The 140100-nt window shown below is 41.5% G+C and overlaps 12 protein-coding genes across 16 annotated transcripts; 4 read left to right on the top strand and 8 right to left on the bottom strand.

Annotated features, from left to right (window-relative positions):
* Nucleotides 1-10163: 10163 nt before the first annotated feature.
* On the bottom strand, nt 10164-18280 carry LOC146985960 (uncharacterized). Its single transcript, XM_085779458.1, has 5 exons — nt 17554-18280; nt 15096-15272; nt 13224-13433; nt 11826-12039; nt 10164-11364 (listed from the first exon to the last, which is right to left on the bottom strand). Exons 1-5 carry the CDS (start codon nt 18043-18045, stop codon nt 11186-11188), a joined length of 1272 nt encoding a protein of 423 aa, XP_085635584.1. The 5' UTR covers nt 18046-18280; the 3' UTR covers nt 10164-11185.
* Nucleotides 18281-21783: 3503 nt separating this feature from the next.
* Nucleotides 21784-29452, bottom strand: prpf18 (PRP18 pre-mRNA processing factor 18 homolog (yeast)). 2 transcript variants are annotated; one of them, XM_085779456.1, is made up of 11 exons: nt 29260-29452; nt 28344-28421; nt 28082-28108; nt 26158-26259; nt 25951-26064; nt 25436-25582; nt 25132-25200; nt 24695-24835; nt 24525-24596; nt 24274-24429; nt 21784-22720 (listed from the first exon to the last, which is right to left on the bottom strand). In XM_085779456.1, the coding sequence occupies exons 1-11, from the start codon at nt 29326-29328 to the stop codon at nt 22640-22642; spliced, it is 1056 nt and encodes a 351-aa protein (XP_085635582.1). In that variant the 5' UTR covers nt 29329-29452; the 3' UTR covers nt 21784-22639. The 2 variants fall into 2 exon arrangements, with proteins under 2 accessions (XP_085635582.1, XP_085635583.1); XM_085779457.1 differs by lacking the exon at nt 28082-28108 and having other exon boundaries at nt 29260-29443.
* A 1700-nt stretch (nt 29453-31152) lies between these two features.
* On the top strand, nt 31153-36125 carry bend7 (BEN domain containing 7). The gene is made up of 10 exons (XM_085780598.1): nt 31153-31379; nt 31968-32048; nt 32129-32485; nt 32750-32869; nt 32946-33295; nt 33830-33937; nt 34122-34239; nt 34346-34459; nt 34662-34703; nt 35228-36125. The coding sequence occupies exons 1-10, from the start codon at nt 31316-31318 to the stop codon at nt 35284-35286; spliced, it is 1413 nt and encodes a 470-aa protein (XP_085636724.1). The 5' UTR covers nt 31153-31315; the 3' UTR covers nt 35287-36125.
* Nucleotides 36126-36739: 614 nt separating this feature from the next.
* On the top strand, nt 36740-42616 carry sephs1 (selenophosphate synthetase 1). 2 transcript variants are annotated; one of them, XM_085779454.1, is made up of 10 exons: nt 36740-36768; nt 38606-38728; nt 38849-38945; nt 39350-39453; nt 39607-39714; nt 40004-40158; nt 40279-40369; nt 40462-40561; nt 41200-41412; nt 41786-42616. In XM_085779454.1, the coding sequence occupies exons 2-10, from the start codon at nt 38633-38635 to the stop codon at nt 41998-42000; spliced, it is 1179 nt and encodes a 392-aa protein (XP_085635580.1). In that variant the 5' UTR covers nt 36740-36768; nt 38606-38632; the 3' UTR covers nt 42001-42616. The 2 variants fall into 2 exon arrangements, with proteins under 2 accessions (XP_085635580.1, XP_085635581.1); XM_085779455.1 differs by lacking the exon at nt 36740-36768 and adding an exon at nt 36995-37099.
* A 687-nt stretch (nt 42617-43303) lies between these two features.
* Nucleotides 43304-50776, bottom strand: cpt1b (carnitine palmitoyltransferase 1B (muscle)). Its single transcript, XM_085779447.1, has 19 exons — nt 50663-50776; nt 49323-49475; nt 49090-49229; nt 48789-48960; nt 48551-48652; nt 47215-47352; nt 47051-47128; nt 46728-46835; nt 46510-46594; nt 46113-46308; nt 45847-46032; nt 45651-45756; nt 45447-45563; nt 45195-45359; nt 44935-45069; nt 44373-44525; nt 44181-44294; nt 43967-44059; nt 43304-43853 (listed from the first exon to the last, which is right to left on the bottom strand). Exons 2-19 carry the CDS (start codon nt 49461-49463, stop codon nt 43719-43721), a joined length of 2364 nt encoding a protein of 787 aa, XP_085635573.1. The 5' UTR covers nt 49464-49475; nt 50663-50776; the 3' UTR covers nt 43304-43718.
* A 370-nt stretch (nt 50777-51146) lies between these two features.
* On the bottom strand, nt 51147-54664 carry LOC146985955 (kelch repeat and BTB domain-containing protein 13). Of its 2 annotated transcripts, none has more exons than XM_085779449.1 (8): nt 53890-54664; nt 53605-53793; nt 53322-53506; nt 52869-53220; nt 52593-52738; nt 52286-52440; nt 51980-52137; nt 51147-51826 (listed from the first exon to the last, which is right to left on the bottom strand). In XM_085779449.1, exons 1-8 carry the CDS (start codon nt 54169-54171, stop codon nt 51644-51646), a joined length of 1650 nt encoding a protein of 549 aa, XP_085635575.1. In that variant the 5' UTR covers nt 54172-54664; the 3' UTR covers nt 51147-51643. The 2 variants fall into 2 exon arrangements, with proteins under 2 accessions (XP_085635575.1, XP_085635574.1); XM_085779448.1 differs by having other exon boundaries at nt 51478-51826; nt 51969-52137; nt 53890-54663.
* Nucleotides 54665-54796: 132 nt separating this feature from the next.
* On the bottom strand, nt 54797-62502 carry chkb (choline kinase beta). Its single transcript, XM_085779450.1, has 11 exons — nt 61897-62502; nt 61342-61450; nt 61027-61140; nt 60710-60843; nt 60515-60619; nt 58934-58992; nt 57566-57653; nt 57279-57387; nt 56486-56586; nt 56277-56358; nt 54797-56149 (listed from the first exon to the last, which is right to left on the bottom strand). The coding sequence occupies exons 1-11, from the start codon at nt 62409-62411 to the stop codon at nt 56093-56095; spliced, it is 1473 nt and encodes a 490-aa protein (XP_085635576.1). The 5' UTR covers nt 62412-62502; the 3' UTR covers nt 54797-56092.
* Nucleotides 62503-63889: 1387 nt separating this feature from the next.
* LOC146985953 (zona pellucida sperm-binding protein 4-like) lies at nt 63890-66207 on the bottom strand. Its single transcript, XM_085779453.1, has 8 exons — nt 65850-66207; nt 65540-65724; nt 65342-65439; nt 64968-65125; nt 64695-64887; nt 64403-64595; nt 64231-64306; nt 63890-64072 (listed from the first exon to the last, which is right to left on the bottom strand). Exons 1-8 carry the CDS (start codon nt 66157-66159, stop codon nt 63987-63989), a joined length of 1299 nt encoding a protein of 432 aa, XP_085635579.1. The 5' UTR covers nt 66160-66207; the 3' UTR covers nt 63890-63986.
* Nucleotides 66208-68265: 2058 nt separating this feature from the next.
* On the top strand, nt 68266-70444 carry LOC146985952 (zona pellucida sperm-binding protein 3-like). The gene is made up of 8 exons (XM_085779451.1): nt 68266-68754; nt 68849-68967; nt 69102-69205; nt 69289-69466; nt 69579-69696; nt 69798-69880; nt 69972-70171; nt 70327-70444. The coding sequence occupies exons 1-8, from the start codon at nt 68320-68322 to the stop codon at nt 70389-70391; spliced, it is 1302 nt and encodes a 433-aa protein (XP_085635577.1). The 5' UTR covers nt 68266-68319; the 3' UTR covers nt 70392-70444.
* A 1206-nt stretch (nt 70445-71650) lies between these two features.
* mapk8ip2 (mitogen-activated protein kinase 8 interacting protein 2) lies at nt 71651-98805 on the top strand. 2 transcript variants are annotated; one of them, XM_085779444.1, is made up of 14 exons: nt 71651-72274; nt 84365-84470; nt 89421-89660; nt 89768-89846; nt 90133-90336; nt 90708-92925; nt 93197-93405; nt 93889-93964; nt 94703-94875; nt 94969-95078; nt 95167-95289; nt 95425-95495; nt 95586-95684; nt 96187-98805. In XM_085779444.1, exons 1-14 carry the CDS (start codon nt 72210-72212, stop codon nt 96257-96259), a joined length of 3846 nt encoding a protein of 1281 aa, XP_085635570.1. In that variant the 5' UTR covers nt 71651-72209; the 3' UTR covers nt 96260-98805. The 2 variants fall into 2 exon arrangements, with proteins under 2 accessions (XP_085635570.1, XP_085635571.1); XM_085779445.1 differs by having other exon boundaries at nt 71703-72274; nt 90133-90234.
* LOC146985951 (gastricsin-like) lies at nt 79111-81903 on the bottom strand. Its single transcript, XM_085779442.1, has 9 exons — nt 81756-81903; nt 81499-81643; nt 81267-81384; nt 80791-80909; nt 80170-80369; nt 79957-80073; nt 79680-79827; nt 79432-79530; nt 79111-79306 (listed from the first exon to the last, which is right to left on the bottom strand). The coding sequence occupies exons 1-9, from the start codon at nt 81809-81811 to the stop codon at nt 79151-79153; spliced, it is 1158 nt and encodes a 385-aa protein (XP_085635568.1). The 5' UTR covers nt 81812-81903; the 3' UTR covers nt 79111-79150.
* Nucleotides 98154-102318, bottom strand: arsa (arylsulfatase A). The gene is made up of 8 exons (XM_085779446.1): nt 102063-102318; nt 101086-101326; nt 100773-100991; nt 100405-100574; nt 100061-100185; nt 99835-99962; nt 99633-99735; nt 98154-99529 (listed from the first exon to the last, which is right to left on the bottom strand). Exons 1-8 carry the CDS (start codon nt 102293-102295, stop codon nt 99234-99236), a joined length of 1515 nt encoding a protein of 504 aa, XP_085635572.1. The 5' UTR covers nt 102296-102318; the 3' UTR covers nt 98154-99233.
* Between the last annotated feature and the right edge of the window lie 37782 nt (nt 102319-140100).

Here is a 140100-nt window from a genome sequence, read left to right as displayed (position 1 = left end):
ACATGGAACCATAAGTCTGACAGTCAGGTTTTTAGAGCACTTTTGAAACGTACAAAAAAAATTACAAACTGTTAATGTCATTTGATGAATCGGATCAGTAAAGTACGGGACCATCCACAGAGTTTAGTTGGCCGAATAAATCCCAGGCTGTATCTTTAAATTTGAACTCTCACTGAGACCAAATGTTACATAAACCACAGACAGAAAAATGTTGCGAGAACGGGAACAGATGCAATGTAGTGTAGAGATTTTCTACGTTACCTTAAATCAACGATGGCCTGTAGCATTGGAGCAAGAGTATGTGCAGATAATGAAGTGTGGCACTAAGTAACTGTGGAGTCCCTGCCAAAGCTTAATTAGAGATTCATCCTCTGGTATATATCACTGTTAGTGTGTGTCAACAGGGTGCCATATATCAGCCGTTGGCAGAAAGGGGTTTATGGCTCAAACTCTGTGTGTGTGTGTGTGTGTGTGTGTGTGTGTGTGTGTGTGTGTGTGTGTGTGTGTGTGTGTGCGTGTGTGTGTGCCTAGCCACTTCTAGGCCTGTGAAATTAAACACCAATAATTAATGGGAGGTAGGAAGTTTACCACCTGTTTCAGTCTACCATTAATGGAGATCTTGCAGGAAATCCACTGTGTAGAGCTTTAAGATAAACAAGGGGTCTGAATGTTAACACCCGTTGCACTTCTTCTTCTTTTTTTTATATTCGGATTGTGTGGTCCTGCATTGTCTGTTTGTTCTTAAAGGTCCCACACTGTATAAAGTGTGATTTTCAGGTGCTTTTTGATTATAAAGCAGATCAAAGTGGTATATAAATACTGTGAAAATATCAAAGTGTGCATTCCATAGAGAAATGCACACAATCAAAAACTTTGATGTGCCATTTTAGTATGTGTTGATGTCAGACACACAAACAGTTGTGCTATTCACGTTTACCAGTGAGTTTTACCAAGGTACAGGAGCAGAATAATGCATTACCTGTGGTTGGTCTGGCAGTGGATCACTCAGCAAACAGTCAGCCAATCAGAAGAGACACTCAGTGACTGACACAAAAGACTTGTTCGTGTTTAAGCTGCAGAGAGAAGCACGAGAGAGAAGATGTAAAATTACTGGAATGATTTTTAGTATCAGGAATGTATGGGACATTTAAATATGCCTGATTAATTATGAGAAAATCTTTCAATAATAATATAGTACAGTAATGAAATGATTTACATAAACACAACAAGAATAAACTGAAAATAAAAATGGAATTTTAAAAGATCCACTCAAACAGCACAAAAAAAACTACACTTCAAATTAAACACAATAAATAAATAAACCCCCACTATGAAGTCAGTGAGCACTATTTAGTTTCATTAAATGAACAACGACCATTCAGATGCATTGCCTTTCGATCAGTGAATCCATTTTTGTACACAAATTATTCTAAATGGAGCACAGTAGTGTTTCCCTGTAAAACATGGCACCTGCAGCTCCGGTCCATTCAACCCACGGTGACATGAATGTACTGAGTCTGACACATGAAATTGAATTTGTCTCTGATTGTTTTTTAAAAACCAGAATATGAACAATATATTTTAAAACACACAGAATCAGGAGATGCAGTATGTGGCGGGAAGTGTCATTGTTATATAGTTAAACCACGAGACAACCATTTCACTATCATGTTTTTGTTTGTTTTTACGATGAGTACATTAATGGACACTATAGGATTCAAAGGTCTAATGAAAAAGTCCATTCTCTGTTCAATATAATGGGAATATCTGAATTTATGGATCCTCCCTCCTATTCTCGCTCTCTGCTCTTCTGTGTTTGAAGGAGTTCACATGCATGTAATGCGTTAATGTGTGTGTGTGTATGAGAGGTGATTTGTGCCATGTCGCCCATACACATGCGGAGACCACAGACAATTCCCTTTATTAGTACACATAGTTTATGGTCTCATTTCAATTCAAACAGCATAATATAAATTATAAATAATGATTCACATAATAAATAATGTAATTTAACTATGTGAACCAAAGAGGTTGTAAATGTGGCATAATTAACAATACAAACATAGACACTTAAACTCTGTCAGCCTTCACATTTGAAACATGCACGTGAATCCATGTGATAGGTTTAAACACTTACAATAAATGCACAGGTTTTCTAAATACAATTAAAGGGGCGTATATTCGCCTGAATGCAAGATGGTTACATGGCACATATCACCCCTCACCTCACAGTTTTTGTCCACCTGTGTTCCCATACTGTATGTTTGTATATATATGTGAGCATGAGGAGAGGGCCCCTGAGGTTTGATTATGAACTGGTGACCATAGTGCCCAGAATATTTGGTGGAGGAGGAAGCACACATACGCTGGTCCAGTGACACAGTAACACAGCCCCTGGGACTTGAGCTTGTACAAGCTTTATGATGTTGCTGGCTGAGGCTGGAGCAGGACACACACACACACACACACACACACACACACACACACACACACACACACACACACACACACGATAATGATAAGGTCCCACTGCAGACAGCTGCACACTTCTCAGACAACATTGAGGGCTTGTAAGGGGCTGTCAACTGTGGGCTCCTCCACTCCAGGGGCTGTGAACTTTTATTTCAACTGTGACCAAAGAAAATATTTGGATTGTGTGTGCGTGTGTGTGTGTGTGTGTGTGTGTGTAGACAATTCTTCCATATTGTACTGAGTCTATGAGACGATTCACTGCAAATGCACTCTCCATTACCTTTTGTAATATCCTTTTTTCAGTGGCACTCTTTTTCTCACCTTTTTTAAGGCAAACAACATACACGGACGGACACAGAAACACACCAGAAAAACAGAAAAGCTTCTCGATAGTTTACACAACAGGTTGAGGTGAGGTGAGGTGAGGTGAGCAGAAAGCCAGAGACGCAGGGATTATACTGAAGGAAAAGTAGAAGTGAGAATAGTGGCGGTGAGAAAACGAAACAGAGATTCACCTCTCTGTATTAGCAACATGTTTCTTGACTGTGTCATTTAATCTGGCTAATTGAATGCTCCAATAATTCTAAAGAGATTATAGTTGGTCAAAGCGTCACACTCAGGTCAGAGGTAAAGCAGGCCAATGATCTATTTGTCAAATACATCAAGCTCTCCTCTAATTTCCTTTGATTGAAATTGATCATTTTGTAAATGCAGGGTCCAGATGGCTGAGAAGATTTATTCCCTTTGTGTTGGGGGAGGCTGAGCTAATATTATGCAAAGCAAGTGCAGATAACTCTGGATTAACTAAAGATCCATGTGAAGAAAGCTGGTTTTAAAGGTTTTATTTAAGCCTCATCTGTACTGATAAATCACTGATAGCTTTGCATTATCTAACGAGCAGATGGATTTCATTAGATTTCACTGTGCCACTTTCTCCTGAACACCAGGGCAAAAAACAAACAAACAAAAACATATATTCACAAATTAAAGGTTTGGGATGCAGTGGGCAGAAGGTGAAATCTGTATCTATATATTTAAATCTATATACATTAATGAAAAATTCAGCAACAATGTTTCCATTGTAGAAATAACATCACAGATGTGTTTGTCTGCTGGAGGAATCAGAAATTTAGATCAAATTTAATACAACAAGCAGATTGCATGATTCCCTTTGTAACATCTCCAATTAATTATTTGCTTCGTGCTTGAATTACAGATACACTGAAGTGTTTTAATTTAGCAGCTGGAAATTTGAGCTGTTTCTAAAACCTTTGCATGATGATGTTTAAAAATATCACCCCTTTATTCAGTCATATTCATTTTCTCTCTACAAGTGACTTGGGAATACATTTTACAAGTGAACAGGTTTAAGAACATAAGCTTCCCTAGCCACAGCACATGAAACCCAGCAATTGGCATTTTTCAAGTGTCTGATGATTAATCATTGATAAACCATCTGAGAGCACAGAGCTGGTTCCGGTCAATGTTGCACAAGCATGCACACGCACAGGAGACGTCAGTGAGATGATCCAGGGAGACAGAGATGGAGAGTCGGGGTAAGAGAGGTGACATTTTTGAACTGCAGAAATTTTGAGATTGACTTGTCATTTCAGATGGTTTGTGTACGGCTCTATAATAGTGCAGCTCTGAACTGCTGAAGTGCATTTCTCTTCTGACATTCCACAATATGAGTAGGAGGGTCCAGATTATTCCAAAGTCATTCCAAGTTTACCAAAGCAGGTTGTTTCTCCCCTAAAAAGTCACAGTCTATGTTACTCAACATGATCCCAACTCAGCATTTCGGAGAGTTTTCTGTCAGCCTTGCAAAATAAACAGCTCTCTCTAATGCCCCCTCCTTTCGCCCCCTCCCCTCTTCCCGTTCTGTCTCTCTCTCTCTCTCCCTGTCACAGTTGCTCATTCGCAGGTTGATGGGAGGCTTCAGAAGGGATGAGTAAGAGGCATTTGAGACAAGTGTGTGAGAGACACAGCGTGATATCTGTGGCGAGGGACGTCTCTCTCAGAGCCTGTCTCTGGTCATATCCACAACCGGGAGACAACAGATGATGCAGAAGAAAGGATAACCCGGGCAAACACCCAGGGGCAGGATGGTGGCGTTGGAGAGGTTACCATAGAGGAGGAGTACACAGGGGCGGAGGGGTCATGAGGCTGTATGTACTGTAAGCTGGCTCTCCTGCTCATGTCCCATCATTTAAAACATGTTTTTGTCTGCCTGATGCCCCCCTCCCCCTCCCCTCCTCTCCCTTTACTCACCATTCTCCTCCTCCCCAATCCTTCTCTACATGTAGAGCCTTGTCAAATAGATCTGCAATGACAGGCCCGAGCTGCATGCATACACTCTGACCGACTGCTCTTTTTGACTTTGTGTATGTGTTTGTGTGCGCAAACATTCGTGTGCAAAGAGAGGAGGGGGGGGAGTAAGTCTGTTTCCCTGGCGTCTGAAGGGTCTGATTTTTGTGGCAGGGCTGTCAGATCTCCGTTCCCTCCACGCCAGATCAATGCCAGCACCAAGCAAGTGGCAGCGCCTGATGAGAGCCACCGGTCCCTCTGACGGGTGCCCGCTACGACAGGGAATATGTTCTTCCAAATAGCAAGCTGGTAGCAACTAAGTGACGCACACACAGAGTGGCACTACAGAGGGAAATTGGTTCCCTCATTGCCCAGGAACGCTTTTTGTTGAAAGTAGTGGCAATAAAAAGAAAGCAGGGGCCTTAAGGTCTGGACACAGAAACTATTTACACTTGTTGATTATTTATCTTCCAGAAAAAGAAGTGAAAATGTCTATAACAATAATTACCGTTTATTCATTATGAGGACTTTTTTTTTTTGCCATTAAACTTAATGTTTTTTCCTTTTAATAATTCCATAAACAAATATGGAATAAAAAGTCACTTAGCTAATTATCTTTTATTTATTTGTTTTATATAAATTCAAGCACAAGTTTGAGATAAAATTTTGGTTGTTTGGTTACATTTAATACGCTTCTCAATATGCCATTTGTGAAAATAGTATTTAATGATTCATAAAACACAGTTGTAATTCTCTGAGTAATAAAACTCTTCTTACCTGTGATGCACTTAAATGAAGAAGAGTGAACTCCTGGCCTAGACGTCTGTCGGGGGATGAATTTGACTGATCGATATCAGCTCCTGTTGCAAAACATGGCCGACCACTGAATCCTAAGCAAAAACACAGGAATCCTACAAACCACACAGCACATGCACTGATCCCAGCTCAGTTTTCTATTCCCTCAGTGTGTTTAACATGAAAATATCCTCGTGCACACACATTCAGCTGCAGTGGTCTGTAATACTTTCTATCTAAATGTAGTTCAGTCTGATGGGATGAACTCAGTGTGATATATCTCACCAAACACATTCTTCACCAAAAAGCCAGATGAAGAAGACAGGGTAAAGGGACAGCAACAGAGTGAGGCATTTAATGCACAGCACCAAAGCCATAACACTAAGTAGATGCTGCCCACTTAAATCTTTACATTCTTCATTCACTTTAGCTCACCAAACACGACAGTCCCCATAGGCGAGTAATGAATAATCATTAGCAAAAGGTCCACAAATTATTGATGTAAAATAAGCAATGATTCTTTTTTTTGTTTCGCAATTTATTGCCATTAACAAGTAACTTGCAATCCAATAAATGTCAGCATGGCTTTCAGTTAATTAAAGGGAAAGATATTATACAGTAATGCAGGGTGGCGTTTATATCTCGATTTCCACAGACTGCAATTTACTGCTGAGCCTTTATTTGAAGGGACCCACAAATAATGGCTATTAAGCCGTCAGGGGATGGACAGGGGATCACATTAATGAAATTAGATAAGGTGGAATGGTGATCTACACAGCCTGGACTCTGGAGACACACACAGACCTGGACTGCACACCACACGCAAGCATGACATATTAGGACCGCATGCTGTTTAGCTTCCTATTCCCACCTCCTTTTATTTCCCCAGACCTGCTTGGCTTGTGTTTTCATTTTCTCGTCTTTCTTGCCTTCACCTCTTCTGCACTTTGTCCAAGCACCAACCACGGCCGAGTTAGGTGTTCAACATGAGGACCTGTCAGCTCGTCAGGGAAAGTTTCCCTGTTTGTCCTGAGCACTGTAGGCAGCCAGTCAGTCCATCAGCTCCGCCATCAACACTGCCAACACACACACACACACACACACGCACACAGACAATGACACACGTGTCCACATCTCCCCCACTAACAGGGAGGTGTCACTCGGGGAGGCAGCTGCAGTCGCTGGTATGACGGCTCTCCACAAATCAGAGACCCTCGTCCCTGTCAACAGCAACCTGGCCCTGAGGCTACCCCTGTCACACAGCGTACACCCCCCCCCCCCCCCTGAACACACACACATACACACACACACGCGCACCCACACCGACCACGGGGATGGGGGAGGAGGTGGCCGTGCTCTATCTGGAGAGCTGTACTCCACTGGATTGGAGGAGCAGGGTGATGGAGAAGAGAGAACGAGATGGGGGTGAGGGGGTGAGGGGGGTACAGGGAGGGGTGAAGATGTGTGTTTTAGTTAGAACAGCACTCCTGATATCCGTCCTGACAGAGAGGCCCAATTATTAGCTGTGACAGTTTAGGGAAATTGGGCGTCGAGTGTGATGGGACAGATAGGGGAACTGATAATTGTTCGTAGAAGTCAGGTATGAATCCAGCTGTGGGATTCCACCATACTTCACTTTCATGTGCAAAAATGCAAACAGGAATATTTCAAGAATCACCATTAAGATATTAAGTGAATCGCTTTCCCTATAACTACCTCTGCTGCCCTCACCCCCAGAAAAAAACTCTTAAATTTCCCTTTTTTCTGCCTTTGTGCTCATCATCTCACTCCTTCTCTCTTTCTCTTTGTGTGTGTGTGTGTATATGAATGACTTGGTCTGTATTTGTGCTGGCAGCAAACATAAGAGGCCCTCTGTGCAATCGGACAAGGTGCCGATACCTCAGTCATGTGACAGTGACTTCCTGTCTGTATGTCAGACAGCAACTGAAGGCTTGTCAATACGAGCTCGTGCTCACATCCTTTCCCATCTCCTCAAACACAAACTCACTCGGCCGGTGGAGAAGTGTGTGAAAACCTTCCTTCTTTTGTCTCTTCACGCAGAAACGTCAAGCTTCTCCTGTAGGAAGGAATGGAAACTTTACACTGTGACAAAAACTGGTTTTAAACACAAACTGTAATAATCCAGTTACTTAAAATGAGGCTTTGAGGAGACAAGGTTAGAAGTTAATTTTGTTTTAGTGTGACGGATCATCATAAACCAAAATACTTCACTTAAAACAATTAACTTTAATCATAATATATGTTTCTGTTGTTGTTGTTTTATTTTTCCAAATGATTTGTTTAATGGGACTCAGCAGTCATCTCCATCTATCCCGTCTCCAACTCTTCATCCAGTTTTGCCTTTTGGCTTCATGGTCTGTTAAACTTAGACAGAACATAGAGGCTATTTCAAAGGACAACACTGCCCCCCTATGGCTGGATATAGCTATTAAAATGTGACATCACCACTGGCTTTCTATGGTATATATTTGATGGGAGTCATCCAAAAGAAGATGTAAAATGCTCCTTCTGACCAGCTGTAACTGTGCAAATATTTCCATCAGTTATTACAGACAGAAAGTTGAAGAATATACAATTTTGCCATTCAATGCAGCTCTCACTCAAACACAGATGTTAGATCAGTAATCCAGCTAAATCTCAGTCTATGCCCGCAGCATCACATGTGTCTGCTTGGACTGATAGATGCCCATTGCTGTGACTACAACTCATCTAGTCTCTGCTTAACATTTGTCATTGATCGCAGCCAAACCCCCATTGGCAGGTCTAATTCATTTACGAACTTGTCATTCCACATCATTGATTAAGTTGTCCTTCATCCCAGCTTTAATTACATACAAAGATAAAAGATTTTCTCATTAATGTGTTTAATCTAATGAAAGGCCTTGTGCTACAGCAGGGGCTGGTTCAGAGGTCCAGACTATTGACCTTGGAGGGCACAGCTAGCGGATGAATGTTTTTAATTAGACAGAGCAAACGGCTTTGGGAGGGAGAGCCTTAACTTGTCTTTTAGGGCTAGAGGGTGGGACAGGTTGGCACAGAGCACTTTAATAGATCTCAGCAGGTCACTGTCTCACCTCTATTGACTTCAGCTCAAGACTTATCACTGTTAGTGCATGACAAAAATATCTGTCTTGAACAGATATTTAATTTAACATTCAGTTATAAACATTATGTTGCTGGTGTGGAGGGGGGCAGAGAGACACACGGCACAAAAACATATATTTGCAAATAAAACATATACCATAGACATTAAGACGAAAAGAACTTTTTTAACTTCTTTTTTTCTTTACTTTCTCCCAGGTCATGTAAGTCTCAGGGTGTTTTATGCCACCTAGCTACTCCAAACAATACAATCCAGAATATATGTATAGAAAAATGTATGTTTTATGCATGTGTGGTTTTCTCTTTTGAATGAAATAAATATATTTTCATTAATTTTAACAGCATTTACAGTGGTATGACAATAGCCAATTAAATTATTATTATTTCTAGGAAATTTTCAGCTGTTTATGTTTGTTGATCAGAAAGACTTTGGCACCATGTCATGAAAAAGTTTTCAGTGAGAAAAACTAGATTAAGATGTAGAAACACAGTATTATTGTACGGGTGTCATGGTGAACAATATAGACGACAACCCAGATATCTACAAAATTAAATACTGTTCTGTTGATGATACATTTGATTATAATTAGATGTGAGGCTTTGTGGATTTTTTTTGTCAGTTTGGCTGACTCGCTGGTTTTGTTCAAGCATAATTGTTCTTTTTTTATATTTACTACTAATTTGTGTATATAAATAAAAAAACAAACAAACATATTTTGATATGATGATGGTGTATAATTGCACTATATCTTGCACCTAAAACCTGTTTTAGAAGATATAAACAGATGTTATGAAAAACTATCACCTCGCTATGAATTCTTCCATTTTACAAAGCATTTTATAACATAACAGATGTAGAAACAGAGTTCATGGTTAGAGGGGAGGAGCGGAGAGGAGAGTCTTATTAAACAGCCTGCTAAACTCCATGCCAGTGATAAGTGAGCAACTTAAGAAGCAGTAGTGAGTCAGAGCAGAATAGTTATGATTTCAGGTGGTGGAGATATTCCTACTTGACTGAGATGGGAAAGAAAGATTTTGCACAATGATTCAATGACTGAAGCCTAAAAATACAGACATCAAAGAAGGAGAGGCGCTACCTGTTCAACTGGTGACCTGTGCTCATTTCAGAGATCTGTTCAGTGAATGAACGCCTGTTTTAACACTTTAAATACTGAGTGGTTCATCGATCGTCACCAGTCTCAGACTGAACAGATGCAACTGACAGTCTCCGCCACTGGAGGACACTGCTGCTTCATACTGAACACTGTGGAAACTGTGTAGGATCTTTATTTCGACTGTTTCCACTGTGTGTCATTTAAATTTACAATAACAACATTTTATGAATGAATTCAATTTGATCATGAAATTGAGAGGGGGCTTTAATACTCATTATATATATATTGCCTTGTTTCTCTACAAATGAAAGGGCTTCATGTAAAAAAACATCCATGTCAGCCTTGCCAGACTAATGTGTGACTGTCTTTATTGGCGCTTCGACAGGAGCAGGACATTATTATCAACATACTCTCTTTAATCTCAAATAAAATATTTTTTATAGGTGATATGGTTTTGAGTCCTTTCTGATCACCTGGAGCAAAATATATAAAAAATAAAAAGTCAAAATGTGTTGCCAGCAAAATAAACTGATAATGATATAGCTTGCCAACAATGTGTTTGCAGTCCACTATTATTTGAAATGTGCCAAAAATCTTAATTTACAAGGCAGCAGACAAAAATAGGCCACTCTAGCAGATATCGCACCACGTCATCGCCAAAATTACCACTGCATTGTCAAACCAACACAAAGACAAAAGGCTTGATAATAACACTTTGGAGCAGCTGCCTTCTCACTTCATCATCTGTCTACATGTCTGTGTCCCCTTATGGATGGTAATAGTTTTATATATTTTTCACTTCTAGCTTATGATGGCACCATCCCACTTCTCCCTGATGTACTGTTCACAAAACAGCTCAGTTTTGACAAAGCAAGTTCTTTCCCTGATAAAAGGAAAAGATGAGAGTGATGAAAATGTGAAGATGATAGAGTTGCCTCTTAGAGCTACAACTCTCTGGATTGGTACATCCTCTCACCTTACAGGGCAAATACAAACCCACTGCAATGTGTACTGTTCCACTGCGATGGTAAGAGAGGATACGTCTCTTTCAGGTCCCTGTATTATCAAGCTTTGTAACCTGAAAATCAGAACAGCTACAAATACACAGGACGAAATGTGTCCTTTGTTATTCACAACCCATCGATTTAGAGTAGAGCGACTCACATGTCACAGAGACTTATGGGCACATGTTTACATCCATTATCCATCTGTTCGCAGCTCACACTCACTCGGCTCTATTCAGCATGTAACCATTAGTGGTTCATTTCACCATCAGACTGATGATTCATTGTAAACATTCAGTGTAAACACAAATTATCCACTGCCACTTTCCACTAGGTGGCATTATGCATTCAGCAGGACGTCCTTCTATTTCATTCATACATTGATTCAGCCAGGCCTGTCTGCTTGAAGGTCTCAGCCACATGTCTGGAGTGCTGCATCTTAGCCGACAGCGCCTCGAGAATATCATTCTGGTCCACAGCTGTGGCTGTTCGGTAAATGAACGTCCCCATTGACTCCAGACCTCGCATACCGAGATTTACCCCACAACCTGGAGCATGAGCAGGAGAGAAAACACAGGCATCACACACATATATCTAACATAATCTAATCTCTTTAATGCACAGCACATTTTTATGATAAGAAGCAATGTTCTTCATCTCCCAGACAAATACCAAACTGTAGCCTTGAGGTCACAGTTATGGCCTAAATGAAAAGAGCACAGCAGCACATAAATAAACATCCAGCAACATGGAGACAAAAATCTGATAAGCGTCGGCTGAAAGGCCATTGAGCGAAGTAATGAGTCACACACACACACAAAGGATGCATAAAAATAATTTACACTCTCCTAGCATCTCTTATTCTTTGCATTTCTCTTTCATCAGTGCCCTTTTATAATTTCATGTCTCACCTTCAGCTACTGGTAGCACACACAGGAATCCTCTCATGTATTTTAGGGGCCCCTCCCATTCTTTGAAATACATTATCTGCCAATCCATAGACAAGTACCTGTGTCAAAATTGAGGACCCGTGCTGCCTCCCCCTCCACGGTGACCGCCACGTTGTCCCCTTCGATGTAAGCAGCACTGATGCGTCTGTGTGACAGCTGGATCTCAAAGAGACGGCGGCTACACTGCATGTGGTGCAGCGTCACATCACTGAGCCGAGGCTCTATGTCCGTCTTGTAGGCGTTGAAGGACTGGTGGAAAATGTTCTTCATGATCTGGGTGGCAGAACGGAGATGGTTACAAGACATTTCTCATTGTGTGCATCATTCACTGGCGACTTCGCCATGATGTCACACCACATGATATATAGTACATACATTTACACACATGTATGAAGGCTCTGATAACAACTCTGCAATGGAATGAAATACAGGAAATAATAACAACTGTCACCAAAAGACGACTTGTGAGTTGTCAATCAACAGAAAATGGACTTGAGACAATTCATTTTCAAACAGAAAGCAAATGTTTTTTTGGGTCCAGCTTCTCACCTATTTTACATATGATATTAACTATTTTCTTTTTTTTCCCGTAAAATTTAACTTTTTTTGTACATTAAATAGTTCAAGCTGAAGTGTATATTTTACCATATGCGATGACGCGTGAATGAAGGTTGTCATTTCATGTGGACAATGAATACAGAGGATGAGAGCGCGTCCACTGAATGCTGTGTGCCTCCTTGATTCCACAGTAATTGTGGGTATTGTGAGACGAGCCTCTCACTGGCTGCCTTGCTCTGTCTCTATGCTCAGCTCTGCTCTTCTTCGACCCATACTTGCACAGTCATCTGTTACCAAGTAACAGTGCATCTGAATGGCCACCCACATAGCAACAAGCGTTCCAAGGATGGTCTTGCTACGTACCTGTGTGTGCACCACACTACATGCTGTGGCAGAGCAGTAAAAAAAACAACTGCCCAGTGGTTGTAACTGCACTCGTGGCCTGCTGTTGAGCAGAGGTAGGTGGGGGGATGTGGGGTAGGGGGGAGGGTGGGGGTGATGTTTAACAGCAGTGTACAGATGGCCTCTACACACACACAAATAAACTGGTGAGGTCTACTTTCTCCTCCCCTCTTTGCCCCTTTCTTCCCTATGGCTCATACGCACTCACTCTTGTATAGGTCCAAAGATTTGGACACCCACGCACAAGCACTTATGCATGCACATGCAAACACATACAGACGCTAATGGACTCTCACGATATTGCAGTCAAAGGCCATTTGCTGATTGAGAGGTGAGGAATAAGTTGGTAGGCAAGGCAGCGCTACGCTGTGGCCACTTGCGTAAGCATGGCAATACACATGCATATCCATCACACCCAGGATCGTTATCTACAATGGCGAGAAGCAAACAGAAAGGTCTGAAAATTATTTTTATGAAAAGGGGTACAAGAGGCTCACAGAGGAGTTAGCTGTGTGCCTGAGGAAGCGAACCATCTTGGTTTCAGCGGTGGGGCAGACCAGGGCCATGTAGCGGTTTCTGAAGGTGCCATAGATCTTCAAGTGGAAGCCGGGCTTGGTGGTTGGGTTTCGGTGCTCTCTGAGGGCCTCCACTCCGTAAGCCGACAGGTCAAAGTAGAGGCTGTGGGCACGGATCTCAGGGGTGGGTACCTGAGGTGAAGAGACACAGGGAGGGAAAGGAGAGAGAAAGACAAAGGAGACACTGGATCAAATCATTGCAGATATAATAAGATTTTCAGGGAGCAGCAATGACATTACTGTCACTTTTGATATCATCAGTGAAACATTAACAATATATCTTCTCTGTAAGTCTAATTCATTACATACATGTAACCTATGAAAAGAGAAAATTGCCCAAACGTCATTTCTGCCCGTGAGGCAGTTGTCACTTGAGTGGAGATTAAGAAAAGCTTGATTTTTATTCAGCGGTTCAATCTGGCAGCGACTCCCTGAAGCCAGAATTTATCAATTTTCTTTTCAATGACATAAACCAGCCAAGTGGGATGAAACAGCATTTAGTGCAGCCAAGGGAGATAGCGAGGGAACAGAGCAGCGGCTGGGGAGAGGATGGAAGGGACAGTAGGGCTGGCCAGGTCATATCCTGGGGGGTAAATTCAATCACTACAGGAAACAGCCAGAGAGAAAAGGGGCCAATAAAAGGCAGCCACACAGCCACTAAAGAGTATGTGATATGAATGGTTATGGTGGCATGAAATAGCAAAAGAGACTATGCTTGTGGTTAGTATTAGTCAGATATTAGCCTGGAAGCATTTCACCTTGACCTGTTTATTTGTTTCTCCAAATGAATCTTTTCTGTTTTACAGATTTGTATACATGTTCCTAAGACCAACTACACATAGACATTAAGTCATTCTATATGAATCACACAATACAATCATACAGTGATGGCCTACATCTGGTGATCAGCACAGGATGAAGACCAGGCTGCTGCTGTAAATATCATTTGTCTGTACCTTGACTGCCTCCACCTCAGTGGACCAACAGTGATGTCAGTGTGATGTTTGTTTGTTTGTTCGTCTGTCTGAACAATACTTCTGCCTGAATAAGTACCCGAAGGCTGGTTGGTTGCCTGTGCTGCACCAAACATCACACATTTCTTGGCTCATTTTCTTCTTTTTGAGTCTAAATCTGAAGCTTATATAATATTACACAGCCAAGAATGAAGAATGAATCAAATTATTTTAGGGGTTTTTTTTTTTGATGTGAGTGATTACTCTGTGGAAGTGTTCCATATTTATATTAAGTCTTTTACAGCCTCTCTGGGTAACATCACTGAGTCATCGTTCAAGGAACCATCTGCCTAGATAATGCCAAAGAGACCTTTGGCACACAATGTAAAAAAAAAACTGCAGCCGATGTTTTGATATCTTGATTCATATTCACCTGGCAGGGAGCAGATTATGAGTCTGTCCAGGGGTACGTAATGAATTGAAAGCTTTATCACTTGCTTCCATCACAGGAGCAGCTGCTCTTATCAGATTCAATGAGAAAATCAAAATATTGCCAGCGTGGCCGCTGACGTGATCCAACAGGCTGCCGAAATCTGGCTGTTTACATGAGAGTCAGGCATTATGTTCAGCTGCTGTTGGCCGCTCCACATCACTGTTTGTTCAAATCCACTTTATGAGGTCAAATAAAGTCGCTGTTACTCCAATATCCTGTTCCTACTGTCTTCAGTCTTTACACAAACAGTTGGCTCTTGGCTCTGCATGTGTACATGAGTAAACGCATTTATTAGTGTATGTTTGCATAGGTGTGTGTGTGTGTGTGTGTGTGTGTGTGTGTGCTGACCTGTCTCTGGTCCAGCCTCTCGATAGTTGCATTTGCTCCATAGGCATGGCAGGACTCCACAGTATAATCAGAGCTGATCCCCAGCACTGAACACGACTCGCCACATGATCCATCAGCCACCACAATCACACTTGGCCATTCATTGTGTGGGATGCGGCGCAGGTATTCCTCTGTGAACTAAGAAAAAAACAAAAAACAAGAATTTTCTTTTTCTGTGTCCAGCTAATAAACTTGAAAATACTGATTCTCCACCTCACTGGAGTTGTAGCTGTAGTGTTTACTTCTGAAACACTGAAGAACCTTATATAATGCACATTATCTACGTAGTTATATTCAGTGCTTTTATGTGAACATATGCATATCAGTTAAAATACCTTTCAGAGGTTACTTGAGAGGTAACTAATCATTAACCGCCAACTGATTAATAATTTATAACCATTTAGTTTGGTGCACAATGTTTAACCCAACTAACAGCCTTAAACCCAAGTTTACAAAAGAAAGAAGAACAAATGTTTTATAGAACTCTTACTGTGATTACTTCTATTTCTTACATGTTGTATTATTATAACTTTTACATAACCAAAGGATTTGGTATGTTTTTTCTACCACTGCCCATTAATCTGAGAGACAGGTGGGCTGCACTGTAATATACTCATACCAGCCATTAAAATGGACTCTAGAGGCCATGCTTGTCTTGGCAACGGTACATCTCTGAGAGATTTATTATTATGCCTGTGTATGCATTGCCGTCCCTCAGTCAAACACTAGGTACTTGTCTGTGAACAGGACGAGAAAAACCCCGACAAGGTGGGTTAGGAAAAGACTGACAGGCTGAGGGGAAGAATAAAAAGGCCACACAGGGTCTATAAAAGCTCAGGGCATCAGAGATTTATCTTTAAACCATTTCAACTGAGAAAAATGAAAAAAACAAACCCTTTTGCACATTCTCAATTTTGAAGCACTGAAGGGCTAGAAGGGTAAAAGAAAAAGTCATCAAACACAGTGCCCTGTCTAATCAAGAGGGAATGGAGAAGTTGGCAGTGATTTTAAAGAAAGCCGAAGTTTGTTGTGATCAAAGACCCTCTTGACCTTGTCTTCCATCTTATAAAGTTTGGTGAGTCATTGGATAGGAGGGAGGACAGCTGCAGCAAACAGGAATGACATTGGAGCTGGGGAGGAAAGAAAAGCTCCTGGCCAGAGCACAACAACACACAACTAAGATTATTATGTTTTCTACTGTTTGATGAATGGTAGGAAAAAACATGCAGTTGCAATAAAAGCACAGACCCAATTCAGAGTGACACTTTGATGGAGCTGTAACACAACATGTTGAGGCTCTGGTTTCCAGCCATGACACATACACTAAAAATGTAGTCTTTGTTTCTATGTTAATAGGTTATTGTTTTGTCCTAGGCTGAGGCCAGGGAGTGTTGGAGGGGGGTTGTTTTCATAGTGTGACTGGCCACAGTGAGGGGAATATACTTTATTCATTTGTTTAATAAAACAGGGATAACACTTGTTATTTCATCATTATACTCGGATCAAAATTACATGATATTGTGATATAAAATCAGGCACCAAAACAACATTTCATTTAATATCCATTTGGCTTGGGGATCCCCTTTTTAAAAAAAACCCATCAAGAATCCCTTGCCGAAAGTGAAAATCAAATAGGTTTTGAACCCAAATTGGATTACACCCTAAAATCCTCTTCATCTTAATGCTATAACATGCTTGGCTTGGCATTTATTTACTTTAATTCTGTCTTTTACTACCCACTGACCTAAAAACTGTAGGTTTGAGGTCAGCTTACATAACAGGTTATTTCACCCAATGAGCCTGCTTTCAGTCTGATATTATGCCATGTGAGAGAAATCTTACAATAGCAGGAAATAGAAATTCAGAAAAGTCACATGTTGGATGGATTGCTCCTGAAGTATAAACTGAAAACAAAGAAAGAAAGATGAATAAAAGTCTGGTAAGATAAATGTTTACTCTATGTCTCAGGCTGCTTTAAAAGCTATGTGGTTCATGTTGAATCCAGAGGAGACTGGGACCTTTGATCAGATGCAGGAACAGAAATCTCTGTCACCATCACTGCTGACAGCTGTCAGAACATCTGCAGCAAACCAGCCTCTTTTCTGTGACCGCTGGGTCTGGTTTTGATCATAGACTGTATATAAATTGACAGATTATAAAAGGACAGGGATTAGCCTACAAGATGAGGCAGAGTGAGTCTCTCCTCTCTACAAAGTCATCACACATTATTTCCAGATCAGTGGCTGTCTATGTATTATTGATATAGCTTTGCATAACAGAAATTAGTTGTGTATGGGATTTACACCCTGTTTGTTTTATTGTGAGTATTGTGCCCTACAGCTACAGTACTTCTCAATAACTGACTGTTGAAACATTAAAGTGCCAGTGCAACACATAACATTAGATGATAATGCTGTACCTTGGTTCCCAGCTGCACCTTGACTTCCACCTTCTGTTTCTTCTGCTCCAGGATGCTCAGCAGGTACTCCTGAAACACGCCTATCCTGGTGAAGAAATGCTCGTTGTGCCAGCAGCCCTCCATGTTATCAAAGTCCACCCCGAGTCCGAGCAGAAACTTCACACTGCGGGGATCCAGGGCGATCTGCTGGGGCCGGCAGAGCAGCGCGGTCCGATACCTCTCATCCAGCACGGTGAGTTTCAGGACCTTCCCGGAGCGGACAGCGACCAGCGCGGCCGTCAGCCCCACGGGTCCCGAACCCACGATGAGCACGGAGATCCTGGCCCGCCACTGTCTGATGCCGTCCAGGCTGACTTTCACCACCACGTAGACGGTGACTGCCACCAAAGTGCTCAGAGCAGTGTCATAGGCGAGAGCGCGGTACTTTTCCTCCGCGTTTTCCGCGATGCCGCCAACTCCAGCAGCGTCTTCTGCCGCCGGCAGCCCGTCCATAGCTGGAGCAGAAACTACGCTGTCACTGTGCCACCACGAGACGTTGGCCGACTGCACTCTCTCGCCCCTGTCTGTCAACCAGCCGAGCGTCCCTTCGTCTCATCTATGCGTCCACTGAAAGAACAGTAGGATTCACATCCATCCACGCACACACACACAGCTGCGACTGGCCACATGCGTCCTCTGCGCTCCCTGCGCGCTGCAAGTTGAGTTGTTGCAGCAGCACACTGGACCCTCTCTCTCTACTCCCCCCACCCCCTCCCTCTCTCTTTCTCTCTTTCTCTCTTTCTCTCTCACTCTCCCTACTCAGGCCTGAAGGTGAGCTTTATATGGAAAGCCAGGTAGCTCAAACAGCTATTCAACATAAACATAAAGGTCTTAATCATTCCTATTTAGTCACAAGATTTCATGGGCATCTTTTCTTAAATCCACTAAAAAAGAAAAAGAGTTTAACAGCAAACTGCAGAGGGCGGACACTGGGCTTTGGTTTTACTCTGAGAAACTATTGATTTACTGTTGCTAAAACAAGAGAGGTCGATTCTCCCTCTCCTTGAGCCAGCGCAACAGAGAACCCTACACCGTATTAGGCTACTGCTTTTTTCTCCACCTACAATGTTAAGTTTGGGATTGGATGACAAGATTTTGACTAATCTGATTCACTGTAAATTAACAGAGTCACTTTAAAGTTGCCGGTAAAGGATTAAGAAATAAAAAAGGCCACAGATCAGGAGACGGTGAATGTTTCTGCCTGTAGGAGGCCTCACATTCAGCTCTCCTTTACCCCCTGCCTTGCATTTCTGTTTCAATTGAGTGTATCCATTACAGGACAGTTTCCTTTTCCCCTTGTTTCTTTGCCCTCATCTCCTCTGAAAGAAGGGGAAGCAGTGACCAAGGAAGACATTTCACTCCTCAGAGGATGAGGCCAATTTGTATGAAAAGTATAGCAGAACAGAGATGACGATGCACTATTGTTCACTTTTTTCACATTTATTATGTTACGTATCTGTTCATAACTTACTTTTGCACTACGATGGATGATGGACCTTGCCAAACTTCTTCCAACCCAGGTGTTATGGACTCTTTTTACACATATCTCGCAAAGGAACAGCAAATAAAGCAGCTGAAAAAATAAACACTATGAATAGCATTTGGTATCACTGGAATATTCCCCATCGTTCATCTCTCCTCTAATGCCACCGCCGCCAAATGACCCCAATGGATCACATTCATTACACGATTCAACATTTTAAGTCATGCTCTGACCTTTAAGCCCCATTTGAGCCCGTCTAATAAAATGAGCACTTTTGAAGGTGGTGATGACATCAGTTTACCTAAGTGCCTCCTGATATATACCAAAGCCTTCACAGACTGACAGGGAGGTGTATCTGCCTCTGCATCTGTGACTGTGGAAGAAAAGTACATGAATCCATAAATCAGCTTAAATTGCCAGGGAGAAAGTGAGAAGAGACACAAACACGCACAGAGAAAGAGAGAGGGGGAGAGAAAAGGGTGGTGGTGGGGGGGGCGTGGGGTGGGCATATTGGTGTGATCCACTATGCCTCCACTGGTAATTACTTTCCACCTCTACTCAGGTGCCTGGCAACGACCATCCAGCTGGTCCAGGTGAAAAGAAAGAATGAAGCTCTAATTACAGTCCAAGACTTACAAGCATCTGCAGAAGGGACATTTTCATGGAAATGAATGGAGAGTGGTCACCTGGAAACATAATTTGATGATCTGACATATCCCATAATGGTCCTCTGATGATCAATTTATAGAGCTAAACTGGAGCTGAAAGCACATGGTAAACATACCGTTGTGTATGCATGAAACATCCAGAACCTGTTTAAATAATGTTTCAATTCATCTACATGTTGATTTTTTTTTTTTACCTACAGTGAGATCATTCAAAAAGTATCTCATCCACCTCAAGTACTTCCTCGCCATGAAATAATTCACTAGAAAACAATGAAGCATCTAAGCATCACTTTTGCTTTGATTTCCACATTAGCGTGCTAATATATGCAGTTACACAGGGCCTGTGGAGATAATGCTTCCACGAAGCCTCTGGATTTGAATGTGTTAATGACACTTCGTGGATCTCTGACACGTCCTGCTCTGACACCATCCTACGCCTCAACAAAAGGAGTATAGAGAGCCAGGTTTTTTTTATCAGCTTGCCTGCATCTTACAGCCAGTAATGGGGCTGTGCATAGATCGGAGGTCATTAGAGAGACACAGAGAGGGAGAGAGGGAGAGGGAGGGAGAAAAAAAAAAGTTAGGTCCCCACGTAATGAAGACAAACCCTCATTGTTGTCAGGGAGTTCATTCGTATCAAACCAGATTGTCCACATTCAGGGTCACTGCCAGGAGAGTGGGACGAGGCCGCATATTTGTATGCAGACTTTTAAAAGCATCTTTGGTCTGGACAAGCTGAAGTGAAATGAAGAGGACAGTCAAGAGACAGAGGCAGCGACTAAAAACGAATCACAGCTTCTACATTCAGATTCACAGATGGCAGAGTGCCATAGAAGCAGATCGCAGACTGACACAAAATGTATTGACGCAAGGAGCATCAAGTCCAACAGGAAGAATCTCAGGAAAACTGATCGAATGGTACATTGTGAAAACAGGAGACACTGAGTTCTTGTTTTGACCTTATACATGCAAAAACAGCAGCCCATCCAAATTGCAATCCTTCTTTATAGCCCAATTTTCTTCTCAACAAGCCATTTCTTCCTCTGCTCACCCATAAATAGCCTCCTGCACATTTCCTGTGCCGCTGTTCTAATACGCCAGACATGTCATCAAGTGTTTTGGACTGATCACTCTGACATTCTGCCCAAGTAGTACAGTGGGTTTCTAATGCCCCATCTTATCAGATAACTCTTCATTCATTCACACAATTCCACCGACATTATTATGTGCTATATGTACCTGATTTATTGTAATGAATCTTGGAGTTTCATTATGTTTACAAATGAAATTTAGCTCCCTATATCATATCTGTGATGTCGAATTAAATTCAATGTCCTTTCTGTTGGTCAGAGAGATAACGGGACTCACACTAACACCCTGGTATGATAACACACAAGGGAGTTTCTTGTTAATTTAGAATGAACTGCAAATATTTTTGCACCATTTCAAGGCCCTGGCTAAGCAAACGACACAGCCACCATCGACACAACAGATTGGACTGGACAAAAGCCAAAACATTCAGCTCACTTCATCTCAAGGACAGAGGAGCGCTGTCACGGCTGGACAAATGTACTGACTTTTTGATCAGGCTATTTCATGCTCTCCAGCTCAAAACGCTGCACACACTGTTAAAAGAAATGTGTCTTCTTTCACTGTGGGCCAGATGTAGGAGGGAAAATCCTGCACTAATTCACAGTATTTACACTGCCAACTGTCAACCTGTCCAGCTGAGTCTCAAGCAATGACGCGCTCAGAGCTGGCAGACCGAAACCATGGTGACGTAGGTTCAGGCAGCCGAGAACACACTATGACCACAAGGAGCAGATCACGTCACCATGGTTACTCAGCGTAGTAAGGTCAGTGGTGTGACGCTGGATGTTACCATCTTACCAAACTACTGGAAGGTTTCCATCAGTTGTAGCACATCTAGCTGTTGTTCTGAATTGTCATCCAGCCGAGCACATAATAGCACAATGATTCCTTAATTGGCTATTTTCATCTGACTAGTGTGTTCTTAATGAATTCTTAAGTCACACAGTGGGCAATCAATTTTTTTTACTGAAGCATGTTATGGCACATTTGCTGAGGAGAGTTTTTTTTTATAAGAACAGATTCCCAACAGACACATATTCAGGGCTAAAAAAAAACACTCTAGTGGCTAAAAATAGTCCCATTCAGCAGTCCAGCTGCTACGAGAAAAAACCATCACAATTATGGAATAAAATGTATCTTGAAAGGGAAAATTAACTTTTCATTCTGCATAAAAATTAACAATCATCCGGATTGTTGCTGGTTTAATGAGACACTTTATTTTCTCACGATGAGATGGGACAGAGACACTGATTTGTTTCATTCTGCCGGAACCATGACAACTCAAACATACACATTAAAAATGACTCTGCAGTGGTCACAGCTTGCCAATACAAAGACCTGGAATAATCTCAGGTGTAATAAAACTTACACTACTGGAAATTTCTTGGAAAAATCAGACAAAATAAACCTTTGAAAAATTAATAGGCTTACAGCCTAGAACAAGAGCAGTAAATAAAGTTATACTCTGTTGCTTTAATATTCCTGCAGAAATTGTTTTGCACCCCCCAAAGCACCCATGAACATAAATGTTCTCAGAGGGACTGAAGACTGGTGACTAGTTATTAGCATGGCAGGTGCATCAGCTGTCCCAGAAGACAGACAAGACAAGTCTATTAAAAACCAAGGGCTGTTGACTGCAGACAAATGGTTTTACCCCAATTCTGTTTCAATTATACATTTTCCCTGTGAGATGTTTGTCTGCCTGGTAAATGAGACTCAACTACACCTCAGTCAAAAAATCCTTATTTGAATAGTGATACAGTGGACCTGACAGCCATGACATAGATTACATTAAATTTATAAGTTACAGAGCATTGTACTCCACACACTTTGATGGATCTGTTGTGAAGTGTTTCTGGCAGATGGTCATTAGCCTCTTCAGTCCCTGTAGTGAGAAAAATAAAAACAAGGCAAGTGCAATTTAACTGTCATTGAAAGGTGTAACATATGGACAACTATACTCCAATAGTGTGTATCAAATCACATACTTCTCTCTAGTGCACTTCTTTGCAGTACACTACAAGGAAGTGCACAAATTTCGACAGGGTAGTACTGTCTCAAATCAAACACTGCCGCTGCGCACTTACTGGAAATTACTCGACAGCTTCTTCTATTTTTTACAGGCTGATTGCAAACGGCTGTTGGAGCCTTATCGCCGACACTTGACAGCGCTTTTTGTCGATCAAAACAAGCTATTAAGTTGTGTTTTGTTGTGTTATTGTTGTTGTGTTGTTTTGAGTGTTTTTTAAGACATTTACGCCGGTATCAGCTCCGTTGCTGCTCAAATCAACCGCTATTGGGGGTGGAAAGTGTCCAGCGATACACACTAAATTTTCTGGTTGTTTGAGTGCGCCAATTGAGTGCGCATAGCGCACTACATTGTCGCACACTGCTCAGTGTGAACGCACTTATGTACTCAAAATATTAAGTGTAAGTGCAGAAGTGCGCAATTTGGGACACACCACAATTTTAGTCCACTGGCATTTATCTTAGAGATGGGGAAAGGATGATGTAATTATTAAGCCAATTCACCAAACTGTTCCTAAATTGTTGTGTGGAGAGATGGTAATGTTCACAAACATGGTGAATTAATTTCCTTAGTTGTCAGCATCATACATATCTGCTAGCAACTTTTATAGACCTTCTTAAGACATATTAACATTTGCTAATCAGTACAGGTCATGGTAAAGCGTTTCAGCAGATACATTGTGCACCACATAGGACCAGCCACTAATCTTCTAAATGCAAAATGCAGAATTTGCATTCCCTACATGCAAAGTCTACTGTGACTAGGGTTTAACATAGGAATTGTCCTTCATTTTTTGATTTTATTTTTAAATTTCTAATATTAAAACTCTTCCAAGAAAAAGGGGCTATAAATAGTGCACATTATTTAGCTAAGAGCATATTATTGTTTGTAGTGCAGACTTCACAGTACCCTGAATACAGCATTTTCAAAACTTCAACCAGGAGAAACTAGACCTGCTGCCTAGTGGTTTTATGCCTCTGCCAGACACTTTCAGTTCACATTAGAATAGATGTGAAGCAATTCAATTACAGGTCTCATGTGTATTTTGTCATTGGCTACCAACTTGTTTTGTGACCTTGATCTTTGACCATCAAACTGTAATCAGTTCATCCTTGAGTTCAAGTGAATGTTAATGAAATTTTTGAGATATAAACTTCAGGGACAGACAACCAATCATAACGTTTCTGGGTACAGCTGCCGCTGGTATGGAAACATAAAAATGATCTAAAGCTTCGGCACTGTGCAAGGGGCATTCGGCAATATTTTGTGCTCGTATTACTCTTCCATGCACAGTGTAAACATGAACACGTGAAGGCGAGTCAGAATATGGCAAAGGCTATTAGACTGTTCAAAGTCACTGTCCTGAAAACAAACCCCATGATGTGTACTGAATAAAGTCAGGTTCTCACCTGAATGTATTTTCTTTGCGTCTCATCGTTGAGAACGTGCGCCACGTGTTTGGAGAAAATCTTTTCTCGTCCAGTACGGGCATGGATACCCACCATGGTGACACCAATAGGCCAAGGAGCATTTCCAATAGCCATCTGCAAATACGCATCATTTGCCTATAACAGAGGCAAATTTGTTAAAACATGTAACAGTAAGTTTAATAATAAAAACGTAGCATAGATCAAAACACTGTTATCGGATCTTGACATACCTTGACATATTCTCTTTCCAACATGAATTTGATGATGTCTGTGATTGACTCTTTGATGTCAGCCGGTAAATTCTGGAAGCAATAATAAAGAAATTAAAATAATTACATATGAAACATTCACATCACAAAAACCACATGTTGCATCGTGTTTTACCCTCCACTAATATTACCTTCTTCCTGAGCTTCCTGAAGAGAGGTTTTAGGTAAGACTCGGTCTGTGAGTGTGTAGCACTGGCCAGCTTGCCCTGAACACCGCGCTTCACATGGTCCTCTCGGCTGTTCAGGTCCTTGGCCCAAACACCAAGAAGAAACTGGAATTCAACAGAAGCAAAGACGTTAAGAAAATATTACCAAGAATGTGACATGATGTACTCAGGCCTGATTATTTCTTCTTGTAGCGCCAAATATAGTATGTACAAAAATGTCCCAATATCAAAATAACTTGTAATATTTCCTTAAGCTTTTTACAGTTTAACAAGAATTTCATGTCAATACTACAAAAGGAACAGAAAACACAACTGGGACAGCAGCCACAGTTGTGATGTAAGCATTTCTTATCCAACAGCTCCCTCTAGACTGAAGGTAGAGCATGGTTTTCTTGTCTTACCCTCAAAAACTTGTCAATAAGATCCTGGTCTCCATGATCATCTCCTGTGCCCAGGGTCTTACCAAGAGCCTGAGGAGGAGATTCAATATTAAGACACAAATCAACAATAATCATGATACTTAACATGTCCAGATGATAAAATAACCAGTTTGTATCTCAATGTCTGACTTCTTGCGAATACAAAAGCAGTCCTAAGACAAACTGCTCATAGCTTGATATGAATGAAACAGAACTATTAAACAGCTGAAGCCTGAAGACCATATATAAGTATATTGTCATGGACACAGTTTACTGTCAAATGTACCTCCAGTTCTTCTATAGTGGTGTTTTCTTCATGAACTTTCAGGTCGTGCTGAGTGTCCACTTCCCCAGACTCTGTTCCGCCAACAATTTCATTCAGGTACTGCTGGTCGATCTTGTCCATGGCTGCTTTCAGGTCATTCCTCAAACCCTAGTCACAGAGGCGGCAGCACATGTTAGGACGAAATAATTTAAGAGAATCGGTCTGCATTCTGAGCCTAAAGGATTGAGGATAATAAAAACCATTTTCAAATCACATGACAGAATAAACGCCCTGTCAATTCCAGCTTTTCAAAAACTCTGGTAATAAAATAAGACTTGGCTTTACTATGTTGAACAAAACATAACTAATATGCTTTTGATAGTGCCAGCTGAGAGACAGGTACAGCTTAGTACAGGTATGTATGTCAAAGGCGTGATAATAAAAGTGAAGAGCAATTTTCTGCAGTGGAGACTTCAGTGTGAATTTCTGTCTGGATCTGGATACTGGGCCCCACTCGCAGTCAGTCTCAGTCCTACCTTGTTCACTTCTGGCGTCAGAATCTCAATCTTCCTGAGTCTCTGGAACGCATCATAGTCCGACTCTCCAAACAATCGGATCGGTTCCCCTCGTTCTCTAAGCCGTCGAATTACCTACATAAACACAGAAAAAGCCTCATTTAATATGCAATATGGAAATAATCAAAAATGCTCAGGGGGAAGTATAAATATGACACCTTCACTCACCTCCTGACGAGACAGTGTCATTGGCAGCTTCTCTTCTGTTAATTCCAGCTCCAGCACTGGATTAGCTGAGGTGGATGGCTCATCTTCCTCTTTCTTATCAATCTTCAGGGCAAAAAGGAAGAATGCGAGATATACAAAGTTATTTGAGGGTTGTAGAGGTAAAATGAAAATAGAGAATTTGATAATATCAGAAGGAGATGGAGTATTTTTGGACCAATGCAAATGAACCAATACAACTGTGAAATATAAGAAAAATAATTTGTATTGTCTTCGTGAGATGAACCTGAAGACAGAGAGAGGTTTTTTTATCACTATTAAAAACTGTACATACGGTAGATTTACAAATCTTTCCTATCCGTCTTACCTGTAATAAGATATTCAGTGACTCATTGTGGATAAGTCAATGAATAACTTACCAGTAAAAACAAGCATATTCAATGTAACTTAAATCTCAAAACTTTCATGAAGTGCTGACTGCACCACCTAAAGTCTAAACACAGGCAAAGCATATTCAGTTAGAGAAACTCAAAGTATGTACAGTACATCATGCTTTCAAAGGCACATGCATCCTGGCACTCTTAGATTGTGGTTTAAACAGCACAATCTAAATGATCAAAACAGAAACGGATGACAAAAACAAACAATGGCCCTGGCTCAAATTGACAATGTATAACTGCATGAGTGCAAAGAGTAGAGCTGGATATGTTTGACAATTTTAATTTTGCACAAAGTAGGAAGGGAAATGCAGTTTTCCATAGAGCAACTGTTACAGGGCAATGCAAACTAGAGACACAAAACCAGGGAAAACTTAAAATCAGCCTAAACATTAAAGCTGCTGTCACAGATTATGTGCAAAATCAGCGGCACAGCTTGAAAACAGATTCTTTTTTAAATTTCAATTCAGTATCCCATGCTGAAATCCACACTGTGACTGTGTCCCACTCAGACTTTGTGGCTTCACTTTCCTTGTTCCCTTGCTTTCTGAAAAATGACTGTTGCTGAGTTTGCAAATACACTGCCCGTCCAAAAAAAAGTCAACACACTCTCACTCAATATTTCGTTGGACCGCCTTTAGCTTTGTTTATGGAATTTGCTGTTGCATCGTTTTGATAAGCTTCTGCAATGTCACAACATTTATTTCCGTCCGAGTTGCATTAATTTTAATCTCAATGGGGTTAAGGTCTGGATTCTGTGGTCACATTGGACCACATTTCCACCTTGACGATGATGGGTCCCCACTATCCTTCCAGTTTTTAATAATGCGTTGGACAGTTCTTAACCCAATTTTATAGTGTCTGCAATCTCCTTTGATGTTTTATTTGCTTGATGCCAATAATTTGACTCTAATTTGAGACTGCATCAGTTAGGGTTAAATAAGTTGTTGCCAGTTGAAACATAATCATCCATGCAGTAATTATCCAATGGGAGGTTCTTACCTATTAGCTTAGTTAAAACCAAGTGGTGACTTTTCTCTTGGACGGGCAGTGTAGTTTATAATACAAAACCAGTCCAGTAAATGGACTAGTTGCCAAGTGGTTGTTGCACGAAACAGTAAAAAGCATAAATATAAACAATGGTGGAGTATTTGATGCATTGGGTGGTTTCGGCAAATGCATCTAACGCAAGCTGATGAAAAACATTACTTTTCAAATATTTTGTTTTCAGTTTCCAGACTGATTGAGCTGTCACGTTGAGATGAGTGTCCAAGTCTCTCAAAACATCCAGCTCTCATGAGGTTATTTCTAACAACTTGCACTCCCAGATAAAGGATGCTCCACCATGTTATTTCTGCTTTTATCCTCACTGGCTTTAGTGAGTGAACTTTCAAAAAAGGATACCAAGGAAGTGGAACCTTTTGGGACAAATTGTGCTTTATCCTTTTATCATGCATCCTGTTTGCTATTTTCGCTCTGTAAACCCATACCTGGCTCTCAGGAGTCTCTCTCTGAACCTACAGATGCAGGCAGTAGAGGTAGGTTGGGGAAAAACAGCACAGTAAACACAGATATATATACTAATGTACACCTTAGCATCAAGTCCCGATCTTATTTGTTTCCTGGCAAAATGTTTAACTGCAATATCAAGCTGTCATACAAAAAATATGAAATCAAGGGGAGCCGAAAAAAGGCAGTGAAGTGGTGTGCTTTGTGAAATAATGAGAGAAAGAGAGCAGGCTTGGCATCAACCTTGTATCCACATCTTCTGAAGTAATCTTCTTGTTCCTTGCGTGCAAGATCGGCCCTTTTGAAGTATTTCTTGGAGTCCTGGGAAACAGAAATACACAGCACAATGAAATGATCGAACTGATGGTGGAGCCTGGAGAGGCATAACATAGTAATTGTTGCCTTCCTTTTACTAAGACGGAATAGACACATCTTTAATACAAATGGCTATTGATGGACTGTTGGTTTTCTCTGCAATGAAGCAACTGTGACAGCAAAGCGATGTCTCAAAATTCACAGTTTTATATTCAACCTTCTGTAAACGTGGTGGGTGATTTGGCGTCATAACCTAAAGACAATAACATGCAGATTAAGTAAACAATACTATCTAGAAACAGGGCAGTGAGTGATGTACTATGGAGTGGCTGTTTAGGGAGTCTACGACGTAACATTTCCATGATGTTTTGTACTAAACAGTCACAGTTAAGTAAAGGCGCAATGGTAACGTTATATCTAAGACATGTCATTGTATCCGTACTCTAACAACTTCTCCATTATGTCTACCACGGTGTTTATGTTTTGTAACAAAATTTAGTTTACTAAACTGATGTTTACGTGGCATGGTTTAGGCATTTAAATAACAATACTCCTAAATCGGAGGACAGGGTACACAGTTACAAGTTATCATGCTACGTGGTGATATAATTACTGGTAACATCGCTGATATATTTTCCTGCTAATTGCGAAATTGACTTTTGGCTTCACGTCTATTTTAAAAACTATACATTGTTTAGTATAATCTGGATTCATCTGTTGAAACGAGTTGAAAATAAAAGGTTGGGGATTTTAGACAACGTTGTCGGGAAGAAGTTTGTGCTAGTCAACATTAGCAACCAGGCTAACAAGCTAACAAAAACAAGAAACCTGATGAGAAACTCACGTCAACTAGCTCCTTTTCCTCGAGCAGTTTCCTCTTCCTCGCGATTTCAGCTTTAATTATATCCATCATTTCAGAATCAGAGCTGAAATACGGGTCTTTCTGCGTTTGTTTCAACAGTTACTCACACAGACTGCAGCGACGATACTAGCGTCGTCGAAACGACTTAACAGGAAGTTAAACAGTCACCTGATTTCAGAATAAGAGTCCTCAATAGTGTTTTATGGATTGTGTTTCAAAATAAAAGAAACGTAAAAATAAAGGAAAACTTGCTGATCCCAAATGTTTTCTAAAAGACATCACCTATATGTTAACAACAAAACGTATTATTACAAGGCTACGCACTCTTCTTTGAGCATTATTAGACAACATAAATACTGTGTTATTCTTTGGATGGTGTATCACCATCCTAGATAAACAACAACAACACACTGTAGAGAAATAAAAGTTAGATATTATTACACATTGGATTTTTTTTTTCATTTTATAAACTAAATTTGGCGTTAAATTAGCTGTGTAATCAAATTACTCTGAACTGTGTGAACAGTGTTCAATACACATTTCATTGTTAGTTTTGAATTGAGTAGAATTAACTCTGAAAAGTTGACACTGGTAAATTTCACTCCAATTTTGAGTGGGACAAAATGTTATCTGAAACAGAGTTAAATTCAACTCTCTAAGAGAACTAACATTGTTGTTCTCTGATGGGAGCTCCCTATAGGCTACTCTCTCCTCAGATGACCGATGTAACATGACCTGCACATGTGTGTTCTGTCTTTTCCAAAATGTCCTTATAGTGTTTAATTTATTGTTTACTTGTCAGTGTTCCACTGTGTAATGCCACAATATTTATTCATTCAACAGTGATTCTCGTGTTTCCCAACAGCCCCATTTGCAAGTTGGCAGGATTTAGCTTTTAGTGGATCATCACAATACCAGAAAATATGCATGATCTCTTCCAAGAGCAGAGTAAGGACTTTTGAATTATTTTTAAGTTGAAAATGGGCGGAATTGATAGAAAGAAGTGATGCCAACCTTCCAGACCTTTTTATCCAGAAGGCTACCAGCAAACATGCCCATGCGGGCCCACTGTGGGTAACTGTGAGTTTACTACAGTGCAAAACAGGGCATTCCCTGGGGTTGTCCACTGTGTGTGGGCTCATGTGGGGCCAACGGCAGTTTTGTCATTTTGATGAGGGTTTTCTGTGGGTAACCTGCATGGCGTTGCCCATAGCAAGCCCAAAGTGGACTACCCGCTGTCTTTTTCCCACACTGGCACAACAACATCTGCAAATGTTTGCTGCATTTTCTGCCTGTGACTTTTTACAGTCTCCTGAAGTGAGGTCATGAGGGCAAATGAACAATTTGATGTAGGCTATGCCTACAAGTCAGATACAGTAGATAGGCTTTGTTCCAAGGCAGTGAATTTAGTAAACTCAGTCCCACCTGCCATGAGTATATTTACTCTAAATGTTTATAATAACATGGACACTACACCTGTATTGTGCTTCTCCTCTCAGCTGAATGTGAAAGTCTGTGATCATTTAATTATTTTTGATGTATAAAATTAGTTGCTTTGACAACATAAACAGTATTTCATGTGATAATAATTTATGAATCTAAAAAAAAAAAGTGAATGTTTGCAAGCTGGTCTCTGTAGTGCTTTTGTCCAGAGGCCAGTCCATTGTCTGGACACCACAGTGGCAAATGTCTGACTCGACCTTTTAGATGAGAACGTTACCATCAGGTGGCGCAAAGGGATATGTGACGATTTTTAATATTAAAGTCATTAATTTATTTACATGGCGCAAGGGAAGAGCAAGCATCATGTTAGGAACGGGAGCAGATGATACAATAGCATTTATCAGGTCAATTTAACCATAACACGGCGGAAATCTGCTGCTGACAGGATCTGTAGCGCAGCCTGAGGAGAAATTTAACTGATTAATAAGGCAGACGGACACTGATTCCGCTGAGTGTATCCTTGTCACTGATTTTCGTCTTTCTGAAGAGCGATTCCCGACCGCACGGCTCACTGAATAGCCTAATCCTGCTGAAGATGGAGTTTGGGGAAAGGAAAAGGAGAAGGAAGTCACAGAGCTTTAAACTCGTCACGGATGAAGGTAGGCTGCTGAATGAATGCAAGACCTTGTAAGACGCGCGTCCGTGTCTGGGTGTTTGTCTGGCGCTGTGTGCCAGCAGAGACGACTCTGTAAACAAAAGCGATGGCCACGACAATGCCCACAGTCTGTGCCTCGATTTCAACCATCAGCTAACTCTAATAATTCAAGTCTGACACGTAAAAACCCTCCCTGGACATCCTTTTCTCACATAGCTCAATTTAAATAGATAGCCTATCAAAAAAATAAATTAAGTAAGAAAACAGTTCAAAATCTGAAAATAGCCTTTGTTGCGCATTCTGAACATGCAACATTGTCCACTTTTTGCTGATGCTGTGAGCTCCAGGCCACCTCTCTTCACTACACTACTTCATACCACCTACAGGTGGTGGTTTCTGCATGGGATGGGAGGGGGGGTGGGGTTGACATCACAGTTCCCCGTCAGATTAAGCACATGAAGCTTCATCATAAAAAAGCAGAGTGCACCACAGCACTGTCATCTATCAAATGCGTTTTATCAGGTGCTCAAGCTTTTATTTGATTATTTTTACATTAATATTTCATGACAAAACCTTCCTGTCCTACATGTAGATTATGACCCGGCGTCATATGTGGTGAATCCTAGCTGTAAAGATGCCAATGGAGAGCCCAAGGATGCTCCTGTGTCTGATGGTATGTGCCAGTGTAAGGATTCATCTCTGATAGAACAGCAGAGCTGAGTAATTCCACTAACACTCTTCTCTCTCTCAAAGTTGTTTGGCTTGGGGATGAGGGCATGGAGATCAAGAGACAAATCACAGGCATGATGAGGCTTCTGAGTGATAAGACCAGCAGGGCATATCAGCGTGTGGGTACGGAGCAGGACACCTCAACAAAGGAGCCCCAGGATAGGCGCCAGGCGTGGATACATCAGCCTGCACCTTTGTCTCTTGTATCAGAGGACCACCAGAGCAACAGCTGGAACCCTGCAGGGGACCCAGGGCCTTCTCCTTCATCCGTATCCACCCCCATCCCCAACGGCCCAGGCTGTGGCCAGTACAGCACCCGCTCCAAAGCCCTGAGGATCCTCAACAATACAAAGCATTTAATCAAAGTGAATGAAGCGAACGGTATGGCGGCCTATCTGAGCATGCTGGAGAAAACGTGTGTAAGACAGACACTTAGAGGTGTTCTTGGCACGTTTAATTATCAATATCCTCAATGTAAATTTATATTGATATATTAATATAAATGTATATACGTGAAGCTTCACCATTAAAATGCAGAACGCACACAGCACATACATGTGTGATGAAGAATAGACTTGTGTGTGCATGCCTGTACAATGAGACGCAAGATAACAAGCACTAACCAAAGCACCACTGACTTTCCAGCAGATGTGGTGCCTCCTGCTGTGCCAGACCCCCCCTGCTGCATGTGTAACTGTAAGGGCACCTTGCAGGCTATTTTGCAGGAACTACGTGCCATGAGGAGGATGATGCAGACTCAAAAAGGTCAGTGAATGAACCCGCATAGACTGCAAGATAGAAAGAGGGTAAAAAAATATAATGTGCAACTATCTTTTTCTAGCATCCTTGGAAAGGCAGGAGCCGACAGCCTCACCATGCCCACCTCGCCTCGGCCCAGGAACCACTCCTCGTCGTAGGCCCCGCAAGAGGAGGCCAATCTACAAGGCAGCACCGGTGACTGTGTCTGGCACAAGAAGAGCTGCTCTTACCCCTCTGGAGGCATCACCACTAGTTGTTGCACCTGCAGAATCTGGAAAAGGGGGGGAATCTGAAAAAGACTCATCCACAGCCAACAGTCACCCTGTCCCTTCTGAGGTCTCTATGCTGCCACCTCAGAACAATCCAGCGACTGCCAACAACACACACCATAGTCCTCTCCTGAACCAGTTAAGAGAATCGCAGTCAATGGAGGTAACTCACTTGTTAGTGTATACAGCTGTGTTGTCTAGGCTATGCTACACACTCTCCTTGAGAACTGCCTTTACACTGAGAGGGAATTGGATTTTTACAATTTCAATACACACACAAAAAAAGGACAATAGAATTTTCAGGTGACAATAAGTTCTACCAAAATGTTATTGACATGCACAGTAACATTTTCTATTGTTTTAATAATTTCTATTACAAAACGTTTTTCTCTTTGCCCTTATTTAAGCGGTTTAAAACCCATCACATCATTGTGTATATCAAGACTCTTTGTGAAGTTGCATGCTTGGCCATGGAGATTTGTTTTACTGTCTCCTGGACTGTCTCACCTATAGTCATATTTTTGCAACAGTATGTGAATTGAAAGCATTGCATGATGATTCTTATGCTTTATTTTGGTGCAACGGGGCTCATGTATTCATTATAAAGATTTGTGTTGTTTTCAATTTAAAAATGGAATTAATCTTGTTATGTGTTGTTACTTCACAATTCACCCTGTGTTATTTGATTCCTTTTCAGTCTGAAGTGCGTCTTGCAGAGGATTATGACGTGTTTATCTCAAAGGCTCAGTTAGACTCCATCCTCGTCAACTATACTCGCTCTGGGAGCCTGCTGTTCCGGAAACTGGTGCGCAGCTACAATTTCTAAAAGCATATTCTTTGGTCCTTTGATCATGGTCATCACAGTCATGTTGCATCACTTTGTACGTGCATTTCATTTTAAACAATTATTTCTTTCAATTCACTTCAATAAAAAGCTATATTGAGTAAAGGCTGTGCAATGTTTTACCATGGAGCTTCTATGTGTGCAGGTGTGTGCCTTCTTTGATGATGCTACCCTGGCCAACTCCTTGCCAAATGGTAAAAGAAAGAGAGGACTAAATGATAACCGCAAAGGCTTGGACCAGAATATTGTGGGTGCTATTAAAGGTGGGTGAGAAAAAGATACTTGAATCATTATTTCTGTAGTGGGGTAGAGCAATCATGACGCAGTATTTTGGGGAAACACTGATATAGTTGTGTGAACTGTGTCTAGTGTTTACAGAGAAATACTGCACTGAAAACAGAATAGAGAAGTTGCCTGGGCCACGGGACTGGGTGCAGATCCTTCAAGATCAGATTAAACTTGCGAGGAGGAGGCTGAAAAGAGGTATGTATACTGCTATAGTCTCTCTGCTACACATCTATCCAGTATCCTTTTGTATCATGCTGTTGTTACAAAGGTTTTGAGCATGGTCAAACAAAGTTGCTGTATTATTAAGAAATAGGTTCACTGATTTGAATTGGTTATTACATTTACCAGTCATCTGTAAATGCATCAGGTAAATCCTCATGTTGCTCTCCCCCCTCAGATGCAGCAGAAGCAGAAGAAGTCTTAAATGGACCTTCGACAAGTAAGAAACACTAGGGCAGCTAAAACACACACTATTGTACTCATTTATTCAGTTGTCTACTTTTGTCTTTCTGTGTCTACACCTTTACCCTCACATCAGTAGTCCCATTTTACAACATCTTTCCATCAGCCCCCCTCTGAGTCCACAATGTCTTTACCTCTCTCCCTTTGGTTGTCACAACACACACACTCACTGGCTTGCTTATTGGCTCATATGTCTTTGTCACGCTGCCGCTGTGACATTTGACATTCTCACGCAGCTTCCCAAAATGTCAGCTAATTATCTTCACACCATGCACCATATCCTCTCTTTCACCTCACCATTTCAACTTCGATGTCAGGAAAGCATTTCTCTTTCTGAGACCTACAAGAAAAAATCAAACAAAATTGTCCATACATTTTCAAGCAAATGCATTGAGGCTTTTTTGGTTATATTAACATTATTATTATTATGCTATTGTTATTATTAATGCTGCTGGTAAGGTTGTTGTTGTTATTATATATATATATTTTCTCTTCTTGTAGGTTCTGACTATAACAAGCCTGCAAGCGTGGAGGGGACAGTGATGAACATGACTGGTTGATTCAAAGACCTGCCATCTGGCCTTAAAGCAGATTTGTTGATTGTGTTCATTACTTCTATAACTTGATGCATTTAGCCACTTTAGATATTTCCTTTGCTGCTATGTGTTATGCATGTAAAGGGAACAAAACAACAAGACCAAATGAAGACGAAGCCTGCTTAATGATATCCTCTCTTGCTCTCTCTCTCTTTTTCGCACACAAACACACATTCTGCCTTTTGTGATCCTGAAGACTTTTCCTTTTCACACATAGTAGTAGGCTATATATTACTGTAAACCACTTGGATCTGGGATTTTGTGATAGCAGACAAGGAACTATAGTGACGAAATGTTAGGTTGTTTTCATGTTCAGAAGTTTACATTATGGGCAAGAGCTTTAAAACTTGCCTAGTTTGCATCATTTACTACAAGGGATAATGAGCCTAAAACAAAGCAAAGTACTGTAACAGTATAACATTAATATATTTTGCACAGATTACATTTACTGTAACAGGAAACTGCCCATTGTGGATTGTGCCTTTAAGTGACTAGTATTTCAGTGGGTGTAATGTACAGTGCAGCATCCACCTTATTTCCAAACATTTAATGTATTTTTGGGCAATTTTTCTAATTAAAACTAGTTTGAAAGGCTACATCTAGCTGAAAAAAATTAGGAAGAATAAAAATACAGTATCAATGATGTTTCTTTTATAGGATTAGGAGGTTTAGGCTATGCATATCAGTGCTATTGTTGTGAATATTGTGATTAAATTGATGGAAATACAGCATTCTTCATTCATTTCTGCTAAAAGCACACATGAAATGAATAGTTGTTTCCATCATTAAATATGGTTTCTTGACAACTGTTCTGTTTGTGTGCTGTATTTGTGTGGCAGTGTAATTAAAAACAAGAAATGAGACAAAAAGAAATTGCATATTCATATAGATCACCCTCAAGAGTCCTAAATATTATTATACAACATAACTCCAATGTAATATTACAGTATAATTAGATATTTGTAACCACAGTAACCTTACTCTGCTTGAAACACAAGCTAAGTTTCTGAAACTCGGCGTTTGTTAGGTGGTCACTCTTTGACCCAACTATGTTGTGGTGCCGTGAACGTTATTGGAGGGAAAACAGTAAATTAAAGGTACACTCCATTGTAGAGATTTTGTTGCCAGACTTCTCGGCTCGTTAAAGGGGATGTTGAAGCCGCCACTGTGCAGGCAGAGGACCCTTTGAGATCTCGTGAGTTTCCTCTTTGGATTGTAACACAAATATCACTCTATAAAGACGAGACGTTGCCAAGTGGCTTCGTGGATCAATGTACAGTAAATACGACGTGATACCTTGAATTTTCTGTCGTCCAGTCCCGAGTCCGAGGACAAAATTGTCTCCCTTTCCGTCAGGCGTTATCAGTGGACGCCCTTTTCGAGCCGCGGTGCATTGTGGTCCAGTCCCCGCTCTTCTGTCGGGGATCCACCGCTAACGTGAAGCTGGTAAGGATAAACTGGTCAGAGCAATTAAAGGGGAAATGTTGCAAGAATATAACTCCGCTTTGGTCCTAAAATCACATATAGGACGCTTGTAAACACTTCTATTGCATCGTATCATCACAAACTTTGCACAAGTCGCATGTTTGGCGTTGTTTTATTGGTACCAAGTCTGATGTTGCACACATCGCATGGCGAGGGACAGGAAAGGGTTAATTTTTTCCGCCGCCGACATTTTTGTTCGGCGGTCTACGGCAACTTTTTTGATTTACATGTGCAACGAGCTGGCGCAATGTTTCACAACTACATGTATCACCTTTGTAGTGCAGCGTGCACGGTGTGTGTGTTTCTGTGTGTGTTTACATGAATGAAGCGCTCGGACGCCCTCAGCTCTTTGTTGCTCAGCGCTGCTTATGCTCATCACCTCATGCATGGATCGGCGATTGCTAGCAAGAGCTAGCACCGAAACCAAAACCGCATTTTTTTTTTTTAGCAAAACAAACAAACGTAAAGCATGTAGCTGCCACTATGATTATTGTGTCTCAAACTAGAAACCCCTAATAGTTTATAATGCACTGTGCATCACACTGAATGGATATGTTTAAACGCAGGCAGCGGTAATATTTGTCAGCCAGTGCCTCAGGGTTGAATGAACTTGGCAACGTTTTGTTTCTTGAACACTCCCACTGTTTACTAACCGAAGCCCCCTCAGTGACTCACAGCAGTTTAAACCACAAACCGGGGTTGAGCCAAGTACACCTTCACTGGACTGTGTGTCAGGTGGCCAAGCGTTTCACTTTCGTTATTTCTGTTCACAACACAAGTGTGAGAGTCAGTCGGGCTCACTTCAGCTCATTGTGAAGTTGTGGGTGTGTGTGTCTGTGTGTCTGTGCGCGCCAGACACAGGGACATGTTTGTAGTAAGAGTGTTTGATGTGGTGCTTTGCAATTTGTATCAATTCACCAGAATTGTACACTGCATTGACCTCCTACCAACTTTGTATGTTTTACTTAAATAATAGAAGTCAGGAAACCCTATGCCCGAAAATGAAAAAAGCATGAAACACTGACCAATACTTATATTTGTTAATATGAATTTACCATGAACAAAAATATGTATATCAGCTACAGCTCTAATTAAGAAGACATGCTGAAATACAAGGTGGGGATTGTTTGTGATTTTTCATAGAGTTGGGATTTAATTCTGTCTGTTTGGTTGCTGTAACTGTGCATGTTTTGTGCTGGTGTTTTGTCTACAAAATAGTACTTACTATTAGTTTGTGTTGAGTCATTTTGGAATATACTGTACATTACCTCAATCAGTCAGGTGGATTGAGAGCAAATAAATCTGTAACTATTTTACTGTCAGACATTTCCCTCCTTCCTGTCTCAGTTCAACTGCTAGTCAGACATTACAAGAACCATTTAAAGGCATTAACAAGGGCTTTTATGATATTTTCATTTTAACTGCCACTTTTCATTGTGTTCTGTCATTTTAGAATGAAAAATCCATTGCATATACTGGTAGATGAATTGATAATGCAAATAACTGTAATTGACAGCAGATTTAAATTGCCAGCTATCTGACTGTCTTAAAATATTATTAGCTGCAGAAAGACAGGATTCATTGCTTCTTATTGTACAGGTGTTCAAGCTTGTATGTTCATTGATTCATGACTCATTTGAAATAATAATCTCAGGTGACATAGCAGTGTGTTGTTGATTGAACGGAATTAAAAAAATATATATTATAAAACATTTCTTTCATACCTCTGACACCCAGAATGTATTTCTAATCACCTATTTGATTTTTTTTCTGTCCCCAACATTATTGTGTGTATTAGTGGTGAGGGCCCAGAGTTTCTACAGACATGTCGGTGAGGGAGTCCTTTAACCCCGAAAGCTATGAGCTGGACAAGAACTTCAGGCTCACACGCTTTGCTGAGCTCAAGGGCACAGGCTGCAAGGTTGGCTCTCTTTTATATGAAATTCTCCCTTTGTCATGTACAAATTCACCAGGCAACCTGCCTGATCAGGTGGTTCAAAAAAAAAAAAGTGAGAATGATGTTTATTTTCTGTGGTCACAGGTGCCTCAAGATGTTTTACAGAAACTGCTAGAAACCCTACAGGAGAACCACTATCAAGAGGATGAACAGTTCCTGGGGGCAGTTATGCCCCGATTAGGTAATTATAATCTATAACTATAATAGGGATGCAGAGCATGCAAATTAAATACAAATACTGTATGTAGTGCAAATATTTTGGCAAATGTTACAACATGCAATACAGATTTCAGTTGGAATGGACGTTTTTGCCTTTTGAAAGCTTATGGTCCCCCCTTACATTAAATATATCCTGAACTTCAGTTTGGAATTTGACAGGTCATTGGTTTATTTATTTCCTTTGGGACAAGTTATCAGTTTAAACACACTGAAATACCATGTGATGGCATCATTTTATCTTACGTTAATAATACCAAGCAGTTACATTCTGTACAATCTTTTTTCTAGGGGTAATGTTTAATTACTTTATCACACATACATCAAAAAACGTAACAAATTATCACAGGCAGTTTTTTCTTTTTGAAGGCATAGGTATGGACACCTGTGTGATACCTCTCAGACATGGAGGCCTTTCTCTGGTCCAGACTACAGATTACATCTATCCTATTGTGGATGACCCCTACATGATGGTAAGGATCTGTTTCTTTGTGGGCTTTACACATGACATGTGGATGGATGCCTCGTTGCCGTTATTTACAGATGTGCATTAATCAATGTGGTGTAGACCTAGATTACACATCCAATCCGTCATTTGCATAATTTTCTAAATGTTTGTCTTGTAGGGGAGAATTGCTTGTGCCAATGTTCTAAGTGACCTGTACGCCATGGGAGTGACAGAGTGCGACAACATGTTGATGCTTCTGGGTGTTAGCAACAAAATGTCAGAGAAGGTGAGAGCCATATCAGTTGATCCATCCAGTTTCTGATAATATCTGCAAGAACAAACTGTGTAATTAAGTCATTATTTTGTTAAATGGACTGCATTTATATAGTGCTGATGTTGTCTTGATGACCACTCACATTTATCATTTACCCATTTATACAGTGCTTGCAATGTACACAGCACATTTCTATCATACTATCACCAGTGGTATATTGGGGGAAGATTGGGGTTCGGTATCTGACCCAAAGACCCTGCATTGTGCTCTCTGTAAGTGTTCTGACTGTACTTTTTTACAGGAGAGAGACAAAGTCATGCCACTCATCATCCAGGGGTTCAAGGATGCATCAGAAGAGGCGGGCACATCTGTAACAGGAGGACAGACGGTGCTCAACCCCTGGGTGGTGATGGGAGGAGTTGCTACAACAGTCTGCCAGCCCAACGAATTTATCATGTAGGAATGAGTTTCTAGTACTACACATTTCCGTACTTCTACTCACAGCTGATCAAGAATTATGTAAAATTTTGTTGAAATACAACTAATTATGATGATGCCATGCTCGACATCTCTTAGGCCAGACAATGCAGTGCCAGGAGACGTGTTGGTGTTGACCAAGCCACTTGGAACGCAAGTGGCTGTTGCAGTACACCAGTGGCTAGATATTGTAAGTCTGCCTACCCAATAATTATGTCTGACACTTACTGCTCTTTGGGATGACCACTGGAAATGTTTTTTTGTTTTTTTTTTTACTTTTAGCCTGAAAAGTGGAACAAGATCAAGCTAGTGGTAACCCAGGAAGATGTAGAGCTGGCCTACCATGAAGCTATGATGAACATGGCTCGGCTCAACAGGACAGGTAAAAGCACGATAAGTCTGTCCCCATAATTAATTTGGAGTCATAAGTGCCTCGTACAATGTTGTTAAACTTTTGGTTTTCGTCATTATTTTTCAATTAAATGCCCATGCTAAATTGAGCATAACTAAGGCAGCTGTTAGCCAGAGGAACAATGGATTTTGTGAACAACGGCAGCCTCTGCTGCAGCTCAGCTGTATTGCACCCTCTGCTGCTCAGTCTCTTCTGTGTCAGTTTTACAAGGAACATGATAACAGTACAATACTAAAAGATAATGTTTCATATGAGGCAGTAGTTGCTATTAAAACCAGACAGAGAAATATTTTTTCAAAGTTGTGCACATGTTTGGTATTTAGTTATTGTTTTTGTTTTCCGTAATTACACCGTTTTTTAAATAAATTTATTAAGAAGGTACTGAGGATGAGTACTTGAAATCTTCACAGTGATTGCTTGTCTGCTTTCTTGATTGCCCACAGTGAGTTACAGTCTTTGTGAATGTTGACATAGGTGGAATTACTTGTTTATTTGTTCATGCAATTGACAATATTCAACTATGAAAACTGAGTTTTGCATATCCCTGATCAAAACAGTCCTGTCTTCTGATGCCTCTCTGAAATGTCTCTTTCTGTCTATCCTTGCAGCGGCTGGTCTCATGCACACCTTCAATGCCCACGCAGCCACCGACATCACAGGGTTTGGCATCCTTGGCCATGCTCAGACGTTGGCACGACAACAGAGAAGTGAAGTGTCATTTGTCATCCACAACCTGCCAGTTCTCGCCAAGATGGCTGCTGTGTCCAAGGCCTGTGGGAACATGTTTGGTCTCATGCATGGCACCTGCCCTGAAACATCAGGTGTGTGTGTATTGATTTCTTCTCATTTAATTAACCTACATTTTATACCTTACACTCTTTTTAGAGTGTATAGAGATATATAGTGTATAGATTTTTTTTGTGCCTGTCTGCAACACCACTGTGTACATCAGTATCAAAGGTGACATGTAGATTTGGCAATATGATAATCATGAACCTCAGCAATGCTTCACATTACGAACCATCTTTCTTTTTTTTTCCCAAGTATTTTTTTGGGACTTTTGTGCAGCAAAGGGCTACCAGGTGGAATCAAACCGGGGCCGCTGCAGTGAGGGCTATAGCTTCTGTATATGTGGAGCCTGGCGACGCCCCATGGAGCATTATTTTAACCGACCAGTTGTCCTTTCATTTACAGGAGGCCTGCTTATCTGTCTGCCCCGAGAACAGGCTGCCCGCTTCTGTGCCGAGATCAAATCCCCGAAATACGGAGAGGGCCACCAAGCATGGATCATTGGGATTGTAGAGAAAGGAAACCGCACTGCTCGCATCATTGACAAACCTCGGATCATAGAAGTGGCGCCACAAGCGGCCACACAGAATGTTAACCCAACTCCTGGTGCGACCTCTTAATCCCAGTCGGCTGAGCCATAAACCGGAAACCCAAAAGCTCTGTCGAGTGATTTTAGACACATAAACTACAAACAAAACATCCTAGAGTGTTGAAATATATAAACAAAATAGTACATACAGAAAAATGACTGGGTTGGCGTGTACCTACATGAAAAACAGCACACACACCACACAGTGGCCCTCGGGGAGCATGTCACCACCCAGTGGACTCAACCTGCAGTATCCCCATGAAAAAATTGGTAAGAAGTAGAGCATACTCAAAATCCATATGCCTTTTGTGTCTGTTGTTTTCTGTTATGTTAAACGTGCTTGACTGGCAGGCAGCTTCTGGTAAGAGAGTGATGAAGACGATAATCCGATACTGTTGATTCATTTTGAATCTTAGGAAGTCTGGAGTCTGTTGCCTCTTTTTAAAGTTGTTCTCATAAGCGACATCAATATGATGTGACGGTGTTTTTGTTTGTCTTTTCACTTTGTACAGTTATAAAGCCTAGTATTAGTTCATTACTGTAACTGATGCCTTGAAAGAAACTGAGTGTGACCAGAATGGTTTGTTTTTTTATTACTTTGACTTTTTGTAATGTCCCCACATAAACTAATAAATATTCAAATAGAAGATTGTTTGTTCTCACTTTGGGAGCTGCAGTCACGCGAACGGAGCTAAAGCAAATGTGACATAATCCATTTACATCATACAAATAGAGATTGATTGTTAACACGAGCAGGTTAAAGCTCAACAGCTGTTCAAGTCGTTTATAAGTTCAACCTTCTACCATCTTCATTCCCAATAACAGTCTGACTTGTACAACTGTAGAAAAGTAAAATAAAAGTTTGTCGGTCAGCAAGTGCTCGAATCTTTGAGCTTGTCGCCTGTTGCCTTTGCTCAGGATCTGGTGTTTAGTTTTGCATTCTTGATGTTGCCAGAAGATGTACTGAGAGAAATCTGACCTAGTGTATAGAAGCTTTCAGCTGATCCAAGTCCAGATCGTTTTTGTTTATCCTAATAGCTGGGATGGATCTGGAACGCCTCTGTAAATGTTCATATGGATATCAGGAACAACACATAACCACCACGCCACCTCTTATAATAAACTTCTCTTATAATAGATTGTTTTCCTGTGTCTTTTTTTATCTATTTAAATTGTTTAAATGTGAAATGAAAGTTACCAGATTAAATAATTTCTCATCATCTTCTGTTCACAGAAGCCAGTGACAGTTATGTATGTAAGTTGCTGTTTTAATCAAAAATCACAAACACCTTAAAATCAAACAGCACATTTATAAGAAAGGATTTACATCTTGAAACATTGCAGAAATCTTTATGTATATTTACAAGTTTTCTTATGCACAAAACATAAACCACACCTAAATATTACATTTAGATTACATAACATTACATTCATATACAGTCTATCTCTGAAAGAGAAAAAACTGTCATTGCAAAAATAAAATTTCCCACAATCAAAGACTACATCTTTCCTTCTGCGCCAAACAGCTGTGGAAAGTACAATATCAGTAGAAATAAATTAGGGGAGTAACAACTATTGCTTTAGTCTGAGGGAGTGGAATGACCGCCTCCTGATATGGGTCAGGATATGACCCACCAGAAAAGCAAAAAGATCACAAGTGCAAACTTTCACCAGAACTTCGTTTATATGAATGAAGTATGTCAAGGATTGACTCACAAGTTACTCATAAGCCTGAACCCACATTGTCTGTTATAGGTGCTTTTTCCCATTTTCCAGCTGCACATGTTTTCCATGCTCTACTGTCTTCTTATCATTGTCAGGCTTAAAAAGTCCTTGGATATCAAGCATGGCCTTCCGAATGTTCTGACCAAACCGGCACGAGTCCTGCAGGCCACACAGAGAGGGAATCATGAGAGACATAAAAAGTACTGAGCTTTGAAAGATTACCTATAAGCTCCACAGATGGTTAAAAGATACTGTGCATTTTGTGCTCTTACAGTGACTGGGCAAGAGAACTTGCTGGAGATGTGGAATGTGATGAGGTTTTCCCCAACAATGATATAAGACAGCCCATAACCATCATCAGCCACCTGGGGGCACATAACAGAGGTCATTACCGTACGGCACCTTTTAGTAAATCAGGACAATAGTGCCCGATATTAAGAGTATTGATCTTGTGCTTGTCTTTAAAATGAAACAATCTTAACTCACTGGGCCAAATCCACCACCAGCACCCACATATTTAGGGAACTTGTTGATATCAACTAAATTGAGCTGCTGCTGTGGAGTCTGGCTGGTAGACAACTTCCAGGGCTCTGAAAGCACCTAAAAGGACAGACATTTAATGTTGTGAGGAAAATGGCATATTACGAAAGAGACAAAAACTGAATCAGGCGCTCTAACCTTCTCAAGAAATGGTGAGTCAACACCGATGTATTTGGACACTATGTAGAGACAGAAGAGGTGACGGTCAATCCCAGAGCCAGTCATGGCCAGACGATACATGTTTTGATGCTTATCTGCTGCTTTCCGAAACAGGGCAAGTCTCTGGGCATTCTGATCACAAAGACAAACACACAATTTATATCCATCCAAAAGTGTATGTGACATTAACATCATATCAAAATGACCCTATTTTTTTGTTGTGTCATAAGTGTCAGTTTAACCTACGGTATCTGGGAGTTTAAAGTCCATTGCACTTGCCTCTAGGTCTTGTTGACCAAGTTCTGAGCAGTACAATGTGACCTTTCACAGAGTAGGATCAATAAAGAGCCATCGTGCGTAGGCTCAATATGACATAGACTGTGAACTTGTGTGTCAGCTGTCATTTGTTGCCAAATAGGCCCAAAGTCAAATTAATTTGATCAAAACTTGGAATTATTTAATGCAGTAAAATGTTTTAATATCTACAGCTCTGCTGGACCTTACTGAGCTTCTGTTTCTGTGCTTTTATGTATTTCCTTACAGTTCCGCACGTGTCTTCCATAGCTCTGACAAATGCAACAGCCTCGGAAGTGCAGGAGCGCACCGTCTCAGTCCGACCATCTCTGAACATACGAGTCATTGATGACTCGTACGTCAGACAAAATACTCCCTGGTCCTGTAAAGCAGATTAATTTCCGTGACTAAATGATGGCAGATGATGTAATTAAACATTTAAATGTCAATAGTGAGCTATCATTTCCATAATGTGACTCCAGACACACAGGGCTGCACGTGTCCTACCCTGAACTGTGCCAACTGCAGAGCCAGCTGAATGAAGGCATCAGGACTGGTCCGACACTTCTTGATCAGGCCTTTTCCAAACTCACTAAACAGATATCCATGGAAGTCCACATCATCAGCTATTTGCTTTGCTGATAGGTATGAGGCCCCAATGACTTCTTGACACTAAAGAGGGAAGGGATTGATTAGAGATGGAAACATGGCTACAGTAACTGTATCAATGGCAGTAAACAAGGTGAGGCTCCACTGTACCTCCCTTGGAATCTGCCACTGCAGTCGAGTGGGATGAGGCAGGCCCTTATTCACATCCCCTTTACAGTGTCCCTCCTCTGTGTAGCCAAGATGGAAGCAGTCTGTTGCAAGGACGTACTACACAGGCAAAAAAAAAGGACCTGAACCTGAACACTACTGCAAACTGTTAGTAGTGTGAACATTTCACATGTGAACATTTCATACCTCCCACATATGTCCGACAACTGGTGCATCAGCCCAAGAATGTTCAGCGTTAATCCCCATTTTCCCATTTGGGTAAGATACCAAAGTGAAAGACTTGTCAAACCACCTGTGAGACAAGAGTGTTTTGGGACATAACTCACTAAAAATGTAAGCCTTTGGTGAGGATAAGTAATGAAGTCTCCCCTGGTCATTCTACCTGTCATAACATTTCCCATGCAGCAGGGACTTGGCATAACCATCAAGTGAATTGGTCTTTGCAGGGTCATAACCCTGTGGCTCATCATCCAATGTCAGGAAGAAGGCAGCACACTCGATGGCATCCAGGGACGCTTTGTTTACTCCCTGGCTGAAATATTTGATCCGAGCCCGAGCCCAAGGAACTCTGGAAGCAAAAAATGAGACAGGTTAATATGTTTATCTGAGTGTCCAGGTGTTTGTATATACCTGTGTGTTTGTATATACCTGTTTCCTGCAGTCAGTGCAGCTAATTTGAGTTCTCCAGGCTGAGGTTCAGACGTATCACTGAGGATCCTTTGAAACTGCATCTCAAGTTCACTGGGTAAGAGATGGCGCCCTCCAGTGTACAACCACAATTGGAAGAACCGGCCCTTGTGGTAGACAACCAGGTGCTTACGGTCACTCAGGTGCTGCACAATATCTGCAGGGGTAGTTCAGCATGAGCAACAACAACAAAGTAAGTCATCTTTACAGTTACAACAAAGGTTAAGGGTGGAACAGTCAGTAGAAAACACTGCTCGCCATGTCTTTATAACTGCTGTCGACAGGAGGTGTCTGTCTGATGTGAGTGAATGTTGCTGGACCCCTTGAACCGTATGTGCAGACCTGAAAAGGTGCTCACCTGTTTCAATGCCAGGGATACGAGTGGTGTTAAACATCCTCTCCATCTGGGTGGAGCACATAGGAACAGTCCCCAAAGCCCTCAGCTGAAAAGAGAAAAGATATATTGTATCTTGAACTTTGATTGCTGCTTGCACAGTGACAGATATGTAAGGTGTATGTACAGACTACACAGAAAATGCATGGAAAAATGTAGAAAAGTGGGATGGCAAGCATTACCGGTGCATGTTCACCACGTTCTAGTTTACGTCTGTACTGCAGCATGGCATGGACCACATTCCCCGCCCTTGCAGCCTGTCGGTGTGTTGGGGTCACATACAGGAGGTCCTTCACATAAATAAACGCACCACATGGGCAAATTAGAGATACTGAGTCAACATAATAAATAAATAATTCAGGCTTGTGGAAAGGTTACATTTTGAGAATTGAATGAACTGTGTGTACTAAATCTACCTCTTTCCTATATTATTTCTATATAAGTCTTTGACTAGTACTGCACAAAACTAATGTGACAAAACCGATCTGATGACAGTCTGTCTTACCATTATGTAGAAGTTACTGTTCACCATGATAGGACTCCTGCCCCTGAGGTAGATGTACTCCTCCCACCAGTCACTTACCTGGGCAGATATAGATTATTATTAAACATTATGATAAAACTGAATTTAAAATCTAATGTTGCATCAGCTCATTAAAAGCTACTCACGTAATTTGTTGCCCACCAAGACTTTAGGATTAAATACCTCTGCAGCTGGGCTGCTTTTGAGTCTTTAAAGTCATTGGCCAAAATCTCCATTTGGTTGTACTGGTCATTGTCCAGCAGAGGACGAACTGACTCGAGGTACTGTGGGAAAAACATGGAGTGTGTTGTCAGGACAAAGAAGCAGTGTTATGTAGAAATAGAGCAATAGAGCAGTTGAGATACACAAACAAAACACATGTGCAGGGCAGCTAAGGGGTCAGGTTTTACTAATATACTCATACTTATCCAACTTTTACAAAGTGCAGCTAGATCAATAGGTGGTGGTATCAAGCTACATTTATCAAATACTAATAAGCTGGAACATTTCAAATATGAAATGTCATAGAAGTGTAATGTTTGTTTAAAAAACCAATCAGTGGATAACATAACAAAATAAACTGTGCATTATTTCACCCTATATCACATTATAATTTTATTCTGCTTCTTGAGATGTTGTGAGAAGATGACATACATTTTTAGACAGTCCCTGACTGTAATGACGTCTGTTATCTGTCCTCTACCCACCCAGGTCAGGGTATTTCCCCCCAAATATCTAGAGGGCACACTAGGCAGGTGCATGTGGGTGTCCAACCTCTAGGGGAGCTCCAAACTCCTATGTCATCTTTTTATTTTCAAATCGCATAAATTAATTTATTGTGGGTTTGTCAAGATGCAGAACAATGAATGTAGGGTTACTTTATTTGCAAATAAGAAAATTGTATGATTGGCTGGATGGTTATGTGTGTATCATGCATAATGATGACGAATGAGGTTGGAGGAAAACTACAACCCAGAGACACTTAGTAGTTGACATTGGTTGGTCTTGGAAACATTTGACTATTGTATCATTGCATACCAGGATGGTTGATATGGTGGAAATCATAAATGATACAGATTAGACTGGCTGAAGTGGGTCTGCAATAAGCATGTGTGTGCCATTCAGCCACACGCTGTATAGTATTGCATCGATATTCCTGCTGCTGGCCTTTGTTGCAATCATGTGGTGTAAATCCTGAAAGAATATGTCTACAAGTGTTGATATTGTGCTTCAGGTTGTGTTCACTTGTCAGTGTAAATTGTGAGTGCTTCCAACAGATAGTGGCCTATTCAAATTCAAAATCTTGGATTGTGAGTATGGGAAGAACAGACTGGGGGCAGTGGAGACTCCAAACAAATTAGCTAGTTAAAGTGCTTAAGAATAGATGGTGTCCTTAATGTGCCACGCTTGGCAATAAACTTTCAGGTTACATTTTTCTGTGTGTTTCTGGTCATGAAAAATCAATTGTATGAAATTACACACCCTGCAAATTGTATCATCCACACTGGGCACAGGAAGCCTTGGTAAAGAAGCCTGGAAACTGTAGAGCAGTGGCCTGCGTCCAGAGAACATCTTAACCAGGCTCTGGTAACAAACAACACCATACATCATACAGAGGAGACACTAGATTCTAACAAGAAACACCTGCACCCCTGCAACGAGGGAGGGACATAAAGATTAGATATACTGAATACTGTGACAGACAGAGGGACAAACGTACCAGCCATATTTTGGTAGATGTGCTCATTTTTCCATGGGATTCAAAAATCCAGCCATGGTAGGAGAGCAGAGCTTTGAGGGTGTATCTCAAAAGGTAGATGAGGAACAGCCACAGACCAGTGGCAAAGAGGATGGCACTCAGCACAGCGCGGGTCTGCACTGACATACAGTCTCTGCTCAGAAAAGGCACAACACTCCCCTTGTCATGTTATCAAAACTTAAAGATGAAGTCAAACAGAAGATTTAATCATCAGCTCATCTAAACAAGCCTACATCATACTAGACTAGAGGGGGTTTCTAACCTTTGTGGTAGGTTATCCTTGATGGTATCAATCATTCCTAGAGAAGGGTCTAGACGTGTGTACAATGAACTCATCATAGCGATCACAACTATCAGCCAGCTGGACGGACTGGCTGGATAGACTCCAGCTAGTACACCATTCTGTGAATAACAAAGAATCAGTGTTTAGTATTGAAACAGGATAGATATATATGTCCTGTTTTGTGTTCTGATAACCAGGACAACCAGCTATACCTTGAATTGTATGGCTTTCTTCTTCCATGCTGTCAGTCCTGATAGGTAGATGTTCTTGATGACCTCCTGACTCAGCTTAAGGTCCACACCATCAGGGCGCACAGTGAACTGGAAGCCCACCGCCTGATGCGCCTCAGCCATCTTTGTGTATTACTAAAATGGGAAGCAAAAGGAAATGGTCAGGTTTCGGACTGGAATATTAAAAAAATATACTGTGTTTAAATAAAAATAATATTTTTCAAAGTCTTAGACTTAGTGCTAACACCTCTTGTTGCCTGAGATATTATTCAACCAGATTACCAAACCAACATCTCATTAATATTTCCAATATTGTAACTCTTTGTCACATAGTAAGGGCCGTCAACTCTTCCTTCATTCAACACTATTAGAAAATTTCTCATGGAAATGCAGCTGCAACAAAAATCACATTATTTAATCTCAGCCATGGTCAGGTTTTATTGTTAGGATCCTTGGGTATTAATTCACTACCATTAAGTAAGAGTAACCTTTTATGTTGTATTAATTAACCTCCAAAGTAACCTAACTGATATTATTTTTGATCAAGAGCAATAAAGAACAGGCAGAGTTTGACAGATTTCACAATAGTGAAATTATTTAAGAGAAAGTTGCAATGTTTGTCCTCAGTATTTGCTCGTAACGTGATAAGACAGGCCACTGATATGTGACGTCAGCATGAAATGTTGTGTTGCTGGAAGGGTTCAGTTATTGTATTTTTGAGAATATGGCCTTGTGACACTCTAAACATAAATATTTGGAGTTCATAAACCACTGCATGTAATGGCCAGAGTGACAGGTCTAGGATTTCTTTTTCCATGTCATATGACTGAACAGTCACCAAGTGGGACAAAGTTCATTGGCCATATATAGCGGCGCACCGGCTGAGCATGTGCAGACCTCAGATGGGCATGAAAATATAAACACAGAGTACAACCAACAGATGAATGCTAAATCCTTTGGTATAACAGAGTACTGTGGGAAGCTATCAGACATGTTTAAGGTCAACATGATTACCAATGATTGTACAACTTTAAGAAAAAAGCTTTTATGGAGCTAAAATGTAAGTTTAAGCACTTTGTGATTGTTGTTGCTGATGTACTTCCTCCTTATGATTTCCACCCAACATTTTACGTAGAAGACACATGATGCACAAGGTAGTAAAAGATATCAATGATTTAGCATTTCCATCGTAACCTTTTATACATGCAGTACGCAACTATAAGTTTACTCTACAACAATAAGTGAGATAACATCTGCAGCTAATACAACAACATGCATATATGTGAATGAAATAAGCGAAAAGAAGCAGGCCCATATTTTACCGTTGTCAGAGCAGAGTCAGTGTAATCCACTCAGGCAAAGAAAAGCTGTGACTGGTTTGTGCCAGCGAGCCAGGGACATTCCTCTGCACTCTCTGACTTGAGTGCTCTCTGTGTGACTCCAGTAACCTTGAAATGGCTTTCCTCAGGTAGTGAGATCAGAGCTGCCGTCTCCACTTCCCCAACACCACTCTCTCTCTCTCTCTCTCTCTCTGTGTCTCTCGCCCTCACTCTCTCTACCCCCTCCCTCTATCTGTGTCATGCTTCTTTTTGTAACCAGATACCAAACATAGACAGAGCCTAACCTCATGTGCCGCGAGGTCTCTGCTGTGTAACTGAATCTGTTGCAGTGCTGTGTTAGGATGTAACTGAGAGCAATGTGACATTTCATTTTCACCTGCAGAGAGTACAAGCACTGCTCTAAAAATGATAATGAAGGTGTAATTATGTGAGGGTAAAATTATCAGCAAAACCAGAAGGTCAGTGGTGTTTATCAAGAGAGCCAGAAAACAAAATATGTTGTCTTTATTGTATGGCCAGTTATGTGAGGTCGGTTCACAGCATTATAACTTTCAAATCCAAAATAATACAGTGAAAAAGAAGGGAATAAATATCTGCAATGCAAACAAATTAGGAACACACCTACTGTTGTTATACCAAGACATGGACATGGATGAATAAACACCAAAATCCCATCAGATCAATTGTTAAAAGCAATTATAATCTAATGTCAAGTCACATTCTGAAGTTCTCTATACACCTAAAAATCCTTACTACAGTGCCTTAACCGTCTGTAACTGTGTTCACCCTTAGACCAAGATTATAACCTCAAGACACAATTATAATGCACTGATGGAGATTAGATAAAACTTAATTACTATTCCATTCATCCACATTACTGACCACAAAACACACCACCATTTAGAAGTTTGAACACACTGAGCACAGTGTATGTACAGTATAGCAAATCAACACACTGCAACATCAAAAGTGAAGATTGAAGACAGATTCGTAGCTAGTGGAGACTGGTAGAGGAGGTAACGCTCGAATAGAGAGAGTTTGGAGATCTATACTTGCAACAGCATTGTGCTCAATACTTGGCATCAGGACCTTGTCACCTGCAACTGTGCCCTGTCCTGCAAATGCCACTTTCTCAGCCGTGTGCACCTGGATGAAAAAAGAAAGAAAAATGGAAATTCTTAATGTCTTAAACCAAAAAAACATCTAGACGAGAGGTATTTGTGTTTTGGATGTGATGGAAGAAGTGAATTTTATTATTCTAACCAACACAGTCTCAGTCTCTTGTCACCTGATTCTTACCTGTCCCCATTTCTGTGACTGGACACAGAATGATGTCACAATGTTCTCTGAGTTGTTTCCACCAATCACAAGCAGCCTGTCGGTGACACCCAGGAAGTAAAGGGCTGGGAGGTCTACATCTGCTCTGGTGAGGGTGGGAAGTAGTTCAGACCACGCATCTAAAGCACATAGAAAATACAGAAGTGCAGACATCTTAATGAGCATTGGAGGAAACAGTGCATGCTGTAAATCTAAAGTCAGTGAGTTCAACTGAAGCCAGCGGAGAGGACAAGCTGAACAGAGCCGTGCTGCTTGACCTTGCTGTACCTTTCTTTGTGTTGTACTGCAGCAGCAGTTTCTCTCCAGTCCGCTGGATACTCCCCAACACATAAAGACAGCGTCCAAGGCTAGTAGCAAGGGGCACATCATGGGACAAAGACACAGTAAACTGGAAATCCGTGAGTGGCAGTGAGGAGACAAACCTGAGACACAGATTGCACTCAGTCACCAGTATGCCAGGGGATGAAATGATTCTCTGAAGGGGGAACATTTTAGTTGGAAAGCACAGATGCAGTGCTACAGGACACAAACCTACTGTACCAGCTGGTTTTACACTGTCAAAGAGGAAACAAACCTCCATGTGTCCTCCCAGGGATCATAACGCTCTACAGCTGTATAGAGAGCCGTGTTGGAGTCCGGGGTCACCAGGGAGTCCAAGTACCAGCCTCCCACAGCGTAAATACAGCCATCACAGGCCACTGCACTGAAATGCCGTCTGTGCTGTGGACACAGCAGATGGTGACAGTTTTCATCAGGGTGATATATAATAAATGACTGAGGAAGACAGGGCAAGTAATGTGGAGTGACACGGATGGATCAGCCTGACTTACAAGCTAGAGGACTTCTTCACCTTAATGAGAGGAGCTGTGGAGGTCCATGTATGAGTAAAGGGATTATATCTAAAGGAAGCCATCTTGAACTCCCAGCCTCTCTTCACACGGTGCCGGTATCCTCCTATGATGTACAGGTAGTTATACAGAACCACTGTAGTGAAACACCACTTATCAGCCCTGAAAGGAAGCTCTGTAACTGGATGCCAGTCCTCACTGTCTTCTGACCGTTTCAGGATGAAGAGATGTCGAGCACGCTCTGTTTCTGGGTCGTTCCAAGAAGTTAGGTTCTCTTTCCTGAGACTGCAGAGATGTTGATCTCCTTGTACCCTCATCTTGACAATCTCATCCTTAACCTCTCTGTTCAGATACCTGGGTTTTTATAATGACAAGAAAGACATGGCAAACTCTGTCCTTGTAGTAAATCCTGATTATAGCAATACAATCATTTATGATACATGCGTATTATGTACTTGGTGAGGAGTGATAGTTCCATCATGTTTCTACTCAGGTAGGTCAACACTGTCATCATCAGTTCTGCACAACAGATCTCTTGAGCCAGATTCAGGTAGGATAAACAGTTATCTGGCCTTAAACCACTTGCCAGGACTGACAGGCACTTTGAGAGGAAGGCCTCTGTCAGGAGATAGCTGCCAACCTAAAGAGTCAGACAGGGAGGAAGAAAATGATCGTAGTATGTTAATTTTGGGTTAACTCACAGCAAATGACAGGAGATCTGAATCTCTGTTTGCGTACCTGGATGTGTATGCCCAGCTCCTCTTGAGGGACTTTAAACTTATTATAGAAGGAGAATTCAAGAAGATTGTAGAAGACAGAGGAGGAAACATGGTCCAGGTGAATGTGGCTTTCTGAAGTCTCTCTCATGTTGGACTGGGACAAGGCCCTGAAGTACTCACTGCACTCTGAAAGTCTTCCGAGGTCCACCTTAAAAGATGAATTACTAAAGTCAGTCCTCTATGGTCATTGGTTAGTTTTTGATTAACCTGCACGGTTGGAATAATCACTTTGTTTTCTACTTACATGGAAAGCATGTGTCCTGGTCTGGACTGTAACCATAGTTTTGCTTTCACCTCCCAGGTCATACGTGCGGAGCGCCTCACTGGTTTTCCACTCTTCTGAGTCTCCTTGGCATGATCGCTTTTCTGCAATACCTGGAGATGCTGTCCAACTATTGACTATTGGAAAAGCTCTCCAAAGTCTGGTAAGACCAAATTTAAGCCATATACTGAACCACTCAAATAGTATCACAAAACATTGCCTGAAAGGAATCATTTTATTCAGGTTTAACCATTGTCTGACCATTGACTATTCCTAAAAAGTTCTGATTCTCTCTGCACTATATGTCATTTGATTGTTAAAACCTAACGAGGCTCCTCATTTTTCACACAACCACTGAACACATTGAGAATGGCACTATATTTCCTCCTAAGGCAAGGCCACCCTCCCACAAAATAGCTACTGTACAATGGAAAAACAGAGGACAGACTGTTCAAGTTTAGTCCATGAACCAGTGGCTCTTCTTCTTTTCCTGCCTCAGCTCTCACAGTCATGTGCTCTTCACAGCACGAACAGTGAAGCAGCTGTCAGCAGTTTAAGACAGAAACAGAACAGCTGATAATAATAATAAAAAAATCCTTCACCTTCATTATTCCTGTTTTCTCTGCATTAGATCCACATGATTCAAAAGTATTCCTCTATCGCTGAGCATTGGACTTATTTCTGCGGATCTATTCTTGGCACATGGAGGCGGGACAACAGTCAGCCCTCTGGGATGAAACATGGCCGCCTTCACTCTGCTCTTGACGTCATCATAGGGGACTCAAGTTACTTTGCAGTTAGATGGCAATAACATGAGAGTAACTTTCACAAAATGCATCAATACATTTATAAAATACCTCACATGTAAAGGAAAACACATACACTCACACAGCTTCTAAGCACATGTGTTTATTTGCTTTTAAGTCATATTTTTAGTAGTGCAAATAGGACATAATATGGAGATGTTCTAACAGAATGAAACTGTCATGGGACAGTTTTGCTATAAAAACAGCTACAGTTCATGAGGCACAGTTAAGGTTCTAGTTTCCTTTCATGAGTGAATAGATGAAGTTGCATGTAAAACAAAATGGAGTTGTTAATTGGACGTAGTGCATTCAGCCAAGTGAATAAAAGAACAATAAAAGGATTCAAGACCCTAAAATTGTCAAAATCTCCCTTCACATTCAAATGAGCTCCAAGAAACAGATTTCAATTATTGTTGGCTCTAATTTAGGCAATCCAGTTGGGTCCATATATGTGCAAGTTAGTCAACCTAATGCAACCTAATATTCCAAGATATCATTCTCTGTAAACAACAAAAAGGTACAAACAGAAATAATATATCAGACTGACAGGTAAAAACAACCGATGTTAAATACGGACAGACAATTAAAAGGTGCGGTCAATAACTGATATCTAAAGTGGTCACCAGATCCAATTTACTGACTTTAATGCCATACACTTTATACATTAACAGTATTGTTGACTACAGTGATACTGTATAAAATAGCCCTTGACATAATTTGGTGAATCCAGGTAAGATTTTGATTCTGAGTGGTGAAGACTCATTCCACATACTCTATTTCTTTTGTTTGCTTCTTCCTTCACATGATGCCCTTATAATCATCTCTATGGAATCTATGCACCTGAACGGACAATGAACATGAGGAAAAAGAAGTGAGGTAGAATGACTAAAAATAATACTAAAGCAAAGACTTATACAAAAGCCTTCCACAGTAAGATGTACAGTCTGAAATGAGAATACATTAATTCTCTGACAAGCGGATTGTCCACCACCGAAGTGCACATGGAGCACAGCTTAAGAATTAACAATGCCAATGTAAAAAAAACAAAACAGAAATGGTCCAAGAAGTGAAGTGCGTCTAAAATTGGATGATAAAATAAAAAAGCTAAACATCACATTGACTGAGCCCCTTAAAATGTAAACCATATTTGGTGCTATAGAGCTATACCTGCTCCAACAGTATCACACTAAAAGGTCTTTGAATAAAATTGATTGCCTGAAAGCTGGAAATTTGTACCACTCACAAACCATTACTTGTCTTTAGCAGACCTGCATAGAGTTGGGAGTTTCTATAATGTGAGGAAAACAATAAACTTAAGACAGAAATGACAGAGGACGTGGAGACAGTACATTCAGATGTTACATGGTGGAATTCTGAATTCAGGAGAAGAGCTTTTTTTGCTTGAAGTAGGCATCAAAACGACACTGGGCATAGTCCTGCAAAACAGAATTGTTTACTACCGGGTGGGATCAACTGAAATTAAATTTGAAATTAATACTGCTGTGCGAAAAATATGAATGTGTGACTTTTCCGTCACACTGTAAACAACAAAAGTCATCTTACCATGTATCCAAACTCGATCTTGGATATCTTGGCTTGAATGATGGACCACAGCCCCCAGAGGAAGTGTGACGCTAATGCATATCTACAAATTAAAAACAACCAACAAATGATCAATAACAAAACAATGTCAATTCTCTTGTGATTCTGCTAAACATTGTAATGATAAATATTTCCCACTACTGTAACTTATTACAACACTGTGTTGTTACCTGTTCGCCTCAATTATCAGGTCCTCTTCAGTTTGTGTCTGGTCCTCGGGGGCGTCAGAGCATTTTTTCTGCTCTGACAAATAATTTCTTATGAAATGAAGCTGTAAAAAAGAGCAACAATTATTTGAAACATGTTTTATGTACATTCCATCCCATGTTCCTTTCCATTTAATATTTAATTATTACATTTTTATTATCTTTTGAGATAGGAATTCTATTTCCAGCTTAAGATTCAAGCTTATTACACTAAAACAATTATTCCTTCAATTACATTTTACCTGTTGATCCCAAATCTCTAAATAGGATGCAAAGTAGGCAGCTATTGTGGTACATCTTACTGATTCTTTGGTATACAGCAACATGCATACCATGTGCAATCAGTTACCTCCATTGCTAAAATCTGGTTGTAACAATGGACTCAATAGACAATGAATGTAGTGTTATAGGCTGTTATTTTGCAATAACATATGGTAGGGTCCTCCAAGGGAAAAAAAGTCAATTGACAGTTTGATTAGATTTTTCGCATGAGTTCCAGGGCTCGAGTTTGTCCTGCAACCCCAATTTGCAGTGAAGAGATGTTACCACTAGATGGTAGTGTGAAGCTACAACCCCTGTCTGTCATCTCTTTCCTACGCTTGAAATTTTGAATCTTCTTGAATGGTTGTTATTGCATGGCTAAAACTGTTGCAGAAAACCTATCTTTATTTTTTACACCATCTTTGTTGAATGCATATAATGCCTTCAAAAGGTTGTTGACTTGTAAGTTTACTGGGCTGTAAAACTTAAGACTGACCTGCTGCTCTCTGGTGGGGTAGTTCTCTGGTGTGGCTTTGTAGAAAGGCCACTGGTTATAGGTGTAGTCGTACATCCACTCACAGAAATGGTTCCCAAAGTCAAAACCCCTACATAAAGAAGACAGAGTATGTTTTATATTAATAAGCCAAGCCACAATCAAAAACTGGATCTCAAAACCACACACTTCTAATCACAAGACACACATACTGTGGAAGTATGATTCATTTGATTTGCTAAAAATAAAATCAATCCCTTTACACGAAATGTATGACTAACACACATTACCTGTAATTATAACTGCTGTATTCAAAGTCTATCAACATGAGTTTTTCTGTTGAGGAGTGGTCCCGTTCCTCCAGCATCAGGATGTTGCCTGCAGAGAAAAACAATCAGTGAGAAAACCACCATCACCCACACTGATGAGTCACACCATTTAATCATCAGCTGTTGCCAGGCTCAAAGCAGACGGCTGTTCAGCTGAACAAAATGGAATAGTATTTTTTCTCTTAAACGATGGTCATCACCACACACACACACACACACACACACATCAATCAGGTATTCTTAGCATATACAATTTCTTCAGCTACATTTAGACCTCTCAAGTAACATGTCTTTGCAACTAAAAAAATCTCTAAAATCTCTGTACATATGTTTCATATCAATACATATTTAATGAACACACTAAATGGCCAAAAGTATGCAGATTGTGCTTTTATTCTGGGGTACGGACTAATTCCAAATTTTAATGGTACGAGTGTGTGCCTCAAACTTTGTGACAACGTGTGAAGAAAGCCCTTTTTTTTCAGACAGCGTGTTAATGCACTAGGCCAGAAGCCTGCCGGATTAATCAAGAAATGGATGTCCCAGTTTGGTATCAAAGAACTTGACTTACTGCTCCAGTGAGATCCTATCTAATCTAACAACATGGAAATGAACAGAAGCAAAGCCTGTGAAACAAGGCCTGACAGGTTCCAAATGTTGGGGAAGAGAAAAGCGTAACGTTTAATGGCCTCATGCCTCTACCAAGCAGATTCAAATGTTTATTGCCGCGTCAGTATACATTTGGTTTGGCGTCTGTGCTCCAGCTCATCACTTCCTGAATAAGATTTCATCAAATATACATGGACTGACGAGGACATGCCCTTACCCCCTCAGAGCCTGCAGGTGGATGCTGGGGTGGAGGTGGGGCTGAAACAATAGGCAGTAGGCAATGGTACGAGAGGGTGTGTATGACCGACTGAGACATGTCACATGAGTAAAACAATGAAGCTCCAGTTTCCTGCATGCTTCGCTCCATTTGCGCCAAATCTGAATCTGATAGACAACACAAAAATATATATCTATCCATACACAGTCATGGCTGCTGCTGCTGACAAGCAGGCTGTTCAGCTGTTGTGTTTTTTTGTCCTGTGCAACAATCTCATTCATTACAAAACCTAAATGTGTGACCGTCACCTTTCGTCCAGTGGCTCATTTCCACCTATATGATGATGCCTACAAATAGGAGCTGCCCCTATTAATACACCACAGCCTTATGCAATGTACTACTCTCCAATGAAATGTGCCACTACAGACAAGACAGACAGGCCAGGTGAAAGGACCAACCAGATAAAATTAGAGGTGTGAAAGATGTGAAAAAAATGTATTTACCTTCTTGGACATCATTGTGGCAAAACACCACTGGTGATGGAGTCGCTGCTAATAATGAACTGTTGTGGAGATAAAAGCCAGATAGGGAATGTGCGGTGAAAGAAAAAGACAAAGGAGAAAATTACTTTGTACTAAAATATTATATTAATTCTGTGACTAAGTATGAGAAATTACGGCCAAAGAAAATCACTTGAGAATACAGACAGTGGGTGAAGTTGTCCTAGACCAAACAAACTGCAGTGAGGCTATGAAACACAGACATTTACATTATGTAAAACGCTCGCTGTTTTACCTCAAGCAAACCTGGCTGCTTGGAATAACATTCACTCCAGTTGGCAATAGGCAAATACACTCAAAACATGGTTTGCCCATGCCCAAAACGTTAAGAGCGGTGTTGGTGAGTGTTAAAGCCTGAAAGTTGACTTGCCCAGAGTGAACTCATGAACAAAGAACTTTTAGATCTCATATCTATGTGAGAGATGTTTCATCGACTCAGATTAGTTGGAGGAATTCAGATGACGACGGCAGATAGGCTGGGGATTTCCAGGTAGTGGTAACCGCATGATTGCTTCAGTGTAAGACTGGTACACGTCCACGACATAAAATAGATAAACAGAGACAGCAGTGGGCTGATTCTCCCAAGGTCAGACCGTCAGCACAGCTCAGCAGTGAAGTCGTGGAAGCACTGGAACAAAGGTCAGCCTGTGGACTGCAAACAGAAAGGCAGCTTGTCCTGTCCCTGAGATTAGACTGTCTCTGTCTCTGACAAATCAACTATACCCTTTATAGCCTTATCTATATAATATACATATTTTTCACAGTAATCTATACTACCTCATTGTAAAGGTACTGTTTGGGTGATCATTCATTTTATTTGCAGACTAGTCTGGTGGTAAGGGCTCTGTGTACTCAGAAGACAACAGACAGTAGGCTATTGTGTATTTTAAAAAAAGACACCAAGCTGTTTAAGTCCCAAATTTTATGAAGTACACTTGAACTCAGCGAAACTAAGTCTTTATTGTGATGCCCTGTTGAATAAATACAAATGCATTTGGCCAAGCTCACACCGAGTGATAGGATAACAAAACTTTTTTTAGAATCCACACTGTTGAGCCTCATTGGCAGACAAGAGGATCCGCACCCTCACACTGAACCACTGAATTGACCCGTCATGTTCCTAAAGTCATATATAATATAGTAATTGTTACTTAATAATTTGTGAGGAGATTGGTGTTGGCTCTAACAGGACACGATGAGCAGACTAAACTGTCACTCCAACCAAATGTTGATTACAGTAGGTAATATGAGATGGCTCTGACGAAACAACATCTATGTGGCACTTGGCTTAAGCAACAAGATTGCATCATCGTTCTGGCCAGAGAACTAAGAAACAGGGGGGCTTTGCTTTGTCTCTTACTGACATTGGGGATTACTGAAAGGTGAGAAAACATACTCGAGCTTTCATCCAACTGCTTTTCTTAACCCTACCTGTCACTATACTTATGGCCTTACATAGGTCAAACACAAAGTCTATCCATGCAATACAGTATTTGTCCTTCTGAGGTCTGGGTCCTAACTCACCGGAGGCTTTCCAGCTCAGCAGGCAGGTCCAACTTCATCAGCTTCTTGTACTTCTTCACATGTGCCTCCCGTACAAAACTGAGCTTCATCACCTGATCCATGTATCTAAAAAAGACAATAAAAAAACAGTATGAATAATCATTCTAAAAAAACAGTTATAGTCGTATAAAGAGATTGATACAAAGATGTCCTTACTTGTCAATGGTCCCAAACAACCACTTAGGTTCTTTGTTAAAGGGCATGAGCATGTCGTGGAAACGTGCCAACTTGGTGGCGATCTCAGCAGAGATGTCAGGGTGTGAGAGTTGGTCAGTGCGCATGCGAGTATTCTGGGGATCAAAATAGATAATACTCATTGGTATCTCGTTTTATGTCAATCATTGGTATGTCATTTTGTTTTTACTTCAGCTAAAGATGACAGCGGTAACAAAGGAGACATAGAGTGCATGTGTATGTAGGTATGTGTGTGTACTATATACATGTACGTATAAATATATCGGTGTGCATCATACATGAAGGTATTGTTCCAAGCGTCCCTCGGGGAAGATGCCGTAAAGTCTTGGCCCCAGAGTTCTTTCTGCCAGGATGGCAAACATCACACTCTCCAATACAAGAGAGTCCACTCCCTGTGACAGAGACACACACAAAAAGAAATTAGAAACAACATCTCTGTTTCTGATCTCTATCACACTTTGATGTGCGGAAAGATGGCACTTCTACAGCAAATCAAATACAGCAATGGCATATTATTTAATCATGCACGCCACACATTTTTCACAAAACAACAGACACTACAACACCAGACAGCCACAGCTCTGCAAACTTACCTGTAAGATGGCACCATAGATCCTGAGCAGCACCTGGCGAGGTTCCTCTCCCTCAGACTGCACGTGCTCAGGTAAACAACACAGGTACAGCAGATTACTCAATCCACCGCTGCAAAAACAAAAACACCCAGCTGTTATCACATCATTAGCAAGTTAACACAACTCCTCTGAACCCTGTCATAAAGATAAGTCACAAATCAGCTTAAAAGATTGTGCTTGCAGGGTCTTGATATGGAGCTTAGCCTATTATCTGGGGACGAGACATATGCCAAGTTATATTGGTAAATTATAATATCAATCATTTACATTGTTTTTGTTATTATTATCCATCTATCTATCTATCTTAGAAAAAGAAATATGATCTCATGTGTTGGAGGGATTCGGGGGGGGCGGATGTAAGTTAACAACAAACTGCAGTATGTAGACGAAGGTTTCTGAACTGCCATCTGGGAGACGAGCAGAGTAAATAGTGGCTTCAATAACGTTAGTCGTCGTCCCTGCAGGCGCATTGTTGTGGTTTTCTTCACCGCCATTATTAGGCTACTACTTACTTACCTGACGATGCTGATTTGAAAGTCCTCCTCCGGTATAGTCTTCCACGACCCTGACAGAAAGTCTCTGCACCAGGCATACGCCCTGCCCCGGGTGTCTCGGTCGACCTCCTCGGTTCTCCCATCGCGGTACGACTCTGCCTCCGAGTCGTCATCACAGTTGCCCCCGGACAGAGGACTCGGCGTCCGCAAGTTTCTCTCGTCAACGACCAGCGTGTCTCCCACCCGTTTCTTCCCCGCCGGAGGACCCGTGTCTTCTGTTGTGATAGTGGGAATGCTGCTGAAAAGCCCCGGTGGTCCCCGTGGCTTCGCTGCTCCGCCGTCCTTGTCGCAACCGTAGCTGCTGGTTACATTTCCACCCGACTGCATCGTTAGTTTCCGGGCGAAGAGTAGAGGAAGACCGGTGCGAAATGTCGGTTTGAGGCGGCTGAAGGAACACGCTGACAATCGCAGTTCACCGGTAACGTTAAAGCCACTCAACCGGAAGAGCCGAGCATAGCTAGATGGTCTAAATGGCATGGGAGGCGGATAATAGAGACCATTAAAGTATTAAATATTCAGAGGACACCTCCCTGTAAGCGCAGCAGCCGTTGATTTGGACCGAGTAAAACTGGCATATTCGACGTCCAATCACAATGCGAGTCTGCGTTCACCAGCCAATCACATTGGTCGATTCACGGTCGTAACCCTACACGTTAGCTTCCCGTACGCTGAAGATTTCTGGGTAATGAAGTAGGCTATTGTAGGCTGTGGCGCTGAACTTCACCATTGCTGTATTTGACCATAGACTGTATCCATGATTTGACTTCTATTGAACAAATAAAACTGAAAAATCAATAATTTCCCTTTCTCAAAATCTCCTTTGATTAACAGACCCCTAAATTGTAGATTGATTTTAAACTATGCATTTTTACATAGGCTAAATGTTGTTGCTGTGTGTAGCCTCTTCATAATTGAAGGTTAACAATGTTACAAACATTTTTTTGTATTCCACATTCACTAATGTTAAATAAAGTTATGCTGACAAAACAAACACTTGTCCTAACTACAACTAGTGCAGTCAAATAGGACCGCCCTGCAATAAAATCCCAGGCTGGTGCTGTAAATGTTGATGATGTTTTCTAAAGTGATAGCCTGAACTTAATAATTTTTGCCGGATGCAGTTTGTGGTGCTTTTGAGTTGTATTATGCAATAATATATTGTTGATTTATATAATTGTGATGGATTTTGAGCAAATATGTACATGGTAAGCTATGTTGTGTTGCAGCCTATAACGCAGTCATACACACAGACACAATTCAACTTTAAAAGGATCTACAATTGTATAATGATATTGAAATCAATCATAAATTGCTTGATTAGTAATAGAGAATGGGCAAAGCCAGTTTATTTATGGGCTTAAATGATCAAAGTTGCTCTCCAGACATGTGCTAAATAAGGTTTTCCCTGTTAGTTTTCTCATATAGAAATTGAAGAAGAAGAAAAACAGGGCTAAACGCACGTCTACACTAAATTCTGAATCAAGCCTTGTGCCCTGCCCACCACTGCTTGTAAAAAAGTTGACTGATGAGAAAGCAGTGTGTATCAAGTGTTAGTGGATGACACACCAGAGAGATTCAGCCACATGTGTGAGTCTCAATCAGACCCAGTCTCAGAGGAGGAGTCTGTTGTGAACCAAAACTGTCAACTAGCAGAAATGTCAGGACAGTTAGTTATGATCTTTTATTTGCTAATGTTTTTTTTAGCTTATGACTGCAGTGGCTCAAACACTTCATGACATGTCTTGAAATAAATCCATCTGGACATGTTATTAATTAAGGTTACAAATTCAGAATGAGTTTTTAAGACTGATTTAGAGCAACTTGAAATTGTCTCTTTTTTCTGTTATTACTGTAAAATCATACAACTTCCTGCTCCAGAGTTAAATAAATGTTGATTAGCAATGAGATCATAATGATAGCTATCTAAATGTCTTTTAATGATATCAGAAAACACATTTAACAACTTGGATGATTTATTTGAAACTCAGTGACCATTGGGAGCAGAGATTTCATTGCAAGAAAGTTCCATCTGGTCATTGGTTACTGGACATTTCACTCAGTGACGACAATCCTTTGACTGCTTACAATAATGGTCTCAGGCCTGAGTTCTTTCTGGAAAGATGCAGCAACGTCTCTCCCTGTGTACGAAACATGACGTTGGTTAGTTTGTGTCAGACCTGAGGTTATGTGATACAGGATTATACCAGATCCAATTTTGGTGGAAATATGTTTGGCCAAGACAAACATGTTTTTGCAAGACAAAAAATATATACAAATTATATTCATGAATACTCACTCTTTCTGAAGCACCTAGGTTCACAAATATTTCCAAGAGAGGGCTGGCACACAGCTGCATCACAGTGGATATACACCTGGTGGAAAACGAGGGTATTGTTTTAAAATATGTAGATAAAGTTATTGATAAAGAGCAGATTAAAAAAAAAAAAAAATTTTTTTGGAACCATTACATTTTCCCTGACAGGGATAGGGAGCGGTATATCTGCAGCCCCTCCCTTCCCCTTCCCAGGATTGGCAGGAGGGTTAGATACAAAAGTGAACATCTTGAAAATAAATCGCCTGTGGTGGGTTGGATAGCTGAGTCCTGACGAGGCATCAACCGGCACTAGGGTCGTCAGGTAACGGTCATCACGGTAGGGGCAGCTATGAAAAGAGTAAAGAGGATGGAAGAGGGTCTAAGCACACTGTCAAAATATATTAACAAATGATATATCTCCAAGTGAGCACAACACTAACTCTTACCCATCAATCAGCAAGTCCCACTGAGGAAGACTGTGAGGGTATGGGTCACATGTTGCCCAGCATCTTCCAAGGGTCAACACAATGTTGGGATCAGTCCTCTCCAGCATTCGGACTTCAACGTACACAGGATCCCTGAGCACCTTTGTGACTGGGTAGTCAGAAGCCACGTAAAAGGAGGTGTAGGCCACCTGTTCTGATGAACAAAGACAGCGTGGTTGGTGACACAGTCAGTCAAATGAGACTAACTGTACAAAACACGTCCCCCACTCTTACCTTCATTACAGCCCTTGGCATTACACTGTCCATTGGCCAGCCTCAGCTCCACATGCAGAGGTCCAGGAGCAGCAACTGGGGGAGGTGGAGGAACCAGGCCAACCTCAATGACCAGAGCCTCAACTGAGGTGCCAACATATCTACACTGAACAACCAACCTATGATAAGAAACAAACTGCATGTCAGAAAATCATTTCGGCGAAGACAGTTTTAACATGTCGAAATAAACTACCCCTCACTGTGAGTTCAATTAATCTTGTTGATAGTGGGATACTAATGATTTAGAGGGAGTAGCCTGCTGGAAGCCTTAGCCCACATGTAGTAATTATTTGTTGTGGTCATTCAGTGTTATATAAAGAGAAAAAAAAACATACTCATAGCTGCTGTCCCTGGTAATTGCTCCATAGGGTCCAACTGCAACTTCAAATGAGGAGGCCATCCTGTTCTCATAGATTAAAACCCCAGGCTCCTCCTACAGGAAGTTAGTAGTATTTCAATCTTTATTGCTACATCAGAGACGTCCCAAAAAACTAATTAAATGGTCAAAAGAGGAGTCAAAAGATGACCCTTACCATCAGAACAGTGCCGCAGGCAGTGACAGGAAATTGGTAGATGGCAAAAGCTGAAGTGGTACCAACAGGACCGCAGTTCTGATCATTTCCAAGGAAACTAATTGTTTCCAAGTCAAGGTTTGGTAGGGTGGCGTCTCTTGCTACCACCACAATGAACTGGGCATCCTTGGTGCACTGAAGAGTCACTAAAAAGAATTTAGAAAGAAAAGTACATTGCTCATACTATGTTCTTTGGACAAATTGCTAAAAGTTAATTCTGTGTTAGAGCAGTGAATTTTTTAAAGTCTTTGAGAGTTAGAGATATACTCACCAGATTTGCCATAATAGCACATGCGTCCATCAAAGCAGCAGTTTATAGTTTCACAGTCTGGACCAGAGATGCCAGGAGCCCCACACTGTATCTTGTAGTTCTCCTCCACTTCACAAGTGTGAAATATTGGTACTGATACCTTCTCTGGCGTCTGGGCTGCAGGGTGATGGTGAGGTTTCTGACGTGGTGGTGGTGGCCGATTTTGTGGAACATGGGGCTGTTGTGGCGTCTGAGGCTTCGAAAAATGTTGAGCCTCAGCGAGACAGACAAGAAGGCCCACCACCAGAAGACAAATTAGCTTCATTGTCATGGCTTCACAGCACAAAGTGATGAACACCAGATGCTGTGAAAAATATGGCGAATATTTGCTGACTTTTATAAGGTAAGGGTGCTGCTGGCTTGTTGTTCTCACACACCCTATTTGCTGCCAGCAACTGCCAATCAAATTCTCCAGTTACTGGGTGGTCTGTGGTGGAGCAATGAGGAGAGTGAAGATGATGTCAAAAAAAAAAATTACTCTGAACCAAAATTATTGCAGTTTCACTGTGACTGTGTTTCACTGTGTCACCTCTGTTCGTGACGGAAAACAAAACTGCTAGATAAACATAGATATGTATTAATTGGTATCTACTCATGCAAGCAACTTATGCTATTTGTGCAACCCTGCTGGACAAATGTACAAGTGCCATGAGGGTCAATGTTTGGAAATTCAGGTTGAGATGACATAGCGGTCACCATTCTCCTAGTTCATCTGTTTTTCTTCTACAATTGAAGACAAACAAATTACATAAAAGCAATATCCTTTTAAATGATTTAGGATGATTAATAACTTTCAACATTTTAAATATCTTTAGCTTTAACATAATCATATTCTCTATGCCATAATAAAAACATGAGTAATATATAATATTAATTGTTCAATTTTTAACATCCATAACTTTAGTGTGTTAATATTAGAAACAGAACAGGGCAGAACAGTAAATATCTTCAATTTGACTTTTGGGTGATCATTTAACTTAAATAGAGATGACATATCCCACACGGAAAGAACCTATAGGTTTTAATATAGGTTTGAATATATGTGACATACATAAAATTGGCTGTTTTCATATATACGTATATGCTAATATGGTGCATATATGCTGCACATATGCAGCATATATGCACAGATAAACTGCATATAGGTTTCATTTATGCGCATATATCCTCATGAGGATATATAGGATATACAGTATATATATGCGCATATATGAAACCTATATGCAGTTTATCTTTCTATGCACCATATATATTAGCATATATGAGTATATACAAAAAAATATATAAAACGGCCAATTTTATGTATGTCACATACGTATATTCAAACCTATATTACAACCTATTGGTTCTTTCAGTGTGGGATCTATCTATAATTCTTTGTACATGAGGCTGTCACGTATGGTACATTTTCATCAGACCTACAGTGAGCATGGAAAAAGTCATTGACAACACTTTGGATGTGGGGCAAACTTTTTAAACAATAAGTCTTATATGAAATTGATTTATTTTCTTCACCTGAATCATTGATGTATAAAAGAAAAAGAAAGAGAAAAAAGAAAGTAAGGCACATAAATAACTCATGGACAGCAGTTATGTCACTGCTCTGTGTTTCAAAAGATGTGTGGAACAAACAACATTAGTTGTCACTATTGAGGATTTTGAGCATGTAATATAAATCAAAGTAAAACTAACTAAAAGAAAGAAAGAAATGACAAGAACGACAAAATAGATGTAACCATTCGAAACATTCAAGTATAAGTGAACAATATCTTTGATTTTCTTTCTGCTCTGCTCCTCAAAGCTGCTTGGTCCAGGCTCCCTGGTTACCGTGGCAGGAACTGACTGAACATTTGACATCTGTTGTGTATTTGATAGTTCATCCCTGTTGATACTCTCTGGACACAAATTGATTTTTTCCCCTTTCCAAAATGTTTTTTGGCAAAGACTTGACATGTCATACTGAGGGCAGGTAGACCTAACCCTGGCTGACATAACTTTTTGTGACCGTTAGTTTCTGATGATAGAAATGACAAATATTTAGACATGTTTTTTCACTTGCCCAAACAAAGCTTTTTACATGACCTTACATAGTTTTTACATAAATTTAAATATCATTTGGCACATTAGACTCATCAATTTATATTGGCAAATGTATTATCTTGAGTTTAAAAGACAACTTTCATCCACAGCTAATATTTGTTTAGCACAGTCACATTGTATTTATTAAAATATTTAATGGTCTCAACCCATCATACTGTTTTAGGTGTTGAGTAAGGTTGCGGCTTCTTGGGTCTGATGGGGAGTGGCCAACTCAGGGGGGTGGGAACATAATGTAAGTAAACGAGCTTGCTCTATTATAAAAGGAGGTGTACATTTGTGCTTTCCTTACAGCACTTGGTGAACTGTGAAGATCACTTATTGTTGTGAAGCCATGGTGATGAAGTTTTCTCCTGTGTGCCTTGTGGCACTGGCCTTGCTGGGCAGCTTATGTGATGCTCAGTATGGCTCAAAACCCAAATACCAGAGGCCATCACCACCTGTGAAACAGGAGCCCAAGGGACCGCCCCAACAGTCAAAACAGACATTTGAGAAACCACTCACCTGGACATACCCTGAAGATCCCAGGCCTGAGCCACAACCTGATGTGCCTTTCGAGCTACGGTATCCAGTTCCAGCTGCAACTGTTGCTGTCGAGTGCAGAGAGAGGGATGCTCATGTCGAGGTCAGGAGGGACTTCTTTGGAATTGGCCAGTTCATCAATCCTGCCGACCTTACCCTGGGAACCTGTGGTGCTGTCGCAGAGGACACTGGTGCTCAAATACTGATTTATGAAGCAGAACTGCATGATTGTGGCAGCATATTAACAGTAAGCACAACCAAACATTCAGTCAATATTAATCAAAACTATGAGGAAACGTATACCTGCTATTTGTTTGTACTAATATTCGTTTCTTTGCCAGATGTTGGAACACTCACTCGTCTACACCTTTACTCTGAATTATAATCCCATGCCCGTGGGTGATTCTAATGTGGTGAGGACTAGCAAAGCTGCTGTAATTGTGGAATGTCACTACCCAAGGTATGTAGACTATAATAAGAGGCTTGACAATGGACAAACAAACAAATGACATAACATCTAAATCCAAAATTGATATGTTATCAGTAGTCTTTGACTTGATCGACTATGGGTAACTGTGTGTTTTAATCATTTAGGAAGCACAATGTGAGCAGCCTTCCTCTTGACCCCCTCTGGATCCCATTCTCTGCGGTTAAGGTGGCAGAGGAGTTCTTGTACTTCACCCTGAGACTCATGACTGGTAACTTAAAACACTTTTATCATGTGTGTTTCAAGATATCTATTTGTGTGCATTATAATATAATAATTTCTTTCATTGCACAGATGACTGGCAATATGAGAGGCCAAGCTACCAGTATTTCCTGGGAGACATAATTAATATTGAGGCTACAGTCAAGCAGTTCTTCCACGTGCCCCTCCGTGTTTATGTGGACAACTGTGTAGCTACTCTTGCACCTGACGCAGCCGCCAACCCCAGATATGCCTTCATCGAGAACCATGGGTGAGATTTAGGCAGTTGATTGAAGCTGTTCTCTTGAATGAGAATTAATCATTTCGAACACTGAAACACTTAACTTTCAGTTAATCTTTAATGATGTTTCTTTTGTATGCAGTTGTTTGATTGATGCTAGGGTCACAGGCTCTACCTCAAGGTTCATGACTCGCTCCGCAGAGAACAAGCTTCAGTTCCAGTTGGAGGCCTTTAGGTTCCAGGGTGCTGAAAGTGGACTTGTCAGTATCTCTATTAAGACTCAGTTAAACATGTAATGTTTTTTGTTACATATCAAATGCAGCAACATAACAATAACTTAAACTTTGTGTTATTCAACCAGCTCTACATTACCTGCCACTTGAGAGCAACATCCACTGCTGTTGCCATTGATAGTGGTCATAGAGCTTGTTCCTACATTAGCGGGTAAGTCTGCTAGTGTATGCCCATGTTAATCAAATAGTGAGATTGAAGAACTGATATGGCACTCACCTCTTCTCTCTCTTTCTATCTCCAGGTGGAGGGAGGCTGGCGGCCAGGATGGAGTTTGTTCCTCTTGTGAGTCTGGTGGATTTGGACCTGTACCATCTGGTGGATCTGTTGGAGGCGGTGGTGGTTCCTTTGGCGGTGGTGGTGGTTCCTTTGGCGGTGGCTCTTCTCTGTCTACTCCTGGAAGGAAGAGCCGTGATGTGGCCCAGCAGCAGACCCAAACTGAATGTATGATACTTATATATTTATATAAAAACTATTATGTGAATTATTTGATATCATAGAAAATTTGACAGTTTCTGAGTTAATGTTATTTTACAATGACCATAATGTGTGCTTGTCTGTTTTGCAAGACTTTAACACATGCCTTCTTTCTTTTTCAGTCTTGGAATGGGAAGGTGATGTCACCATGGGTCCTATCCCTATTATGGAGAAAGTGATTGCCTAACTTCCATTCGTGCCATGGCAATAACCATCAAAATAAACATTCTCACTGGTTCATATCTGTTATTCTCTTCCTTCTTGTTAATAGTTGAGTTTAAATAAGGAAATAACCTTCATGGACCTCCTTTTAATGTAATCAAAAGCACAAAAGTACAACAAAAAATATGTTTTACATTGTCCTTTGTGTTATGATAAATTAAATGGAAATAAAAATTAAATTATGTGAAAAGCTTGTGTCAACACTGAGGTGAACCATTTTTCCTATTTTTCATCTAAGATGTATGCTGAGTGGGAAGCAAATCAGTAGTGGGATAAAATGGACTGTGATATCGTAAGATTAAGATATGCATTTATATGTATAACATACTACTTCATCAGTCTCACCCTGTTACACCAGACTTTACAGTCTCTATCCATGCAACATTAAACAGGGTTTACTCAACATCTCTTCATTGGTGAATCCAGTAATATATTGAATGAACAAGGTCCTGCTTACAAGCATACAAATCTTATGTTCAGGCCTTACCTATGAATAGGTTGGTATTTGCCGCCCTCCTGTGGCACAAATGTACTGTAGCAAAGTACACAGTTTCAGCACCACAGGCAGTGAACAGCTCCACAGTGCGCCTGCTCAGTACAGAGTGATACCTCCTGAACTCTGAGGTGTGACTCTTACTGATAATTTACTTACTGTTTGGTAAAGAGGAATAGGAATCCCAATACAAAATTCTCCTACATTTTGGTATCTTTAAGAAAGAGATGGTGTTATGTACTTATGATAACCTACTGGTTTAAAAACAGGGTCTGCTCACCACAACAGTTTTGTAGGATATTATCCGTTTTCATCTGGTAGGAAACTTGCATTTTATTTTGTGGCAATTCATTGATGTTCTTACACTATGTCCTCAGAATTCTGCAGTCCTTATTTACTAATGTATTTTGTTCATTGCGTTTGTCTTTGAGCTCTGTGCAGGCCTATTCATCTTTTGTGACACTCCTACTGTCCAGCGAGCTGTTCTCTTAATTAATATGGAGCCCAGGCCCAATAGATTATGGCAAGATGATGTAGCCTAAACATGGGTTTGAAAAACAGTAAAAGACACGTCTTTTCTGGGGAACCCTTGGACCCCCACCCCACCATCTCACCCACTCCCCTCCGACCCAGGGGGAGGACCTGGTGCTCAGACATGACTTCTGGTTGTAAATTCCACAGTCAGTGTAATGTCACTGTAAACACCGAGCCTGCATGCATGGCTTAAAGCTCTGCTCTCATCCACTCAGGGCAGCCTGCTCATACGGTAACGGCACTGACGTTATACCGTCTCTAGCCCCACTCCCCCTCCCCCTCCCCCTCCTCCTCCTCCCTCTCCTCCGTCTCTGCCTGTCTCCGCACTGCTGGCCTCTCATCCGTTGTGTGTCACAGGCAGCATCGCGGCAGCAGCAGACATTTGGCGAGCGCCTAACGCGGACTGTGGCCGCATACTGCGCGCTTCTGCTACGTCGTGGACCTACCGAGGGAGACGCAGGATTGTATTTTCATTCCCACCCGTGCTGTGAGCTGCCTCCGAAGATCATTTCTGCCTTGATACCCCCACACCTTCTACTCCTCCTACCCCGCGAGTGTGGATGGTTGACTGCAGATTTCATGGTGCTGAGCAGGCTCGTCTGATTGAAGGCTTTGCGGCCAGGGGGGCATCCGTGGGGGCCGCAGAGAAAGACACCCCCAGTTCACGGCTGTGTCCGTCCTCTACCCTGCCACTGTGAATGGACTGCGCTCCTTCCGTGATTTTCTGCAGTCGCTCTGAGTCATTTGTGGAAGAAGATGGCGGACAGGGCTGAGATGTTTTCCCTATCCACTTTCCATTCCCTGTCTCCTCCTGGCTGCAGGTAAGAGCTTACAAGGAAAGCGACAGTGGAAAGGGAATGATGGAGGGCTGATGTGCACAGCTGATGAAGGGAGAAAGGGACACTGACGGGCGAGGAACACATCTACCTATCCAGTTTTGTTTTGATGACTGCAGTAAAGCGCACATCCTGAGCCTGCTAGTAATAGATATTTAGAATAACCTGCCAGGCCTGCTGCTGCCTCCCCTTGCGCGCCTATTACCCATGAGCTGCAGTTTTAACTGTGCTGCCTGTTTGTGTTTTGGTGCGTGATGGCGCTTGTTGAGGTTTTGCTTTATATAAGACAACTGTCACATTTTCATCCGCAGGGAGGGGAGGGAGGGTAAATGGTAAAAGAAAATACATGGCAAATGATTGATCTTTAGCTGTCGCGTCAGTCACCCGCTTTGCGCATTCTCGGTATGAGGCCCACGCCCTGTTGAGTCCTACCCAGGCAAGGGCATGTTGCTGAACAATGATTTAAGGAAGTCCTACTGATATTGATGCTCTTTCAAACGCCTTAAATGTGACCTCTGCGACACACAATATGACAAATCTGCTTGCTGGTTTCCTCTTGCCCAACCACAATTGTGAGTAGGATTGTACTGGCAGTTACCAAGGATCAATAACTAGTGCAGAATCAGTGCTAAAGCGACAGTATACTCTGAGGTTGTGGCTGATATAGACGCAAAGAGAGGACATGGAGTTGTCTAGGATCAGTGTTTGTAAATGAGGCCCTGTAGAGAGATGTGGAAAATTGCAACACTTTGGTGTGGTTTGGCTGAAATTGTGTGGAGGCTGCTGCAATATTCAGATCTGCTGTTTCCTGGAGGCTCAGTGTAGGAATATGTCACAGGGATGTGACAGATGTAATTGTATTTCTACTTGGATACGATTTCCATATGCAATGATCTCATGCCGACCACCTCTCTCTGTTACCATCCCACATATCCTATTGGCTACTCAACAACCAAAGCAATAATTTGTTATTGTCTTGGTGTCATATATTACTGTATTTTCCAGCTATACACAGCTATAACTCACCCACACAGACTGGTAGGAAGAAGAAACATGAACAAATGGATAGTGGAGGGTCTCAGCACTAATAGGCTACATACAATTCAAATAGCATTTCATTGTCCCTGTGTCTGCCTCCACATGTCCCATATCCTACTCAGTCCAATCACATTAGCGAGCCATCTCCCAAAGGATTTCATATCCACAACATGCACTCACGCAGGGTTTGGTTACATACTGCAGCTTCATCTCATGAGCGGATCATATCAGATCAATAGACCTGATTTTTTTTTTTTTTGCATCACTACCAGTGACCTTAGTTCACAGCACAGAGCCAAGCTTTGGCCATTACATCAACATTTTTAATTAGCAGCACTGGCCAATAATCTGAGCAAGCTAATCTTAAATGTATCAGAGGAATAATGGGTACAGCTCTTTCTTTATACACACTTTTGACCTGCTGATACATTCACTGTCACTTAGCCTTCTCCAAATCTATATCTGTGTGTTGAGTGATCGTATCTATGGAGAATAAAGCCCACTAGAGAGACGTCAATAATCAATTTAGAGTGCACCAGTCTATTATGTGAATAGGGTGGAGACTGATCAGTTACACCCCAATGTTTTGATCCGTTTAAGAGAACAGCAGTTTGTTGTTTGTCTTATTTAGTTTTAGATTGAAATACCAGTACATTTAAGCGAGCCTATAATCATATAGATTTGTTTTTCTTTTACATACATGAATTACACATAATAGTGTTTTTTGTTGTTGTTGTTTCTGTGTTTATACATGTGTGTCTCTTTCTCCATATTTCATGGATGGAATCACCGGCATTGTGATGGTGCGGTACAGTAATCTGCCTTACATAACCTAAACACTGTTTCCAATAGGCAACATAATCCGCAAGAGCCTATCTTTTTCCCCTGAGCACCAGAAATTTATGACAGACTATAATTTCTCCAGCTCTAAGGGAGCTCTCTCTCTCCACTGAAAGTACAAGCTTTAAGAGATGGGCCTACACACTGTATCATCCTGTACTGACACAGTTCACTAATATTTCAACCTATATATTTGGCATTTCTCTTCTGTACGTTAGAGTATGTGAATATATTTTATGGCTTCATACAAACAGAATGAACTTCATTGGGAATCAATGTGGTGTTTTCCTTTATTTTCCCATCCAGACTTCAACTTAATATGACATAAATATAAAATGCAGGTATCTTATAGTTTTTCTGCCAACATAGACCCTGCTGTGGTTTGCTTAAACCTAAGACAAAAGTGCTGACATATTAAAATGTTGTACTCTTAAAGTACTGGCCACCCATTACCTTTTGTGGATGCATTTGTTTGTGCTGTCTTTCGTAGATTTGTTGAGGCAGCAGTCTGGTGGGAGATCCTTTTTTTTTGGTTCTTCTTTTTTAGGTTGTTTGGGTTTGGAATCGTGGCAGAATTTGCCGGGTTTCATTTTGGATCCATTTTATTAAAGTGGCTCTGCATTCAACATATCACATACTGAGATGAAGTTTATCTCTTGTATTTTAAATGTACAAAACATTAGGTGACTTAGCCAAGTAATGTGTATCTGACAGAAACCTGCAGCTTTTGTTCTTTGAATGTCAGACCTAAGATTTGGCGTTTTTTTTTATTGATATTTATAAATATTACCTCTTACAATTAAGTAAAGCCTATTTAAACTGGATTTGACTCTGAGTTACGTAATCACTTCAACCAACACAAAATAAATCAACAACTATTTGGTTGAGCATAGCAAAAAGAGCTTTTTATGTGCTTTTATACTTTCTCATATTTACATGAAGTCTTCCTCCCCTCATTCCTTTGCCTGTGAGTCCATATGTTTAGCAGCTGATGTTCCACTTTTGCCTTTCGACTCTTTAAAGGCTGTGTGGAGAAGGCAGAGGGAGGCCAGTGGGCGGTGGTGGGTATGGTTATCATGGGGTAAGAGGCTTAAATCAAATACAGATTCATTTTAGCTTAAGCGTTCCATCGTTGCCTCCCCCATGCTATCATCCTATCACTCTTGTGGCGTTCCTCTTTTTCGTTTCCCTCATTCTGTGTACAACCACCACTTGGCTTGTTTTCACCTGTCAGTCTTCTCAGTGGATGCTGCTACAGCTTTGTTTTTCCATTTAAGAATGACTGAATGACTCATATTTATGCAGTCCATATGAAATTCTTTTCCATCAGTATGATGCCCCTGGGTGTTTCCCATCTATCAGCTGCATTCACTTTACTTTTGATGATTTCATTTATTCAAATCCAGCCAAATCTTAAAATCAACCTCTCTGAGCAAACTGACGCATCGTCTCCGCCTTCAGTTCAAATACGGCGTGATCTTCAGATTTGGATCTGACGAAGACAACAGAGAGAGCTTCATTAGGTTAAATGGTTAAATGCATGACTCATGTGTGTGTGTGTGTGTGTGTGTGTGCACGCGCCTGAGTGTGTTTTTGTGTGGGTGTGTGTACATTACTGGAGACGGGTGAAACGCCTGCAAAATTGATCTTGTTAATGAGTCAGTGGCAACCACATCAAATGTCCTTTTTTTTTTTTTAAAGATGATGATGTCACCGTGGAGCAGGTGCTCATGGTTAAAAGGCAGCTCAATTACTGCAAAGTCCCGATTGCAGCCCCCCTTTGTGTCTGGATCTGTTTTAATCTTATCATTATAGTGTCAGAGAGCACAGGAGAAAATGAAATTTACACTCTGTCATTTCATTTTTTTAATTATTGACATCTGCGAACTGCAGTTATACAGTAATGCTATTTTATGCTTTGTACTCTTGTCATTTGAATGGGGTTACTTAAGTGATAGCTATAAAGTTTTTTTCTCCTTAGGTCCAACAGAGATTGAGTTTACTAAAACAGAAAACAGGGTTTTTTCAGAGCCAATAATGATACGGATTATTAGTAATCGATAACCGATATTTAGAACCGAAAATTATTTGCACTAAAACTTTAAATTTTGGTGTCAAAATTTAGAATAAAACACTTGGGATTGGACTGAATACATTATACTATTTGTTTGTTTTTTGTACACTGAAAATCTGTGATAAAAAGACCTTAAATTTTTAAGGAAAAACACAAACTCCCACACAAATCTTGGTTCGGTGGGGGCTGTGGGCGGGACATTGTTACAAGAGGTGACTTCAGGCAGAGAGACAGCTGCATCACAGCCAAAGGAACGTGTTTTAAAATACATTTATTTTTCTGTTATCTGTGAAAATTGACAATTTTCGTAAAAATTCAGATATTATCGGCCATGCCAATAATCGGTTGACCCCTATAAATTACTAAAAGTATTGACTGATCATCGAAATGGAAACATTTACAGAGAACTGATTAACAGAGTAATTAGAACATAATGGGGGATGGGGAAAACATTTGAATCTGAAAGGGCCCAGAGAAAAATGAAAGAAAGGAGGGAGACCTGAAGACATAGAGGTGGAAGAAAAGCCCTCATATGGGAGTGCCATTGCGCCATTATGACCAGCATCATTGAATGGTAATTTTGTGCTGACCTGTTTTCTCATGGTAGGATTCTCATTTTTGCTCAGCAAGTCACAATTCAAAATAGATGGAGACTAGGGTGTTGCAGGACATTTTTTTCCTGCATGATCCCAGACAGTTGTTCTAATGATGATTCTTTCTTGAGCTCTAAAGCCTCAGCTTCAACATCCTAATCGATAAGAACAGTCACAAGCAGAGGTGACTGGATGCAAGAGACGTCACATTGCAATGTCAGATAAGCAGCAAGTAGCACACAATATGGTGTGACAGGCCCTGCACGCTCACTTGGATGTCTAATCATGGGCTTGTGATGACAACACTGCAGTAGTGGCTAAAACTCTACTATCTCATATGGAATCTTAACTCAAAATGATATAGAATATTTCACCATGTGCTGAAAGAGAAATTGAGACATCAAGAGAATAGGGAACTGTTTGCTGTCGAGACGAAGGAGTGAGCGCCTTGTATGCATGAATGTCTTTGTTTGTGTATATGTGTGCAGATGAGGTCAGGGACCGTTTTCACACTTCAAGGAGAGGACAGAGCATCTGTCTGGGTTTGGGGCGTCACTCTGTGTCTGCAGCTTTTCACTGACACACATTTCTTAGGTTTTGCAGTTCAGGGGAAATGGGGCCACACTCTGTGGTGACATGCATTGCAGGGCTCCAGGATGACTTCAACACTAAGTAGGAGAGGACACAAACAAAATGGAGTCTGGAAACACAGCCAAATAAGAATCTATGGTGGATACTGGAAAAGGGATTGGGGAAAAAGACATGAAAAAATAATGCTATATTACATATTACAGAGCCTATACATTCACATTATAAAAATGTAGCTAGTGTTATGTAGCCATGCTGGTATTTTTTATTTTATCTATCCAGCTTTCGACACAGTATTTGAATCCACTCCATCACAGTGGAAAGCAATGGGATTTGGTTTATGTTGCTCACAGCAATGAAAATTGACATTTAATTCAGCATCAAGAACTGTAACTGTAACAGTTTCTATTGATACTACTGTATGTATAAATCAGTGTCTTCCACATCCAATTAGCTCCATGTACTTTTACATATACATGTGGGGCAGTGGTCAGATTTCATAGAAAAATGATTGCATTACTTCTTGTCTCCTTAAAATTTTGTATCTCTCTTGTGCACTTGTACTTTTTGAATTCTAGTTTCCACTGTGTTACAGGATTCTCATTTTCTTCTCTCCTTGTCCACCTCCACTCTCTTGATTTCTAACCTGTCTCCTGTATCCTTCACTTCCCCTAACCCCTCATCCAAAAAACCAAACATGGACCTCGTTCCACTGGGGCACTGGTGACAGGATGCCTTGGATACAGCAGCACTGATGTGGTGTTTTTCCATCATGAATCACACCCACACATACTCGGAAACACAATTCCCTGAAGGCTCAAATGGGCGAGGAGCTTATTAGTGACCTTCTTTCTCCTAGTTTAGTTAAAGCAGGCTCTATCTTCCTGTTGTATCTACGTGGAGAAGTTTTGAGGTCCAAGTCCCACCTACACACCACACTCAGGCTGAGAGATTGGTGTCATTTTGTGCTACATCATATGTTATTCACACAGTGTCTGGCATCTGTTGTCACACTGCTATGACACCAGTGGCAACACAAATCCAGTATGGTGCACTGTGAAAGCATTTTAATGCTGGGCAGAAAAGGACAATTATAAGGTCTACTTATTCAGGACTAGTCTTGAAATGTCTCGTTTCTTGTGTATCTGCTAAGTAACACAAATTGCCCTAATTTAATTAGGTTGCACTTAGTGGTTTTGCAATCACCTTAGCAGATGCTGTATTGACCTTGCCTTGCAACTGCAACGGATGCAAAAATAATCTACTATTTAATTTGCCAAATTCTGTGGATGTTGGGACAAACCCTTTTTATGTCCCAGTGTGTATGGCATTTAAAACTGCCACTAGTTTGAGAATAATTGGACATGCACACAGGTCTAAGGTTAATTATAATGAGAAAAAAACCCTTTGATGTCCCTCGGCCCAGGACTGTGCTGTTATGGTAATGAGTACTCATTTAAAAAGATGAAATGTTAAAGCACAACCAAGTAGTTTCACCTTTTATTCCCCTCAGTTTCATGAACGTCTGACTGTTTTTCATGAATATACAGTTCCATTGACAGCAGTAGAGATTTTGACTGTAAATTTACAGTGAAAAATATGTTGCATATCTCCATATTGTCCAAAAAGGCAGATGTTTGAGATGTACCAATGCCTCAGGTTTTCAGCAGTGAACACAAGTGTAAACCTTATTATCTGATCAGTCAGGTTAGGTTACACGGATGGCACTTATGCAGCTGTGGCAAAGCCGACACGGTTGTTGGTGCGGTCATAGACGGAGTAGTACTCTCTGAGGAACACGTCTCCAAAGATCCACAAGGGCTCGCCATCCTGAGAGGGCAGGTAGGTGGGGGTGATGCCCACTGAGCAGGTGTTGTATCCACCCTGGTTTTGTGGAAAGAGGAGAATGGGTATTTGCATATCATTGCATGTACACTGAAAAACGCAGCGTGTACATGAGGGGTACTTGTACCCACAGAGATACATGCTGAGGCTGAGCAGTAACTTACCTGGATGATGTAAGCAGAGGGAGGCAGAGGGAAGGCAACGCCACTGATAACAAAGGTGAGAGTTGGCAAGTTGTTGACCTGGCTGCAGTCCACCTCATACTGGAGGTCAAGGCAACAAGTGAGAGGATTGATGGGCAGCCGTGTTTTGTGAATCTGACATAATGACCTTTAAATGGTGACAGATAATAATCTCTGCTTGCTTCATTTTTGTGTGAGTGTCTATCTGCCTGTCTGTCCATTTGTCTTACCATGCCATACTGGTTCCTCTGGGCTCCGATGGCCTGCATGATGGAGCCCAGAATCTGGCCAGGGGCTGTCAGCATGGAGGTCCCAGTATCCACGACAGCCTGGCAGCCCTGAGAGCACCAGCCGGTCTCCTGGCCATTGATCTGGAATCTGTGGAGCACAGGACAAGCCTAGTGTTTTGTTTTTGTACTAATGTTTTGGCATAAAATTATTCAATAACAATCATAAGAGAATCCCACATTTCATATTTGTAAAGTTGCTATGATGAAAAGCACAGACCCTTGAACGCCGATCTGCCAGTATGTCTGAGAGGTGACAGGGGTCCAGTAGATCTGTCCCTGGAACAAGTTATAGTCCATTCCACCAAAAGAGAGCACACTGTCCTGCTGTCCTCCCCTAAACCAGACAATAACAACTCAGCACCACTTGTATGGCCATATTACAGTAACCGCTGATACATTTAACTAAATAAAAGTTCTGTGTCAGTTTTACCTAGACAGGTAGAAAGCAAACATGTCAGCACGCAGCAGGTTTTGAGACATCATGTTGTCCATGACTGGGGTCTCTCCACCAGCTGAGATCGAGGGGTAGGACAAACCCATGATGCCGTCAAACTTGGCCACAACAAAGTTCTGACCAGGTTCGTCTGTGCTCAGTCCAACCTCCTGGTTATTGATCACAATCTCGCTGACCTACAGGCCCCAAACCAAGTGATATGATGAGTGATATGCAAATCACATTCAGCCTAGTGACAACAAGTATGACTGTAGACTGTAATGTCAATAAATAAATGGGATTGACCTATTAATTCTACTGCAGTGTCAGATCATTACAAATATCCCTTTGATTCCAGACCCATGAAACAGAAAAGTGCTGCACTGATCTTTGTGTGTTGACACTTTGAGGCAGGATGCAGTTCTGACCACACTTCAGTCAGGGATGTTTTGGCTGGGAGGCTACACATATTGAGATGATAGTAAAATACCTGCTCTCTGGTAATACTCTCAGTACCTATGACTCAGTCTATTATAGTCTGGTCTGTTGAAATTGAATGAAAGTCATAACTCAGATACTAGTAGTGTTTAGACTGAAGCAGTTACTTGTTTGACTCACAGTGACGGTGTCGTATCCAAAGACTCCAGACAGACTTCCTGCCCCATAGGGCAGATAGAAGGACTGGCGCGTGCCATTGAAGGTGGAGGACTGCTGGGGGTTGAACTTTTTGTGTGTGTCTGAAAATGGCACAGATCTGGATTATCTCTGCAGCCTCCCTTCCACAAACATGTCCTTTTGAGCCTTTTGACATTTTGATAATTCAGAAACCACGAGTTGAATTTTAACTGACGCAGTTGCTGATGCTTCCCTAAGACCGAAATACTAAGTGGCACGCCTGTAATTACACTCAAAATCTAAATCCCATGTGTGCACGCTCTTTAATCTCTTGGAAACAAGCTGACAAACTGAAAGCTCTGTATCCGAACCTATATCAGCTGTAAATCCTCTGGTGTGGTTCTTCACATGCAATGTGCTCTGAAGATATCGACAGATGAGGGATTTTTGTAGCGCAAAGCTTTTCGGTTTGTACTCACTGCATGCCTGAGTGTTACAGTAGGTGGAGTCTACCCACAGGTTGGCAGAGCCGGTGTCAAACAGCACCTCGAAGGACTGGGGGGGTGTCCCGATGCTGATGGCTCCATAGTAGGTGGTCTGAGAAACACGGTGGTTTGAGTTGCAGAGAGAGAGGAGCAGAATGACAGGAAAAATACATAATATTTTTGAATGAAAATTGTGCGTACTGTATGTTAAAGTGGTGTCTCTTACATCAGCATAGTTGTTGATGTACATGTAGGCCGAGCCACCAGTGAACTCACTGGGCTGGTACTTCAGGCCTGGATCCTGGTAAGGCAGCTCAATCCCCTTCTCTCTCAGGGCCTCACGCATAGACTTGTGCTTCCGCAGTGGGATCCTGAAGGAAGAAGCAAGAAAATTCCACTTTTAGGACCTTAAAGTCAATATTGTTTCATGTTAGAGTTAGACATTTTACATTACAAATAAATACAAAAAGGTTGTCTCTTTACTTGACAATTCCCTCAGCGAGCACCACGCAGACCAGAAGGGTGACAAGGCGCTTCATGATCCCTCCTGCATACTGTACACAGCCTTTGGATGGATACAACTCAGCCTGGATCTGAACAGGGTTTATATACAACCGTTTGGTCCCGTATCAGCCAGACCGTTGCCAGCATTTCAGTCATATCAGCTCAGAAAGGGTGACCCTCAGAGATATTTTCTCTTTGAAGACCATAGTTAATTTATACATCTAACATTCAATGCTCCACAAACACTGCAGAAAAAAACAAAGATAATAACAACAAAGATATGCTAAAGATGTTATTCAGTTGGGTATATCCAGTGGAATGATCCTGCGATGACAATAAATAATTCATGTTTGTTTAAATTTGGCACTTTAAGTAAATTTTTCAAATCTTATTATTGTGTCATGACTATAAAGGCACCATAGATAAATGTTGCTTATTCTATGCTACATTAATTCACTTAAAAGCAATTGGTTGCATTTGTCGATAAAAAATCTGTCTCATAGTATCATAAATGTGTTTTTTCTGTGCAGTACAACTTTATCTTGGTTTCCCCAAAATTGTCTGCATGCTGTTGTAAACCCTCAAGATCCGATTTTTAGTACAGCAGTTTATTTCTATCTGATTTGATACAGCATAGGTACTACTACTAATACTGTGTATCAACAGCAAGGTCAAGCTTCATGGTTTGTTGTCAACTTGCAAAATTTTATGCAAATGGAAAATGTGTTTTATCTAAATTTGAGTATCAGTGGCACCTTAGATATACAATTTTATCAAAACTTTCTGTGTGGTTCAACTTATCATAACGTTTAATGTTGTTTACATTTTTTTTTTCTTCCTATCGCTCATACTGGGTGTTGTCAGTCCTTGCTTTTTCTAACATCATGCACTCATATTTCATAACTCAAGGACGTGTGGTTAAAAGGAAAATTAGATTTTTTTTCTATGATTACTTTTCCTACATCCTACAGCTGCAACTGACGTATACTTTATAGGATATAAATTCAGTTGAAAACTGCCCTTTTACCTTCTAATATCTCCATCATGATTACCCTTTTCCAGTGTTTTCTCTCTGTAGCACTGTGTTGTACCTTAAAAAAGTAGACCAGTAGCAGCGGGATGCTCTGATTACTGTGACTTTTTCATCACCCCCCTGTTTCACTTTTAGATGCATCAGCATATCCTCATTTGCTATGGGACCGATGACTTTGTGTAGACAGGACCCCAATATAAACATGTGATGTAAGCTTGTATCATACGTAATATGTGGAGTGTCCTCTTCTTAGGGGGAGAGCTGCAATGCAGCATTTCCCTCAACTCATTGCAAGCCAACTGCTGTAGAAGCGAGAGCCTGCTGAAACTAATGGAGCAAAGAAACTTGCAAAGCCATGGCCCTCAACAGAAACACAGACTTCCTTGCCGTGGTATGCTGATGCTGTGAGTAGGCAATGAGTTGACAAATGGTGTAGGGATGTCATGATACAATTTTGGTACCAACACCATTCCATGACACTTGACACCAGATATGATACCACTGTAAAAAGCAGGAAATAACAGAGTCTGCGTCACACAGTGTGCTAACAACACATGCATATTCGCCCACACATGCCCATATAGTCAGTGTGGGAGCAGGTGACAGGCCCATGGCGTGAAATTATATTCATAAAAAGTGGGCCTCATATATTTTTTTACAGACTAGATGGTAATAGCCTGATAATGTTGTCAGGACCCAGATAATAGCTGTAGCTGTTGCTACATTAGCCTAAACAAGTTACCGTTAGCCATTATGAATATTGTGTGCGAAGTTTTGCTACAACCGATGCCAAATACTGTTATTTACACACAGTAGTAGAAACATTTTAGAGCACAAACATGATGAGCTGTTGATTGTGGTATTTGGTTGTCACAAACTTTTCCCTGATGATTGGCTCTAATGCAAAATGTCTCCATTCACCAGTCATAATGTTGCTGTACCTGCATTTGCTGTTGTTATTGTTCGCTGTGCTGCCTTCTTCTTTTCTCCTATTTGAATGTGGAACTGGGATGGTTGGTAGTCAACATCAAATATGGTACTTGTCAATCTTAGAAGAATCACATCAGCCATCGGCGCTGACGGTACAGCAGATAAACCTGCACATTTTCCGGATTTAGACAGTGACTTTGGGCACTATCTAAATTATCAGTTCTTGTGACATCCCCTGAAGTGAGACACAACATCACAGAAATCACTTCCAGCTCTGTTTAAACTTAATCTGAAATGTTGCCATTTTATTCCAGTACTTTCTGTACTGTTTTTATTCAGCTCCACTGACGTGTCACGCCCTGTTACCCTGGCACAGTATAAGGGAAGACAGAGGATGTGAGTGTTTACATGGCTGCCTGTGTCATGTGTATGAGACTGAGACCCAGGTAACTTGTGACAGGCGATGAGTTAGCACAGGTTTCCCTCAGAACAGGGTCAGTGTGTGGGCATAAATCAATGAGAAATTCCCCTCTGGAGCTCTCACCGATGAAACAGCCATATTGCAGATACCAATGTTCGTCTTTTTTTTATGACAAGTGAAAATGTTGTCTCCATGTATTTTCAGGCCAGCCCACGACATCAGCCTGGAGGAGTTTGATGATGAAGATCTCTCTGAAATTACAGATGACTGTGGGATTGGACTCAACTACGACTCTGATCCATATGAGAAGGTGAGGTTTTTTTGTTTTTATCTTGTTCAATTTTACTGATAGTTTACCCAACTGCACTGTCAACTGCATCGTGTCTGTAAAAGTAGTTATAAGTGTGAAACAGTCTTTGGAAAAAGCCTTTTGTTTGCTGAATATTATGGGCAATGATTCCATAGAAAAACTGCCCATCTGTTGTCTCGCCATGTTTCTATGGGCGACTACTTTCAGCTTCATAGTTGATTAACAGCGACAAGAGCAATCATTTAGTGTTGAGAACTGCTCATTAGCATATGGACATCTTATATAAGAAACTCTGTAACTTAAGATTTTTATCTTCAGGCTACTTAGCTTACCAGCATCGCAGTATTAGCCTCATATGAGGGACAAGATGATGCATGGCTGTGTTATAGTGGAAACAGCTGAAGTGCTCTCCATGTACTCAGATAATCCTCCAACATCATGCAAACTGGATCTGAGCAAAGAGCAATACATTCAACAAACTCCATGTGTAATATAAATTCAAAGTAGCACTTCCACTAAGCCTCCTATTCATGTGACTGTGTTATGAAGTGCATGCAAATAATTGAGTCATTTGCAATATCTGCCCACATGTCTGACCAGCTTAGGCCTTAATTACACAGTTTCTAAAAACTATTGTGACCCTCTCTCTCTCTCTCTCTCTCTCTCTCTCTCTCTCTCTCTCTCTCTCTCTCTCTCTCTCTCTCTCTCTCTCTCTATTTCTCCTTCCTGTTGGATGTAAATGTTTTATGCTGGTGGCGTGGAGCCACAGCTGCAGCAGAGGGTGGGTGACCCAGTGCAGTTTGCTGCTATGCAGAGACAACCTTCTTCCCTCCCTCCATCTCTCCCCACCCCTCCCTCCCATATGTCTTCCCTTCCCTCTCTGCTATGCAGAGTGTTGCTCAGAGACAGAGCTCAGATATTCCCTGCTCTCCTGTTCTCTGCTACCTCTCCTCTCCCTCTCCCCCATAAAGCTTTTCCTTCCCTAACTTTCTCTCTTTCGCTCCTCTCTGCCAGAGTGATTTGAGCTCAGGGATGGTTGGTTTTGAGGTTTAAGCTCTCGGTATAAATCTGTGCTAGATATTTTAGCGTCCTCCACTTTAATCCACCAACAAAACACATTATGGATAGCCAGCAAAGCCCTTTTGTAACAAAGCAGGGTTTTGCGTGAGGAGAACCCCCACAGAGAGAAATACTTTAGAGGAAAGATGTGTTTTTCTTATCATGCCAGAGAGGTCATACAGTAGTAAACCATGCATCCATTCCCCGCCCTCTTTCTCCACACAACAACAAAGGCCCTGACTGCTCACTTCACAAACAAGAGTGTCAGTCCTTGTTATTTTACATTATTGCCTGGAGGAAGTAATGTTGCTGACATGGGATGGATAGGACACACACCCAGCTGCCCTCTCTTATGTGTAGAGGGGACAGAGTATTTCATGTGGAGGGTATTTCACATGGTGTTTGATTTTGCTTGCATCAGGAGGGTTTGTGACATTTGTCAGCTCATCAGCAGCAGCACTTGTCCTCCCTCGTGCACCACTCTGCTGATGAAGAGAGAGGCTTTTGGTTTTTATGTCAGTATGATTTGGTAATATTGGGCAGCATGTCTTTGATGTTTTGGAGGAACAGCCAATCTAAACAGTGAGATTATCCTCCGGCCCCAATCCCCAGCTCTGATTAATTCTAATTTGTTATGGGGTTCAGGTCTTAATCTGCAAAACCCTTTAGATCAGAACTTAGTTTTTATGACAGCAGGACTTATGCACATGTGAACAAAAACAAATAGACACGCTCAAGAGGAAAATAAATAGCTAATTCTGTCATCTGCAGCTGATGGCATGTAATCAAAGATCATTTATGAGTTTTTTTTTAAATTTTCTTTTATTAATGTCAGATTTTCTGTCTCAGAGGAAATGGGCATTTCTGGCCAAATGCCAAATGCTTTAGCAGTTCTGGCTCAGACTGTCCTTTTCTACTATCTGTGATGTCATTAGGGATTCAGTTTGACAACGTGTTTTTACACGTGTGGTTTGTTTTTTGTTTTGCCTTGACCTTTAATTTTAAAAAAAAGACCTAACAAGCAGAGAGAACACAACAAAGGGGAGTCCTTCCCTTTTTTTCTCTTTGAGTCTTATATACACATATACACACACACATCCTGTTGCCTCTGCCTCATCTCCTCTGTTTCTTCGGTCTCTCCAGAGCCCTGACTGAATACCATGAGCACATGCATAATTCAGTATGTGACAGCGAACGGTGTCTGTGTCTCAGCTGTGGCATCACTCTGAGTTGAAAATGTGGAAATGTACAGAAACACTGGTAGATGGAGGTCGTCACTCACTGGGTGGTCTCCATTAATGGGAGACTAATCATTCCGGTATAAAGCTAACCCACATTACAAGCTATATTTGGTAAATCAGGCTTAGGTAGCGCATGCACCCACAGAGAGACACAATTTATATACGCATTTGTGCAAATGAGTGTTTTGCAAGGTTGTTTTTCTCATTTCTTATGTGTATTTATTGCTAAGTGCAACAACTGTGGTTCTATGATGAATTTGTGGGTTTAAATGGAGCACAATGGTGCAGGGGATAATGATATTATAGACTGATTACACAGCCTCCCAATTAAAAGAAGTAAAAAGCATTGAGGCTCTCCAGTACATTTGCATTAATTGAGAAGCACCATGTCAGTCAGCGGCCCAGCATTAGTTTGCGAGGATGCTTGATGTCAGTGGCTCTTTTGTCTTCTGTTGACCCACTGCCTGTTAGATTTTAAAATGCTGCTTAATTACCAGCCTTCACTTCTCTTTGCTGAGATTTACGAGTCCCCAGTGTCCTCTTCATTCACGAGGCCGTGCAGCCAATGCACGCTTGAGGATCCTGTCCTCAGTTTCTCTCATCTGTCCAGTGCTGCCTCTGTCAGCTGGTCAGCTCATTAAGCAAGATGGTCCCACAGTTAAACCAGAGACCTCTGATCCCTCCACTGCTGAGGGCAGTGCTGTATAGCAGAGCTGCCATCTCACGGTCTTTGCATGTGCAGCAGACAGGAGGTATAGAATTAGCCATGCTGAACAAGCCAGCGCTCTGCTAATTAGAGATGAAAAAGCTGCTTTGCCTTCATCTTTCTTTTCCTTCTTTTTTTTCCTTTAGTGATATCTCTTTTCTGACTAACTCTAATCGAGCTGGGGTTGAAGAGCAGAAACTACTTCATAAATGAGCTGTTTAAAAGATATATAAATATTTATCTGCACAGTTTAATGTAGGTATTACGTGTCTGTGTATGATACAAGGAACAGCATTTTACCTTTTACCTCTGATTCCTAATTGAATTTACATTAGCTGCATTTGTGCTCTCCAATGCTTGTGAGTGTGTAAGAGGGTTCATTTCATTCACAACACTTCCCCCTGCCACCAGCAGCAGAGCATGCTTGCATAAGTCTGCTGGGTGACAGAGGAGGGACAGTCACGGGGCTGGATGTCCTTGGGAACTGGAGACCATGGGGATCGATTCTCGCCAGCACACAACTCTTATTTATAGTTCTCTCTCTTTCTTTAAGCCTGCCCGCCTGCTCTGTCAGTCAGCCTCACTATAGGATGTCTCCTGACAGTGCAGATTATTCTCCCAGGCAGATGTGGCATTTTCACAACCTCATTGATGGATCTTGGGGCTTTTACTCTGTAATGCAGCTATATGTCACATATCCTCAGTGATGGCGTAGTGTGGGGAAACAGCGTGGTGAATCCCGACAGTAGGTTGTTGGCAGCTGAGAATTCATATCATATCATTTACTGATAATTGTCTGTTCCACCAATGCACCAATTCAAAAACATTTCTTCACAGCTAAATCACAGAAAAAAATAGGTATGTTAATAAGTTATAAGTCTGCTGCATATTCATGGGTACTCTCGGGGTAACAGATTGAGCGTTGATTTTTGTTGCTGTGGCATAAAGTGGATGCACCAGGCGTCAGCAGAATTGTGGGTGGTGGATGAGTGAGAGGGTTAGCTTTGATTCAGCCATTAAAAAGACTGCGCTGAGGGGCGGAGAGAAAGTGCAGCGCTGTTCAAACTGCAAACCCAATAAATCAATCCCGGTGTTTGCATGGTCAAATAAAGTCAAACAATGGAAGAGATGATCAGAAAATACTAATGTGGTGGTGGCCACACAGTCTGTCTGTGAAAACGATGGGGGAATTTGGGATATTTTCAATACTCTTGTAACTAATTATTATTATTTATCATTGGATTTAATATTTAAACATCATCAGAGAGTGTATTCAGAACAAACAGTCTGCTGAACTCTGTCGACCTCAAATCAACATGCCTTGCTTTTGGCAAACGTAAATGCTCCATGGCAACACACACGTTTATGGAGGTGTGGTCAATTAAACCTCCAAATCATCTAATGCACCACTTTCCAGTAAACCATCTGAAACCTGAGAGATGTTGGATTGATCCACTCTGGTTTCATTCCTCCTCCTCTCTGTCTTACCTACACACACACTGGGTTCACACACACAGAACCTGAGCATGCATAAAGAACATGGCAGCAGAGTGTGCTGTGGCTGTTAACATACGTAGAGTTACCCATTACAGTGTTGAGAGTATGTGCACGTTTTTATTTTGCACACGCTCTCTGTGTAATCAAAGAACATTTGCTGCATGCTGTCCATCTGTGCTCTCTCAGTCCTTTTCATCTCTCAGACAGGCTTGTTCTTGGCAAAAGTATTAAATGAAAAAGGAAGTAGTGTGCTGTGGAAGCTGGATTTTTCTCCCCCTCTGTTTGTGTACTACATGATAGTTTCGCCTGTGCTGTCAAAACAGACGATGCTTTGATTACTGTAGTGCATCTATCATCTGAAATATGGCTACTGTGTGTAAATAGAGCATTATCGCATGTCCCCATCACTAACCCTCTCTTATGTTTTTTTTTTCTTCCTGTGGCCAGGATTCCCTCATTCTGGAGAAGAATGACTTGCACCACCCAGTCTGCTCCTTCCAGGACGACTTCCAAGAGTTTGAGATGATCGATGACGAAGACGAGGATGATGAGGAGGAAGAGGAAGACGATGAGGAGGTCGACCCTGACGCGCCCCCATCTCCCTCTGCCTCCCCTCCTCTCTCCCCGACTCTTGGCACTCTAAAGAGCAGACCCACCACGCTGAACCTCACCACTGCTGTGTCGCAGGTAAGCAGACCGAAGCGGCGGATACTTATAATGCACAGCGTTTAGTCTTCGTCTTCATAGCAGTTATGTATAAGCTTGTTAAATGTCCTCCTCGCTTCTCTTATTAGGATTCTCTGAACAACAACAGCAGTCTGTCCCCAAAGAAGGGAAGCTGGCAGGACTCCTTACGCAACCCTGCCTCACAGGGTAAGTACATGACCAGCTAGAATAAATTAGGAGTACTAGACAGTGTGGATATGTTTTCATTTCCATTTGCATTCATTTGTTTGTCCACTACAAATGCTACTCCACTCAAGATGGTACAACAGATTTTGGTTAATATTCAAACATTTGACATAATAAATGTATCATTTTGGACAGCTCATTCACCCTTAAAAATTCACAAATGTCCTGCTTCTTCAAATTAATTTCAATTAACATAAAATACAATCGTAAATAAAAATAAATCATTTACAATCTACTCTACCTCCAGGCCGTCTGTCTCCAACCCACACATGTCTGGAGGATGGTAGCCATGTGACAGGCCAGTGTCCAGCCTCTCCAGTTTCCCAGGCACCAGGGTCTCAGAGCAAAGGTACTCCACCAAAACAGGCAGGGGAGGGTGGGAACCCCCAGTCCCCTCACAGGCCCCTCCTCTGCGACATGGAGGGCAACAGGCGGGAGAGGCCCGAATACGGTAACAAGAAGGCCAGCCCAGCTAGCTTAGGGCTCATTCCATTAACATCCGTGTCGTGTCGTGTTGTGAGATGAAGTGTTGTGACGTGGGTTTGACTTGTTGAGTGATATAAAAGCTCAGCAAAACTTCATTATGCTGTACAAAGCAATATGTCCCAGGGAATCAGAGTAGTGTCTCACTTTTCAGTTCGCTGAACCTGTTCATCCCTCACCTTGTATTTTGGTGTTCGTTCTTTTTCTCTTTGCTTTTTAATTGTCCAAGTTGTTCTAGCTTCCACAAGTACTCTGACCTGTGTCCTCTCTCCTTGCACTTTCTACACGATATACTTCTCATGTCCTTTCTGTTTCTCCACCCCTTTTGTGTCTTTTTAGGCTCTTTTGGTCAACATAAGTCCCACCCATGCCCTGGTGATGTCACCGAGTCAAAAACTGACCCTTCAATCCATTCGACCAGAGTACCCTCCATAGACGAGCATTCCCAGTGTTCGGACACAGAGGTGGACCATGACCTAAACAGTGACCACAATCACAAACATTCAAACAGGCGTGCCACTGACACCTACACGATCACCAGCGAGTCCGGTTTGGAGCCAGAAAATGACCCAGACCCAGATGCAACCAGTCGCTGTTTGTCATCTACTGCACCCATGGGAGTCAACGATGGTGCAGACACACCCTTGTCTGATGAGGAGCTGGATAAGGACTTTGAAGTGGAGTTCATGTGTAAGGAAACCTACGATATGGTGTGCAAGGAGAACCAGTCATCATACATCGAATTCCCCTGCATTGAACCCTCCGAGCTTGCTTCCTTCTCCAGCTATGTGTCCACCAGCCGCTCAGATGCTCAGTCCAACAGTTCAGATGCTCTAGTAACGTCTGCTGTGGAGGCAGCAGCTAATGACTCCACCTCTCCATCCTCTGATCCAGGGATAGCTGATATGAACCAGCGGGGTTACATAACTTCAGACCAGGACAAGGACCTGAGCTCTCCGGGCTCTGACTCTGACATTGAAGGAGAGCTGGAGGCAGCGTTTGCCTGTGGAGGTCCTGTAGTGTCCAACATGATCTCCTCTATCTCAGAGACAGAGCTGGACCTGACCAGTGATGACAGTAGCAGTGGACGCTCATCTCATCTCACCAACTCCATTGAAGAGGCCAGCTCGCCTACATCAGACCAGGAGCTGGATCCAGATACAGAGCTAGAGCAGGACAGCGGTATCGTTGGACTGAAAGCGTCTCTATTTCTGGGCCAACCTGACCCAATCAAAGAAGGATCTCCTCTACCATCTCCCTCTCCTCTACCCTCACCCACTATTGCTACGCCATCCCCTGTTGACTCACCCATCTTGCCTCCTGAGCCCTATGATGACGGTCAAGCTCTGATGGGGCTTCATAATGTGGATGATGAGCTGTCCTGCGAGCACCAGGCTGACCCAGATGAGACTTTGCCGCCGGCTCAGTGCTGTGAGGACAGTCTGTCCAGACAGATGGTGCTCCAGATAGAACCAGACCACAGTCTAGAGAGCTTCAAACGCTCCTTCTACCTGCCGGTGGGACCCAGGCTAATGCCAAGTGCAGATGATTACGATGGAACAAGTGAGGGAGACTCAGAGTCAGAAAGTGAAGATGACCTGAGTGAGAACTCAGACTCACCCTGGCTGCTCAGCAACTTGGTTAACAGGATGATCTCCGAGGGCTCATACCCAATCAGTTGTCCCGAGGAGTGCTTCAAGAGGAAGGTGTCTGTGTCAGACACTATCTCACCATCATCAGACATTGGAGAGGCAGACGGCTTTAATGATGATGAGCAGGAGAAGAAATCAGGGATGGAGGGATCAGAGGAAGAAGAGAAGGAGGGTGATGGGTACAGAATGGACAGTATGGACCCCGGGGAAAGGACGGGTGTGGAGTCTTCAAACGAAGGAGGTCCTTGTCTCTATATGAACAACCCTACTGGTGACAACATTGCCCCTCTGATTTTAGAGCGCTGTGCAGACACAGATTATAATTCTTTGTATACCACTAAAGACTCTGAGAAGAACTTCACAGACAAACAAGTAAAGAATGGCAGGAGACAAGAGGAAGACGAAGAGCCTAATAACGATTTGATGATGATGGAGGGGAGGAAGGATCTGGACTCACCAAGCCTGAGCGAGAGCGTGATCAGCGACAAGGACGAAGGTCGAGAGACTGAGCCAAGGCCAACGAGCCGTTCCTCGGCCTCTCTCGAGCGCATCACCGAGGTCAAACACAGCCTGACACTGGACATCCCCACCACCCAGACCAACCGCTGCTTTAGCCTTACCTACTCCACAGACAATGACGAGGAGGAGGACGATGGGGACTCGTATCCATTCATGGGGGGCTTGAGGAAGGAGTCCTACAGGGGTAGTGATTTGGAGCTTGACAGTTCACCACCCATTGATACCAGTGTGCAAGACCATCCCATATCTGAACACGACCTCCCACTGTGTGAGAAGGAACTGGCTCTAAGGCAACCAAATGAAGATGAAGGACTGGCCTATGACTCCATGAAGTACACACTAGTGGTGGATGAAAATACTACATTGGAACTAGTGAGCCTTAGAAGGTATGTTGAGGCAACAGATACTGTAACACTAATCTGTGTTCAAGATGAGCAGTGATAATTGAATATGGTTTGCATAATCCTTCCAGTGATATATGATGACACAGCTTCTTTATGTCAGTATAAAGCTAGTTATACTACTATTACATAATACTGTATGAATAGTGTTTATGCTTTTTTCAAAGTTGTCTTCCTTCTCTGCATTCCCCCCAGCGGTTTTTCCTATTTGTGGGTATCTACCTCTAATCTGAGATCTAACATCTTGTCTTCGCAGGTGCACCTCTGTTCTGAGTGATGACAGTGAGCTCTCCACGCTATGTGACGAAGAACCTTTGGGAACAGGTGAGGAGGGCTACGGTCGGGATGATGAGGAGGTGAGGCCAGAGCTCCTCAGTTCCTCTGAGGACTCCTCCCCAGAGGCTGACCTCCCTTTCTCCAAGAAGTTCCTCAATGTGTTTGTCAACAGCACCTCCCGCTCCTCCAGTAAGTCACACACAAGACTATTCTACTGGTAATTTGGGAAACATACTTTTGAAACTGTGGGGTGAAGTGATGCGCCCTACATGTTATAGTCCAGCAGCATTATGGCTAAACGTATCCCTTCATGGCCCTTAGGATGAATACACTGTAACAGGATTTAACTCATTGCTGTCAGCATGATGCATTATCATGTGTTCCAAATTTGGCAGGGAGCCGACTCAAGACCTACGGGAAGACTGTGCTTCCCAGTACACCCATCATCAATCAGTGCTCTCTCTGCCAGATTTATATCTCTAATGAAGGGTGATTTGCATAATGAAAGGTTCATTACGAAGAATTAGCTTTCATTTACTATTTCTCTAGGAAGTTTACATGAGAAATGATGCCTCAACATATAACAACATATTGTTTTGGACATTTAGGTTATAGTTTCAGGACATTTAAGACTTAAGACCTAAGGTTAACTGTTGCCTGTTTGCCACACAGGCACAGAATCCTTTGGACTTTTCTCCTGTACGATCAATGGGGAGGAGAGGGACCAGACACACAGAGCAGTCTACAGGTAAGATGGCGTCCTACAGTGCATTTTCAACAACAGGAACATTGGGAGTTATGTAACCTATGTAATCTACAGCTATCTTTTAACAGATTATTGTTGTTTTCACTGAGTGTAGAAACAGGATGGTGTTGTGAATGTCAATTGCGCTAATTTTTCCAATTACTATTTGGCATCAGGGGAAAAGTCCTTGCATGTATAAACAAAACAATATTTCTTCAAGGTGGCATGGCTTTCAGTGTGCTGTTGGGATCATTCGGCAAAAGTGAATTACTAATAATGTTTAGAGGGAGGAGGCCAGATGATATGAGACCTGCAGGGTAGCAAGTCATAATAAGATCAGTACCACCTGTGTTTGTGTGTGTGTGTGATAGCGAGACAGAAAGCTGCATCCTCCCATTTCTGTGTGTACATTTTGTGCATGCGTAATTATGTATCTGCTTTACCACAGCCCACTTTCAGTAATCATGTCTCCACATTTAAAGCTCTTTGTCTGCCTCCTTTGTCCGCCCCACCACCTTCCTCAGTCAGCTGTTTCTTTACTGCTCCCTCCCTCCCTCTCTCTCTCTCTCAGCTCCCCACTGGGAGTAACCTGAAACCCAAACAGATGCTTCCTGATCAAATAAACCTCAGTCTATAGGATGCTCAGCTGCAAGGATACCATTTAAGGACACAAGGTTTCACAGAGATGGCTTTCTTTTTTCTTTTTTTTTCTCCCATCACTCTCTCTACTGCCCTCTGCAGGTTCATTCCCAGACATTCAGATGAGCTGGAGCTGGATGTGGATGATCCTTTATACGTGGAGGAAGAAGAGGATGACTACTGGTACAGAGGCTATAACATGCGGACAGGGGAGAGAGGCATCTTCCCTGCCTTTTATGCCCATGAGGTCATAGGCCAGTCTAAAGAATTGTTGGGTGAGTGGAGATGCACCAACTGTCTTTTCACCTGTTTCACTGTGAATCTCAGGAGAATCACACATTGTGTATGTAATTCTGCACATCACGTAGGAATGAAAAGAAATCCAGCGTGGATCGAGACTTTCGGCGTTCAGTTTTTGGGGTCTGTTGAGGTACCTTATCACCAAGGCAATGGTATTCTCTGTGCTGCCATGCAGAAGGTAAACAAAGCACAATGACACAATGCTGTGCACACACAATTTGCATCGTGAAAGCACGTTCATTTTAAATTGAATGTTTTCTGTTTAGATTGCAATATCGAGGAAACGGACAGTACATGTGCGACCTCCCTCTTTGTGTGAGCTGGAGATTAGTTTGCAAGGAGTGAAACTGATCATGAGCCTGGAGGATGAATACGACACCCTAGATGAGGTATGGGCAAATCAAATGAGTGAATTTGAGAAGCTATCAATCAGTCATTTATTTGCGATAATAATATTCCTACTGCTGAATCATCACAACAACTGAATTTAATTAATCCCTCTCTTTGCATCCTGCTATCTTTAGTATGACAGATGTAGTCACTTCTTCCAGATGAAGAACATCTCCTTCTGTGGATGCCATCCGAGGAACAACTGGTAAACAAATACCGATCCCTCGCCCCGATGATATCAGTGTACAGTGTACCGTCTGACTGATTGCATCATATTGTTTTCATCCCTGTGCAGCTACTTTGGCTTCATCACTAAGCACCCAATGCTGAACAGATTTGCTTGCCACGTGTTTGTTTCCCAAGAGTCCATGAGACCTGTAGCAGAGTGTGTTGGGTGAGTCCAAATTTTATTTCAATATTATATAAAGGTCTCTACATCAAGTGCATACCATGGGACATTGTTTTTATACTATAAACCATGTCTGAATTCATATATACACACTCCACCTAAACTGTAAGTGCACATTGTTTGCCAAGATGCTTAAAAGAAAATAACACTAACCAGCTATACATCACATTTAGGTTTTAAACCACATCTTCATTATCAATCACTGTCATCTGTAGCTGTAAGAAAGTAGGATTCACATTTATCTAATATTGTAGTCTTTAATTTGCCTGTGTGCATGTGTGTAAGGCTGGATTTGAAGCAGATAGTTGACTGGCAGGCAGCAGAGTTTGGGACAGGCTGAACCCTTTCATCCATCCCGTCTGTGGCGCAGAACCCACAACAAGTGCAGATCATTGTTACCCCTCTTTAATTTTCCTTTGAGTGGTTCTGTCTTTTAAAAAGCTGTTAGGTGGATCTTAAGTCTTGCACTTCTCCGTCTTTTCCGCAGACGAGCCTTCCAAGAGTACTACCAGGAACATCTGGAGTACGCCTGCCCCACTGAGGACATCTACCTAGAGTAAGAAGTGTTGCCATGACGACCGCCTTCTTCCTCTACAGCTTGTGTATATTCATCAAGTTTGCCACCAGAGGGCACTGTCAGTGGGGTCTCCTCTCCATTGTAAACTACCCCTCTGTGTCCCTCTAAAACTGGGATCTTCATTTCTACAGTATGCTAGGCATTTGACTGATTTCATCCATCTCTCTCTCTTTGTTTGTTTCCATCCCCTTGATGGATCGATTGCCTGTTTCTTTTATCTTTTTCTATGATATAAAACTAAGACGCTGAGCACCTATTTATTTAAAGGTTCCTCTTTTGAAATGAAAACAATATACCTACTACAGCTGTTTCACTTTTCAATGCATGGCTAGTAGGGTTAATGCACACAGACACACCAAGAAATACACATATCTAAATGAATGGCAAGCAGCTCAACAATCAGTACAGGAATGGTGTAGAATCAAGAGGCTGGCGTTTAATTAACTGTAAATATGTATTTGTTCAATATTATTGACAAAATGCTAATTTGATTTCTACTGATAGTGGCATTGGAGCAAAGTAGAGAGAGTGCAGTGAACTGTCCTTGGTCTGAGCTTACCCCTGTGTTGCGTACAAGACGTAGTGTGTGTTGTAAATACATGTATAGAAAGTAGACATACAGGCGCCTCATCCACACTAATTAAGAAACACACAGCTGAGACTGAAGGAGGAGTTTCTGTTGTGGGTAATAATGAGTCACTCTGACGAGAGTAAATTGCAGGCAAATAAGATTTTAGAAACAGCAGCAATGACTTGGAATGAACTTTGAATGTCATTAGCCCTGCAGATATTGTATTCAGCTTGGATTCGGTGCAGCAACTGTCAGCACATTTGGATGATATGACAGAACCATTTTACTTTTGTCCAGTCCTCAAAAAAATGCACAGTTTGCTGACCTTCACCGTGGGGGGAGCTTTCATGGGAAATCATTCAACTGTTAAAAACTGTGCATCACTGTATGCTTTGCAATGATTGATGTGACTTTCAGGTCAAAGAAAGCAAAGGCCCTCTGAAAAGCCATATTCTCACACCTCTGACTGTTTAACTCTGGTTTTCAGTGACATCCTAGTCTCCATTTTCTTTTGACTTGGGGGGTTTCAATGAGGGAAAAGGAACGACTAGATTGACCTGTAGCCATGTGTCAGTAATGCTCCATGGTAGTGTGCCTACTGTGTAAGTGAGTGTCCTGCTATTATGCTTGGCCCTGGTATCACAATGGAATCAAACCTTTAATAAAGCATTCAAAAGGAGGTTTTATAGTTATGTAAATGGTTAGACTTTGATCTTGTTTTTTAAACTATGGACAAAGGGTTGGCCTCATCTTCCCATATTAATTTATTTATTGCTCTTAGCCTGGTTAAAGGTCAAAGCCTCATTCACATGTTACACAATAACCTACTCTAGGGTTATTGTGGCATATATCATAGCTTACTTTCTAGCACCTTACATTACAGGAGGGGGTATATTTAAATGATGATGTCATCACCGCAGTCCACTGGTACCTGAAATTTCAGACTCTGAGGTTTACAACTCCTCAGTCCTCACCACTCTCATCGTTCTCACAGACACTGTTTAGCGTCTCGTTCTGCTGCTTTCAGTCACAGCCCACTGGAACAAACAAACACCTCAGATCTGCAGGATTTCAATGTTAAAAGTGCACTGAACATTGATATGGCAGGAGGAGGGTGGGGTGTTATCTACATATGTATCGCTGTCAGTTAGATCATGTATATACAATAGCGAATCTAAGATAGTGCTGTGTCCTTTATGTTGAGTATGTTACTGAAATAAATATGTACATTGATTAAAAAGAAATTAAAAAAATGATCACAACCTGACAAAAACCCCTGAAGGAAAAGAAAAAACACATAAATATCTGTGATCTGCAATAATTTTATTTCAGTGTGTTATGTTTCTACACAAGGTGTTATCTCAGTATCTGTCACACAGGTGACATCTGGGTTCCTGCCAACTTCATAACTCTCTACAAACAGGCTTCAGCAGCACATTTAGGGCACATTTGTGAGATGTGACATCATTAGTGTGTTACACACCCACCAGACTACTGACCAATCTGCTGTTAGAGCTGAATAGTGACTGAGTCAGCTGCCACTGGAAAAGCTATTACTGCGTCTTGCCGATTATAGTAATCGCCTATGAGCTCCGACAATGTGACCCATCTCTGATCTGTATCTATTTGCTTCTGATTATGTTTTTCTATCTCGTTACAGCCTAGTTAAAAATCCTTCTTTCCTCTCAGCTACACAAAAACAACCTCTGAGGATGATCTAGTCCCATATAGCCGCTGAGACATACATTAACAGTTAAACCAAACTTTTGACTTTATTACATTAACAAGATTCTTCACTGTATACCTAGAGCAAAACAGTATGTGACAGAACAAACATATCCTATCTTGTATGTTTAAAAACAAGGACTTGTAAAATTCAAGGGAAAAACCAAGAAAAAATGACAAAAAAAATCACTCTGCCTTGTCTTATGAATAAAATATATGCTTGATGTCCAAAACGTATTGTTGTCATTATTGTTCACATCTATGACTGTTTATGTGATTGAAATGGGCTGCAAAATGACTTCATGTATCAATTCATATATTTATTAAAATCTTTATCATCATGAACATGTAGGAGTGGAAATTACAAATGAATCAATTCATAAAACATGTATTCAAGTCAGAAAATATACAGCACAGTATTAATTGAATGTAGTAAAGTATTAAAATCAAGAAAATCATCTCCTCACTGAGGAATTAAGATTGTGCGATATTACTTTTCAGTATGAGTGGTACTGAAAAGTTCACTTTTCACAAGAAAGTAGCAATGCATAATTACAAAATCAGCATCACATGTTGAGAATTCATGGAGGGATTTTAGGGTAAAAGCAGTGCAGTACCTCCAGTCTTGTGTCTTCATTAGCAGATGTGAAACTCTGCCCCTTCAACACTGGCAGCAGCTGGGCTTGGGGCTGCATTGAGGATTGCAGCAAGGCTCCAGGTCTGGGTCTGTTCCCTTTGATACCTGGCTCTCACCAAACACCATGGAGGCCTCAAACTGCTCCTTGACTTTCTTGATCTGCTGCACCAGGGCTTGGAGGTCAGGTCTTCCCACCAGGGGGAGAGGGTAGTGCTCAGAGGGGTCAGCTTCCAGGTCGAAAATCAAAGGGGGGTCATGGGGCTTGAGAACTGCAAACACTGGGCAGTCTTGGTCTGGGGTGGTACCACTGTGGGTAGCACCTGATGAGCAAAAACATGAACAACCAGGGGTCAGTCCACCACCTCAGATCAGTGTCAGATTATGTTATTCTGATGGATCTCATGCACATAAAGCCTACTGTACCTCGTGTGTAGAAGTGGGCCTTGTACTTCCCAAGCCTGAGAGCAAACAGGCCATACATTGTACTAGGATCTGTGGGGTAGAAGATCATCGTCTGCCTTTTGCTCTGCAAAACAAGGATGAAAAAGACAAAAATCAATACACCCATTTTGTTTTTTACAATATTCCGATATCCACAAACATGTGTGAGGTTTGAAGCCACTACCTTTCCATGGTCAAAGAGGATTCCTGTCATATCAACACCATCCAGCATCACCTGAGGCAGTTTGGCTCCTGCAAGTCCTGCCATGGTGGGGAGGATATCTAGAGTGCTGGCCAGCTCGTGGGTTACACCTGAAGAGAGGAAGAGAGTGGCATCAACCAGTCTGGACTTTTTCACTGCTGACTGAGGGGCTGTGGTCACTCAGCTAGGACAAGAAGGCCATCCTGACCTGGCTTGATGGTCCCTGGCCAGTAGGCGATGGCCGGCTCTCTCATGCCCCCCTCATACGTGGTGCCCTTCCCACATTTCAGAGGGCCAGAGTTACCCCCTCGGGACATTCGCATTAGCTCAGGTCTACGCACAGAGACAAGAGACAACACCCCATTAGAAAAATAGTCAATAAATAATATGTTATCACAAGAAGGCCATAAATCACCATGTAAAAGAGGACAAAGATATGATGATTGCCCTTTGAGCAGAGGATAAACTCACAACTGTGCTAGAACTACAAGAAAGTCATGATAAACTGCAGACACAGTCCTTAAATTGTTCTTTTGTATATGAAAATCCAACCCGTTGTCTGAAGTGAAGAAAACCAGTGTGTTGTTGATCACTCCTGTCTTCTCCAGGGTCGTCAGCAGGTTTCCTATAGTGCTGTCAAACTCCAGCAGAGCATCTCCAAATGGGCCCCTTAAAGACTTCCCTGCTGCCCCTGGACCTGCATACTGGGGGTAGTGGGTGTGCTAGAGGAGGAGGCAGAAGAATGTGAAGTATTTACTACATTTATTGCACTGAGTTACTGTAATCCATCAAATACATTGCAGACTTTCTTGCTTTGAAAACCTAACTTGGACACATTTTTTATTTTAAAACATTTTGTAAGTGTTATTTTGATGGTTTGGGAAGTGCTCTAACTATCACACAGTGAATTTGTTGCTTACATGTGAAGGATAATAAAGGAAGAAAGGCTGTTTTTTCTTAGCCGATGCGGTGATGAAGTCAGTTGCAAAGTCACTGTAAGCCTTTTCCAGGTCTAGGAAATTGACAGGTTGCTGCTTGATGACGTCATTGTGCATCAGCGGGACCTTTACAGTGCCGACATCACACAGTCCGAAACACTTAACATCTGGAGGAAAACAAGTCAGGTTCCAACAGGGGCCCTGGGGGAAAGGACAGGGAGACAGAAAATATTATTATTGTAATATTACAATAGAGTTTACAGAAAATATCACTTAAATACTCAATCACACTGACCATGTCATGAGAGTAGGGGATTCCCAGGTACTGGTCAAAGCCCTGTTTGGTCGGAAGAAACATCCCATTGGCTCCGACTCCCAGGTGCCACTTTCCTATAGCAGCGGTGGCATAACCCTGAGGTTTCAAGACCTCAGCGATGGTGGTCTCATTCAGAGGCAGACCGCCAACCGAGCCTGGGTACAATACCCCGGGGTAGATGCCTGAGCGGGTCTGATAGCGGCCCGTCAACAAGGAGGCCCTGAAAAGCCAATGTTACTGAATGAGTGTGTCAGGTAGTAGGAGAAATGTGCATAATGTGTGTGAACCAGGGGGGTGTGATTTCAATATTAAGCTTTATAGAGACTGAAACCGACAGTGATTCTGTTCAATGATGCAGCACTGAGCATTGTGAAGTCTATCAGTGTCTGTCGCAGACTTCCTTGTCAGTGCTGCTAACTGCTAAATGGTCATATTTCCTCATTTCTCACTGAAACACCATAATTCATGTTTAGCTCCTCCCTCAAGTGAAAAACTGCACAAATCTGTTGTAGGCTACTAAACTGAAAAGTAAGCCACACACACATACACTATTTAATGTAAATCAATCTTACAATCTTTACTGCTTTTATCCCTTTTAAAACCATTCACCTCTTGGATTCAGTTTATCTTATCTTTAGCTTCTTTTTTTTTTGCTTTTAACATTCACACACATTTTCTTCAGAAAATGCATTTTCTAGTTCTCTGTGTCCTTCCTGACCTGACAATGGAAAGACACAGCAAATTAAAGACAGGGTTAATAGTGTCTGTTAATCAACTTAGAGTTCTTATCTTTGGTTGTATAGATATTTAGACTTTTTTTTTTTTTTTAACTGATTAATGACTTTGCCAAGTGTAGCATATTTTCAACAGTATTGATCTGTTCCTCTTCCTCTCACTCATACAGGTTTAATTCGGCCAGTCGTCTGTGTGTGCGTGTGTTACAGACGGTAAGTTACCTGGACGGGCTGCAGACGGGGCTGGTGCAGTAGAAGTCGGTGAAGCGGAGTCCTCCCGCAGCCAGCCGGTCCAGGTTGGGGGTGAGGGAGGTCGGGTGTCCGTAACAGCCCAAATCCCCGAAACCCAAATCATCTGCGAACAACAGGACGAAGTTCGGCGGAGAAGCCGCGCAGGAGCCGAACTGACAAAGGTTCAGGAGGAGGAGGAGGAGGAGGAGGCAGGTGCGACCCATCCTGCACCGTCTGACATGAGAGTGGAGCTCAGCAGCTCAGGAGCTCAGGAGCATGGATGTACAGTATTATATTATCAGGAGCCGACGGTCAGTGAAGAGGAACCAAAACAACGACGTCACATGTTCGCCCGCGGTAACTGTCGAGGAGAGATGACGCCACGCGCAACCAGGAAGTGTAGTCAAACCTGTTATTTTGGATTTGACAATGAAGGTAAACTTGTTTTAATCCCCCTAGTACGTGTTTTTGTTCTTCTCTGCTGGTACGAAACGTAAAACACCACTTATGTTCATATTGTCAGACCCAATTTTCTTTTTTATCCCCAAACAATCTCTCTAATTTTAGTGTCTGCTTGTTGTAGGCTCTTTTGCATAAGCTAGTTAAAAATGGCTGAAATGAATAATTCTTTTTAATTGAATATATGAACTGATTGCACTCAGTCAGGAAGTTTTAAGCCACCACAGGAAACTATACACCTTGGACTACAGGTGTAGTAAAAATATTCACTTACGAACCTGTTACGTTGTTTAAGTTGTGAACACAACATTTGCATCACTTGTGGTTAGTTGTTCTGTCAAATCTGATTGTTTATGGTTTTAACAGCATAGTTGCTTATTTTCAGCTGTGAATGTAACTCTGCTTTTGGTTTCCTGGAGACTGTCTGGTCTGTCTGTCTGGAGAACTGACTGCTTCATTGTATTAGCATCAGCTGATGCTCTTTGAAGGCTACTCTGTCTGCTGTGTGGTGCTGGGCAGGTTGTATGCAGTGGGTTTCCAGGGCTTTTCTGCTGAAAATAGCTGGCTGAACACAATACCATGAGATGCCCAATGTGGCAGGACTGAGACTGCCCACAGTGTCCTGAGCTGTTTTTGCAGCCTGCACATGTGATGTTTTATCTGCCTCTTGACTGAAGTTGTTAGTCCGAGGGCCTGCAGCCGAGTTTCTGTCCTCGTTGGCAACCTTGGTTTTCTGCCACTGATTCGACCTGACACACGGTCAATTACACAAACAAGAGGAGAAATAAATCTGGTGCAGTGCTGCAGTAGCCGCCAGTTTGAGCAGAAATGGACGTCACAGCTGATTTTGTAATGTACAGTCCAGTGCTGGGCCAATTTATTTATTTATTCTTGGAGTCATGCTTCAGTCAGGTGGACAGGGAGAGGACTGGAGGTTGCTATCTGCATTTAAATAAGCTGGCGTTGTGTGTGCCTATGGGAGTGAGGCAGGGAGATAAACAAAAAAAAGAGTACATACCCACATAGAAACCTAAACACAAATGTTATTTTAATCCCTGAAACACTTCACTCAGATGAGTCCCATCCCAGGACATTTTATGCAAAGTAATGCCAACACCTGACACAGATTCACTGAGGAGTGGAGTTCACATAATCTGTTTTCTTTGGTCCTGATGAATAATGCAACACATCCACTGTACCTTTTCACCACTGTGTGTGCGTGTGTGCGTGTGTGCGTGTGTGTGTGAGGCTAGAGCTTAGCTTGTGTGCTGTCCAGCATTGGTGTTTAGCCTCAGGGAATCGTCACTGTGGCACCGGCTGATACATAGTTTTGATTTACTATTCACTTTCACATCTCTCTACAGGACTGACCTACATTCTCTTGCTACTGTTGTGTGCGTGTGTGTGTGTGTGTGTGTGTGTGTGAGAGAGAGAGAGAGAGAGAGAGAGAGAGAGAGAGAGAGAGAGAGAGAGAGAGAGAGAGAGAGAGAGAGAGAGAGAGAGAGAGAGAGAGAGAGAGAGAGAGAGAGAGAGAGATTTATTCTTTCATGCAAATATCACACCCATGCCGTCAATGGATGACTGTAATTAATCAGCATTAGTTCTATAAAGTGTGTGTACACTTGTGTCTGTGCATAGTTGTGTTTTTGTTCAAGTCAATTTGTGTTAGTAGATATAGGACCCTGGATGAAAGAGAAGGAACGGGTTCACTGCTTCATGTAATACCCGTTAATACCTAGTGAAATGAACACAGAAGAGCACACACACAAAAAAACACACACTCACACACTTGTTTTAAATCCAAATATTCAAATGCGCACATAAAAGACAAGAAAATATGAAGCTGTTGCATGCAGGGAAGCCAGTGATAACAGAGAGCTTTTGAAGAATGAACTCTTAGCAGGAGCTTCCTTCATCTCATCGTGTGAAACCCTGAGCTCTAGAAACAGGTCGGCAGGGAACAACCTGGTGCTACAAGCCTTGGGTGTGTGTGTGTGTGTGTGTGTGTGTGTGTTCAGTGTTGATTTTAAATTTGAGATCATAAATCTTCCAGGGCATCAGTTCAGGTAAACGGCAGGTCAGTCATTAGTGCAGTAGCTTATATCGGGATACCTGGAAGCAGCCATCATTAGGAGCAAATAATTTATGATAATGACCGTTTAGGTTTTGCCACTTCTAATGACTCATGAGGGTTTTCACCACAGGGCCGACCAAGGAGACCTGCTGTGGATAAATGACTGTGGGTGTGATACACAGCCCTGCTGATTCTGCTGTGATTCCGTGAAAGATGACTGCTCTGACCTTTCACTGTGAGTAAATGAAAACTGTTGCCGGTGACAAACACAGAGCAGAGCAAGTAGCTTGGAGCAGCTGAGGCGACAAAAAAGGTCTTCACCCCTGCCTGTCCTTCTGAGTGTGTGTGTGTGTGTGTGTGTCCATATGTCTTTGAAGCATCAGTGGCCATGTTGTGTTGACCGTTGCTCAGGTTAATGTTGCCCAGTCATTTGAGCCTGAGAATTGGGCGTCTTGTCCTGCCGGAAATCTCATATGAGTTAATGTCCCACAAGAATGTGGTGTAGTGTTTGTGCTTGTGAGTGTGAATCATCACCTTTTTTTGCTAGGAACATGTGCGTTTCTGTGTGTGCACTTACAAGTGCGTGCGTGTGCACATAATGCGATCGCTTCAGGCAGACGGAGGTGTGGTACAAAACAACCCTGCAGAGCTGATGGAGAAAACGAATCCCACCATCCACTCTTCATCCCTCAGGACAGAAACAAGCAGAGAGGGAGACGAGCAACACACCTGCAGGGAGCGTCTCTCTCCTCGCCTCTTCATCTAGCTCTCCCCACCTCCTTCTCCTCCTCTTAAGGATAAGGGATGGTGCTCACAGTTTTCTGCACATGCTGCTAATTTATTTGGCTTCACAGAGGGAACAGCAGGTAATAATAAGTGGGATGTGAGCCAACAGTAAACAAGCACCAATGGGAAAAACACATTTTCTTATCTTCTTCTAGCTGCTTGTTATTTCATACAATATTAACAGTCAGACATTTCGAGTTAAACTGTGAAGTACTAATGCTGCAGTGGCTGAGGCTTCCTCTTAGTGCCAGGCAATGCAGGTCAGCTGTGTAACACTAGTGGGTGCCATTGGATCACAGTTCCCCTCACGTCCTTGCAGGTGTGCCTCGGTCCGATTTTTACCCTCGGCTCCACTGGCAGTCTCTTTTAAATCTGATCCCTCGAGTTACGTCGCACAATACGTTGAGCAGTAATGTAGCCATTAATATGCATCTGCAGCAGAAATTGCAAAGTGGCTCTCTGACGTTTCTGGGCTGAGTAAAGCTGCTCTCTCAATGTCTCCATGTTTCCTCACACTCTGCCTTTTCCTGCCATTTTTCTCGGTGAAAAAAAAAATCTCATCTTACGCTTTCTCTGACCTCTGTGGTAACTTGCAAATTGCTTAAGAGGGGCTGTTACAGAAAGAAGGTTACAGCTGAATGAGAAAATATAGATAGATAGATAGATAGATAGATAGATAGATAGATAGATAGATAGATAGATAGATAGACAGATAGATAGATAGATAGATAGATAGATAGATAGATAGATAGATAGATAGATAGATAGATAGATAGATAGATGTGTGTAAGGGCAAAGCAGTGGATGATTCAGAACCATGGACAGCTCTTAACACTTTGATTTAGCTCTGCTCTGACAGCAGAACTTCTCTGAATGAGCGAGCTGGCCATTATCTTCGTCGTCACACAAATGCATTTTGAGCAGCATACAACACAGCATCTTTGAAGTTGCTCCTGAGAAGAGATAGTGATGTATAATAATGCATGCATAATAATGAGGAATAAGCGCAAATTGAGAATAGCACCAAAAGCGTTTCATATCCGGTCGTTTTCATTATAGACTTAACAAACAAAGTTTACCTAAATAACAGTTATAACACACAGTGTCACCACAGTATTGGAAATGTATGAAAACACAGTTTACATTTTTCTTCGGTTGCAACTAAGATTACATTCATGATACTGCAACGACAGCTGGAGGTGTTTGCTGAAGGCAGTTGCGTGAGACCATTTTGCGGCAGGCTCCTGTGTGACGGGGGATCAACCAGTCCTTTCAGTGATGAAAGTCATTGTTATTTTGGCTTGTGAGCTGAGGGAGCACAGATAGGAAACATCCTGGCAAATAAACAGAGGTTCATTGGCACAACAGAGCCTGGAACAGAGCACAGAATTATGCAATGAAATCTAACAGGCCTCTGTGGAGCAACATGAGCTGAAGAACTCATAAATGTTTGAGGACCTGCCGGGGTAATATGCACTTTTGTCGACATTGTCAGCTCACAAAACTGAAGCTCTCATTGTTCTAAACATAGAGCAAAAGTTCTCCTCAATTGCACTACAGCCTATGCACAAAATACTGAAGGGACTTTACACTCAAAATGAATGGTAGTGTCATTTTTGGCTTTGCTCCACTAGCGCGCGCACACACACACAAAAAAAAGCCAACACAATGACAGTCAGATATAAACGGCACCTGCACCACCTCCTGTGATCCAGTTGGCGTGTCCCCGTGCGGTCGCTGCTTTCTTATGATGGACTACTGGTGGTAAGCATGACCTGCCCTTGCAACCATTTCCTCCGCAACTGCCTGGTAATATTATAAAGAAAGGCAGTCTGAGTGGCCCTCATGCCCGCTGCCATCCTCTAACTACCCTCCGGCTGTCATCTGCTGCCGCCCTGGCAAAGCTGCTTCCACAAGTGATTTATTCTTTCTCAGGCTGACTCCTGCATCACCCCTGCTCTCGTCACGCAGACAGACGGGCCTGAGAGATACACACAGATGACATGGAGAGGAACAGGGCCTCGCACTGTAAGATGACACACTCCATATGTACTAGAAAAATTGAGTTTCTGGTTGCATTTATTGGAATATGAGATGAGTGATGTATGCTTAGAGCTAAGCAATATTGGCGTTACACTAGATGAGCTCCAGAGACATATCACCTCAGCTGGTCCATCTACTCTTCTGCTCACCTTGAGATGTGCCTCGCTTCAGCATGTCCTGAGGGACAGAAAACTCTGCTTTGATTGTAAACAACTCTGTCTGAATTTATAATCGTCTGCCATGAGTGTATAATCACAAAGACCAGTTCCTCACGTCTCCATTTCCATATTCATGCAAATGCTGCTGTCAGAAGTAAATGGTAATTTCCTTCATTTTCCAATTTGAATATTTCCATTGTCATCATTTGTTATTGGAACAGATATAGCCGCCAAGCTGCGTCATATTCCTCCCAAGTCCTCTTGTGTTTGATTAAAAAAACACAGAGCAATATTTGAGTTTAATAAATTCTGACTTAGTACAGTACTCGGTTGACAATTTCTTCTCCTGTGCACCTTCATATCAGTGTGGGAAACCATATTCAAATCTATTTACACATAAGGTGTCTCATCCATGGCACAGAACAAACTGATGTCAACCACTGATAAATGCCGACAGAATATATTTCACAGTAGAAGACGTGAACAGGACTGTTAGACCCTTCATTAGCAGCTTCAGTGCTTTAGTCAGTTACAGCATGTGACCAGATTGCTCCTAGCGACTTTAGAGCTACAAACGGTAATAAATGCAAAACGCATGAGCAGACTTAATGATTATTTTTCCATTTCACAGTCTACAGTATCTTGATCAGCTGTTGGTAGACATGCCGCTTCCTCTGCAACTCGTCCTGGGCACCGAGCACATCTGATAAAGGTAAGAGTCTATAATATGCAAACAAACAAAAGGTAAGACACTTAAAACATCAGTCACTTTGAAGGTGTGATGCAAAGACACATTATCTAGCTGTCATATTGACTTCACACTAGACTTCAGTAAGGTGTCACTGGCAACACTTTACTTCAATCCCCTGTTATTTCGTATATTTAACAAGCACATCAACACTTGATAAACTGATAGTGATACACAATAATGTATCTGAGATTTCTAAATGTTTATTCATGTACTTGTCAAGTATAATTTTTCCTATGAAGCATCAGCAATTAGCGTCTATTAATAATTGATGACAGTACAAAATACTGTAGCTCAAATGGAAAAATAGTTGTAGCTGGCTGGTTGGTTGGATGAAATAACATGATTTCACACAACTGTGTGTGTTTAAAGGTTCATGGCTGACCCTTGAAATTGCAGTGTAAGAGGAAAAAAATTAAAAGTCTATATCTCATGTGCTTTCACCTCATGGTCTTCTTATCCCGAATGAATTTTGCTGAGTTGTTCTATTTTGTGAGAATGAAAACGACATGATTGACATACATTATTCTAATTGCTATTAAATATCGCTAATGATTCTTTATTTGTTTGTACACTAGTCACATTTCTCCTAACTTTTTTTTTAACTGTGTAGAGGCGCTGGTCTGTCCACTGCCATTAACTCCAGATAAGTGGGGAGCTGCATTCAAGGTTCATTCTTTTGGAAGTTTCTCCCACCCCCACACAGGCGCTCAAACTCAGAGTGACAATGGGGTTCTTGGTCACCTCTCTGCACAGCCCTTCTCATTTCTTTAATCATTTGCTCAGTTAGCTCTTGGAAGTGTCCTGGTTTTTCCGAACTTCTCTCAGGCCACCGAACTTTTAAAAAAATTGCAGCAGGAATTTTCTTTTACCCCACCTTCTGTCAACCCATCCTGTCCCTAAAGTCTGCAGGGAGTTCCTCATACTTTACTGTGATAAAAAATAAAATTGGCAAAGTCCTGTCCAATCATTTGGCCTGACCACAGGGAACAACTCAAAGATCAAGAAAAACAGGACCAAGATGAGCTAAACTTCAAGTGCCACAGCAAAGCATCTTAATATCTCAATTCTTTAATGCATTTTAACTCATTGAGTGCCGCGCTCCTTTCCAAAGTTTTAGTCAAGTGTACCGGCAAATTAGACCATATTTGACTTTTTATTTTAGAGCCATAGTGTATTCTATATTATTGCCACCAACACATACTGTAGCTCATTTGAAAGGTTTAACTTTATCCTTCAAATGGCCACAAACCGTTTGTTTCTACGTGCCTCCGTTCCTGAGAAAAGTCAAGCTAAACATGGCTGGGTTTCACCAAAATCCCTCCTTTTTTTCTAGAAAAGGAGATAGAGCGTCTTTTATGAAAGCTGCGCTGTTTGTGTCTGTCGCTCTTCTCACACTCGCATTTCTGGATCAAAGGGCTCGTATAAGATAAATATACACAACAATTGTTGTTCTATTCACAAAACCACCATCGGGGGCGGGGGGGGGGGCGCCACTAAACAGCAATAACACAGACGCACCGTGCCGTGTCACAGCCTCTCGCCGCGGAACGTGAGGCTCTGCCGGCCACAGCGGCTCGCGAACACCGGTCCCGCCGGTGGTCGCGGTCCTTCTGTGGTACGGGTCGGTGGTGCCGGTCTGCTTTGGTCCAGAGACCATCAGATTTTACCGCGGGAGGACTTTGGGGAGGACACGGTGTTGCTCCAGATGAAGACCGGGCGGGACAGTGGGCTGAGAGCTTCCTGGTTCAGCTCCCAGCTGCTGCAGCCTCGCGGGTGAGAGCGGAGCAGCAGCGGAGCAGCTGCGCTGCATCTGCATGCAGAACTCCGTTTGCAGAAGCTGAGTTATGATAAAAACTTCCAGATCATGAGCTGTCATGTGACTTTGATCGTCATCTATTTCAGTTCTCCTCGTCGTAGAGTCCCCAAATTTACATATAATGTGTATTAAAGTGTCTATTTTCATAATTTAAAAAAAAAGCAAAAAACGAAAAATTTCGTTTTTGGCACTCAACGCATGGGAACGAAAAACGAGAAATTACGTGGTTGGCACTCAATGAGTTAAAAAAATCTAAAATTCTATAATCATGTCATATTTTTTATTTTCTTTCCTTTTCGGGCATAAGGATGCAACACAAGAAACTGTGAGAAAATCTAAGAGGAATGAACACTTTCTGAGTACGTTGTACACTGCTCATAAAAGCTAATGAAGGGGGTTACAATAACATGGTACCATTTCGTTTCACAGGCACATAATGAGACTTCAACAACAGTGGAGTACAGTATCACTCATCATCCTTGTTACCATCAAGATTGCTTTAAGCTTTAATCACAAAGAATTCATTTGGTGAGGAAGCAGGGAAGGGCTGTAAATGAATTAACAAGTATAGTCATACAAAGCGTCTAATTACAGTTTTGACTGTATTAGCTTGGCACACTATTAGCCATGTTGAGGAGTGACTCTTCACAGAGCCGAATCCCGGTCTGCGTCAGATGGGTATTTAAGCTATCACACTGCATATCAGTTCCCATACAACAATGTTCCTGGGGTTAGCCTCAGAGCAGATCTAGATCCTTGAATCAATTTCGTCTTCAATGCCCACAAACCCAGATCCCATTTCTCTGTGTCACGCTCGATAAAAGCTATTCCCTGTCTTTCTACACCGTCTGTCTCTCAGCGCTGAGCTGCTTCTCATTTGTCTCCTAGATTTTTTAAGCGCTGGCTGTTTCACATTTTGTGAAGTGAGTCGGAGCTCTGGCTGGAGTGTGGAAGAACTCCTGCAGTTGTGCATGTCATACTTCACCTGCCATCACATCCACAGGCTGAACTCACCTTCTTCTTGTCTTCAGGATAAAAAAAAACAAACAGCTGATGAATATAAGAATTTTATTTGACAGAGGCACCAAAATCATCTTTTTTTCCCTGGCAACTACATTACTCACTGTAATCTTTTCCAAATTGAATTTGACATGAGGCACTCCACTGGCATGTCTCTTCGGCACTTCGCCACTGAGAAACTAAGCAGGAGCAGTTCTGGTTAAACTACTTGGTGGCAACTCAATGTTTTACTTCACAATTTTCATAATCTCGCAAAATCAAACTTCATTGCTACATTGCTGCTTACTCTGTAATTTATGACTCCCAATCACAGCATGTCTAAAAATGTCTAGTCTAGTAATACCTATGCTTTTGACTGAATTGGGGTTTGTTTATAATGTACAAAAAATATGCTGATGCCTAACACACATACACACACCTTTGTCATATACTGAAAACGTTCATTATGTCACCAGGATTAACATTTGACAAACACATCATGTCTGCTGGGTGAAGAAGGCCAGTACAATGTTTTCCTTTATGAAAATGCAGTGTCTACTTGGCTGACAAAGTCTCACACAGTCCCAGGTGGGTATGAACATCAAATCCTCACTGTTCGAGAAAAATACATCTGTCAAACAAAATCAAATTGTTAGCAATAGGAAACATTTGCGCATGGGGATAAAGTTGTGTTAGTATAAACACACACAGGCACACACAAAAGAAAAACATATCCAGAGATGTCCTCTGAGAGGGGAGAGGGAAGTGGTGCTTTGTTTTAAAGTGGATTAAGAACAAGAGTAGCAGAAATGATAAAAGAAATAGAATTTAAATAGGATGTATTCATAATTATTTCTGAGTGAAATTTCCTTCACGATTGAGGGTGAAAATAAAGTAGCTGCAAGTACATAAAAGTGTTGATTTTCATGCTGGCTGTGTACTGACATCTCACCAACTGTTCTCCTCTTGCCACCTTCTGTCTATATAGAAGGTGCTTGACACTGATAAGCTGAAATCAACAGCGGCTTTCCTTGAAGGTGACCCTCATCAGATTTAGTCAGCATTGTTCTGTTTCACCATGAATATGTAAATTGTCTTTTTTGGCTCCATTTGAGGTGAGATCAATTTGAATTGGCTCACGGACTGTTAAATACCCAGAAATCTCATTGACATGAGTGACAGCCGCTGCCCTTCTCAGGTGGGAGAGTGAGGGGAATATTAGGACAGTTAAGAAAAAGAGAGAGAGAGAGTGTGTGTGTGTGTGTGTGTGTGTGTGTGTGTGTGTGTGTGTGTGTGTGTGTGTGTGTGTGTGTGTGTGTGTGTGTGTGTGCGGATAAAGATGTCACGCCACAGCTTGAGAGTGGTAATTATCAAAAGTAAATCCTTATCCCCTTAATTCAGGTCTGGCAAATTTCCAACCACAGTAAGACAATTTTGCTGACTTTCAATGCGGAAAAAACACAGGGTGCAGATATTTACTGCACAGTTGAGATAAACAATGGCTGGATTCCTCTCAGGCACACACACACACACACACACACACACACACACACACACACAGCACTCCTCAATTATTGATGCAGGTGTAGATTACCCCTGCAGAGAGGGAGAGTTTACACACAGGTAAAAAGTGATCTGTTTCACTCTATCTGCCCCATTTCCTATTCCTGCTTTCATCCCTATCAGACCCCCTCAGCCATGTCATCCCCTTAAACTCCCCAAGAGGATCTCATGATGAAACATGCACACACACACACACACACACATTGATATCTAATGGCGGGCCAGTTGTTGAAAGGCTTCCTCCTTCCTTTTCTCACAGAGGGGGTATTCAGTCTCCCCCCCCCTCTGTCTCTGTCTGGTCTGTTCTAGCCTGGCTAAGATCGCCTCAGCGTGACTCAGTTAAGTCTGTTCCTCTCCGTTTGAATGACCAGGTACTGTTTCACTAGCCAGGATCCTCTTACCATGGACAACAAAGAAAGGCCGCCATACCCTCCTTACACACACACACACACACACACACACACACACACGCATGCATGCAGGGGAACAGAGTTTTGAGTGGACAGCCTGAGAGCAGCAGCCACATTTTCCCAGGTGTCTGCCTAGGGAGCTGTAAGGAAACAAGTTCTCTGTAGACTTTCAGTGGAGCAGAAGCAGCATCTTTGTGTTGGTTGGAGTTTCTTGCATCACCATAGCACAATTTTTCAGTTATTTAGTTGTTTTTTTTTGTCTCTCGTGGGACGACAAATTTCTTGGTGGGACTCAGCTGTGCTTGTTCCTCCTGCTGTCTGGGATCCATCTCTTCAGGTAGGAAAGACACTTTTATTGCTGTTGTTGTCATCATAGCTATTTTTCAAACTAAATCATCATACTGTAAAGTGCCACCTGACTCACATTTTTCAAAGTTAACAGATGATAAGCATCACTCAATGGTCACATTAGCATGAGACCTATTGTAAACCTCATTCATATTTAGTTTTTCCAGTAAATGTTCACTCTCAGGGTGTATTATGTTTTCTGCGAAGGTTGTTAGAGCTCTGAAATGGGTCCAAAACTGTTGTAATACATGATGTTCAGCTCTATCAATGAACAGGATCTGACAGTCACATTTTATTCACACATACATGTTGGGCAACAATATAAAAAATGTTATTTAGAAGTTTGACGCAACAAGTGAGCACGCTCCAATTCCTGAAGCATTACTAAACCTATCACAAGCATAGCAATGTGAAGAATGCAGGAGACTTGTACACATTCTCACAAGTCTGCAATATTCAAGTGACTGTAATAAAGGAAGCAATGCAATAATAGAATAGCACTGGGTAATAAACACTGAAAGAAAACATCCGTTCCCTCGCAAAGAACTGTAATATCCAAGCGTCACTATTAAATAAAGGACATGAAAAAGAAACAGGATGAGACCTGAGGTTTATTTTCCTCAAGTCACAAGCATGAGGAAGTACAATAGATAAGAAAGCTATAAAGGAGGAAGAAATGCTTCTCTATGACTCCCCCTCCATAAATTTCCCAAGTTGCTCAGAGGATGTAGACCTTGGAGCCTGGCTAACACATGCTTTAGTATCTTTAATAAGGGCCTTTGGCTGCTGCTAACCTCCCATGCTAAATTTCATAATATCTTTAATAACTGTAGGACAAATTAAAATAACACCTTATATTAAAAATGCATAGAAGGTTAAAAGGTGTTATGAGAATTTTGCGAGCTTTCCTTTATGTTATACAGAATGTCTCCTGAGTGAAGGATTGCTCATTACAGTATGAAGCCTCGGTTGGTGGAAGTGGGTCCTCTCCATATCCTCTCCTGATGGCCTCGACATCCTCTGTTTCTCTTTTATCCTTTCATCAACCCTCGGGGTTCCTCCTCACCCTCCTCAACCCCTCCATCTGCTTCAATTAGCTGAAGTGCAGGGTGGAGCTCAGGGGGTTGATCACACAGGCAACAAGCTGCAGGTGCATCTACAGAATAACACACAGCTGACAAACAGGAGTCACTGTGAGACCATCAGGGGGTACATACTGTCACAGGTGACAGTGTGAGGGCTGTCATGGCTGTGGGGGAGCTGCTAAGTGTGATTGTGGCATGAGGGAACCATTTGGGTACATGGCAACAGGCAGACAATGCCAATCAGGGCATCAGAGGCACACAGAGACACAAGCATTCGAATACACATGCATTATTTACCTCTCCTCACCTCCCATCACCTACTTATCTCTTCCACCCTCACCCAACTCCCTCTTACACAGATTGGACTTTCCTGCTGCAGCATTGTGTTGCATGTAGGCTACGGGACTGTGTGTTTGTGCTTCACCTTACTGTACCTAGGATTAGCAGTGGACATGCCTTCCAGAGCTTTATTCTGGTGTTCAGTGCTGCCGAGCACGTTGGACCCTGATAAAAGCTGCTGAGGAACATTGCTTTACCTTAACACACTATGTTTCTGGTGAGTGAGTCAAGTCTACAGCATGCTTCTTCTTCTTCAGCTGGATGTTGTGTTAATTAAAATTGAAACGTGTTATAGTTGGTGGGTTTCTGTCCCCTGATGTGGTGGAATTAACTAACTGTACAATGTGAAAAGACATCTGGTATGCAGGCCCATTCTACATTCACACCGTGTACAAATTAGGTGCTTTGTTTATAAAGAAGGAAGGAGCAGCAGCAGAATATGTGGAGTTCTAGCTTCAGTATTTGAAATGTCCAGTGTTAATACCTTGTGTAAATTGAATGAGGAGAACTAACATATATAACTTGTGTATAATGCTCACAGCTCAGAGCACCTTTTCAATGAAGAACCACCATGGTTAAACATGTGTTAGCTATTTACATGTCATTACTAAATGTCGTCATAATTATTGTGGATAGTCCTACAAACTGTAAACAGAGTAATATCATAGTATCATTCCATAATGTCTCTGTGGCAAACCTATGGCATAGTTGCTTATTTCCATCCTGCAGCTACTGTATGGAGTATTATTAGACAATCTGTTCAATTTTTTTGGCCGCTTGATGACAATGATCATCCACCTTCAGCCCTGTTAGCTCTCATTGACAGCACAATGTTCTTCTCTCTTCACCACAAAGCTTTGTTTTGTCTGTCTTTTGATATTTAAAATATGAAGTTATTATGGCCAGGACACGGTTAGTTTAGCCTGTCTGAAGACTGGAAGTTTTGGGGAATGGATAGCCTGTTATATCTAAAAAGGAATCTGTTCATTGCGTCACTAATTTTCAGCATACTTCTTTTTAGCTTGCCATAATTGTATTAGCCACTAGCAGCTGCTGAATGACGGCAAGGATTTGTTTTAGCTCCTCACTCCTTGCTTGGAAGAAATTGTTGACCTGGGTCATATGGAGACTTTTTAAGCTCTCATGTCACGAGAGTTCAGAGAATCATTAACATACAAAATTTATACTCAGTCTCCTGAATTGTTGAAAGTTAAATTAGCATAGCTTTCAGAAATTTATCAGACATTGGGTCAAATGTTAACTCTGAGCAGTTTTATAATTGTACATACAGGTCCAGATGTCTGCGAGTCTGCAGCCCTCCTCCCGCACACGAACAAGCGACTGAGTCATTTCAAGCCTGAGTCCTCCTCTCTGTTCTCAGCAAAAAGCTCCCAGGCTGCTGTCAGTGTAGTCGTGAAGGTGATCAAAAGCCTTTAAATCCGTACATCTGTGTGCCCTGCAAATATTGCAAGTGTTCCAGCCTGCTAACAACAAAGAGCCCTCTTTGACCCACATGCTCCATTGCTGAAATAAAACAGAAGACCTCTACATTTTTGATTGGCCTAATGAATGGCAATCAGGCCAGCCAATGGCACAACAGTATCTTGGGCCTCAAGGGATGAGTGATAGAGGATTTGATACCAGCAGAACAGAGGCAGATGCTCTTTTGACTCTGTCAGACACAGGGAGAGATGCTAATGACATTCTCCCTCCAGCGCCGAGGAGATATGTGAGAGAAACACTAATGACTATCTCTCTGGTCACTAGCAAGCCTGCAGACAGCTTGTTAAATCTCACAGCAGAGTAACAAGATGGTATTCAGAGTGTTTGGCAACAACCACACTGAGAAAATATTGGCAATGAAATTGATATTTGCAATTAACAGGGTCTGTAAGGGTTTGTAAAAGTTGTGCAGGGGGCGTCTATGATGACACTAGTGTTTCCCTTCAAACACGTGACAACCAGGTGTATGTTTTCTGTCAACAGCCATACCCTCCATTTATATAATTACAGAAGTAGATCAACACTTCAGGATTTTGGCTCTCATGTTGAGAGCTGGACAGGAAAACCAAAGCTCCAAATGTGAAGCTACATCCCAGAGACGGTTTGGTTTGGTTAGCTTAGCTTAGCATAAAGACTGAAAACAGGGGAAACTGTTAAGAAAATCCACCATTTAGCATCTCTAAACCTTTAAACTGATACTCACAAAAAATAATTCCTTGATTCTGCTCTGGTTGCCTGGAAACCTGTTTTCAGTCTTTTAAGGCAAGTTAACCATATCCTGTCTGTAACTTAACATTTAACGCACAGACATGAGAGTGGTATCAGTCTTCACAGCTAACACTCAACAAGATTCACTTATTTTCCAAAATGTATGTCAAACTACTAATGTCAAAGTGAGATAAATAAGAAAGGGCATCCTGTCCTGCTCTCTGTTCTATAGTCCAACAAAGGAGGATGTCTTTCAAGCTTTTGCTATCTCCCAAACTAATATCTGTCACTGTTAATGGTGAGAGGCAGAGTAATTGGCTATATTACAGTCTCTTCCTCTGAGAATCCCTCCATGATTAAGAAAAAGATCATGCCCCGGTGTGTGATAAATACACACGCATGTGCGCGCACACGCACACACACACACACACACACACACACACACACACACACACACACACACATATTCATCCGGAACAGAGAAATGAATCATTTTTAAGCTGTTACGATCTGCAAACATCCCCTGTCTTGAGTTTCACTTCAGTCTACATGCTTGTGCTGTTTATACAGTACAACTTCATTATTCTATATTGTAAAGCAATTAATCAAAAAGTTAAAAACAAAGATGACACATTACATTAAAAAAAAAAGGTGAATATATGACAACTCCCACCCCACCCACCGGAGAAGATTTCAGGACGATTAAAAAAACACACAGACTTTATCTAATCTTACAGGTTTTTCAGGTATTTCCTCAGCTCAACCATAAACCATTAGACTTCACAAAGAAGACTTCGCCCTCTGTCTGATTTGGTGTCTTTCTTTCCAGACATGAATTTTGAAGCCTCTAATTCATCTCTCATTTACATCTCACATATACCCATGAGGGGAGCAACCAGAACGAATTACAAACAGCCCCTCCCCTCCCCTGAGGTCAGTGGACTTAAGGTTGATTACTGTGGGAGGTTAAATACCATGTGTGTGTGTCAACTTAAGCTGAGGCATTTATGTTACATTGTTTTGGGCTACATGAGGTCTGAAATCACACACAGACATGCAAATCGTCTCCAGCTGGATATTTCAACTGTTGCTCTAAACAATCAACAAGCGGAAGGTGCTGAAATCAGCAACCACAGGTGGTTTGGCAGCTTTGGTATCACATCTGAAAACAGCTCTGTAAGTGCACTTTCATTGATGTTTTGTCGGAAGAGGCACATTAGAGACTCCTTCAAACTTGTTTGAACCTATTTGTCAATGTATTTGAATTACATTTATTTTCATGAGAACTAGGACAGCTCAGAGAAGACGTGCAAGACACTGACCTCGAAGCACACTTTGAAGAGTTATATTTGCATAGACTTGAGTTGACATTTAGCCTCCTTCTTTCAGCAGATGGTATCTGATTGCGTTAATTTTCCTCGGTTGGTGATATAATCTCCTTTTGAATGTGACACCACACAGAGGCTCAGAGTTCAGTGTTTTGATTTAGTCATTTAAATAATTTAACATGCAGATTAAAGGTGGGACAAATTATTAAACAGCGGCACATCATGATATGGTCTCTTGCAGTATGTTATCTTAGCAGTGTCACAACTCTCATGACCAGGTCATGAGAAGAAATTCTGCATTCAATCTCACATTTGAATAAAAGCAAAAGTATTAACAGTAGTATGTACCTATGATATATAAAATGAACAGTACAGTTTTATCTTATATTACTTTGTTTTTACAATCAATGAGTTGTAGTTCATTTTTTATTATCATAGCTGGAAGCACAGGAGATCATTGGAATACTCTCTTTTGGTGTTATCTGTAACCTAAACAAAATGTAAAATGATGATAGTTAAGTTTTCTGGGTTCTATATTTTATTTTACACGTTTAAAAAAAATAACCAAAATTTAAAACGCTTGTCAATTCAGTGAATACATTTGAATTCTTCTTGATGTACTGTATATCTTACAATATAAAGCAGACATCTGAGTGCTATACTGTTATTTATGTACAATTTGAAATATGGGTGGCTACTGTATGCAGCAGTTCCTATTTGTAATGCTGGTCATTATGTTTTATGGTTAGTTTTTACAGGGTCTCATGGCTTCTGTGTCCCAGCAGCATTGCTGGTTAACACATGAAGGTCGCGTCAGAGCCTCTCAGCTATGTTCTGAGGTGTTTAGTGTCTCTGCTCCGTGGTTCACCCCTCCTGCTGATCTAATTGTCACTGTAATGACAGTGCTGACTTTGCCGCCGGCTTTGCTGTCTCTCTCATTTTCACTGTTGTTTTGTGTCTCCATCTCTTCAGCTTTCTTTATGTGTCTGCCCTCTATCCATCTATTTTCAGGAAGTGATGGCGCATTTAACATCATCCTGACCTCAAAAATACACCCGCTGCTCTACATGTTTGTATTGTTTTTATGTTATGTTTAGGTATTCCCTCAGTGGCCACCGTGACATGATGTGGCAGTGGTGTTATGGTTGACTGAATTTTTCAGAGCTACACTTTAAATATTTCACAACTGATCCTTATGAACACCATAACTGCTAGTAGATGAGATATTTGCTTACATCTAATAATTGTGCCTGTAGATCAATAGGACTCGAGGGTTAATAAAGCCATAGATCATTATATTTAACTCAGTTCATCATACTGGATGGTGCACGATAATTAAATCTCTGTTGTTGGGTAATTCTAGGTTGTTGTCATGATTGTAATTGAATGCAATGTTCTCAGTCTGTGAAGGCTTGCATGAATCATGGTGTTGTGTGGTGTAGCAGATATTTATGTTTTCTCATGCATGAGTTGTAGTGGAAAAAACATCTTGTTTCTTGTAACACTTGCTCTGTTTACACAGGGTGTGATGGAAGATGTTGTTTCGATTTAAAGTTCTCAGTCTCAAATAAATGATTTTAGGCTGCATAAATAAATAAAATAAAATAAACTTGGTTGAACTGCATTGACACTGGCAGCCAAGCCCTCTAACTGTCAAAGAGCTGTCTTTGTAAAGGCTAATTGTCATCTTACTCTGACCTGGTGTCACGTGGTGAGTTGAGGAGCAGCCAAACAGTGGGGTTCCACCTGTGCTGGCAGAGCTCAAGTGAAAATGCACAACCTTGGCTTTATTTCACGCAGGTTTTACCGTCTAATGGGCTATATGGGCTTAAAAGGATGAAGTCAGATGCTTGCACTCCCTGCTGTGACACCAGCAGAACACAGGGTTGTATCTTGGATTATGCAAATATTCAGGCTGGTGCTTTATCATCTTTCTGCAGTGTGCAATGGTATTTCACCTCACCTTTGTGCTTCAGGAGTTTTTCAGTGGAATATAGTATGTGCAGAATGTGTAGTTGTAACATAGATGACAGCTAATCAATCAATGTTTGTTTTATATGTCAGAGTCCATGGTCAGCATTGCTGGTATGTTGTGGACTGCTGTTGGTCTATCGTTTTTTCTTCTTCTGCACAGTAGAAAATGGGTGAGAAGTGGCTGTTTGTCTCTGACTGCTTTGTGTCCAAATGAAATAATCCACTCAAGCAGATATCTTCAGTCCAGAGCTGGAAAGGGCTCTTGGATTAGAGACATCTACAACTCTGTAGTTTCAGATAAAATCATTTTAACTTTGTGTGGTACCATTTGAATGAATATGATTACCCCATCTGTGACACGTTGTGCTCTGTTCACTCATTATAGTCACTTACAGACCTGTGGAGTGCTTTTTGACATTGCATATCACAGTGATGGCCTGCTTAACCAGCTCTGACTTACTGCACTATGGTTAAATGTTGTATGAAGCTTGTGTCACAAGCTTGAAACATCCAGCTGGATAGCTCAGTGGGCCAAAACTTTGGACTTGGAGGCTGGGGGTTAGGCAGGGTCGACAAGAAGAGCTTGCTTTTTTATATTGAATATATATATATATAAGTATTTGCTATAATCAATCGAAGAACATTTCAGTTATGACTGACATTATTATCAAGAAGTGTAAATTAAGCTAATATAATGATGTGACCTGAGGACTCAACACACCCAGCTGCATAGTTCATTGGTAATGCCAGTGGACTGGGAGGTCGGGGTATGAATCCCACTCATGGCTAGTATATGTTGTGAGAGCAAGAAGAAGAAGAAGAAGAAGACATTATTATTTTTTGCACCTGGCCCCTGTCTCCATCAGAGAGCCAGAGACAGTGTGGCCTTGGGCTGGGCCATGCGCAAATCCACTCATCTTTGTTCTTTCAGTTTTTGCATGTTCAGACACGCAGTAAATGATCGTCCTGCTCTTTGACGGTAAAGTAGGCCTAGGTGATACACACCATCAGATCCCAGATGTTTGGGGAGACTGGGGACTGTAAAGTTGTAGCCTCTGTCATTAAAGATGTGTTGGGCTTATGAAAACAGCACGGAGGGACAGACTATAAGAGTGACAGGCTAACCTGCATTTCAGCTGACCTCTGTCTTTCTTCACAGCCATTAGAGTGAGATAATAAATTGTCATTCTTGCATAGTGTCTTCAAAACTAGAGTTAATTTTAAAAAAAGCTAACAAACTACTTATCAAAATGCGTCTCAATGAACGTGACGTGGGACACCTTGTCACCCCAGCTGTAATACCAAACCATTGTTGTTGTTTTAATAACAAACTTTTTTCATCCACTGGACTCTTATTAACAGCCCCTAGCACTCAGCAGTGGTTAACTCAATTAAATAGCTCCATTATAATCAGTGAGAGCAGAAGTCTGAGTTATCACAGAGTTTGATGAAGGGCCCAGTTGCAGCCATAACCTGGCCTCTGTGGGGTTGGGCTCATAGATGGAAAAAGGCACAGTTGGACAGTGATTGAAGAGCTACAATTTACATGCTTCAGAGATGTGGAACGAGGTCTTGCAGCTTCTGCTCCAAGGGTTTTTACACCTAGAGAGAGACAGTGTTCGTCTATGAGGCTACAAAACAGACCCAGACATTAATAAATGCTCAGATCAGATCTATTGGGTGGAGAGGATAGACAGCCAGGTTCCCATAGAAAGACATAGAGGAACAAGCAGGCAATAGTACAATAGTCATGCATAAATGTGCATGCAAACACACACTGAGTGAAGTAAATGCAATTACAGATAACTGTGGGGAGCAAATAAAACAATACGGTTGTTACGCTTTCAGTATCAGCAATACCAACAAATGGCTTAGCCATTACAAATGGGAGAAAATGACTATAATAATATGAATTTGATTATTGCAGTCTCTCTCTGAAACATATTAAATTTCTGATCAAATTACTGTTTTTTGCTTTAATATAAAACGGCCTAACCTAATTAACAGTGTTGAAGCTGAGTTCTGTGGGTTTTGTCTTTGAAGTCTTACCCTCTGCATACATTCAGAGAAATGCGTCTCATCTGTGGAGCAGTTCCTTCTCTGCTCTGTGCCTTGGTAGCATGCTCACTCTTGATCACGATTCAGCTGTTGGCCAAAAACAAAGAAAACAGAGAAACTCATTACAGCTCTTCTAGCCTTCCAGTTGGATTTTTCTTTTCAAGGCAAGGCTGCAAAAAAAATCCATAAATAAATACAGTATGTTTGTGTCTGTCTGTGTGCATGTATGACTGAGTCATGCTTAGCCCTGTCTCATAGGCTAATAAGACCTTGTCTGACGTAGTTGTGGATGTCGGTCTTGTCTAATTATAGATACCCCTTAATTCCCTCCACAGTTTTCAGCAAAACATTTACGAACATGGACATTTATATATACACTTGTCTCTGCAATGGAGTCATTGATTTCAGGTTCATAACAGGTTACCATATTCCAAGTGGTTAGCTTATACTGTAGTTCATATTTAGGAAAGACTAACACAGTCCAACCATCCTGATTAATCTCCCTCACATCTCTCTGATGTATTTCTCTTTATCAGATCTGGGCCCAAGTTGTGCCCTCATTGTCTCTCTGCTCTGCCCAGAAGTGGCCACTGGACAGGCATAGATGGGCAGAGGTCTCATAGCCTCCCAAACTCATAGCTGGGCAGAGGTCCAGACATTCCCTACAGAGGTAGCAAATCTCTGCCTTCTCTTCTCCTAGCGTTCAACAGCTCTACCAAACTCTCAGCCAATAGCTGTATGAGTCCAGAGAGGCAGGCTGATAGAAGGAGTAATTAGTGCTTGGACAGTATTTTGGTGGAATCTTTGTATGTGTGTGTGTGTGTGTGTGTGTGTGTGTGTGTGTGTGTGTGTGTGTGGTTGTGGTTGTGTGAATGTGAGATGAAGAAGACAGACAGAGGGGAGGAGTGATGGCGTGTCCTTGTGGAGTCACCATGCCCCCACAACAGACAAAGTGAATTCATGTTAGGGTGGTTTCCAGACCTTATTAGCAAAATGGTTTCCTGTGGGGTAAGGGTTACAAATCAGAATGCGGGCCAGGGCGTCTTTATGTTCATAGGCAACTATAGGCAACACATACAATTATTAAGGATGTTGTATAAGGGTTAGGGCCTTGAAAGTGAATGTGTAGGAACAGGATCCTATTAAAGTGTGCATAAGCGTGTGTGTGTGTGTTTTCCTCTCAAGCTCAGTATGTGGTTTGCTCTCAGAACAGATGCTCCAGGGAAACTTTTGGTGTGTGTGTGTGTGTAGGTCAGTGCTTGCTGTGTCTTTTATTAAGTGTGTGTCCCTCAGTCTGTTTCTGTCCTCTGAATGTCCTGCACAGCATTTGTTACTTAGTGACAGCACTGGACAGTGAGGTCAGAGCACAGCGGCCACTGAAAACTTACTGATGTTAAATACTTTTGGAAGTCCAAGACTGGGTTAGAATTAATTATACTGGGTGTTGTTGCAGAGTTGTGGTTTTAATCCCTTGGAAATGTGGAGTTTTATGAAGTTGGTTCCAAAACAAATGACTCTTAGATGAGGACTGGAGTCCTATCAGCTAAATCTGTGTCTTTTCTTTCGTTGCCTTTCTCTAGAGTCCTGAAAATTGGAATAATAGTAACTACGAGGAAGGTTATGAAGTTGTTTTAAGCAAGGTTATAGGCTACTGTAGATACAGTAGATTATCTACACAACAAGTTATCCTTTACTATGTAAAGTTACATATTTTCTGTTAGAGCCAAAAGACGACCAAAAACATGCTCCAAAGAACCAACATCCAAAAGAGTTAGAAATACTGTGCTATTTTTCTAAGTTGCAATGGACTGAATTAGTCCAGTAAAGTAGAAATCATTGTACTTTGTCCTATCACAGTCAGTGACATTAAGGTCATTTGGTTTCAAGGGAGACTTTGGCAGCGGCAGCAGCAGTTTGATTTCCCTGTTGAAGTGGAGACTCTCGAGAATCTTTCACCCTGAAAAACCAGTGAAGGGAAACGCCTCAGTGTTCAGACTTTGACTGGAGCTCTAATCCCCTAACATCTGACACAATTACACCTATTAACACAGGTAATTAAACTCCAGAAAGCACATACACATGCCCCTCATGTATTCTGTGAGCACATGAGTTGAGGGAATGAAATGTGTGTGCATGTTAGTGATAGTTTAATACTGTATCTAAGCAGGCATCTCTCTTGATCAAGTTAATTAAAAGTTACTTTTATCAAAACATGGTGTTTTCTGAAGATATGGGTGTTTTGAGTAGACAAAAAACTATATAAAATCTCACAGTGTGAAAACACAAGGCAAATCCACATAAGAAGGTGAACACAGAAGGAAGATGACAAGTGGGGGCTACCTGAGCTCAATTAATGTCAGCAGGAGTTATGGTGGATTACAGATGTGTTTCCTGCTTCTTGACAACCAGGTGAATCACAGAGAGTTGAGAACAGGTCGGTAAGACAGATTGAAAGACAGGAGGGAAAAAGAAGGAAATGGAGAAAGGAGGAATGTCAAATCTAGTGCATTGGAAGTGATCTTGGCAGGAAACCTGAGTTACCATAGCGACCTGGTGAAAGCTCTGCAGCAAGTAAGCGAGACGGAGAGAAAGAGGGGAACAGAGAGCAGACCTTGAGGTATTGTATCTCACTGTCTTTGTGGTTCATAGCAATATTTGAAATATGGCTGCTACTTAAATACTAGTTATTAAAACAGGCACCATCTACTCTATCAAGACTGAATACTATTGACAACGTTCATGCAGTATTTACTTTAATGACCAGGGGAATTCATGTTCTGCAATTACCTCATCTCTTCACTGTTGAAACCCAGTCGGGTTAATCATAGAACCTGTTAGGATCATCAATGCCCGGCGTCACAGCTGGACGATCGCTGGTTGAAAGGATATGAAGCAGAACTGCACACCCATTTACATCAGGGTGCTCCTTTTAGCGTAGCTGCTAATTGGTCGTCTTTGATGCGTTGGACTGCTGGGATTGACTGCAGACTGAGACTTTAATAAGCTCGGAGGACCGAGGGACAAAATTAATATATAGACTTACAGTGCATGAACACCCGACAGCTATAAGAGGTCATAGCACTGCAGCCATGTCACTCACACCAAGAGATACACAGCGGGGTGTCAGAGGATAGGTTTATCTGTCTATATTTGACCTGCCGGGATTATTTATACAGTAGCCTATATCATGATAGAAAATTACTCCAAATGCTGCATTGACATGTTATCCCTATTTTATTCATAAGAAGCTGATTCATACTGCATTGGGTTAATATGTTTTCAGCTAATCATATTTTGGTGAATCTTTTAATCTGAGGTAGCTAATAACTGGTAGTAGGAAGACAAAGTATTCCTTAACAGTGTTTTCTTTAACACCTCTTGCCATGGCAGATTATAGACATCTGAACCTGGCTGTGAGAAACTCTTGGTAATGCCATATGTTGACATTAGCAGGACATTTGTCTTTAGCAGACACTGATGGACAAATGGAAGCCATTGATTTCCTTTCTCACACCCTGAGTGTCCAGACTTGTTCCTATAGTTGCTCTCTCTCTCTCTAGGTCTACAATCCTCTACAAATATCAAGCAAAGACATTCCTCGGCCAGTCCCTCCCTCTCCTTATCACCCTGGGTTCCTGTGTGTGTGTGTGTGTGTGTGTGTGTGTGTGTGTGTGTGTGTGTGTGTGTGTGTGTGTGTGTGTGTGTGTGTGTGTGTGTGTGTGTGTGTGTGTGTAACTTTCCCTGTATATTTGTGGGTTGACATTGCTGAAGGGTTGCTTTGTTTACATTTTTCTACCAGGTTACATGAAGTCACCGTTTTACCCAAGCAAGGTTGGATGGGTAATAAATCATTCCACACTCAATCCATATGTACTTGATTGTCTCTGTCCACCACACGCACACACACGAAATTTACATGTGTGTGTGTGTGTGTGTGTGTGTGTGTTTGTTTGTCTTTGTGTGGTGTTATCTGGCACCATGTGTGAAAGAGATTAAACATTTCCCACACAAATCTCAATCCGCTCCTCTGCTCTTGTGCATTTGTCACCATCACAACTCCTCAAACAGCGCCATTGAGTCCCAGGGAGGATATCCAGTCTGTTCCTGTGAGTGTGTGTACGCAGGTGTGTGTGTGTATGTGTGAGTGTAAGCTTGTCAGCTGAAGGCTACTAAAAGTGTTGAGAGCTTGTTTCTTTCTGCTGGGAGTGATCACCTTATTTCCACATGGGGATCACTGCAATTATTGATTTTATTCACTCTGTGTGTGTGTGTGTGTGTGTGTGTGTGTTTGAGAGCGTGTTATCACAAAGCAGTGGGTCGTTTGCACAAATATGAAACTATCTGACAAAACATTTCCTCTATGTCGCTCTCAGAAATGCTGTGGGGTTTCCATGGTTACCGGCAGACATGCTTCTCTCTGTTATGTTCAGATGAATAAGGTTTTCCCAAGTGGATAAATCAACAAAAAACACTGTTTGATAGACTTCTCCAAACCATATATAACACAGCGTCAACTCATTGTCTCCTTTCTTATCATTTTTACAGCTCACAGCAGAAGCTGTTTGGCTCCCTGATTCCTTTATCAAGCGTCATTTTACTCACTGCTGTCAACTGTCCATTTGAGGTAAAATACCATAAACAATAATCATTTCAAAAGCTTGAGAGAGAAAATGGTTGCCTTTTCTGCAGAGATAATGAGTCATCAAAACCCACTCTAATGGTAAAATACAAGGCAGGAAACTGCTGGGCATCAATAAGTAATAAAGTAATTACCATACAATATAAAGTCATGTTTATTTCAGGATGAATGATGGATCCATACAAAACTTGTATCGTCTGTTGTGTCTATTGTGATTCACAAAACATGCAACACATAGCCTAGATACACACATGACGCAAGACAGAGGAAATGCTGGGAAGGGCCAGTGGATAGTTGGCAGCTTCTCTTTCATGAGCAAGTGTTTGTTTTTATGTCAATTAACAAAACAAGGGTTCAGCTTAATGAGGCTAATGAGGAAGCACCTCATTTGGCTCTGCTAGCTGAACGAACTGTCAGAGGAGGAACAAAACACACTTGTAGTACACACATGCCGAATTATGTTTTATGAAATAGTCAGGAGAGAAGTTTTGATCTGAGTTTAAAGTAATATACTTGGTATGGCTGACTGAAAGAAAAAGAAATTACTGAAACTTATAGATGACATTGGAAATTTTATTAGTAAACACTTTCAAATGGTCACAGCAGAAACTTGTTTAAGCCAAAGTAAATATATCTAATAAGCATCATACTCCACCTAGTTAGACCAATCAACTTGATTATTTAAATTATTAATCAGTCCAAGTCATCATAACCAATGATGACTGTAATCAGAGGCTGTTTCATGGCTGATGATGAGTACGCTCCATTTCCTTTATCGTTATCATGGGTATGGTTGTCAGTGTAATCTACCCCATAGCGATGCGTCGAAGGTTGATGATGCCGATAAGGCTAATCAGCTATTATTACTGGTGTAGCGTGAAAAAGAGAGAGAGAGTGTGTGTGTTTTTTTATGTGTGCATATGTAAGTGAATTGGAATGTGTTGTTGTGCATGTGTTAGCCTTGTAAAATGGCTTTTGGTACCAGCCGTATCAGAGATAGTTGAGTTCAGCTCTTCCAGTGGCAGTGGGTTTGTTGAGACAGACTGTGCAACAGTAAACACTGCTGCAGCTGTGAGCTCCAGCGGGCACCGTTATCATCTTAAAAAGGAGTTCAGCTCAGAACATAACGTGTAAAAATCTCCACCAGTCCCCAACAAAAGCACAGCTCAATTCAAGCAGGACTCTGAGGGGTTTGTTGTCACCTAAAACAGCTTGAGGACAACATGATTTTCATTTTGCTTCGAAGTTAATCATAAAGATTAATTGGATTTTTTATCTGGATGAAAATAGAGACATGAAATTCAACCCGAGTCTTACGTTGACTTATTTGTTAAGATTCACTGTATTTTCCATCAACCTTTCATTCTCATATTGTCATTTGTTTTGAGCCAAGTGACATGAAATGTAATTGAGTTGGGAAAGGTTCATTGAAAAATGTTTTTTCTTCCCAAAGTGACACATGTTTGAACAATGGATTACTAATAACTCTTACTTGACATCAAAAACAATTAAAAGAAATTCCCCACATGCTATTTTAATTAACTATATCAGCGAAAGGACCACATGATGTGACACTGTCTGTCTATCTTGTCTGCAATACTGCTCCAAATTGGTAAGCCTTTCCATGCCATGTGGTATTTGCTAAGCCCACAACCTCTTAAATGGGTGTCCTTCACTAATGGCTAACCATATTCCCAGGTTGCTACAGCTATTTGCAGAGCAAATCCTTGATGGTGGGTGAGAGACTGAAGCCCAGTCAAATGTGTGATAGCAGGTGTTCCAGGTTGTAGTCATGGTGGTTTGTTTTTTGCCTTTCTGTTTGATTACTGCCTCTGTGCTCTGCATGGATGAACACTGAGCCGCACAGCAGTACCAGCTATCTATCTTTCTGCAAAACACACACACATATACACACTCACAGAGCAAGAGCGAGAGAGAGAGAGAAACAAAGTACAGTCCACTTTATCACACCACCAGCTGTTCACACCCATCAAAACTGGCTATCACTGCAGTACATCTGAGAGAAATGGACACAAAGTAGAATTTTTACATTAATTAACCAACCATATAATGAACTGTCAGGCACCACCGACAGGATAAAATGTGCTTGTTTAAACATTGACATACAGCTCATACTACAGGTTAGTAAATGGTTTACTTAGAGTTAAGAGAGTGGCCACTTTGTTCAGTTTGGACCTTCATTTATCAGGTTGTTTATCCACCCAGGATTCGACCAAAAACATTCCAGCTTGGGATGTGGGAACAGTTGATAATGGATTACCGCAGGAAGACACCGGGATTGGTTTAAAGTCATGAGATGAACTCTGTGATTTGGTTCATTATTCCCTCCCCCAACTCTTACTTCCTCTCCCATTCTCTCTTTCACTGTCTCTGTCTAACTTTCTTCCCCTGAGCCTTTTTTTTTTTTCTCAAATTTTATGTAACAAATTTTTCATATTTATCAGCCTTTTATCAATATCCACAGCCACATATCCACACAAATCCAGAGTCCTATCTTTCAGGCTATGATTTTATCTGTCTTTTTATTCCGGTATTTCCTTTCCATTATCTCTTCAATTTTTCTCCATCTTCACAAACAATTAATCAATCTCCCCATGCCAGGTGCAAGTCATCCATCTCTCTCCTCCATCTCTCCACCCTCCTCTTGCTCATCTGCACGCAGGTCTGTCTTTACGCTTTTTTGTTTCTTTCTCTATTCATTAATTCTATCTCTCTGCCTGTCTCCTCGGCGACTGTGTGCGGAATATAAACTTCACAGAGGGAGGACGTCATGTAACGTTGTGTTGCTCCTGTTTACTGTTATCATTTTGTCTTGTTATCTTGCATGTGCTTGTCTCTATTGCAAATGGCATCAGCTGATCAATAACCTTCGTATAGACACCCAGCACGGACACTACCCTTGTGTAGTGTACATGTGCTTGCAGATCAATAACAATGATCCCACTTAATTTGCATCTAGAGCCCATTCACAAAACGACTGGGGGAGACAATCATTCGCAACAATCCAAATGGTAATTTGATTGTACTGTACTGTACATTACAGGTCATGTATTTCAGTCTAAATGACACTCCTGCCATCAAAAGTTTAATTGTTTAATGGAATAGAGTCTATAATTCAAATGGAAAAACATAGAAGATTACATTCATAAGATGGTCAAATGTGTACAGTTATTTGATTATGACTGAAGAAACAATAAAGATTCCTGGCAATGATTATAGTAGACCCCCCCCCCCCATTCATGCTTTGCTTTGTTGTGAAAATCAGGTGAACTGGACAACTTTGCCAGATAAAACTGAAACCCATCTGATATGAGAGATGGGCTGATGCATAAAGACCTGCAGTTTTCTCAGGTTTTATCTGCTTCTTGATACAGGTACCTGCAGTGTTACAGAAAAACTTCAAATAGCTGTGATATTACAGCAGACTTTGCTTGTCTTTACCCAGCTCACTCATTCACTCCTCTACAGACATTTAACTATGCCGTCATCTCGCTCCTCTGCACTTTTTCAGCACATTTCCCTCACCTTCTCCTTGCACTGCCTCCACTACTTTTCAGTCTTTTACTAATGCTGTAAAAGGGCTTTTCCACAGCCTGCTGGGCAACAGTCCAGCAGAGGGAAATGGAGACAGAGAGAGGACCAAGGAAAAGAGGGAAAAGGGAGCAGAGGAGTGGGGTGGAGGTGGACTGTGGGACTGCCCAGAGGGTTTCTCTTGCCAAGGCAGCACAGACGACAGTTTGTGTCTGTGTTTGTGTTAATGGTCCCTTGTGTCAAAGCATGCAACAGAGGACCAGCTTGCCACACCACAGATCTAACGTTGAGGCACTGCTGCCAAGGCCAACAGAGGGGCCGCACAGTCATCCATCTCCACATGGTAACCCACTCTCCCCTCTGCTGCTTTATGGAGCCAGAGTTCAACTGAGCACTAAAGGATACGCTAATATATGACACAGAGTGCATTTCAATCATTACAATAGCTATGGGCCGTTTGAGAGGGCATTGTGCTACTTGTCTTTATACCGTTTAAACGGCATCGTTTCCTGGCTGGCCTCATTACAGGTTGCCTTCAGACCGAAGGAGAATTATAATCAAAGGCAGAATCAAGCCCATCCTTTACATGTGACCCTCCAATAACCCTACGTCCACATTGTCTTAGTGAAGGTCAGTCATGCTCATTGTTCTGCTCTGGTAAGCAGGAAATAAGGGGATCTCATCGGCCTTTCCTCCTGGGTGTGTAGGCCAGCATACATTGTTTTGTGCAGGGTGGTGCTGCTGATGATATTATTAAAAATATAAAGTCTTAGGCTACTATTTAAAATAGTTCATGTATGATAAGAAGATTTGGCCTGACTAAGAAATTTCAGATGGATGTGTTTTTTTTTTCTTTCTGTAACTCGACTTGAAAGCATATAACATAACAGGTTGTTGCTGTTATCATCTGAAGTGTCCTCTTACTTAAGTCTTTTAAAAGGCAAGGATAAATAAATAAAACTATGCACAAGTGACAGCTGGGGTTAGCTGACATTGGCATCAACTTAAAATGCAGAAAAACATCTTCTGCCCAGCATGTGTTCTCTTGTTTGTTGCTCCTAGACACCTAAACTCACACACCGCACAATCTTGCATGCACACTTTCACACCCACGCACAAACACACTCATACACAGTAGCCATAATTTGCAATTTCAGCAGTGTCACAGCTAATTTTTCACAAAGACAGGTTGACAGCACTTAAAAGGAAACACCTGAAGAATTTTCATACCTTTTTCCTATTTTTCACTAACGCTGTGAACATTTGATTCTTTTTTGTTGTCCCCCCCAGCACTTAGGATAATACAACAAAAATGCATTCAGGAATATTCTTTGGCTCGTACATTTGAGTTTTTCAAGTTTGTCTCTTTCATCTGACGGAAGGTTGAAGCGGTGTGGGTTGTAAATGAGTTAAACAGTTCAGAGCAGGTTATTTCACTGCATAAAGTGAAGATAATATTCATGAAAGCACAAGGAAAATAGAGTGCATAGGCAATTGTGAGGGAAACAATAGAGAAATACACTTGTTATTGTATTTAAAAAATTATTTTTGACAATATGCGATAAAATTAGGAAACCCACAGGCTTTTGTACAGGCTAACATCATTTAATGGAGGTAACTAAAAATAATGAAATTCAAATTAATCAACAGGAGGACTCCAATCAATTTAACACTGAATGTAAGAAGCTAAATTATCAGAATTGATGATAAAAAATAAAAAATAAAATAAATAGGGAAAATAAGTCTATGAGTCTCCTGAGTGAGCTGTTGTATTATCATTTTTTTCTTTCTCATTTTTTAAAAGAAAAGAAATTATGATAAATACCCAGAGCAAATATAAACCACCATTTTTTGGGGCATTTTTCAAAATAAAAGTATTTCATCTCTCTTATATACTTCCGGTAAAAAGTACCTATAGTGCTTTTATTTTGATAAGTCTGTGCTGACAACCTGACAGCGAGTTTATCGATTCGGACAAAAAGTAGTGTGGGCTGAACCCACGGTCCTCCGGCATTGTCAACTTCCGTATTACAGGTAAAGTTATTTGTTTGTGACGATGAATAAGCAGGAAAACGTGATGTATTGCAGGACGTGAATGTTAAAAAAGTGTAAATTGTAAATAACTAGTTCATGTAGATTAATTTAATGATAAGATAAATGCACGAGACTAGCTAATTTCACCAATAGCACTCTGGGCAACGACAGCCCTTTACAGTGAGCATAACTTCATGTCAAACACAGGTAGCTACAATAACATCATAGACGGTTGTCTAACATTGCTGTGTTCCTGTTCATGTGTGTTCGCTCACTGGCACCTGCACAGAGCATGACCAAAAATTGGGCTAATCCCGATGAATGAGAATATGATGGAGGCACAGTCTCCACCATGATAGTGTGGCCCACTGATCCAGACTGCTCAGGAAATCTTTGCAGGTGTTTTGAGTTAATTAGCTGATTAGAGTTTGACACCATTAGGTTACAATAATTACCTTTTTCTACAATATTCAAACTTTTTGCTTGTATTGACTGAATTTTAGGTTTTCATTAAATGTAAGCCATAATCAGTAGAATTAAATTAAATAAAGACATCAACTATTTTAGTTTGTGTGCAATGATATAGTTCAATTGAATAAAATTCAATAAACAAATATTAAAAACACTAGATAAAAAACCCAAAGGATTATCATCACTGTAAAATTCTTAAAAAATACGATTTTCTAGATTTAGATAATTTCATATTCTACTCTGACGCTATGTTTAAAATTATTCATAATCTGGCGCCCCTTCCCCTTAAAGAATGCCTGTCCTGCCCAGCAGTGGCAGAGCTGGCAGGACTAGAGCATCTATTCGGGGTGACTGGGTGCCACAGTTCAGAAGAACAGCTTTTGGACAATCCGCTTTCTCAGTTAAAGTAATAGGGAAGTGGAACTCCATACCAAGAGACTCAGGAAGCCTAGTAGAATTTAAATCCAGTCTAGAGCTCTGGCTAAAAGAAGCACATGTAGCCTACACCTGTGTTTTTTTTGGTTTTTGAAGGTTAAGTGAGACAATGTAGTAGCCTATCAGTTAAAAACTTGGTGCCAAAGTCAACAAATACTTTGCCATAGCCTATATTTAACATTTATCTAGCCTGAACTGAGAACTAGATTTAATGGAAACTATGTTTTACCAACTGCTTCTATTCACATTGTATAGGGTCAAGATTTGTGCAGATGTTTTTACATTTGCATGCAGCTCAGGATGGAGGAGTCTTGGTGCTACCCCCAAATCCTGTAAGTTTGTGTTGTCATCCTTACTTCTCTTAAATTTTTTTTGTTAATGATGACAGAATGGGCTCTAAGTGCTATAAATTAGCTTTATTCATTATTTTACATATCGTATATACTGTGTCAAATGACGTGAAGTGATGTCAACCAGGGAAAAGCTTTTGACCTGTTACATAATGCATGGCACTTTTGCCATAAACTGTATGATGTTTTTTTTGTTGTTGTTGTTTTTCTTTAACAACATATTACCTTATAAAGAAATGTCAATATAAAGTTTTGATAGTGAGCATAGGTCACTATTGCATTTCAGCACTACACAAAACAAGATGTGTCTAGACCTATAGCAAAATCAGGGAGTTTTTGTTTGATCTGTGGTTTTAAGGCGATCTTTGGACGATTAATGCCTGGCTCTGAATGCCAAAAGTTAGCTAAGGACAAATCACCATAGGACTCCCTGTGAAGTATATCTCATGGTATTCAGATGCTATGTCCTGTGCCACCTCCTGTGTTGTCAGATGAATAATGGCACTGAAGTAAAATGTAGGCAGGCAGTCTTTCCATCTATGTCTTATTAAATGGCTCAGCGCTGTGCTCTGTGATTCTGAGTTCTCCTCTGTGTTTGATATCTCATTTGGCATTCCCTGTGTGTGCAGCCCTCGTTATCGTATTCCTATGGAGTGCACTGGCATTTGACATGCAGACACCAAAGACTCTGGCAGCATTGCAGATCAACTGCCTCTCACAGCAGTGTTACCTCTCGCTGTCTCATTGTGTCTCTTTCTTTCTATCCTCTCTTGTCTCCCTCATAGACCTCAAACAGGTGATGGACCTAAGGGACTGTGGGGGGCCTGTCTCTTGTCTTTATAGCTTTAATTTGATTAGAATCAAATTACTGAGTGTCAGAAGGGGGAGGAGTGTTTGTCTATGTGTGGCGTTGGAGATGACATTGATCTGAGGCATGCATGCAGTTGCTAAAAAGAGAGTAAATCACTTTATTGTCATTATGCAGTTTAGGAAACAAAACAGCACAATGAGATGTGTGCGACCTCTATAGGAGAGAAAGAAAGAAAGAACAGCCTCCAAACAAACCCTACATGCACACACACACACACACACACACACACACACACACACACACACACACACACCAATAAGAAGCCCTACTATCATCATCGTCATCATCAACATTTTATCTCATACACTCGCATCCAATAAATAGGACATCACAAACAACGGTAAAAAATAAATAAATTGCACAACCCAACCCCCCCCTGCCTCCCACTTTCCGACATATTGTGCAACCCCGTTATGTTGCACAGTCTATGTGATGGTCTTCTATGCACAGAGTCCTTGCTGCTTGTTCAGCGCTGTGATGACCCAGGGAATGAAGCTGTTTTGCAGCCTAGAGGTTCGGGCTTTGAAGGCCCAGAAGCGCCTGCCAGATGGGAGCAGGGTAAAGGGAGGATGCCATGGGTGGGTGTTGTCCTGCAGGATGCTGTTTGCACGGCGGAGGCTGCGCGTCCGAAAGATGTTTTCCAGGGAGGGAAGGGGAAGACTGATGATTTTTTCAGCTGTTTCGATGACTCGTTTGAGTGATCTTCTGTTATTGTCTGCAGTAAGTTAAAATGCTCTCAATAGAGCAGTGATAAAAAGGTCTGCCGACAGGTTGTTCTTTTTTAAAGTCCTTAAAAAGTGAAGCTGCTGGTGCGCTTTTTTAAATATGGCAGTTGTGCTGACGTCCCATTTTAGATCCTCTGTGATCCACGTACCCAAAAACATGAAACTGGAGACTCTCTCCATGATGAGTAGGGGGGAGGGGTCTTCTCTGTGCCTACTGAAGTCCACAATGATTTCCTTAGTCTTTTTGACATTTAGGGTCAGGTTGTTCTCATTACACCACCCTACCAAGCTGTTGACTTCACCTCTGTAGGCGGTCTCGTTGTTGTTCCAGTTGTGTCGTCTGCAAACTTTATTATGGTGTTTGAAGGGTGGGTGGCGAGTGGCGACACAGTTGTGTTGTGTGTGTAGCTGGTATAGAGGAGAGGACTAATTATGCAGCCTTGTGGTGCACCGGTGCTGAGGGACAGGCTGGAGGACAGGTGAGGGCCTTAATCTGACGGTTTGTGGGCGATCAGTTAGGAAGTCCTTTATCCACGTGCACAGGATGTTACTGAGGCCCAGATCCAGGAGCTTAGCGAAGACCAGTCGACTGGGAACAATAGTATTGAACGCTGAGCTGTTGCAGATGGCTGTGAAATCAGACTAATTCCTAAAAGTTACTAGCTATGGCTGAAATTTATCTCTTACATGGAAGTGCACCTGAAATGTAGCCTACCCTTAACTGCTTTTTTAGGACTTGGTCATGAGAGCTTTCTCTGTGTGTTTGAAAGATACCCTCAACATGAATGTTGATTCTTGACCTTGCAATAGAATTTAGAGGGATCTCTCTTCCTGGACAGACAGATAGATATAGGCTACAACACATATCAATAACAACATTGGTGAAATCACAGTATTTAAAGTCGAAACAATGTCCACCTGCTAGCCTTATCTGCAGCTTTCAACTGGTGTGTGGGAGAGGAAGTTGGTGATGTGTGCTGCCTAAATATCACAAGTATGGTTTATTTTGAAGGTTATGTAACAGTAGTTCCGGTCTAGGCAAGTTTCCATACATTAGTCAACTAAAACTAACTAAAAGGTCAAATGTTTGACTGACTTCATGAATAATTTCATCATGTTGAGAATATTACAAGCAAGCTTTCATTTTCAGCAGACACTGATGCAGCGCAAGCTGTCTAAGTTTAATAGGCTGGCTTTGTAAATGCGCATCCTGAGTGACAGACACAGAGAGAGGGCTGGTGCAGAGTCTGACACAACAGGGTTGGTAAAAACTTAATGAGTGTTATGACAGTCCACTGGGATTTGTCCCAGTGCGCCTGATGGGCAGTCTGACAATGAAGGCTTGCTGTACTTTGGTGGTCAAGTGAATATCAATAGATAACAATCCCTCGATGTTAGCGAGTACCTTAAGTCTACCTTTCAGTCTTTTATCCATTTTTTAATCTTCCCTTTCTCTCTCTCCCTCTTGCTTTGGCCCATTCACACTTTATTTTCAAATTATAAGTGCTCTGCAGTGATGCGTTATTGTGACTTCATACTATAGCAATGTAGCAGTTGCTGCTACAGAATGTATAGGGAAATAATGAGAAATATTAGCATCAGACCAACAGCATGTTAGTTTTTACCCATACAATTAAAGGGCCTCCATTTAAGCAGTGGCTCTTCATATAGTTGATTGACTAAATTTAACTGGAAATCAAGACACAATTTCATTCAAATAACAAATATGATGATGACATTTTATAGTCAAATGGCCAGGAGTCAATTTCATGTCTGGCTGCTTGGCTTGTCGGCAGACAACCACGAGCCAGTAGTTCTAGTTCACTTTACTGGCACTGTTTCCCGGCCGTACCTATAAGTTGGCTGCACGAGTAAGGTCACTCAGGTAGATAAAATCAATAGGATCAATCGGAAATCATAGTGTCTACCAGTGTCTATATTTCAGCTTTTTTGAGGGACACCTTTTTTGCTACTGAAAATAACCTGAATCATACTCTTCTCTAAACTGCATGAGCCTCCACATGCACATGCGGGTCACCCAACGGTTTATTCAGTTTCGTTCCTTCCAAGGTTTCCTAATCAAGTTTACCTTCTTACCTTTTACACAGTGTTTTGTCTTTGTATTTGTGGCAGTGTTTTCTATTGCTGTTCTATTTCTGAAATGTATCACTTTTTATGGTGGGAAGTATAGTAAGTGACACTGCTCTATTAGCCCACATAACTAAGTTATTTTGAAAATGAAGCACGTTTAAAATGGCATTATTGTTACTTCAGTGTATCACTGATGAATATTTAATGAATCTTTGTATGCTCATTTGTCCTATTCAGGTTGTAACAGATACTGAACATTCAAAACTAAAAATGTAATATTTATGCTTGCTTATAATAAAAACTGACAGAGTGGGAGGTTAGTAGCAAAAGAAAAATGCATTTTTTGGTTACTTCCCCCAAAAAAGTTTCCAGGTGTCTATGTGAACCCTTGCCTGTGATTAAAGGAAACCAAATATTTCTATTTAGCTGTAATACAGCAAATACAAAACATCTCAAGAATGTATTGATCAGATTCAGTTAAGCGTTTTTCAGGGGTTCTTGTGCCATTTTTTGGTATCATTCAAATCTCAGGAGACAGCAACACTATCAGGCTGTGCAGCTTCAGCTTGCCACTTTACTGTCAAGTATCAAGAAAAGACCAAATGCCCAAAACACATTTTTAACAGTAACAAATAGCCATTATTAAAACTGGTGTAGCTCCAGTTGCATCATTTACTGACCCTGGCTGCCCGCATGCTCCCGCTGGCTGTCTATTTGTGCGTGCCGCTCTGTGGTACTGAAAAAATTTCCAGTGTTTCAATAAGGCATTTCTGACAGCTGCCATACCTGCAGCACTGTGGTTTACAACGAGTATCAGAAAGGACTGGGCTTCATAACACACAGTTGAAAATGTCATATCAGTTGACTGTACTGATGTTTCTGAATAGAAGTCGGTTGTATTCTTTTATTTAGTCGGTTTATTTTCAGAAATTCTTCTTTGAAAAAAAGACACTCTACTTATCTTTCTTAAAGGGATAGTTCAACATTTTGGCAAATTGGCCCATTGCCATAATCCCTATAGTTTTAGGAGTAGGTTCGTTACCTTTAATTGTCGGTGCAAGCTATTTTTAGAAAGGCGGAGCAGAGCCGTGAGCTGCTCAGAGCTACGCTAAGGAGGCTCATGGGATTTCTTGGTTTCCCTCATCAAACTCATCAAATACACAATCCAACAACTCCAAAACACTGTCATAGACAATGAGATGACGGAATGTTAAGACTAAGTTTTTTCGAGGCAAATGCAGAGACTGCTTGCCAAAAAACTGCCTGCGATGGGAACGCGCATCAGCGGTTTTGCATGAATTTACCTCAAAAACAACTTTGTGGAGCTGTTGGATTGTGTATTTGATGAGTTTGATGAGGGAAAGGGTAGCTCTGAGCTAGCCTCGTAAACCAGCCTCTCGCGGAAATGCATTTCATTTTATTTCTCGGGAGAGTCTGGCCTCATCCTCCCTGCAAGCGTTTGGGGTGGGCGGGAGCTGGACGGGAGTAGTAGCAAAGACGGTTTAATATCTTTGGTAGTAGCGTTGACAGACAATCCCATTCAGCCAATCAGCAAGTTGGTGTAGTGACGGGGCTTTGCACCAGTCGGTCCCTGATTGGCCAACGTGCTGTGTGAATCACAGCGGGCGATGCTGATTGGCTCGGCCTTCTGAGGGTTTCAGTCCAAACGCTTAGAATGGGGATGAGGCCAGACCTTTAACCTTTTTTTGGGGGGAAATGTTTTAAAATATCTCCAGACATGTCTATGTCTAATAATAAGTGGTTTTGAAGTGCATGTGACCTTGTCTCTGAGGGGGGGGCAGCCTTTTCAGGAGGCAGACCCGCAGCGTGCACATTGCCAAAAATTGGTCAGTTGAATACCACTTTTTAACATGTTTAAATTAGCAGTAACTTAAAATAAAAAACATATGCATGCATGTGTATGAGCATGTAAAGGAGTATTTTTGATCATTTTAACACTTATTTTGGCATTATTTATATTCTAAAACTGTGTTTTTTCATTCGTTACCTCAGGGCAACACCGTGCAGTTAGGGCACTTTTGTTCAGGCAATATCATTATACAGTGTTGATATGTTCTTAGTTGTAAATAATGACCATAATCATGTTTTTGACTTTACTTTTATCTATTAACTATACAGGAGATGGATATAAGAATATTTTATGGGCCGGTGTGTTTTATACACACACAGAGGTGTACACACACACACAAACACTACAGAGGTGTACACACACAACAGAGGTACACACTGACACACAACAGAACAGAGGTACACACTGACACACTACAGAGGTGCACACACAACAGAGGTACACACTGACACACTACAGATGTGCACACACAACAGAGGTACACACTGACACACTACAGATGTGCACACACAACAGAGGTACACACTGACACACTACAGATGTGCACACACAACAGAGGTACACACTGACACACTACAGAGGTGCACAC

This window comes from Trachurus japonicus, chromosome 6 (genome assembly GCF_045865225.1).
Source record: "Trachurus japonicus isolate A0001 chromosome 6, Traja_1.0".
Taxonomy (NCBI): Eukaryota; Metazoa; Chordata; class Actinopteri; order Carangiformes; family Carangidae; genus Trachurus; species Trachurus japonicus.
Note: the sequence above shows the minus strand (reverse complement) of the source record. Positions and strands in the feature narration are given on the sequence as shown.

Excerpts from the sequence above, each read along its gene's own strand:
- LOC146985960 (XM_085779458.1), bottom strand. The coding sequence starts at position 18,045 with ATGGACGGGCTGCCGGCGGCAGAAGACGCTGCTGGAGTTGGCGGCATC. Across the intron at positions 12,040-13,223 it reads GGCACACAGCTAACTCCTCT|ATCATGAAGAACATTTTCCA; the intron begins GTGAGCCTCTTG and ends TCTGCCACCCAG. Across the intron at positions 11,365-11,825 it reads GGTCCTCAATTTTGACACAG|GTTGTGGGGTAAATCTCGGT; the intron begins GTACTTGTCTAT and ends CTCATGCTCCAG.
- prpf18 (XM_085779456.1), bottom strand. The coding sequence starts at position 29,328 with ATGATGGATATAATTAAAGCTGAAATCGCGAGGAAGAGGAAACTGCTC. Across the intron at positions 28,422-29,259 it reads AGGAAAAGGAGCTAGTTGAC|GACTCCAAGAAATACTTCAA; the intron begins GTGAGTTTCTCA and ends TCTGTTTCCCAG. Across the intron at positions 25,201-25,435 it reads CCACTATAGAAGAACTGGAG|GCTCTTGGTAAGACCCTGGG; the intron begins GTACATTTGACA and ends TCTCCTCCTCAG.
- bend7 (XM_085780598.1), top strand. The coding sequence starts at position 31,316 with ATGGAGTTTGGGGAAAGGAAAAGGAGAAGGAAGTCACAGAGCTTTAAA. Across the intron at positions 32,049-32,128 it reads GGATGCTCCTGTGTCTGATG|TTGTTTGGCTTGGGGATGAG; the intron begins GTATGTGCCAGT and ends TCTCTCTCAAAG. Across the intron at positions 34,704-35,227 it reads CTTAAATGGACCTTCGACAA|GTTCTGACTATAACAAGCCT; the intron begins GTAAGAAACACT and ends CTCTTCTTGTAG.
- sephs1 (XM_085779454.1), top strand. The coding sequence starts at position 38,633 with ATGTCGGTGAGGGAGTCCTTTAACCCCGAAAGCTATGAGCTGGACAAG. Across the intron at positions 39,715-40,003 it reads GCAACAAAATGTCAGAGAAG|GAGAGAGACAAAGTCATGCC; the intron begins GTGAGAGCCATA and ends ACTTTTTTACAG. Across the intron at positions 40,159-40,278 it reads CAGCCCAACGAATTTATCAT|GCCAGACAATGCAGTGCCAG; the intron begins GTAGGAATGAGT and ends GACATCTCTTAG.
- cpt1b (XM_085779447.1), bottom strand. The coding sequence starts at position 49,463 with ATGGCTGAGGCGCATCAGGCGGTGGGCTTCCAGTTCACTGTGCGCCCT. Across the intron at positions 48,961-49,089 it reads AAGGATAACCTACCACAAAG|AGACTGTATGTCAGTGCAGA; the intron begins GTTAGAAACCCC and ends TTTTCTGAGCAG. Across the intron at positions 46,309-46,509 it reads TATCCCTGGCATTGAAACAG|ATATTGTGCAGCACCTGAGT; the intron begins GTGAGCACCTTT and ends CTACCCCTGCAG.
- LOC146985955 (XM_085779449.1), bottom strand. The coding sequence starts at position 54,171 with ATGGTCAGACAATGGTTAAACCTGAATAAAATGATTCCTTTCAGGCAA. Across the intron at positions 53,507-53,604 it reads AGCTGGGCATACACATCCAG|GTTGGCAGCTATCTCCTGAC; the intron begins GTACGCAAACAG and ends CTGACTCTTTAG. Across the intron at positions 52,441-52,592 it reads CCCTGGGAGGACACATGGAG|GTTTGTCTCCTCACTGCCAC; the intron begins GTTTGTTTCCTC and ends TCTGTGTCTCAG.
- chkb (XM_085779450.1), bottom strand. The coding sequence starts at position 62,411 with ATGCCATTTAGACCATCTAGCTATGCTCGGCTCTTCCGGTTGAGTGGC. Across the intron at positions 60,844-61,026 it reads GCTTGGAACAATACCTTCAT|AATACTCGCATGCGCACTGA; the intron begins GTATGATGCACA and ends TTTGATCCCCAG. Across the intron at positions 60,620-60,709 it reads TTGTTTGGGACCATTGACAA|ATACATGGATCAGGTGATGA; the intron begins GTAAGGACATCT and ends TGTCTTTTTTAG.
- LOC146985953 (XM_085779453.1), bottom strand. The coding sequence starts at position 66,159 with ATGACAATGAAGCTAATTTGTCTTCTGGTGGTGGGCCTTCTTGTCTGT. Across the intron at positions 65,126-65,341 it reads ACCAGGGACAGCAGCTATGA|GTTGGTTGTTCAGTGTAGAT; the intron begins GTATGTTTTTTT and ends TTCTTATCATAG. Across the intron at positions 64,888-64,967 it reads TGCCAAGGGCTGTAATGAAG|AACAGGTGGCCTACACCTCC; the intron begins GTAAGAGTGGGG and ends TTTGTTCATCAG.
- LOC146985952 (XM_085779451.1), top strand. The coding sequence starts at position 68,320 with ATGGTGATGAAGTTTTCTCCTGTGTGCCTTGTGGCACTGGCCTTGCTG. Across the intron at positions 69,206-69,288 it reads CACCCTGAGACTCATGACTG|ATGACTGGCAATATGAGAGG; the intron begins GTAACTTAAAAC and ends TTCATTGCACAG. Across the intron at positions 70,172-70,326 it reads GCAGCAGACCCAAACTGAAT|TCTTGGAATGGGAAGGTGAT; the intron begins GTATGATACTTA and ends TTTCTTTTTCAG.
- mapk8ip2 (XM_085779444.1), top strand. The coding sequence starts at position 72,210 with ATGGCGGACAGGGCTGAGATGTTTTCCCTATCCACTTTCCATTCCCTG. Across the intron at positions 95,079-95,166 it reads TCTGTGCTGCCATGCAGAAG|ATTGCAATATCGAGGAAACG; the intron begins GTAAACAAAGCA and ends TTTTCTGTTTAG. Across the intron at positions 95,496-95,585 it reads TGCCATCCGAGGAACAACTG|CTACTTTGGCTTCATCACTA; the intron begins GTAAACAAATAC and ends ATCCCTGTGCAG.
- LOC146985951 (XM_085779442.1), bottom strand. The coding sequence starts at position 81,811 with ATGAAGCGCCTTGTCACCCTTCTGGTCTGCGTGGTGCTCGCTGAGGGA. Across the intron at positions 81,385-81,498 it reads ACATCAACAACTATGCTGAT|ACCACCTACTATGGAGCCAT; the intron begins GTAAGAGACACC and ends CGTGTTTCTCAG. Across the intron at positions 79,828-79,956 it reads TGGCAGATCGGCGTTCAAGG|ATTCCAGATCAATGGCCAGG; the intron begins GTCTGTGCTTTT and ends TGTGCTCCACAG.
- arsa (XM_085779446.1), bottom strand. The coding sequence starts at position 102,295 with ATGGGTCGCACCTGCCTCCTCCTCCTCCTCCTCCTCCTGAACCTTTGT. Across the intron at positions 101,327-102,062 it reads CCCGTCTGCAGCCCGTCCAG|GGCCTCCTTGTTGACGGGCC; the intron begins GTAACTTACCGT and ends TTGGCTTTTCAG. Across the intron at positions 100,575-100,772 it reads TCCTTTATTATCCTTCACAT|CACACCCACTACCCCCAGTA; the intron begins GTAAGCAACAAA and ends CTCCTCCTCTAG.